At 48.7% G+C, this 144,179-nt stretch overlaps 2 protein-coding genes across 2 annotated transcripts; both read right to left on the bottom strand.

Annotated features, from left to right (window-relative positions):
* Window positions 1-28,802: 28,802 nt before the first annotated feature.
* On the bottom strand, window positions 28,803-58,487 carry LOC137562442 (E3 ubiquitin-protein ligase RNF213-like). Its single transcript, XM_068273788.1, has 5 exons — window positions 58,442-58,487; window positions 57,651-57,748; window positions 36,034-36,192; window positions 29,275-29,474; window positions 28,803-29,152 (listed from the first exon to the last, which is right to left on the bottom strand). Exons 1-5 carry the CDS (start codon window positions 58,484-58,486, stop codon window positions 28,803-28,805), a joined length of 852 nt encoding a protein of 283 aa, XP_068129889.1. The 5' UTR covers window position 58,487.
* Window positions 58,488-58,499: 12 nt separating this feature from the next.
* LOC137562441 (uncharacterized) lies at window positions 58,500-84,025 on the bottom strand. The gene is made up of 4 exons (XM_068273786.1): window positions 82,894-84,025; window positions 73,955-74,163; window positions 58,606-59,911; window positions 58,500-58,534 (listed from the first exon to the last, which is right to left on the bottom strand). Exons 1-4 carry the CDS (start codon window positions 84,023-84,025, stop codon window positions 58,500-58,502), a joined length of 2,682 nt encoding a protein of 893 aa, XP_068129887.1.
* Between the last annotated feature and the right edge of the window lie 60,154 nt (window positions 84,026-144,179).

Here is a 144,179-nt window from a genome sequence, read left to right as displayed (position 1 = left end):
GCCCGGGTCACCGGATGCATGTAATGTTTGGGGCAGCACTATTACACTGTAGTACTACCAGTGAGTTGCCATGGTCCTTCTGTGCTGCTGAACTGACCGGCCGCTTTGCCCTCCTGACTCAGTCACTACTACACTCTGCGGTCACACTGCCCGGGTCACCGGACGCATGTAATATTTGGGGCAGCACTATTACACTGTGGTACTACCAGTGAGTTGCCATGGTCCTTCTGTGCTGCTGAACTGACCGGCCGCTTTGTCCTCCTGACTCAGTCACTACTACACTCTGCGGTCCCTCTGCCCGGGTCACCGGATGCATGTAATGTTTGGGGCAGCACTATTACACTGTGGTACTACCAGTGAGTTGCCATGGTCCTTCTGTGCTGCTGAACTGACCGTCCGCTTTGTCCTCCTGACTCAGTCACTACTAGTACTACTCTGCGGTCACACTGCCCGGGTCACCGGATGCATGTAATGTTTGGGGCAGCACTATTACACTGTGGTACTACCAGTGAGTTGCCATGGTCCTTCTGTGCTGCTGAACTGACCGGCCGCTTTGTCCTCCTGACTCAGTCACTACTACACTCTGCGGTCACTCTGCCCGGGTCACCGGATGCATGTAATGTTTGGGGCAGCACTATTACACTGTGGTACTACCAGTGAGTTGCCATGGTCCTTCTGTGCTGCTGAACTGACCGTCCGCTTTGTCCTCCTGACTCAGTCACTACTAGTACTACTCTGCGGTCACACTGCCCGGGTCACCGGATGCATGTAATGTTTGGGGCAGCACTATTACACTGTGGTACTACTACCAGTGAGTTGCCATGGTCCTTCTGTGCTGCTGAACTGACAGGCCGCTTTGTCCTCCTGACTCAGTCACTACTAGTACTACTCTGCGGTCACTCTGCCCGGGTCACCGGATGCATGTAATGTTTGGGGCAGCACTATTACACTGTGATACTACCAGTGAGTTGCCATGGTCCTTCTGTGCTGCTGAACTGACCGGCCGCTTTGTCCTCCTGACTCAGTCACTACTAGTACTACTCTGCGGTCACTCTGCCCGGGTCACCGGATGCATGTAATGTTTGGGGCAGCACTATTACACTGTGGTACTACTACCAGTGAGTTGCCATGGTCCTTCTGTGCTGCTGAACTGACAGGCCGCTTTGTCCTCCTGACTCAGTCACTACTACACTCTGCGGTCACACTGCCCGGGTCACCGGATGCATGTAATGTTTGGGGCAGCACTATTACACTGTGGTACTACCAGTGAGTTGCCATGGTCCTTCTGTGCTGCTGAACTGACCGGCCGCTTTGCCCTCCTGACTCAGTCACTACTAGTACTACTCTGCGGTCACTCTGCCCGGGTAACCGGACGCATGTAATGTTTGGGGCAGCACTATTACACTGTGGTACTACCAGTGAGCTGCCATGGTCCTTCTGTGCTGCTGAACTGACCGGCCGCTTTGTTCTCCTGACTCAGTCGCTACTACACTCTGCGGTCACACTGCCCGGGTCACCGGATGCATGTAATGTTTGGGGCAGCACTATTACACTGTGGTACTACCAGTGAGTTGCCATGATCCTTCTGTGCTGCTGAACTGACCGGCCGATTTGCCCTCCTGACTCAGTCACTACTACACTCTGCGGTCACTCAGCCCGGGTCACCGGACGCATGTAATGTTTGGGGCAGCACTATTACACTGTAGTACTACCAGTGAGTTGCCATGGTCCTTCTGTGCTGCTGAACTGACCGGCCGCTTTGCCCTCCTGACTCAGTCACTACTAGTACTACTCTGCGGTCACACTGCCCGGGTCACCGGATGCATGTAATGTTTGGGGCAGCACTATTACACTGTGGTACTACTACCAGTGAGTTGCCATGGTCCTTCTGTGCTGCTGAACTGACCGGCCGCTTTGTCCTCCTGACTCAGTCACTACTACACTCTGCGGTCACACTGCCCGGGTCACCGGACGCATGTAATGTTTGGAGCAGCACTATTACACTGTGGTACTACCACCAGTGAGTTGCCATGGTCCTTCTGTGCTGCTGAACTAACCGGCCGCTTTGTCCTCCTGACTCAGTCACTACTACACTCTGCGGTCACACTGCCCGGGTCACCGGACGCATGTAATGTTTGGGGCAGCACTATTACACTGTGGTACTACCAGTGAGTTGCCATGGTCCTTCTGTGCTGCTGAACTGACCGGCCGCTTTGTCCTCCTGACTCAGTCACTACTAGTACTACTCTGCGGTCACACTGCCCGGGTCACCGGACGCATGTAATGTTTGGGGCAGCACTATTACACTGTGGTACTACCAGTGAGTTGCCATGATCCTTCTGTGCTGCTGAACTGACCGGCCACTTTGTCCTCCTGACTCAGTCACTACTACACTCTGCGGTCACTCTGCCCGGGTCACCGGACGCATGTAATGTTTGGAGCAGCACTATTACACTGTGGTACTACTACCAGTGAGTTGCCATGGTCCTTCTGTGCTGCCGAAATGACCGTCCGCTTTGTCCTCCTGACTCAGTCGCTACTAGTACTACTCTGCGGTCACTCTGCCCGGGTCACCGGATGCATGTAATGTTTGGGGCAGCACTATTACACTGTGGTACTACCAGTGAGTTGCCATGGTCCTTCTGTGCTGCTGAACTGACCGGCCGCTTTGCCCTCCTGACTCAGTCACTACTAGTACTACTCTGCGGTCACACTGCCCGGGTCACCGGACGCATGTAATGTTTGGAGCAGCACTATTACACTGTGGTACTACCACCAGTGAATTGCCATGGTCCTTCTGTGCTGCTGAACTGACCGGCCGCTTTGTCCTCCTGACTCAGTCGCTACTACACTCTGCGGTCACACTGCCCGGGTCACCGGACGCATGTAATGTTTGGGGCAGCACTATTACACTGTGGTACTACCAGTGAGTTGCCATGGTCCTTCTGTGCTGCTGAACTGACCGGCCGCTTTGTCCTCCTGACTCAGTCACTACTAGTACTACTCTGCGGTCACTCTGCCCGGGTCACCGGATGCATGTAATGTTTGGGGCAGCACTATTACACTGTGCTACTACCAGTGAGTTGCCATGGTCCTTCTGTGCTGCTGAACTGACCGGCCGCTTTGTCCTCCTGACTCAGTCACTACTAGTACTACTCTGCGGTCACACTGCCCGGGTCACCGGACGCATGTAATGTTTGGGGCAGCACTATTACACTGTGGTACTACCAGTGAGTTGCCATGATCCTTCTGTGCTGCTGAACTGACCGGCCACTTTGTCCTCCTGACTCAGTCACTACTACACTCTGCGGTCACTCTGCCCGGGTCACCGGACGCATGTAATGTTTGGAGCAGCACTATTACACTGTGGTACTACTACCAGTGAGTTGCCATGGTCCTTCTGTGCTGCCGAACTGACCGTCCGCTTTGTCCTCCTGACTCAGTCGCTACTAGTACTACTCTGCGGTCACTCTGCCCGGGTCACCGGATGCATGTAATGTTTGGGGCAGCACTATTACACTGTGGTACTACCAGTGAGTTGCCATGGTCCTTCTGTGCTGCTGAACTGACCGGCCGCTTTGTCCTCCTGACTCAGTCACTACTAGTACTACTCTGCGGTCACACTGCCCGAGTCACTGGACGCATGTAATGTTTGGGGCAGCACTATTACACTGTGGTACTACCAGTGAGTTGCCATGGTCCTTCTGTGCTGCTGAACTGACCGGCCGCTTTGTCCTCCTGACTCAGTCACTACTACATTCTGCGGTCACTCTGCCCGGGTCACCGGATGCATGTAATGTTTGGGGCAGCACTATTACACTGTGGTACTACCAGTGAGTTGCCATGGTCCTTCTGTGCTGCTGAACTGACCGGCCGCTTTGTCCTCCTGACTCAGTCACTACTAGTACTACTCTGCGGTCACACTGCCCGAGTCACTGGACGCATGTAATGTTTGGGGCAGCACTATTACACTGTGGTACTACCAGTGAGTTGCCATGGTCCTTCTGTGCTGCTGAACTGACCGGCCGCTTTGTCCTCCTGACTCAGTCACTACTACATTCTGCGGTCACTCTGCCCGGGTCACCGGATGCATGTAATGTTTGGGGCAGCACTATTACACTGTGGTACTACCAGTGAGTTGCCATGGTCCTTCTGTGCTGCTGAACTGACCGGCCGCTTTGTCCTCCTGACTCAGTCACTACTAGTACTACTCTGCGGTCACACTGCCCGAGTCACTGGACGCATGTAATGTTTGGGGCAGCACTATTACACTGTGGTACTACCAGTGAGTTGCCATGGTCCTTCTGTGCTGCTGAACTGACCGGCCGCTTTGTCCTCCTGACTCAGTCACTACTACATTCTGCGGTCACTCTGCCCGGGTCACCGGATGCATGTAATGTTTGGGGCAGCACTATTACACTGTGGTACTACCAGTGAGTTGCCATGGTCCTTCTGTGCTGCTGAACTGACCGGCCGCTTTGTCCTCCTGACTCAGTCACTACTACTACACTCTGCGGTCACACTGCCCGGGTCACCGGACGCATGTAATGTTTGGGGCAGCACTATTACACTGTGGTACTACTACCAGTGAGTTGCCATGGTCCTTCTGTGCTGCTGAACTGACAGGCCGCTTTGTCCTCCTGACTCAGTCACTACTACACTCTGCGGTCACTCTGCCCGGGTCACCGGATGCATGTAATGTTTGGGGCAGCACTATTACACTGTGGTACTACCAGTGAGCTGCCATGGTCCTTCTGTGCTGCTGAACTGACCGTCCGCTTTGTCCTCCTGACTCAGTCACTATTACACTCTGCGGTCACTCTGCCCGGGTCACCGGATGCATGTAATGTTTGGGGCAGCACTATTACACTGTGGTACTACCAGTGAGCTGCCATGGTCCTTCTGTGCATGCTGAACTGACCGGCTGCTTTGTCCTCCTGACTCAGTCACTATTACACTCTGCGGTCACTCTGCCCGGGTCACCGGATGCATGTAATATTTGGGGCAGCACTATTACACTGTGGTACTACCAGTGAGTTGCCATGGTCCTTCTGTGCTGCCAAACTGACCGGCCGCTTTGTCCTCCTGACTCAGTCACTACTACTACACTCTGCGGTCACACTGCCCGGGTCACCGGACGCATGTAATGTTTGGGGCAGCACTATTACACTGTGGTACTACTACCAGTGAGTTGCCATGGTCCTTCTGTGCTGCTGAACTGACAGGCCGCTTTGTCCTCCTGACTCAGTCACTATTACACTCTGCGGTCACTCTGCCCGGGTCACCGGATGCATGTAATGTTTGGGGCAGCACTATTACACTGTGGTACTACCAGTGAGTTGCCATGGTCCTTCTGTGCTGCCAAACTGACCGGCCGCTTTGTCCTCCTGACTCAGTCGCTACTACACTCTGCGGTCACTCTGCCCGGGTCACCGGACGCATGTAATGTTTGGGGCAGCACTATTACACTGTGGTACTACTACCAGTGAGTTGCCATGGTCCTTCTGTGCTGCTGAACTGACCGGCCGCTTTGTCCTCCTGACTCAGTCACTACTACACTCTGCGGTCACTCTGCCCGGGTCACCGGACGCATCTAATGTTTGTGGCAGTACTATTACACTGTGGTACTACCAGTGAGCTGCCATGTTCCTTCTGTGCTGCTGAACTGACCGGCCGCTTTGCCCTCCTGACTCATTCACTACTACACTCTGCGGTCACTCTGCCCGGGTCACCGGACGCATGTAATGTTTGGGGCAGCACTATTACACTGTAGTACTACCAGTGAGTTGCCATGGTCCTTCTGTGCTGCTGAACTGACCGGCCGCTTTGCCCTCCTGACTCATTCACTACTACACTCTGCGGTCACTCTGCCCGGGTCACCGGACGCATGTAATGTTTGGGGCAGCACTATTACACTGTGGTACTACCAGTGAGTTGCCATGGTCCTTCTGTGCTGCTGAACTGACCGGCCGCTTTGTCCTCCTGACTCAGTCACTACTACACTCTGCGGTCACTCTGCCCGGGTCACCGGACGCATGTAATGTTTGGGGCAGCACTATTACACTGTGGTACTACCAGTGAGTTGCCACGGTCCTTCTGTGCTGCTGAACTGACCGGCCGCTTTGTCCTCCTGACTCAGTCACTACTACACTCTGCGGTCACTCTGCCCGGGTCACCGGACGCATGTAATGTTTGGGGCAGCACTATTACACTGTGGTACTACCAGTGAGCTGCCATGGTCCTTCTGTGCTGCTGAACTGACCGGCCGCTTTGCCCTCCTGACTCATTCACTACTACACTCTGCGGTCACTCTGCCCGGGTCACCGGACGCATGTAATGTTTGGGGCAGCACTATTACACTGTAGTACTACCAGTGAGTTGCCATGGTCCTTCTGTGCTGCTGAACTGACCGGCCGCTTTGCCCTCCTGACTCATTCACTACTACACTCTGCGGTCACTCTGCCCGGGTCACCGGACGCATGTAATGTTTGGGGCAGCACTATTACACTGTGGTACTACTACCAGTGAGTTGCCATGATCCTTCTGTGCTGCCAAACTGACCGTCCGCTTTGTCCTCCTGACTCAGTCACTACTACTACACTCTGCGGTCACTCTGCCCGGGTCACCGGACGCATGTAATGTTTGGGGCAGCACTATTACACTGTGGTACTACCAGTGAGTTGCCATGGTCCTTCTGTGCTGCTGAACTGACCGGCCGCTTTGCCCTCCTGACTCAGTCACTACTACACTCTGCGGTCACTCTGCCCGGGTCACCGGACGCATGTAATGTTTGGGGCAGCACTATTACACTGTAGTACTACCAGTGAGTTGCCATGGTCCTTCTGTGCTGCTGAACTGACCGGCCGCTTTGCCCTCCTGACTCAGTCACTACTACACTCTGCGGTCACACTGCCCGGGTCACCGGACGCATGTAATGTTTGGGGCAGCACTATTACACTGTGGTACTACCAGTGAGTTGCCATGGTCCTTCTGTGCTGCTGAACTGACCGGCCGCTTTGTCCTCCTGACTCAGTCACTACTAGTACTACTCTGCGGTCACACTGCCCGGGTCACCGGACGCATGTAATGTTTGGGGCAGCACTATTACACTGTGGTACTATTACCAGTGAGTTGCCATGGTCCTTCTGTGCTGCTGAACTGACCGGCCGCTTTGTCCTCCTGACTCAGTTGCTACTAGTACTACTCTGCGGTCACTCTGCCCGGGTCACCGGACGCATGTAATGTTTGGGGCAGCACTATTACACTGTGGTACTACCAGTGAGTTGCCATGGTCCTTCTGTGCTGCTGAACTGACCGGCCGCTTTGTCCTCCTGACTCAGTCACTACTAGTACTACTCTGCGGTCACACTGCCCGGGTCACCGGATGCATGTAATGTTTGGGGCTGCACTATTACACTGTGGTACTACCAGTGAGTTGCCATGGTCCTTCTGTGCTGCTGAACTGACCGGCCGCTTTGTCCTCCTGACTCAGTCGCTACTAGTACTACTCTGCGGTCACTCTGCCCGGGTCACCGGATGCATGTAATGTTTGGGGCAGCACTATTACACTGGTACTACCAGTGAGTTGCCATGGTCCTTCTGTGCTGCTGAACTGACCGGCCGCTTTGCCCTCCTGACTCAGTCACTACTACACTCTGCGGTCACTCTGCCCGGGTCACCGGACGCATGTAATGTTTGGGGCAGCACTATTACACTGTGGTACTACCAGTGAGTTGCCACGGTCCTTCTGTGCTGCCAAACTGACCGGCCGCTTTGTCCTCCTGACTCAGTCGCTACTAGTACTACTCTGCGGTCACTCTGCCCGGGTCACCGGATGCATGTAATGTTTGGGGCAGCACTATTACACTGTGGTACTACCAGTGAGTTGCCATGGTCCTTCTGTGCTGCTGAACTGACCGGCTGCTTTGTCCTCCTGACTCAGTCACTACTAGTACTACTCTGCGGTCACTCTGCCCGGGTCACCGGACGCATGTAATGTGTGGGGCAGCACTATTACACTGTGGTACTACTACCAGTGAGCTGCCATGGTCCTTCTGTGCTGCTGAACTGACCGGCCGCTTTGTCCTCCTGACTCAGTCACTACTACTACTACTCTGCGGTCACACTGCCCGGGTCACCGGACGCATCTAATGTTTGGGGCAGCACTATTACACTGTAGTACTACCAGTGAGTTGCCATGGTCCTTCTGTGCTGCTGAACTGACCGGCCGCTTTGCCCTCCTGACTCAGTCACTACTACACTCTGCGGTCACTCTGCCCGGGTCACCGGACGCATGTAATGTTTGGGGCAGCACTATTACACTGTAGTACTACCAGTGAGTTGCCATGGTCCTTCTGTGCTGCTGAACTGACCGGCCGCTTTGCCCTCCTGACTCAGTCACTACTACACTCTGCGGTCACACTGCCCGGGTCACCGGACGCATGTAATGTTTGGGGCAGCACTATTACACTGTGGTACTACCAGTGAGTTGCCATGGTCCTTCTGTGCTGCTGAACTGACCGGCCGCTTTGTCCTCCTGACTCAGTCACTACTACTACACTCTGCGGTCACTCTGCCCGGGTCACCGGACGCATGTAATGTTTGGGGCAGCACTATTACACTGTGGTACTACCAGTGAGTTGCCATGGTCCTTCTGTGCTGCTGAACTGACCGGCCGCTTTGTCCTCCTGACTCAGTCACTACTACTACACTCTGCGGTCACTCTGCCCGGGTCACCGGACGCATGTAATGTTTGGGGCAGCACTATTACACTGTAGTACTACCAGTGAGTTGCCATGGTCCTTCTGTGCTGCTGAACTGACCGGCCGCTTTGCCCTCCTGACTCAGTCACTACTACACTCTGCGGTCACTCTGCCCGGGTCACCGGACGCATGTAATGTTTGGGGCAGCACTATTACACTGTAGTACTACCAGTGAGTTGCCATGGTCCTTCTGTGCTGCTGAACTGACCGGCCGCTTTGCCCTCCTGACTCAGTCACTACTACACTCTGCGGTCACTCTGCCCGGGTCACCGGACGCATGTAATGTTTGGGGCAGCACTATTACACTGTGGTACTACCAGTGAGTTGCCACGGTCCTTCTGTGCTGCCAAACTGACCGGCCGCTTTGTCCTCCTGACTCAGTCGCTACTAGTACTACTCTGCGGTCACTCTGCCCGGGTCACCGGATGCATGTAATGTTTGGGGCAGCACTATTACACTGTGGTACTACCAGTGAGTTGCCATGGTCCTTCTGTGCTGCTGAACTGACCGGCCGCTTTGTCCTCCTGACTCAGTCACTACTAGTACTACTCTGCGGTCACTCTGCCCGGGTCACCGGACGCATGTAATGTTTGGGGCAGCACTATTACACTGTGGTACTACCAGTGAGTTGCCATGGTCCTTCTGTGCTGCAGAACTGACCGGCCGCTTTGTCCTCCTGACTCAGTCACTACTACACTCTGCGGTCACACTGCCCGGGTCACCGGATGCATGTAATGTTTGGGGCAGCACTATTACACTGTGGTACTACCAGTGAGTTGCCATGGTCCTTCTGTGCTGCTGAACTGACCGGCCGCTTTGCCCTCCTGACTCAGTCACTACTAGTACTACTCTGCGGTCACTCTGCCCGGGTCACCGGACGCATGTAATGTTTGGGGCAGCACTATTACACTGTGCTACTACTGCCAGTGAGTTGCCATGGTCCTTCTGTGCTGCTGAACTGACCGGCCGCTTTGTCCTCCTGACTGAGTCACTACTACACTCTGCGGTCACTCTGCCCGGGTCACCGGATGCATGTAATGTTTGGGGCAGCACTATTACACTGTGGTACTACCAGTGAGTTGCCATGGTCCTTCTGTGCTGCTGAACTGACCGTCCGCTTTGTCCTCCTGACTCAGTCACTACTAGTACTACTCTGCGGTCACACTGCCCGGGTCACCGGACGCATGTAATGTTTGGGGCAGCACTATTACACTGTGGTACTACCAGTGAGTTGCCATGGTCCTTCTGTGCTGCTGAACTGACCGGCCGCTTTGTCCTCCTGACTCAGTCACTACTATACTCTGCGGTCACACTGCCCGGGTCACCGGATGCATGTAATGTTTGGGGCAGCACTATTACACTGTGGTACTACTACCAGTGAGTTGCCATGGTCCTTCTGTGCTGCTGAACTGACCGTCCGCTTTGTCCTCCTGACTCAGTCGCTACTACACTCTGCGGTCATACTGCCCGGGTCACCGGACGCATGTAATATTTGGGGCAGCACTATTACACTGTGGTAGTACCAGTGAGTTGCCATGGTCCTTCTGTGCTGCTGAACTGACCGGCCGCTTTGTCCTCCTGACTCAGTCACTACTACACTCTGCGGTCACTCTGCCCGGGTCACCGGATGCATGTAATGTTTGGGGCAGCACTATTACACTGTGGTACTACCAGTGAGTTGCCATGGTCCTTCTGTGCTGCTGAACTGACCGTCCGCTTTGTCCTCCTGACTCAGTCACTACTAGTACTACTCTGCGGTCACACTGCCCGGGTCACCGGACGCATGTAATGTTTGGGGCAGCACTATTACACTGTGGTACTACCAGTGAGTTGCCATGGTCCTTCTGTGCTGCTGAACTGACAGGCCGCTTTGTCCTCCTGACTCAGTCACTACTAGAACTACTCTGCGGTCACTCTGCCCGGGTCACCGGGTGCATGTAATGTTTGGGGCAGCACTATTACACTGTAGTACTACCAGTGAGTTGCCATGGTCCTTCTGTGCTGCTGAACTGACAGGCCGCTTTGTCCTCCTGACTCAGTCACTACTACACTCTGCGGTCACACTGCCCGGGTCACCGGGTGCATGTAATGTTTGGGGCAGCACTATTACACTGTGGTACTACCAGTGAGTTGCCATGGTCCTTCTGTGCTGCTGAACTGACCGGCCGCTTTGCCCTCCTGACTCAGTCACTACTAGTACTACTCTGCGGTCACACTGCCCGGATCACCGGACGCATGTAATGTTTGGGGCAGCACTATTACACTGTGGTACTACCAGTGAGCTGCCATGGTCCTTCTGTGCTGCTGAACTGACCGGCCGCTTTGCCCTCCTGACTCAGTCACTACTACACTCTGCGGTCACTCTGCCCGAGTCACCGGACGCATGTAATGTTTGGAGCAGCACTATTACACTGTGGTACTACTACCAGTGAGTTGCCATGGTCCTTCTGTGCTGCCGAACTGACCGTCCGCTTTGTCCTCCTGACTCAGTCGCTACTAGTACTACTCTGCGGTCACACTGCCCGAGTCACTGGACGCATGTAATGTTTGGGGCAGCACTATTACACTGTGGTACTACCAGTGAGTTGCCATGGTCCTTCTGTGCTGCTGAACTGACCGGCCGCTTTGTCCTCCTGACTCAGTCACTACTAGTACTACTCTGCGGTCACTCTGCCCGGGTCACCGGACGCATGTAATGTTTGGGGCTGTACTATTACACTGTGGTACTACTACCAGTGAGTTGCCATGATCCTTCTGTGCTGCTGAACTGACCGGCCGCTTTGTTCTCCTGACTCAGTCGCTACTACACTCTGCGGTCACTCTGCCCGGGTCACCGGAGACATGTAATATTTGGAGCAGCACCATTACAACTGTGGTACTACTACCAGTGAGTTGCCATGGTCCTTCTGTGCTGCCGAACTGACCGTCCGCTTTGTCCTCCTGACTCAGTCGCTACTAGTACTACTCTGCGGTCACACTGCCCGGGTCACCGGACGCATGTAATGTTTGGGGCAGCACTATTACACTGTGGTACTACCAGTGAGTTGCCATGGTCCTTCTGTGCTGCTGAACTGACCGGCCGCTTTGCCCTCCTGACTCAGTCACTACTACACTCTGCGGTCACACTGCCCGGGTCACCGGACGCATGTAATGTTTGGGGCAGCACTATTACACTGTGGTACTACCAGTGAGTTGCCATGGTCCTTCTGTGCTGCTGAACTAACCGGCCGCTTTGTCCTCCTGACTCAGTCACTACTACACTCTGCGGTCACTCTGCCCGGGTCACCGGACGCATGTAATGTTTGGGGCAGCACTATTACACTGTGGTACTACCAGTGATTTGCCATGGTCCTTCTGTGCTGCTGAACTGACCGGCCGCTTTGCCCTCCTGACTCAGTCACTACTACACTCTGCGGTCACTCTGCCCGGGTCACCAGACGCATGTAATGTTTGGGGCAGCACTATTACACTGTGGTACTACCAGTGAGTTGCCACGGTCCTTCTGTGCTGCCAAACTGACCGGCCGCTTTGCCCTCCTGACTCAGTCACTACTAGTACTACTCTGCGGTCACACTGCCCGGGTCACCGGATGCATGTAATGTTTGGGGCAGCACTATTACACTGTGGTACTACCAGTGAGTTGCCATGGTCCTTCTGTGCTGCTGAACTGACAGGCCGCTTTGTCCTCCTGACTCAGTCACTACTAGTACTACTCTGCGGTCACTCTGCCCGGGTCACCGGACGCATGTAATGTTTGGGGCAGCACTATTACACTGTGGTACTACCAGTGAGTTGCCATGGTCCTTCTGTGCTGCTGAACTGACCGGCCGCTTTGTCCTCCTGACTCAGTCACTACTACACTCTGCGGTCACACTGCCCGGGTCACCGGATGCATGTAATGTTTGGGGCAGCACTATTACACTGTGGTACTACCAGTGAGTTGCCATGGTCCTTATGTGCTGCTGAACTGACCGGCCGCTTTGTCCTCCTGACTCAGTCACTACTAGTACTACTCTGCGTTCACACTGCCCGGGTCACCGGACGCATGTAATGTTTGGGGCAGCACTATTACACTGTGGTACTACCAGTGAGCTGCCATGGTCCTTCTGTGCTGCTGAACTGACCGCCCGCTTTGTCCTCCTGACTCAGTCACTACTAGTACTACTCTGCGGTCACTCTGCCCGGGTCACCGGACGCATGTAATGTTTGGGGCAGCACTATTACACTGTGGTACTACCAGTGAGTTGCCATGGTCCTTCTGTGCTGCTGAACTGACCGGCCGCTTTGTCCTCCTGACTCAGTCACTACTACACTCTGCGGTCACACTGCCCGGGTCACCGGATGCATGTAATGTTTGGGGCAGCACTATTACACTGTGGTACTACCAGTGAGTTGCCATGGTCCTTATGTGCTGCTGAACTGACCGGCCGCTTTGTCCTCCTGACTCAGTCACTACTAGTACACTCTGCGTTCACACTGCCCGGGTCACCGGATGCATGTAATGTTTGGGGCAGCACTATTACACTGTGCTACTACTGCCAGTGAGTTGCCATGGTCCTTCTGTGCTGCTGAACTGACCGGCCGCTTTGTCCTCCTGACTCAGTCACTACTACACTCTGCGGTCACTCTGCCCGGGTCACCGGATGCATGTAATGTTTGGGGCAGCACTATTACACTGTGGTACTACCAGTGAGTTGCCATGGTCCTTCTGTGCTGCTGAACTGACCGTCCGCTTTGTCCTCCTGACTCAGTCACTACTAGTACTACTCTGCGGTCACACTGCCCGGGTCACCGGACGCATGTAATGTTTGGGGCAGCACTATTACACTGTGGTACTACCAGTGAGTTGCCATGGTCCTTCTGTGCTGCTGAACTGACCGGCCGCTTTGTCCTCCTGACTCAGTCACTACTATACTCTGCGGTCACACTGCCCGGGTCACCGGATGCATGTAATGTTTGGGGCAGCACTATTACACTGTGGTACTACTACCAGTGAGTTGCCATGGTCCTTCTGTGCTGCTGAACTGACCGTCCGCTTTGTCCTCCTGACTCAGTCGCTACTACACTCTGCGGTCATACTGCCCGGGTCACCGGACGCATGTAATATTTGGGGCAGCACTATTACACTGTGGTAGTACCAGTGAGTTGCCATGGTCCTTCTGTGCTGCTGAACTGACCGGCCGCTTTGTCCTCCTGACTCAGTCACTACTACACTCTGCGGTCACTCTGCCCGGGTCACCGGATGCATGTAATGTTTGGGGCAGCACTATTACACTGTGGTACTACCAGTGAGTTGCCATGGTCCTTCTGTGCTGCTGAACTGACCGTCCGCTTTGTCCTCCTGACTCAGTCACTACTAGTACTACTCTGCGGTCACACTGCCCGGGTCACCGGACGCATGTAATGTTTGGGGCAGCACTATTACACTGTGGTACTACCAGTGAGTTGCCATGGTCCTTCTGTGCTGCTGAACTGACAGGCCGCTTTGTCCTCCTGACTCAGTCACTACTAGAACTACTCTGCGGTCACACTGCCCGGGTCACCGGGTGCATGTAATGTTTGGGGCAGCACTATTACACTGTGGTACTACCAGTGAGTTGCCATGGTCCTTCTGTGCTGCTGAACTGACCGGCCGCTTTGCCCTCCTGACTCAGTCACTACTAGTACTACTCTGCGGTCACACTGCCCGGATCACCGGACGCATGTAATGTTTGGGGCAGCACTATTACACTGTGGTACTACCAGTGAGCTGCCATGGTCCTTCTGTGCTGCTGAACTGACCGGCCGCTTTGCCCTCCTGACTCAGTCACTACTACACTCTGCGGTCACTCTGCCCGAGTCACCGGACGCATGTAATGTTTGGAGCAGCACTATTACACTGTGGTACTACTACCAGTGAGTTGCCATGGTCCTTCTGTGCTGCCGAACTGACCGTCCGCTTTGTCCTCCTGACTCAGTCGCTACTAGTACTACTCTGCGGTCACACTGCCCGAGTCACTGGACGCATGTAATGTTTGGGGCAGCACTATTACACTGTGGTACTACCAGTGAGTTGCCATGGTCCTTCTGTGCTGCTGAACTGACCGGCCGCTTTGTCCTCCTGACTCAGTCACTACTAGTACTACTCTGCGGTCACTCTGCCCGGGTCACCGGACGCATGTAATGTTTGGGGCTGTACTATTACACTGTGGTACTACTACCAGTGAGTTGCCATGATCCTTCTGTGCTGCTGAACTGACCGGCCGCTTTGTTCTCCTGACTCAGTCGCTACTACACTCTGCGGTCACTCTGCCCGGGTCACCGGACACATGTAATATTTGGAGCAGCACCATTACAACTGTGGTACTACTACCAGTGAGTTGCCATGGTCCTTCTGTGCTGCCGAACTGACCGTCCGCTTTGTCCTCCTGACTCAGTCGCTACTAGTACTACTCTGCGGTCACACTGCCCGGGTCACCGGACGCATGTAATGTTTGGGGCAGCACTATTACACTGTGGTACTACCAGTGAGTTGCCATGGTCCTTCTGTGCTGCTGAACTGACCGGCCGCTTTGCCCTCCTGACTCAGTCACTACTACACTCTGCGGTCACACTGCCCGGGTCACCGGACGCATGTAATGTTTGGGGCAGCACTATTACACTGTGGTACTACCAGTGAGTTGCCATGGTCCTTCTGTGCTGCTGAACTGACCGGCCGCTTTGTCCTCCTGACTCAGTCACTACTACACTCTGCGGTCACTCTGCCCGGGTCACCGGACGCATGTAATGTTTGGGGCAGCACTATTACACTGTGGTACTACCAGTGATTTGCCATGGTCCTTCTGTGCTGCTGAACTGACCGGCCGCTTTGCCCTCCTGACTCAGTCACTACTACACTCTGCGGTCACTCTGCCCGGGTCACCAGACGCATGTAATGTTTGGGGCAGCACTATTACACTGTGGTACTACCAGTGAGTTGCCACGGTCCTTCTGTGCTGCCAAACTGACCGGCCGCTTTGCCCTCCTGACTCAGTCACTACTAGTACTACTCTGCGGTCACACTGCCCGGGTCACCGGATGCATGTAATGTTTGGGGCAGCACTATTACACTGTGGTACTACCAGTGAGTTGCCATGGTCCTTCTGTGCTGCTGAACTGACAGGCCGCTTTGTCCTCCTGACTCAGTCACTACTAGTACTACTCTGCGGTCACTCTGCCCGGGTCACCGGACGCATGTAATGTTTGGGGCAGCACTATTACACTGTGGTACTACCAGTGAGTTGCCATGGTCCTTCTGTGCTGCTGAACTGACCGGCCGCTTTGTCCTCCTGACTCAGTCACTACTACACTCTGCGGTCACACTGCCCGGGTCACCGGATGCATGTAATGTTTGGGGCAGCACTATTACACTGTGGTACTACCAGTGAGTTGCCATGGTCCTTATGTGCTGTTGAACTGACCGGCCGCTTTGTCCTCCTGACTCAGTCACTACTAGTACTACTCTGCGTTCACACTGCCCGGGTCACCGGACGCATGTAATGTTTGGGGCAGCACTATTACACTGTGGTACTACCAGTGAGCTGCCATGGTCCTTCTGTGCTGCTGAACTGACCGCCCGCTTTGTCCTCCTGACTCAGTCACTACTAGTACTACTCTGCGGTCACTCTGCCCGGGTCACCGGACGCATGTAATGTTTGGGGCAGCACTATTACACTGTGGTACTACCAGTGAGTTGCCATGGTCCTTCTGTGCTGCTGAACTGACCGGCCGCTTTGTCCTCCTGACTCAGTCACTACTACACTCTGCGGTCACACTGCCCGGGTCACCGGATGCATGTAATGTTTGGGGCAGCACTATTACACTGTGGTACTACCAGTGAGTTGCCATGGTCCTTATGTGCTGCTGAACTGACCGGCCGCTTTGTCCTCCTGACTCAGTCACTACTAGTACACTCTGCGTTCACACTGCCCGGGTCACCGGATGCATGTAATGTTTGGGGCAGCAGTATTACACTGTGGTACTACCGGGAGCTGCCATGGTCCTTCTGTGCTGCTGAACTGACCGCCCGCTTTGTCCTCCTGACTCAGTCGCTACTAGTACTACTCTGCGGTCACTCTGCCCGGGTCACCGGATGCATGCAATGTTTGGGGCAGCACTATTACACTGTGGTACTACCAGTGAGTTGCCATGGTCCTTATGTGCTGCTGAACTGACCGGCCGCTTTGTCCTCCTGACTCAGTCACTACTAGTACACTCTGCGTTCACACTGCCCGGGTCACCGGACGCATGTAATGTTTGGGGCAGCACTATTACACTGTGGTACTACCGGGAGCTGCCATGGTCCTTCTGTGCTGCTGAACTGACCGCCCGCTTTGTCCTCCTGACTCAGTCGCTACTAGTACTACTCTGCGGTCACTCTGCCCGGGTCACCGGATGCATGCAATGTTTGGGGCAGCACTATTACACTGTGGTACTACCAGTGAGTTGCCATGGTCCTTCTGTGCTGCTGAACTGACTGGCCGCTTTGTCCTCCTGACTCAGTCACTACTAGTACTACTCTGCGGTCACACTGCCCGAGTCACTGGACGCATGTAATGTTTGGGGCAGCACTATTACACTGTGGTACTACCAGTGAGTTGCCATGGTCCTTCTGTGCTGCTGAACTGACCGGCCGCTTTGCCCTCCTGACTCAGTCACTACTACACTCTGCGGTCACACTGCCCGGGTCACCGGATGCATGTAATGTTTGGGGCAGCACTATTACACTGTGGTACTACCAGTGAGTTGCCATGGTCCTTCTGTGCTGCTGAACTGACCGGCCGCTTTGCCCTCCTGACTCAGTCACTACTACACTCTGCGGTCACTCTGCCCGGGTCACCAGACGCATGTAATGTTTGGGGCAGCACTATTACACTGTGGTACTACCAGTGAGTTGCCACGGTCCTTCTGTGCTGCCAAACTGACCGGCCGCTTTGTCCTCCTGACTCAGTCACTACTAGTACTACTCTGCGGTCACACTGCCCGGGTCACCGGATGCATGTAATGTTTGGGGCAGCACTATTACACTGTGGTACTACTACCAGTGAGTTGCCATGGTCCTTCTGTGCTGCTGAACTGACAGGCCGCTTTGCCCTCCTGACTCAGTCACTACTAGTACTACTCTGCGGTCACTCTGCCCGGGTCACCGGACGCATGTAATGTTTGGGGCAGCACTATTACACTGTGGTACTACCAGTGAGTTGCCATGGTCCTTCTGTGCTGCTGAACTGACCGGCCGCTTTGTCCTCCTGACTCAGTCACTACTAGTACTACTCTGCGTTCACACTGCCCGGGTCACCGGACGCATGTAATGTTTGGGGCAGCACTATTACACTGTGGTACTACCAGTGAGCTGCCATGGTCCTTCTGTGCTGCTGAACTGACCGCCCGCTTTGTCCTCCTGACTCAGTCACTACTAGTACTACTCTGCGTTCACACTGCCCGGGTCACCGGACGCATGTAATGTTTGGGGCAGCACTATTACACTGTGGTACTACCAGTGAGCTGCCATGGTCCTTCTGTGCTGCTGAACTGACCGCCGCTTTGTCCTCCTGACTCAGTCACTACTAGTACTACTCTGCGTTCACACTGCCCGGGTCACCGGACGCATGTAATGTTTGGGGCAGCACTATTACACTGTGGTACTACCAGTGAGCTGCCATGGTCCTTCTGTGCTGCTGAACTGACCGCCCGCTTTGTCCTCCTGACTCAGTCACTACTAGTACTACTCTGCGGTCACTCTGCCCGGGTCACCGGACGCATGTAATGTTTGGGGCAGCACTATTACACTGTGGTACTACCAGTGAGTTGCCATGGTCCTTCTGTGCTGCTGAACTGACCGGCCGCTTTGTCCTCCTGACTCAGTCACTACTACACTCTGCGGTCACACTGCCCGGGTCACCGGATGCATGTAATGTTTGGGGCAGCACTATTACACTGTGGTACTACCAGTGAGTTGCCATGGTCCTTATGTGCTGCTGAACTGACCGGCCGCTTTGTCCTCCTGACTCAGTCACTACTAGTACTACTCTGCGTTCACACTGCCCGGGTCACCGGACGCATGTAATGTTTGGGGCAGCACTATTACACTGTGGTACTACCGGGAGCTGCCATGGTCCTTCTGTGCTGCTGAACTGACCGCCCGCTTTGTCCTCCTGACTCAGTCACTACTAGTACTACTCTGCGGTCACTCTGCCCGGGTCACCGGATGCATGTAATGTTTGGGGCAGCACTATTACACTGTGGTACTACCAGTGAGTTGCCATGGTCCTTCTGTGCTGCTGAACTGACCGGCCGATTTGTCCCCCTGACTCAGTCACTACTAGTACTACTCTGCGGTCACACTGCCCGGGTCACCGGATGCATGTAATGTTTGGGGCAGCACTATTACACTGTGGTACTACTACCAGTGAGTTGCCATGGTCCTTCTGTGCTGCCAAACTGACCGGCCGCTTTGTCCTCCTGACTCAGTCACTACTAGTACTACTCTGCGGTCACTCTGCCCGGGTCACCGGACGCATGTAATGTTTGGGGCAGCACAATTACACTGTGGTACTACTACCAGTGAGTTGCCATGGTCCTTCTGTGCTGCTGAACTGACTGGCCGTTTTGTCCTCCTGACTCAGTCGCTACTAGTACTACTCTGCGGTCACTCTGCCCGGGTCACCGGATGCATGTAATGTTTGGGGCAGCACTATTACACTGTGATACTACCAGTGAGTTGCCATGGTCCTTCTGTGCTGCTGAACTGACTGGCCGTTTTGTCCTCCTGACTCAGTCGCTACTAGTACTACTCTGCGGTCACTCTGCCCGGGTCACCGGATGCATGTAATGTTTGGGGCAGCACTATTACACTGTGGTACTACTACCAGTGAGTTGCCATGGTCCTTCTGTGCTGCTGAACTGACCGGCCGCTTTGTCCTCCTGACTCAGTCGCTACTAGTACTACTCTGCGGTCACTCTGCCCGGGTCACCGGATGCATGTAATATTTGGGGCAGCACTATTACACTGTGGTACTACTACCAGTGAGTTGCCATGGTCCTTCTGTGCATGCTGAACTGACCGGCCGCTTTGCCCTCCTGACTCAGTCACTACTACACTCTGCGGTCACTCTGCCCGGGTCACCGGATGCATGTAATGTTTGGGGCAGCACTATTACACTGTGGTACTACTACCAGTGAGTTGCCATGGTCCTTCTGTGCTGCTGAACTGACCGGCCGCTTTGTCCTCCTGACTCAGTCACTACTAGTACTACTCTGCGGTCACACTGCCCGGGTCACCGGACGCATGTAATGTTTGGGGCAGCACTATTACACTGTGGTACTACCAGTGAGCTGCCATGGTCCTTCTGTGCTGCTGAACTGACCGGCCGCTTTGTCCTCCTGACTCAGTCACTACTAGTACTACTCTGCGGTCACACTGCCCGGGTCACCGGATGCATGTAATATTTGGGGCAGCACTATTACACTGTGGTACTACTACCAGTGAGTTGCCATGGTCCTTCTGTGCTGCTGAACTGACCGGCCGCTTTGTCCTCCTGACTCAGTCACTACTACACTCTGCGGTCACTCTGCCCGGGTCACCGGATGCATGTAATGTTTGGGGCAGCACTATTACACTGTGGTACTACCAGTGAGTTGCCACGGTCCTTCTGTGCTGCTGAACTGACCGGCCGCTTTGTCCTCCTGACTCAGTCGCTACTACACTCTGCGGTCACTCTGCCCGAGTCACTGGGTGCATGTAATGTTTGGGGCAGCACTATTACACTGTGGTACTACCAGTGAGTTGCCATGGTCCTTCTGTGCTGCTGAACTGACCGGCCGATTTGTCCTCCTGACTCAGTCGCTACTAGTACTACTCTGCGGTCACTCTGCCCGGGTCACCGGACGCATGTAATGTTTGGGGCAGCACTATTACACTGTGATACTACCAGTGAGTTGCCACGGTCCTTCGGTGCTGCTGAACTGACCGGCCGCTTTGTCCTCCTGACTCAGTCACTACTAGTACTACTCTGCGGTCACTCTGCCCGGGTCACCGGACGCATGTAATGTTTGGGGCAGCACTATTACACTGTGGTACTACCAGTGAGTTGCCATGGTCCTTCTGTGCTGCTGAACTGACCGGCCGCTTTGTCCTCCTGACTCAGTCACTACTACACTCTGCGGTCACACTGCCCGGGTCACCGGATGCATGTAATGTTTGGGGCAGCACTATTACACTGTGGTACTACCAGTGAGTTGCCATGGTCCTTATGTGCTGCTGAACTGACCGGCCGCTTTGTCCTCCTGACTCAGTCACTACTAGTACTACTCTGCGTTCACACTGCCCGGGTCACCGGACGCATGTAATGTTTGGGGCAGCACTATTACACTGTGGTACTACCAGTGAGTTGCCATGGTCCTTCTGTGCTGCTGAACTGACCGGCCGCTTTGCCCTCCTGACTCAGTCACTACTACACTCTGCGGTCACTCTGCCCGGGTCACCGGACGCATGTAATGTTTGGGGCAGCACTATTACACTGTGGTACTACTACCAGTGAGTTGCCATGGTCCTTCTGTGCTGCTGAACTGACCGGCCGCTTTGTCCTCCTGACTCAGTCGCTACTAGTACTACTCTGCGGTCACTCTGCCCGGGTCACCGGATGCATGTAATGTTTGGGGCAGCACTATTACACTGTGATACTACCAGTGAGTTGCCATGGTCCTTCTGTGCTGCTGAACTGACCGGCCGCTTTGTCCTCCTGACTCAGTCACTACTACACTCTGCGGTCACTCTGCCCGGGTCACCGGGTGCATGTAATGTTTGGGGCAGCACTATTACACTGTGGTACTACCAGTGAGTTGCCATGGTCCTTCTGTGCTGCTGCACTGACCGGCCGTTTTGTCCTCCTGACTCAGTCGCTACTAGTACTACTCTGCGGTCACTCTGCCCGGGTCACCGGACGCATGTAATGTTTGGGGCAGCACTATTACACTGTAGTACTACCAGTGAGTTGCCATGGTGCTTCTGTGCTGCTGCACTGACCGGCCGTTTTGTCCTCCTGACTCAGTCGCTACTAGTACTACTCTGCGGTCACTCTGCCCGGGTCACCGGATGCATGTAATGTTTGGGCAGCACTATTACACTGTGATACTACCAGTGAGTTGCCATGGTCCTTCTGTGCTGCTGAACTGACTGGCCGCTTTGTCCTCCTGACTCAGTTACTACTACTACACTCTGCGGTCACTCTGCCCGGGTCACTGGATGCATGTAATGTTTGGGGCAGCACTATTACACTGTGGTACTACCAGTGAGTTGCCATGGTCCTTCTGTGCTGTTGAACTGACTGGCCGTTTTGTCCTCCTGACTCAGTCGCTACTAGTACTACTCTGCGGTCACTCTGCCCGGGTCACCGGATGCATGTAATGTTTGGGGCAGCACTATTACACTGTGGTACTACCAGTGAGTTGCCATGGTCCTTCTGTGCTGCTGAACTGACCGGCCGCTTTGTCCTCCTGACTCAGTCACTACTACACTCTGCGGTCACTCTGCCCGGGTCACCGGACGCATGTAATGTTTGGGGCAGCACTATTACACTGTGGTACTACTACCAGTGAGTTGCCATGGTCCTTCTGTGCTGCCAAACTGACCGGCCGCTTTGTCCTCCTGACTCAGTCACTACTACACTCTGCGGTCACTCTGCCCGGGTCACCGGACGCATGTAATGTTTGGGGCAGCACTATTACACTGTGGTACTACCAGTGAGTTGCCATGGTCCTTCTGTGCTGCTGAACTGACCGGCCGCTTTGTCCTCCTGACTCAGTCACTACTAGTACTACTCTGCGGTCACTCTGCCCGGGTCACCGGACGCATCTAATGTTTGGGGCAGCACTATTACACTGTGGTAGTACTACCAGTGAGTTGCCATGGTCCTTCTGTGCTGCTGAACTGACTGGCCGTTTTGTCCTCCTGACTCAGTCGCTACTAGTACTACTCTGCGGTCACTCTGCCCGGGTCACCGGGTGCATGTAATGTTTGGGGCAGCACTATTACACTGTGGTACTACTACCAGTGAGTTGCCATGGTCCTTCTGTGCTGCTGAACTGACCGGCCGCTTTGTCCTCCTGACTCAGTCACTACTACACTCTGCGGTCACACTGCCCGGGTCACCGGATGCATGTAATGTTTGGGGCAGCACTATTACACTGTGGTACTACTACCAGTGAGTTGCCATGGTCCTTCTGTGCTGCTGAACTGACCGGCCGCTTTGTCCTCCTGACTCAGTCGCTACTAGTACTACTCTGCGGTCACTCTGCCCGGGTCACCGGATGCATGTAATATTTGGGGCAGCACTATTACACTGTGGTACTACTACCAGTGAGTTGCCATGGTCCTTCTGTGCATGCTGAACTGACCGGCCGCTTTGCCCTCCTGACTCAGTCACTACTACACTCTGCGGTCACTCTGCCCGGGTCACCGGATGCATGTAATGTTTGGGGCAGCACTATTACACTGTGGTACTACTACCAGTGAGTTGCCATGGTCCTTCTGTGCTGCTGAACTGACCGGCCGCTTTGTCCTCCTGACTCAGTCACTACTAGTACTACTCTGCGGTCACACTGCCCGGGTCACCGGACGCATGTAATGTTTGGGGCAGCACTATTACACTGTGGTACTACCAGTGAGCTGCCATGGTCCTTCTGTGCTGCTGAACTGACCGGCCGCTTTGTCCTCCTGACCCAGTCACTACTAGTACTACTCTGCGGTCACACTGCCCGGGTCACCGGATGCATGTAATATTTGGGGCAGCACTATTACACTGTGGTACTACTACCAGTGAGTTGCCATGGTCCTTCTGTGCTACTGAACTGACCGGCCGCTTTGTCCTCCTGACTCAGTCACTACTACACTCTGCGGTCACTCTGCCCGGGTCACCGGACGCATGTAATGTTTGGGGCAGCACTATTACACTGTGGTACTACCAGTGAGTTGCCATGGTCCTTCTGTGCTGCTGAACTGACCGGCCGCTTTGTCCTCCTGACTCAGTCACTACTAGTACTACTCTGCGGTCACACTGCCCGGGTCACCGGACGCATGTAATGTTTGGGGCAGCACTATTACACTGTGGTACTACCAGTGAGTTGCCACGGTCCTTCTGTGCTGCTGAACTGACCGGCCGATTTGTCCTCCTGACTCAGTCGCTACTAGTACTACTCTGCGGTCACTCTGCCCGGGTCACCGGACGCATGTAATGTTTGGGGCAGCACTATTACACTGTAGTACTACCAGTGAGTTGCCATGGTGCTTCTGTGCTGCTGAACTGACTGGCCGCTTTGTCCTCCTGACTCAGTTACTACTACTACACTCTGCGGTCACTCTGCCCGGGTCACCGGATGCATGTAATGTTTGGGCAGCACTATTACACTGTGGTACTACCAGTGAGTTGCCATGGTCCTTCTGTGCTGCTGAACTGACTGGCCGCTTTGTCCTCCTGACTCAGTTACTACTACTACACTCTGCGGTCACTCTGCCCGGGTCACTGGATGCATGTAATGTTTGGGGCAGCACTATTACACTGTGCTACTACTGCCAGTGAGTTGCCATGGTCCTTCTGTGCTGCTGAACTGACCGGCCGCTTTGTCCTCCTGACTCAGTCACTACTACACTCTGCGGTCACTCTGCCCGGGTCACCGGATGCATGTAATGTTTGGGGCAGCACTATTACACTGTGGTACTACCAGTGAGTTGCCATGGTCCTTCTGTGCTGTTGAACTGACTGGCCGTTTTGTCCTCCTGACTCAGTCGCTACTAGTACTACTCTGCGGTCACTCTGCCCGGGTCACCGGATGCATGTAATGTTTGGGGCAGCACTATTACACTGTGGTACTACCAGTGAGTTGCCATGGTCCTTCTGTGCTGCTGAACTGACCGGCCGCTTTGTCCTCCTGACTCAGTCACTACTACACTCTGCGGTCACTCTGCCCGGGTCACCGGACGCATGTAATGTTTGGGGCAGCACTATTACACTGTGGTACTACCAGTGAGTTGCCATGGTCCTTCTGTGCTGCTGAACTGACCGGCCGCTTTGTCCTCCTGACTCAGTCACTACTACACTCTGCGGTCACTCTGCCCGGGTCACCGGACGCATGTAATGTTTGGGGCAGCACTATTACACTGTGGTACTACCAGTGAGTTGCCATGGTCCTTCTGTGCTGCTGAACTGACCGGCCGCTTTGTCCTCCTGACTCAGTCACTACTACACTCTGCGGTCACTCTGCCCGGGTCACCGGACGCATGTAATGTTTGGGGCAGCACTATTACACTGTGGTACTACCAGTGAGTTGCCATGGTCCTTCTGTGCTGCTGAACTGACTGGCCGCTTTGTCCTCCTGACTCAGGCACTACTAGTACTACTCTGCGGTCACTCTGCCCGGGTCACCGGACGCATGTAATGTTTGGGGCAGCACTATTACACTGTGGTACTACCAGTGAGTTGCCATGGTCCTTCTGTGCTGCTGAACTGACCGGCCGCTTTGTCCTCCTGACTCAGTCACTACTAGTACTACTCTGCGGTCACTCTGCCCGGGTCACCGGACGCATCTAATGTTTGGGGCAGCACTATTACACTGTGGTAGTACTACCAGTGAGTTGCCATGGTCCTTCTGTGCTGCTGAACTGACTGGCCGTTTTGTCCTCCTGACTCAGTCGCTACTAGTACTACTCTGCGGTCACTCTGCCCGGGTCACCGGGTGCATGTAATGTTTGGGGCAGCACTATTACACTGTGGTACTACTACCAGTGAGTTGCCATGGTCCTTCTGTGCTGCTGAACTGACCGGCCGCTTTGTCCTCCTGACTCAGTCACTACTACACTCTGCGGTCACACTGCCCGGGTCACCGGATGCATGTAATGTTTGGGGCAGCACTATTACACTGTGGTACTACTACCAGTGAGTTGCCATGGTCCTTCTGTGCTGCTGAACTGACCGGCCGCTTTGTCCTCCTGACTCAGTCGCTACTAGTACTACTCTGCGGTCACTCTGCCCGGGTCACCGGATGCATGTAATATTTGGGGCAGCACTATTACACTGTGGTACTACTACCAGTGAGTTGCCATGGTCCTTCTGTGCATGCTGAACTGACCGGCCGCTTTGCCCTCCTGACTCAGTCACTACTACACTCTGCGGTCACTCTGCCCGGGTCACCGGATGCATGTAATGTTTGGGGCAGCACTATTACACTGTGGTACTACTACCAGTGAGTTGCCATGGTCCTTCTGTGCTGCTGAACTGACCGGCCGCTTTGTCCTCCTGACTCAGTCACTACTAGTACTACTCTGCGGTCACACTGCCCGGGTCACCGGACGCATGTAATGTTTGGGGCAGCACTATTACACTGTGGTACTACCAGTGAGCTGCCATGGTCCTTCTGTGCTGCTGAACTGACCGGCCGCTTTGTCCTCCTGACCCAGTCACTACTAGTACTACTCTGCGGTCACACTGCCCGGGTCACCGGATGCATGTAATATTTGGGGCAGCACTATTACACTGTGGTACTACTACCAGTGAGTTGCCATGGTCCTTCTGTGCTACTGAACTGACCGGCCGCTTTGTCCTCCTGACTCAGTCACTACTACACTCTGCGGTCACTCTGCCCGGGTCACCGGATGCATGTAATGTTTGGGGCAGCACTATTACACTGTGGTACTACCAGTGAGTTGCCACGGTCCTTCTGTGCTGCTGAACTGACCGGCCGCTTTGTCCTCCTGACTCAGTCGCTACTACACTCTGCGGTCACTCTGCCCGAGTCACTGGGTGCATGTAATGTTTGGGGCAGCACTATTACACTGTGGTACTACCAGTGAGTTGCCATGGTCCTTCTGTGCTGCTGAACTGACCGGCCGATTTGTCCTCCTGACTCAGTCGCTACTAGTACTACTCTGCGGTCACTCTGCCCGGGTCACCGGACGCATGTAATGTTTGGGGCAGCACTATTACACTGTGATACTACCAGTGAGTTGCCACGGTCCTTCTGTGCTGCTGAACTGACCGGCCGCTTTGTCCTCCTGACTCAGTCGCTACTAGTACTACTCTGCGGTCACACTGCCCGGGTCCACTGACAACTCTGCTGTTATGTCATTGCTAATCGCTGCAAAAAAACCTCAACAAATTACAAAAACCTGTCTGGGCCTTTTTGGCGTCAGCCACTCATCCTCCTCCAGTGGTACCATCACCGCCAAGTGCCATTGAGACTCACCTTCACCTCTGTGATTGCTTAACTTGTATTTCCTGGTTTAAAACCCCTTATTACCAATTAATAGCCCCATTTAAAGTGTTGATTTCACTGTAAAATCCATTTTCTCAAAAACAAAAAATTATTTTTGGATTTTTTTTGTTGAAGTTGTAGCCCCTTATCACCTTGATAATCCATGCAATTTGGGGGGATTGTAGCATGTATGGGGTCTTTGCTATGAACGTTAAAAGAAAATCCGGCCGTGGATCCGGCTGTGATTGCCTCATTCACGACCGAAAATCGGCGTCGTGGCATGGACGCATTTCATAATACGGAACCAATCACGCTGGAGGCAGATTTTTTTTTAACAACGGCCGTGGTTGCCCGAATTCGTGGATCGAGACATCCGAGCACCACTGCTGCAAACGATGGAAGGCCATGAGTGATTCTGAAAAACTGGCTACGATTTCTTGAATTTCTTCCAACGATTGATAAGACGCAGCTCAAGTCAATCCAACAGTTGGACTGACTTGAGCTGCGTCTTATCAGTTGTTGGTCGCCTCTTATCAGTGATATTGTACTTGACAAAAGTTGTCCAACTTCTTCAAGTTGTTTGATAATCGTGCATTTAAAAGACTTTTGTTGAGCGTATGTATGAGCCTTTACGCAGACCAGGTACAAAGTAAACAAAAACATTTCTGAGGCACTATTCTTTGACAACTTTTTATTTTTGGATGTTACACCCCCCTTTAATCATCAGTAGAGATGATCATTAAAGGGAATCTGAAGTGAAAATAAACGTATGATATAATGATTTGTATGTGTAGTACAGCTAAGAAATAGAACATTCGTAGCACAGATATGAGTCTCATATTGTTTCCAGTACAGGAAGAGTTAGGCCCTGTTCCGATTACCGCCGGCGTTTTGCGGGAGTGATTTTCCCGCAATTAACGCAGAAAAATCACTGGACACTGTGTCGGTTTTGGAGCGATCGCGATTAGCGTGCTTTGCACATTAATCACGATCGCTAATCGCGGAATGCTCGTCGCCGGCAAACCGCTGCATGCAGCGCGGTTGCGGTTATCGCTAACCGCAACCGCGGCAGTGAGAACACTGCCACTTGCTACATTGTGTAGCGATTTTTGCAAAACCGCTAGCGGTTTGCCATGAGCGGGAATCGCACGATTCCCGCTCAGGTGAGAACGGGCCCTTAAGAAACTTCAGTTGTTATCTATGCAAAAGAGATTCTCTGAGCTCTCCAATCAAGCTTGGTCGGCTACACTGCTGTTTTCTGGAGCCTTTATACATCAAAGAAACAGCGAGACACAGCTGCTAATAAAGTTTTACTGCAGGGAAGTTCAAAGGGTCATTAACACTGCTCTGTTTTATAGTATAAAATACAGAGTGTGGTTGATAAACTGCAAACATGATGCAATATTGTTAAAAAAAAAAAAGCTATATAACTGAAAATAAACCGATGAGTCACTTTTCTTTGCTACTAATGTTCTATTTATTATCTGTACAACACATACAATTCATTATCTCATGAGCTGGTTTTTTTTTTTTTTTTCTTCACTGTCACTTTAAATTTGAGGTAACAGTCACTTTCCACAGGAAATAAAATTGGTTATTTCCTCAAATTTTAGAACATCAACATTCATTGGTCTGAGATGCTATAGATTGCTGCACTTTTCACTATTCAGATTGCTTTCTACCTTGCCTTTCAAACTGTATCCACACAGAGCAGGATCATTAACCAGACAACTTAGGCAGATGCCAAATCTACTACCTTGCCTAAGGACAAATTACATCTTAATCCATCTTTGCATCCACTGCTTTGTCAAACAGGCTTCTCAAGCAAAAGTTGTGTATATGAATTACCTGTTCAGTCCCGAATCCAAGAGCTTTCCATTCTATAACATTATACCCCATCACACGGGGTCTTGTGTACACATGATAAAAGTGATGAAGATGACTAAAGAAACTTGACACGCTGTTAGCATCGCTGGTCGTGAGGATACTGAAAATCCTGCTGAGCATGACTTCCCCCGCGAATACCTTCTCTTTTGCGATTTTAGCATATCGGTTAGAAAACATGCCAAATAGATTAGAGAAGAAATTTGTATTGTGTTTCATGCACACGTCATCGTACTGATGCCACTCTGTATATGAGAAAGGATTACAGATCAGTCAGGTCCATCAGCACGGCTTGGGGACTATCACATATCCCAACAAGTACACAATATAAATTCTTGTATTCTTGAACATTTCACTGTCATCTCACCTTTTCCTTGTACGCATTTGGATGGAATATTCAAGCAACGATTCACAATTGTTCCATTAGGCATATCAAGGTAATAGATGTACTCAAAGTCAGTTTTATTCGCTTGCAAAATCATATATTTGTACGGTATACACTTATCCAAACTGTCCTTAGAAATTTGAGTTTGTCCTTCATATAGAAGTCCATGATTCTTATAGTCTCTTTTAAAAAAAAAAAAAAAAAAAAAAAAAGCTGTTAGTATAAATAAAAAAACTTTTTTTCAGCTACCGTAAGTTTGAAATAAACAGATAATATGTTGTAGTGACATGTATCATGTTTCCACTGGGACCACTGTGTGCAATGCAATTTTTACCTAAGCACAGTTTTCCTGTGATTGCGCTGAATAGTTTCCTGGTAGCTCAGGAAAATTGCTTAGCATACGCAATTTCCCTATACAGCATTAAGCCCCGCCTCCTCGTTCTCTCCTGGAAAAATTCCAATTGCACCATATATAACAACGATTACACAAAAAAAAACCAATGCAAGGCATGAGAAGCCAGGTTTTAATAAGCTGGAAAACGTGATCAGAATTGCAGCAAGTTTGCAATCGTGATTTTCAGTTGAAAAGGGTGCATACAGTATCTGCACATATTTACCTGAAGGAGCAGTTTTGAGAACATTTCTGACATCAGACATGTTGCTGAAAGCTGGTTTGGGGCCCAACCAAAGGACTTTTATTTGAACGGTCTAGAAAAGCTGCAATAATCTACCAAGTGCATCAGTCTCAGGGGGGATGTGCCAAGTGCATCAGTCTCGGGGGATTGTACCAAGTGCATCAGTCTCAAGGGGGAATGTACCAAGTGCATCAGTCTCAGGGGGGAATGTACCAAGTGCATCAGTCTCAAGGGGGAATGTACCAAGTGCATCAGTCTCAAGGGGGAATGTACCAAGTACATCAGTCTCAAGGGGGAATGTACCAAGTACATCAGTCTCAAGGGGGAATGTACCAAGTGCATCAGTCTCGGGGGGGATATACCAAGTGCATCAGTCTCAAGGGGGAATGTACCAAGTGCATCAGTCTCAAGGGGGAATGTACCAAGTGCATCAGTTTCCAGGGGGGTGGGGATGTACCAAGTGCATCAGTCTCAGGGGGGAATTTACCAAGTGCATCAGTCTCAAGGGGGAATGTACCAAGTGCATCAGTCTCAGGGGGGAATGTACCAAGTGCATCAGTCTCAGGGGGGAATGTACCAAGTGCATCAGTCTCAAGGGGGAATGTACCAAGTGCATCAGTCTCAAGGGGGAATGTACCAAGTACATCAGTCTCGGGGGGGATATACCAAGTGCATCAGTCTCAAGGGGGAATGTACCAAGTGCATCAGTCTCAAGGGGGAATGTACCAAGTGCATCAGTTTCCAGGGGGGGGCGGGGGAATGTACCAAGTGCATCAGTCTCAGGGGGGAATTTACCAAGTGCATCAGTCTCAAGGGGGAATGTACCAAGTGCATCAGTCTCAGGGGGGAATGTACCAAGTGCATCAGTCTCAGGGGGGAATGTACCAAGTGCATCAGTCTCAAGGGGGAATGTACCAAGTGCATCAGTCTCAAGGGGGAATGTACCAAGTACATCAGTCTCAAGGGGGAATGTACCAAGTGCATCAGTCTCGGGGGGGATATACCAAGTGCATCAGTCTCAAGGGGGAATGTACCAAGTGCATCAGTCTCAAGGGGGAATGTACCAAGTGCATCAGTTTCCAGGGGGGGGCGGGGGAATGTACCAAGTGCATCAGTCTCAGGGGGGAATGTACCAAGTGCATCAGTCTCAGGGGGGAATGCACCATGTGCATCAGTCTCGGGGGGAATGTACCAAGTGCATAAGTCTCAGGGGGGAATGTACCAAGTGCATAAGTGTCAGGGGGGAATGTACCAAGTGCATCAGTCTCAGGGGAAATGTACCAAGTGCATCAGTCTCAGGGGGGTATGCACCAAGTGCATCAGTCTCGGGAAAGTGCCAAGTGCATCAGTCTCAGGGAGGAATGTACCAAGGGCATCAGTCTTAAGGGGAAATGTACCAAGTGCATCAGTCTCAGGGGGGGGGGGGGGGTGTACCAAGGGCATCAGTCTCAGGGTGGAATGTACCAAGTGTATCAGTCTCAAGGGGAAATGTACCAAGTGCATCAGTCTCAGGGGGGGGGGGGGGGGGTGTACCAAGGGCATCAGTCTCAGGGTGGAATGTACCAAGTGTATCAGTCTCAAGGGGAAATGTACCAAGTGCATCAGTCTCAGGGGGGGGGGGGTGTACCAAGTGCATCAGTCTCAGGGGGGGGGGGGTGTACCAAGGGCATCAGTCTCAGGGTGGAATGTACCAAGTGTATCAGTCTCAAGGGGAAATGTACCAAGTGCATCAGTCTCAGGGGGGGGGGGGGTGTACCAAGTGAATCAGTCTCAGGGGGGAATGTACCAAGTGCATCAGTCTCAGGGGGGGGGGGGGTGTACCAAGGGCATCAGTCTCAGGGTGGAATGTACCAAGTGTATCAGTCTCAAGGGGAAGTGTACCAAGTGCATCAGTCTCAGGGGGGAATATACCAAGTGCATCAGTCTGGGTAGGGGGGGAATGTACCAAGTGCATCAGCATCGCCGGGGGGGGGGGGAATGTACCAAGTGCATCAGTCTCAGGGGGTAATGTACCAAGTGCATCAGTCTCAGGGGGGAATGTACCAAGTGCATCAGTCTCAGGGGGGAATGTACTAAGTACATCAGTCTCAGGGGGGAATGTGCCAAGTGCATCAATCTCAGAGGGGGAATGTACCAAGTGCATCAATCTCAGAGGGGGAATGTACCAAGTGCATCAATCTCAGAGGGGGAATGTACCAAGTGCATCAGTCTCAGGGGGGAATGTGCCACGTGCATCAGTCTCAGGGGGGAATGTACCAAGGGCATCAGTCTCAGGGGGAATGTGCCAAGTGCATCAGTCTCAGGGGGGAATGTACCAAGTGTATCAGTCTCAAGGGGAAATGTACCAAGTGCATCAGTCTCAGGGGGGGTGTACCAAGGGCATCAGTCTCAGGGTGGAATGTACCAAGTGCATCAGTCTCAGGGGGGAATGTACCAAGTGCATCAGTCTCGGGAGGGGGGGGTGTACCAAGTGCATCAGTCTGAGGGGGGGAATGTGCCAAGTGCATCAGTCTCAGGGGGGGAATGCACCAAGTGCATCAGTCTCAGGGGGGAATGTACCAAGTGCATCAGTCTCGGTGGAATGTACCAAGTGCATCAGTCTCAGGGGGGATGTGCCAAGTGCATCAGTCTCGGGAAAGTGCCAAGTGCATCAGTCTCAGGGGGGAATGTATCAAGTGCCTCAGTCTCAGGGGGAATGTGCCAAGTGCATCAGTCTCAGGGGGGGAATGTACCAAGTGCATCAGTCTCAGGGGGGGAATGTACCAAGTGCATCAGTCTCAGGGGGGGAATGTACCAAGTGCATCAGTCTCGGGGGGAATGTACCAAGTGCATCAGTCTCAGGGGGGAATGTACCAAGTGCACTAGTCTCAGGGGGAATGTACCAAGTGCATCAGTCTCGGGGGGGGGGATGTACCAAGTGCATCAGTCTCAGGGGGGAATGTACCATTTCTTCTCATTCATTTTTTTGATTTATAAAACTACTGCTACTAAAGATGATTATACAGTTAAGTGTTTTATAAATCACAGATTTAGGCGTGGGAGTTACTAGAGAGCTTTTTTGAGAATTTTTTGAACTCTGACAATCGCAGGCACTTTAAGAAATGCTTTGCTAATAAGGCTCACCACACACCATACAATCTGGCTTATCAAAGCAATCTGTTGGCCCTTTTACTACATAGATTTGGTAAATGTGTACAACCAAGATTGTATGGTGTGTGTTGAGCCATATTCTATGGTGTTGAACTCACTGGAGTGAATGTGATTAGGGCAATTGCAGGACAAGCAGCATTTTGTGAGCGTTTGGGATCAATACAATTTCTAAATTGCCAGGAAATGCGTCTCGACTCAAGTTGCGTACAAAACACTTACACAAAGCAATAGCGATTTGTAGAGGGTCCCTGGCCTAACGCAAGATACACACAATACAATTTTCTGACAGGCTTACTGTCAGATCTACGATTTCCAACAGGTAAGATCTGATTTTTGATCGATTTTCCATTGGAATAAACAGAAAATCGATCAGAAATCAGATCAGACCTGTTGGAAATAATTGATCTGACAGTAAATCTGTCAAAAATTGTATTGTGTGTACCTGTCATTCACATAGAGAAACTATAAGGAATCCGCCTTTGTCTGTTGTTGATTCCATCGAGACCCGGACGGAATCCGCCGCTTCCGGGTCTCGGCACTTGTTCCACGCTGATGACGCTGTTCCTACTGCTCAAACTACACAGGCTGAAAGGCGGAGGGCGCATTCCCAGTACGTCCTCTGCAAAGTTAAACAATAGTCAGCTGACTCTGGTCAGCTGACACCTAAGTAGGGCCTTGCTGTGTGATTGGATGTACAGAGTGTGGCCAGCCACTGATTGGCTGATGAATTGTATTTAAACCTTCATAGTGCTCCCAGTCATCACCCGTGATAAGCATAAGCTGTGGCTAGTTGCTGGGTGCGCACTCACTTGTGAAAGATTACTGGATATTGACCTTGGCCTGTAATTGACAATTCCTGTCTGCTGTGGTTAACCCTTGCTTGCTTCCTGGATATCCCTTGCCTGCTGCCTGGACAGCGCTCAAGGCTGCACCTGCAATGAAAAGCAACAGAGGCAATGCAGAGCCCCACTGGGGCTAAATACATGCCTTGAATGCAAAACAGATGCAAATTATGTGCTAATTCTATTCTAAAAATTGCCTTTGCCTGTAGTGAGTGCTAGGTGTGTAATATTGTCCAGTTACTGGAGCTCTGCACATCCATGCAGATAGATCATTCAGGTATAAATTCTGTTTGAAAGCGCTGCCATGTCTCCTGCTGTACAAATTTACATATTTAGTACATAATTTGCATCTGTTTTGCATTCAAGGCATGTATTTAACCCCAGTGGGGCTCTGCATTGCCTCTGTTGCTTTTCATTGCAGGTGCAGCCTTCAGCGCTATCATTTGTGTGTCTGCCTGCTTGATGTAATGGGTATACCATTTATGATTAGCAGCACAAGGAATATTATGTTTTTATTGCTAGATTAGTGTTAGGCCTCCCCTGAGGGGGTCCGTCATCACCGTGGGGAAGTCTAGTAGGGAATAATCTGTGCACACATTATCACTGAAGCTAACACCCCCCTTTGCCTGTAGTGAGTGCTAGGTGTGTAATATTGTCCAGTTACTGGAGCTCTGCTCATCCATGCAGATCATTCAGGTATAACTTCTGTTTGAAAGTGCTGCCATATATCCCGCTGTATATATATCCTCCTCCTAAAAATGACTTTTTTTTTAGATATCCCATGGTTCATTTTATATTTAAACATTTACAAAGTAGGTTGATTTTTTTACGGTCTCTAATCAGTGGCAGCCTATTAAGTGTCCCAGAGTAATGCTGGGAATACACGGTTTGTTTCTACCGCTCGATTCACTGCTCAATCAGTTTTGCCGCTCGCAGTTGATTCTCTTATCTTTCGCTCGTTTTTCTTATCTTTTTGCATTCACTTCTATCAGAAATCGAGCGGCGAAACTGATCGAGCGGGAGATCGGACATGTCGGAAATTATCTATCGAGCCGTCTATCTGTGGCAGAAATGAACCGTGTATTTCCAGCATTAGAAAACGGTCAATAGTTCATGTATTTTATCTCTCCCTACCCTCAGAAGTTGTATTCTGCCAGGAAAACTTTTATGGCTGTAATTTGCTTATCAGTGCTGTTTACAATTATTACTGAAAAGACAGAAGCCGTCACTTTCATGCCTGAAAAAAACTCAGGCAGCAAAATAAAACAAGTAAAACAACCTGGTTATTAACATGTTTGGCACTGTACATACACATGTTTATCTCATCATGTCGCCTCAGGTACACTTAAAGGAAACCAGAGATGAACGCTTTGGCACAAAATAAACATATCCCACAATAGATTTTACAAAATAAATACTATACCTGGTATTTTTGTCGCTCTGGTGTGCCGTTTTTTGTCTTTTTTACTAAATTTCCATGCAAAACACAGTTCATCAGAAAAGCATATTATTTAGTGGGCTGTGTGCAAAATGAAATCACCATTTCTAAAAACCTCTTATGACTAATAAATATAGATTTAAAAAAAAACAACAACAACAAAAAATGTTTTTCAATATGCCCTTACATTAGCAGCTCCTCCCATCTCATCTCAGCTCTCTGTGATGCTGCCAGTATACAGAACAGGAAAGCAGAGCCAGAAGGGGGCAGGCTTGGGCTTGAAAAGACATCAGAGAAGACAGACTCAGCTATAATGATTCCTGAGCAAAGCCAGAGTGAATGCTCAGTGGGGGATTTTATCAGGGCTGATAACAAGCAGGCTGAGCAGTGACGGATGAAACAGAGAGCAAGGTAGGCAGTTTCTCTAATGTTCCCACTGATATATATGGTAACATACATGAGGGTGCTTCGTCTTTGGTTCACTTTAAGAAAAGCACAGAATGCATACACACAAAAGAAAACAGACAGTGGCCATATTATCTCTGCTTCTTTGGTCTGAAAATTCCGAATGGCCAATAAAGTTTAGGGATCTGGTAGGTAGGGATTGGCAAGTGCATTCATTGGTGGAATGAGAAGAGAAATCAAAAGGAAACACTAAACAGCCAGAACTACTTACTGTATAAATTTCATTTTACAGATGACATCTGTCCAGGCGCGGTAGCCTTTCATCTCTCCACCTTTCACCACCACTTCATCCTTCTTACTGTTCACATGAAAAAACTTGGAAACAATAACATGGAAATAAACCGTGATGCAATCTGCAGGATCAAGCTCCCTGTAGGTATAAAGATAAACATATCAAAGCAAACCTGAAGTGAAAATAAACTGATGAGATAAATAATTGTATCTGTAGAAACCTATCAAGCCTAGGAAATATCAGCCTGCACCGGGACAAGATGGGTGGTCTCATTTTGTTATTATAAATAGAGATGGCCCGAACGGTTTGACCGCAAACCGATTCGCGCGAACATTGGTGGTTCGCGTTCACGGTGAACTGCGAACTATATGCGAGTTCAACCCGCCCCCTATACTACATCATTAGGATCAACTTTGACCCTCTACATCACAGTCAGCAGACACAGGGTAGCCAATCCGGCTACACTCCCACCTGGAGTCCCCCCCCCCTTATATAAGGCAGCTGCCTCGGCCATTATCTCACTCGGTGTGGCTGCAGTAATTAGAGAAGGGAGAGCTGCTGCAGAGACATAGGGAAAACTTAGTTAGGCTCTTGTTAGGCTTGTTAGCTTGCTCCTTGCTGATACTTATTGCTAAAAAGCACCCCTCAGCAGAGAGCTAATCTTGTTCTTGTGATCTGTTTTTTTTTTTTTTTGGGCCCACTGACACTTGTGTCGCATATACAGCCCTGTCAGTCAGTCGCAGCTGGCCCTTGCTTGCTAATTGCTATACTGTGCCACTTCCAGGCCCAGCACATTCAGTGCCTACCTTTTCACTGCACGTGTGTGACAGCTGCACATTTGTAATACCAATCACTGCATACCTGTTCTCGGTACCTGTGTGTGTGACAGCTGCACATTGTATTGATACCAGCCACTGCATACCTGTTCAGTGCACCTGTGTGACAGCACGCAGTGTTATATTATATACCAGTCACTGCATACCTATTCACAGTACCTGTATGTGTGACAGCTGCACATTGTATTGATACCAGTCACTGCATACCTGTTCAGTGCACCTGTGTGACCGCACGCAGTGTTATATACCTATCTCTGCATACCTGTTCACGGTACCTGTGTGTGTGAGACAGCTGCACATTTGTAATACGGTCTGAAGTTCATGGGAGAATTCAGTAGAGAGGCTGTTAATTATCTAGACCTCACAGTATTTCCTGAAAATAATAAGATTCTAACGAGAACCTTTTTGAAGCCTGTTGACACTAACAGCTATATCAATATAGATAGCTGTCATCACCTCAAATGGCTTACCAACATACCTCAGGGACAGTTCCTGAGGCTGAGGAGGAACTGTTCAAAGCTTATTGATTATGAGAAGGAGGCCAATATCTTAGAAACCAGGTTTCCACAGGAGTTAGTGTTAGAAGCTAAAGAAGCAGCAAGAAATAGAGAAAGGGATACCCTATGTGAGAAAACGCGGAAAAGCCGGCGCGGGTACTCAGAGCAAGGTGGCTGATTCCACGTCAAACGCGGCAGGTTGCGCGCGTAGGCCTGCATCTACTAGCATTATGGAATGTCTTAAGAATGAGGCGGCGGATTCCGCGTCAGACACGGATGTTTGCACGCATAGGCCTTTTGCTGTCAGTACTGCTGAACGCGGAGAAACCACCGCATGCTCGGACAGCGGTGCGGCTGGTTCCGCATCCAAAACAGCAGAAGCATTACAACACATGTCTGGTGTGGCTGGGACTGATAGTCCACACAGGTTCAGAAGGACGCGCGCGCGCGTGGAGAGGCAGAGCCTTTATGACAGTCAGAAGGGGGTCAGCTGACCAAGCCGGGCAGCTGACAATTCTGTCAGTTTTCATTGGTCCAGCACTTAGGGGAGGCGCTGTAGAGCGCTGGAGTATATATACTGGGTGCTGGTCATTTCTCTGGTGTCTGGCGTTGCGATCACTACGTGGTAGCACTCAGACCTTCTGTCAGTGTCTGTGTTATTATCTAGACCAGTTTCCAAGGTGTTGATGACCAAGGAGCTCACACCTTAGTCTAGGAATTCTGTTATTATTTATGTTGTTATCTAGACCAGTTTCCAAGGTGTTGATGATCATGGGGCTCACACCTTAGTATAGGGATTCTGTTATCATCTGTGTTATTTACTAGACCAGTTCCGGGGTGTTGAAGATCAAGGCGCTCACACCTAAGTCTAGGCATTGTTGATTATCTGTTATGACCTTCTGCTTTCCTGACCACTCTTCTGATCTCTGATTAGGTACTTTGCTATATCTGATACTCTGTTGCCAAACTCTGCTAGTCTTAGGATTCTGCATCTGTCTCCTGTCTCTGTACTTTATCTGTCTGTGTGTTGACGACCTGGCCTGCCCGACCTCGAGAACTATCTCCCCAGTTAGAGAGAGTTCACAGATCTGTCAGTGACACTCCCTCATTGGTGTCACTTACGTTCTGTCCTTCCCACTCTCAGTCTGACTCCTCCCTCGGGAGAGTCCAGGCTAACGGAAGGAACTTGCATAGTGCAGTACTCCTTACTGCTGTGTACCTGCTCCTCAGGTGAAGTCCTCAAAGTATTACGGTTGCACCAAACACTCTTATTACTCAGGTGTCCAGAGGTTAGAGATATATCTGATTATCGGTGATACTGCAGATCATCAATAATCTGGTATATATCTGCATTCTCGGTGATACTGCAGATCACCGGTAATCAGACCCTCTCTGTGTTACACCAATCGTTACGGAACGCCAGACCAAACACAAATGGACGCACTATATAGCCACACTGAAGTCCTGACCACCGCGGTAAACCAAATTTCCGCGGCAGTTTTAAACCAACAGACTCAGATATGTCAGATATTTGGGGCTATTCAGGAACTTCAATCGGCTATGAACTCAGTGCGATCCCCTCTAGTTACGGACATCCGTATGCCTGTACCTGAAAAATTTTCCGGTCACAGATCTGACTTCCGAAATTTCAGGAGTAGAGTGTTATCATACTTTGAGTTGAGACCTAATGCTTCAGGAACTATGACCCAGAGGGTTACGTTTATTAAGACTTTGTTATCAGGTGATTCTCAGACCTGGGCGTACAGTCTGCCCGACGGAGACTTGGCCCTAACATCCGTAGAGGAATTTTTTAAAGCCATGGCTATAATTTACGACGATCCAGACATTGCCTCGACTTCTGAGTGGAAACTCAAATCGTTACGTCAAGGCAAGAGTCCGGTTGAACAGTATGCTGCTGAGTTTAGGAGGTGGTCAGTATCAGCCAGGTGGGACACATTTGCCCTTTTAGATTGTTTCTTATCAGGGTTGTCAGATGAGGTCTCCGATCTTATGTTAAGACAGCCTGAACCCAAATCCATCGATGAGGCCATTTCATCGGCCATCAGGATAGACCGCCGGTTGCGCTACCAGAGACAGACCCGGGGTGGAAACCATGTGAGAATGGTATCCCACGCTGCACCCCCTGTGACTCCACCACCTCCCGATTTTGTCTCCACCTGAACCAATGCAGATTGGTCGGTCAGAATTGTCTCAAGTGGAGCGGAAACGCTACTACCTAGATGATAAAAGGTTGCTCCTTCCTTGTACGATTTCATGGGAAGGTAAATCTGAAGTGCTCGATCCTCATACTGCTAGACCTTTCTGCAGCCTTTGACACAGTTGACCATGACATCTTGATAAACAGGCTACAGGAATACTGCGGCATTGATGGCATAGTACTTCAGTGGTTCCAATCCTTCTTGAGTGGCAGAACCCACAAAGTGTCTATGGGGTCCTTCCTGTCCACCCCTGTAACACTTAAGTATGGGGTGCCCCAGGGCTCAATCCTCTCTCCCCTGCTTTTCACGATTTACATGCTACCGTTGGGAAAACTAATCCAAAAACATGGCCTGACATACCACTGCTATGCAGACGACACCCAACTATATCTTTCCTTCAAGCCTGGTGTGACAGACCCAACTCTAACTATAAACGCCTGCTTACGTGAACTACAGCAATGGATGAATGACAACTGGCTGAAACTAAATGCAGACAAAACTGAAGTCCTTCTGATTGGAGGGCAGAGCATGATAACAAAACAACTTAACTTGCAGTCTTCACCACTGGGAATAGGAGGCACGGATCTACGCAGCTCTGATCATGTGCGTAGCCTGGGAGTTCTAATTGATGGGGATTTAGACTTCAGAACTCAAATCTCTGCTGTGGTGAAATCATCCTATTTTCACCTGAAGAACATTGCAAAAATCAAGCACCTCATACCCCCAGAAGATCTGCCAACCTTAGTCCACGCCTTCATCACATCCCGACTGGACTACTGTGATGCTCTCTACACTGGCCTTCCAAAAAAGGTCTTGTACCGCCTACAGCTGATACAGAATACTGCTGCCAGACTGCTAACCAACCAACCCCGTTACTGCCACATAACGCCAGTCCTGCACTCCCTTCACTGGCTACCTATAGAATGGAGGGTCCTATTCAAGATCGGCCTACTGAAATTTAAATCCCTGAATAATTTAGGCCCTGGATACTTGAAAGATATGTTGCAGCTGCGTAGCAATCCCCGCATTCTCAGATCCACAGGTTCTAATAATCTAGTCATACCCAGAGTCCACTTGGAAACTTTTGGTCCCAGAGCCTTCTGTCATGCTGCCCCTACGTTTTGGAACTCCTTACCTCAGCAGATCAGGACAGCTCCATCCCTGGACGTGTTTAAATCCAGACTGAAAACCCACCTGTTCAGTCTGGCATTTGCAGAAATATAACTTTTGTTGTGTGAATACTTCATCCTACTAATTACTGAATCTGAGAGAGCCTAAGCGCTTTGAGTCCTATGGGAGAAAAGCGCTATAGAAATGTTATTGTATTGTATTGTATTGAAGTCACTGAGACCTTCGTTGATTCAGGCTCAGCGGCTAATGTTATGGATTACGAATTTGCAAAAAAATTGGGTATTCCGCTCATCCCGGTAAAACCACCTATTCAGGTTACGGCAGTGGACGGTTACCCTCTACAGGGTAACAGTCCTCTGTCGCAGACTCCAGAGGTGAGAGTCACTATAGGGGTGCTGCATAGGGAGAATTTGCATTTTGTTGTGTTGCACATGACAACCTCCACGATTATCCTTGGCATGCCTTGGTTACAACTTCACTCCCCTCTGATTAATTGAGCCACTGGTCAGCTAACTAGCTTATCAGCCCATTGCTTTCAGCATTGTTTAGGGAAGGTAACCTTGGGTCAGACCAGGATTCATTTGGAGGGAGTTCCGGAACAATATTCTGAGTTTTCGGATGTATTTTGTCCCAAAGCTGCTGATAAATTACCTCCACATCGCCCTTTCGATTGTCCCATCGATCTCCGGTCTGGTTGTATGCCCCCTAGAGGTCATCTCTACAATTTGTCTGGACCAGAAAAGGTCGCCATGCAGGAATATATCCGTGAAAACTTAGCCAAGGGTTTCATTCGCCCTTCCCGGTCGCCTGCTGGGGCAGGTTTCTTTTTTGTAAAGAAAAAAGACGGAGGCCTTCGGCCATGCATTGATTACCGGGGTCTGAGCAAAATCACAGTAAAAAATCGCTATCCATTGCCATTGGTAGACGATTTATTCACTCAGGTCACTTATGCTAAGATTTTCTCGAAATTAGACTTACGAGGGGCATACAACCTGGTGTGAATCAGACAGGGCGATGAGTGGAAAACTAACTTTAACACACCCGATGGGCATAACGAGTACCTGGTGATGCCCTTCGGGTTGTGTAACGCCCCGGCCGTTTTTCAGGAACGCATCAATGAAGTGTTCAAGGAGGTGTTTGGTAAATTTGTCCTGGTATACCTAGACGATATACTTATTTTCTCAGACAACCTCACCCAGCACAGGGTTCACGTCAAATTTGTTCTGAGCAAGCTAAGACAGAACATGCTGTATGCCAAATTGGAGAAATGCATTTTTGAGGTAACATCTGTCACTTTTTTGGGGTACATAATTTCCACCTCAGGCCTTTCTATGGATCCTGCCAAAGTCTCTGCTGTCCTGGAATGACCCCAGCCAGTAGGACTAAAATCTCTTCAAAGATTTTTAGGGTTTGCTAATTACTATAGAAGGTTCATTAAGGGGTATTCCACAGTCATAGCACCCCTCACCAGTCTCACTAAGAAAGGGGCGGATACTAACCACTGGTCCCCCGAAGCTCTGGCTGCCTTCTCCACTTTGAAGGAATTGTTTTGCTCCGCACCCATTTTGAGACACGTTGACACCTCTTATCCCTTTATTGTAGAGGTAGACGCCTCGGAGGTCGGAGTAGGGGCTGTGCTGTCTCAGCGCTCGGGGTTGCAGGGAAGATTGCACCCATGTGCCTATTTCTCTCGTAGGTTTTCACCAGCAGAGAAAAACTACGATATAGGCAACAGGGAGCTCCTAGCCATTAAATTGGCCTTCGAGGAATGGCGTCATTGGCTAGAAGGAGCAGAACATACGATTACAGTTTACACGGATCACAAAAATTTGGAATACATTGAGGGGGCTAAGAGATTGAGTCACCGTCAGGCTCGGTGGTCACTGTTTTTCTCGAGATTCAGATTTATAATTACGTACACTCTGGGTAGTAAGAACATTAAAGCGGATGCTTTGTCCAGATGCTTTGAGCCAGAGAAAGCAAAGCCCTCAGACCCAGAGACTATCATCCCACAGAGAGTAGTGTTGGCAGCCACAGAGACTTGGAAAGACTGGACAGAGACTTTAAGTCCCTTCCAGCAGGATGTCCCTGAGGGAAAGCCTGAAGGGGTTATGTTTGTACCACTGCCATTCCGTCTCCAAATATTACAGATGTTCCACTCGCACAAGAATGCTGGACATCCGGGGGCCTCCAGAACACAGAACCTGGTTGCCAGATGTGCTTGGTGGCCTTCCCTGGCAACGGACTGCAGGGAGTATGTTAGAGAATGTGCAGTGTGTGCGAAAAGCAAACCCTCCCGTCTGGCACCTGTGGGAACGTTGCAGCCTTTGCCCACCTCGAGTGAACCGTGGACCCATTTGTCCATGGATTTTGTAGGTGAGCTTCCGAGGTCTGAAGGCATGTCGGTCATTTGGGTGGTAGTCGACCGTTTCAGTAAAATGGTCCATTTTGTGCCCTTGAAAGGACTCCCCTCGGCCCAGGAGTTGGCTGATCTTTTCATCATCCACGTTTTCCGACTACATGGTATTCCGGAAAACATAGTGTCAGATCGGGGAGTCCAATTTGTTTCTAGATTTTGGAGGGCATTTTGTCATCAAATGGGCATGGAACTGTCATTTTCATCGGGCTACCACCCACAGACCAATGGTCAGACTGAGAGGGTCAATCAGTCATTGGAACAGTTTTTGAGGTGCTATGTTGCGGACGCGCAAAATGATTGGGTCAAGTTCTTGCCTTTTGCAGAATTTGCGCACAATAATTTGAAAAGCTCTTCCTCTGGGTTTTCCCCGTTTCAGGTGGTAACAGGAAAGTTGCCTAAGTTCTCCCCATTACCAGTAGCTTCCACTCCGTTTCCAGCTCTGGAGGCTTGGTTAAACTCATTTAAAGACATTTGGGGGATCGTGAAAAATAATTTGGAGAAGGCTTTTCAAAGTCAGAAAGGTCAAGCTGACGAGACGATCCTTAGAATGGAAGTTCCGACCAGGAGATTTGGTCTTGGTGTCCACACGTCATTTGACCCTGAAACAGCCCTCGCCCAAGTTAGGTCCCAGGTTTGTGGGCCCTTTTCCAGTAACCAGGAAGATCAACAATGTTACTTATGCCATTGATCTTCCTGCCAGCATGAGTGGTGTAAGATCTTTTCATGTGTCCCTGCTTAAACCAGCAGTCCATGTGGTTGCCACTCCTCCTCCCCCTGTGATGGTAGATGACCAACCTGAGTACGAAGTAGAAAAGATTTTAGACTCACGTGTAGTACAGAACTCAGTACAGTATCTAGTTCACTGGAAAGGGTATGGTATCGAGGAGAGAACATGGGTACCTGAGTGTCGCATGCATGCAGATGAATTAAAGAGGGAGTTCCACGCCCTACATCCTGAGAAGCCGGGTAGGAGCTGTCCGGAGTCCACGCCTCAGGGGGGGGTACTGCGAGAAAACGCGGAAAAGCCGCCGCGGGTACTCAGAGCAAGGCGGCTGATTCCGCGTCCAAGGCCTGCATCTACTAGCATTGTGGAACGCTGTGAATCCGCCGCATGTCTTAAGAATGAGGCGGCGGATTCCGCGTCAGACACGGATGTTTGCACGCATAGGCCTTTTGCTGTCAGTACTGCTGAACGCGGAGAAACCACCGCATGCTCGGACAGCGGTGCGGCTGGTTCCACATCCAAAACAGCAGAAGCATTACAACACATGTCTGGTGTGGCTGGGACTGATAGTCCACACAGGTTCAAAAGGACGCGCGCGTGCGTGGAGAGGCAGAGCCTTTATGACAGTCAGAAGGGGGTCAGCTGACCAAGCCGGTCAGCTGACAATTCTGTCAGTTTTCATTGGTCCAGCACTTAGGGGAGGCGCTGGAGTATATATACTGGGTGCTGGTCATTTCTCTGGTGTCTGGCGTTGCGATCACTACGTGGTAGCACTCAGACCTGTCAGTATCTGTGTTATTATCTAGACCAGTTTCCAAGGTGTTGATGACCAAGGAGCTCACACCTTAGTCTAGGAATTCTGTTATTATTTATGTTATCTAGACCAGTTTCCAAGGTGTTGATGATCATGGAGCTCACACCTTAGTCTAGGGATTCTGTTATCATCTGTGTTATTTACTAGACCAGTTCCGGGGTGTTGAAGATCAAGGCGCTCACACCTAAGTTTAGGCATTGTTGATTATCTGTTATGATCTTCTGCTTTCCTGACCACTCTTCTGATCTCTGATTAGGTACTTTGCTATATCTGATACTCTGTTGCCAAACTCTGCTAGTCTTAGGATTCTGCATCTGTCTCCTGTCTCTGTACTTTGTCTGTGTGTTGACGACCTGGCCTGCCCGACCTCGAACTATCTTCCCTGTTAGAGATAGTTCACAGATCTGTCAGTGACACCCTCTCATTGGTGTCACTTACGTTCTGTCCTTCCCACTCTCAGTCTGACTCCTCCCTCGGGAGCCTCTCAGGCTAGCGGAAGGAACTTGTGATCGTGCAGTACTACTTACTGCTGTGCACCTGCTCCTCAGGTGCAGTCCTCAAAGTATTACTGTTGCACCAAACACTCTTATTACTCAGGTGTCCAGAGGTTAGTGATATATCTGATTATCGGTGATACTGCAGATCATCAATAATCTGGTATATATCTGCATTCTCGGTGATACTGCAGATCACCGGTAATCAGACCCTCTCTGTGTTACACCGATCGTTACACCCTATTGGAAAAAGAAAAAATACAGCCAAGCACACAGAATACTCAACAGTTAGGTCTGGTCATGAATTTCTCGTCACAGGCCAATAAAGTGAGGACTATAGTCAATAAATATTGGAAGATATTGAGAGAGGACTCTGTTCTCATTTCTATCCTACCTGTTCACCCAAAAATCATTTTTAGAAAATCTAGGAGCATAGGAAATTTGCTGGCCCCAACAGTTAAGAACCCTAAGAAGAGGGAAAAGCAGCAAGGCTACTTTAGGAAATGTGGCTTCTGCAGAGCCTGTAGGGAAAACGGCTTACCTGTAGAGAAAATCAGAGAGGTGACCTTCATATCGAACAGGGAATTGTTTCATATAAATGAAGTGATGAACTGCGATACAGCAGGAGTCATCTATGTACTTACTTGTCCTTGTCCAAGACAATATGTGGGGAGGACGAAACGCCCACTAAAAGAGAGGCTGGGAGAACATTGCACCAATATACTGAAGGGGAACACCAAACATCCATTGTCAGCTCATTATAAGGAATGTCATGACTGTTCCTTTAAAGGAACAATGTTTTATGCAGTGGAGAAAGTTTTTAAGCCGTGGAGGGGAGGAGATTATATTCAGCAAATGTCTAGAAGAGAATCTAACTGGATATATAATTTGAACACTCTTATACCACATGGTCTAAACAGTGAACTGGAGCTGTTCGCTTTTGAATGACAGCCGTTTGGTTTTGAATGACAGCCAGGGAGTCTGCACAGTATAAAAGACAGCCTCCTTTATTCCTCGGGTTGCCAGCTTTGAGAAAGGGAGACGTTCCTCCCGAAACGTCAGCAACAGGCATCACGTGTGACGTCACACACCACGAGGAAGAGGGCGGCTGTCTGAAGCACGTAGCGTTGGAAGAACGGAGTCCGCCTTCCGCCTTCAGCAACAGCGCATCTTTTCTGGGAGCCGGGCCGACTGCCCGACCCTGCAGCTTCCATCCTGCAGCTCGTCTAGTCTCTCTCATTGCGCTGCCGGCCGGGGCCAGTGAGATCGAGCGGCTCCCCCTCAAGATCCGAGCAATTCCAGCGGCTCAACAAGCACTGGGATCGTGAGTAACAACTTCAATCCCCACATATTGACTTTTACATAATCCAGCAAACTAAGCTTAGTGAAGTCCACTCAATGCACATGTGCCTCCACAAGAGCAGGACCCACTATCATTAGACTGGAATTTCACTGCATGATCTCTACATACCAAGGAGGATCACCTCTCAATACCCTTACATTGGGATTCATTTCCATCATTAAGTTTGCTCAGGTGTCAAGCTTTTACATTGCCAATGATCAATTGATGACTTTAGTGTCTCCACATCTATTTTTATATTCAGGTCTTTTTACACCATTTTATTATTTATTATTGATTTTATTTGTTTACCTATTGTTAATCTATTAAAGGTGTCTAACATTTTATGTTTCTAACAACCAGTTTCCAGGATATTATTAGCATTGGAGACACCCAATACACTGCATATTAGCGCTATCTGATATTTTATGATTTTTACTTGTTAGGAATTGGGATCACCTTAATCAGATTTAGCTGCTGCCGTTAGTGGCGCAACACTTCAAATCCATTATACATTTGCAATACCAGTCTGTAACGTTTGCAGGTTTCTATTTCCGTGGTCAGCGCACAAGATGCGCGCTGACACAGCGGAAATCCTCCACAAGCGTATAATAGATTGTACCCAGCTTGGATGCAATGCACCAGTAGAGGGCAATTCCCACCAGTAGATGGAGCTGTGGAGTGCAGACGAGCACAGTCTCTGTACGGCCACAGATGCCAGATGGGAATTGTACGAATGAAGGCAATGTAGAGCACGATAGCCCTCGAAGAGAGAGAGCACAGAGACAGACTAAATGTGTGTTCCCCAATCTAGTCGCCACCCAGCGACGGTGAAGACACATCCGCAGAAACAAAGCGGGAACGCAATCGCAGGAGAGAGGCGATTGCCAGAAGTGACACAAGGCTGAACAGAACAGAGCACGAAAGTAGCAAAGGCACAGCAAACAACAATCAGAAGATAAAGAGAATAACAAACGCTAGCTAAACGCGAACACCGCACTCATTCGCAACAGCGAACGCGTTTAAGCACGATCACCGCGCGTTAGGCACCCAGTGATAAGCGTGCCACCCTAACTAACCAATGACACACCACACGAAATAGAGAACGCGAACGCTTGCTAAACGGTTACCTTACCGAGACTACAGCAAGCGTTCATAGCAGACAAGACAGAGAGAAGGAGCAGCAAGCAGCAACCGCAGCTCTGGCCTACACTCCCAGACAGAAACCAGAAGGAACCACCGCTGCTACCGCTAGAGCAGATGCGATCCAGACAGACAAACAGATGGGGCTACCAGTAGCAACCGCTGCTCTGGTTAGCACCCCTGAGGCAGAATACAGAAGGAGGCACTGCCACTACCACTAGGGCGAGTGCGATCCAGACAGAAATACAGAAGGGGCTACCAGTAGCAACCACTGCTCTGGTTAGCACCCCTAAGGCAGAATACAGAAGGAAGCACTGCCACTACCACTAGGGCAAGTGCGATCCAGACAGATGGAGCAGCCAGTAGCAACCACAGCTCTGGCCTACACTCCCAGAAAGACAGAACGATTTCCTGTTGACCGCCGCTGGCGACAGGACAATCGCAGCGGAGAGACAACACAGGCAAAACAGATAATGCAACCTGACTGCACTAGAAGAGCTGCCTAGTGCAGTCCCCAGGAATTACTCTAAGATAAACTTTAACAAACAAACAGGGCTGATACTCTAGGAGAGTTCATCAGTAACAAACCATGAAAATGACCAGCAAAGGATTCTGGGAGAACATGGTATTTATACTGCCAGCCTTCAAAGGAGGCAGCTAGGCAATTTGCATGACAAGTGTATGCAAATTCCTCAGCAGAACAACTCTGAAACTTGCAAAGCAGAGACAGGTCTCTTAAACAGAGACCTGCAGCTCGCAGACCTAAAGAATGGCCAAACAGCTGTCTGCCCGTGCAGCCAGCTGAGCAGATCGTTACACAGTCACTGCATACCTGTTCACTGCACCTGTGTGACCGCACTCAGTGTTATATTATATACCAGTCTCTGCATACCTTTTCACGGTACCTGTGTGCGTGACAGCTGCACATTTGTAATACCAGTCACTGCATACCTGTTCACGGTACCTGTGTGTGTGACAGCTGCACATTGTATTGACACCAGTCACTGCATACCTGTTCAGTGCACCTGTGTGACCGCACGTAGTGTTATATACCTATCTCTGCATACCTGTTCACGGTACCTGTGTGTGTGAGACAGCTGCACATTTGCAATACCAGTCACTGCATACCCGTTCACTGCACCTGTGTGATCGCACTCAGTGTTATATTATATACCAGTCTCTGCATACCTTTTCACGGTACCTGTGTGTGTGACAGCTGCACATTTGTAATATCAGTCACTGCATACCTGTTCACGGTACCTGTGTGTGTGACAGCTGCACATTGTATTGATACCAGTCTCTGCATACCTGTTCACTGCACCTGTGGGACCGCATGCTGTTTTATATACCAGTCCGTGCATACCTGTTCACTGCTCCTGTGTGACCGCACGCTGTTTTATATACCAGTCCGTGCATACCTGTTAACTGCACCGGTGTGACAGCTGCACATTGTATTGTAATACCAGACACAGCATACCTTTCACTGCACCTGTGTGACTGCACATTGTATTGGTCAAGTCAGTGCATACCTTTCACTTCATCCCCCCCGATATGGATAGAACAGGCAGAGGCAGACTCAGAGGCAGGCCACCTGGCAGGTCTGTTCGAGGTTGTGCTGACATGATTTTGTGCGGCCCTGGACCAAAGTACAGTGCTCAGAAGAAGGCACGTCCCATCAACTCCCAAGATTGTCAGGACGTAGTTTACTATTTAACACAGAACACCTCATCTTCCGCAGCCACCAGTGCTACTACAAGCACCACATCCGCTACATTTGACACTTCGCAGGAGTTATTTGGTGGGGAATTAACTGATTCACAGACATAAAATGTAGAGAAACCGAGAGCCCAATATAGTGTAGTATGTTAAGCAAAAATGAAGTAAAGGTTATCGTGAGAAAATTATACTCACAAACGTGGGTTACCACAAAGGCAACCACTGTATAGGCAGGTGAGGAGATTAGACCTGTCCTCACTCAGGGATAAGAAGTCTCTCTCTGTAGATGCGAAAGGGGGTAGATCACCCCTCCACCAGGGGTGGACACGGTATAGCAGTAGGAGAACAGAGGCGCCAGCAGGATAAAAGCGGATAAAAACTTTAAAACTTGCTGGGAGGAAGTGGTGGACTTACCTCCATAAAGCAGACACGAAAGACTGTCTGAATAATAGCAATCACATTTATTAAATAGTACCCAAAAAAAGTGCAACACGTTTCGCAGGCCCAGCCCGCTTCATCAGGCAATAAATGTGGGGACAAAACTGTAGACAAGAGACAGTACATTATGCTATAGTAAATTCTGCATTTATAAATTTGCATATCAATATATTGCATATCATAAAGCATACCATATGAAAAATTGCTTAGTGGAGATGGCATAAAAGAGTTGGGTGTACAAGTAAACAATAGGGGGTAGAGGCTATGGTGCTCGTGATAGTAATGGGCTATGGGGTGTTTTTTACACAGATTTGCAATGAGTAGTATTGGTAATGGAAAAGGGTATATGTCAGCAAGAGTAATGGGTAATAGAGCATTGAGAAGAGAACAGGGGGTCAGAAATACAGGGTAAAGTGTGCAAATAAAATAACATAAAGAACTCACCAGAATTTCAGCATTAGCAGGTGTAGCGCCTCAGTGAAGTGGTGAGGACGCTCAACTCCTTATATATAAAGGTTCTTGCTAAAAGGGCCAATTAGATGTGTGAGAGGTGTTAGGTGGGCGGGGTTAGGGCGAGTGTGCGAGCAGCCAATGGGCTCTCGCCACATGTGTTCAGTGAATTGGGTTTTTGGGAAGGGTGGGCGGGATTAGGGAGGGCTTGTGAGTAGCCAATGGGCTCTCGCCACCTGTGTTCAGTGTATTGGATAGTTGGGGGGCGGATACAGGTATCATGGTGACCAAATGTGCAGCTGAATAGTGTACTGGCTGGATATTGCTATTATTCAGACAGTCTTTCGTGTCTGCTTTATGGAGGTAAGTCCACCACTTCCTCCCAGCAAGTTTTAAAGTTTTTATCCGCTTTTATCCTGCTGGCGCCTCTGTTCTCCTACTGCTGATTCACAGACATTATTGTTACAACAAGATCAAGGCGCTAAGCAAATTACACCACCTCATATGTCTGAGTTAGGCGACACTATGGATGTAACGTGTGAGGAGGAGGATGATGAAGTACCTGCTGTTGGTGCAGTTTTGGAGGAGGCTGATACAAGCGAAGCTGGGGAGGATGATTATGATGATGATGATACGGATGTCACGTGGGTTCCCAATAGAGGAGATGAACAGGGGGACAGTTCAGAGGGGGAGTCAGAGAGGAGTAGGAGGAGACAAGTTCCTGAAAGAAACAGAGCACCAGAGGAAAAGCAGCACACAAAAGAAAAGCCACCCTCCTTCTCCTCTTCCTCCTTCAGGTGCATCATCTTCAGCCGCTTTCTCCCTTGCTCCTTCACAATCACAGCCACCCTCCTCAACTCCGCCTCTCATCTTGAGCGGTTCCTGCTCCTCTGCACACAGCAACAGCCAGGTGTCCATGAGGGAAATCTTTGAGCGGAAGAAGCCAATGTCTGCCAGTCACCCCCTTGCTCGGCGTCTGACAGCTGGCTTGGCGGAACTGTTATCACGCCAGCTGTTACCATACCAGCTAGTGGACTCTGAGGCCTTCCGAAAATTTGTGGCCATTGGGACACCGCAGTGGAAAATACCAGGCCACAACTATTTCTCAAAAAAGGCGATACCCAAACTGTACCGTAATGTTGAAAGGCAAGTGGTGACATCTCTGGCACACAGCATTGGGTCAAGGGTCCATCTGACCATGGATACCTGGTCTGCAAAGCACGGTCAGGGCAGGTACATTATTTACACAGCCCATTGGGTCAACTTGGTGACCGCTGTGGCAAGCAGGGAGTACGTGGCTGTGCAGCGGACCTAGTTGTGACACCTCCATGGCTTGCAGGCAGGCCTGCTGTCACCTACTCTCCTTCTCCTCCTACTCCTCTTGCTACATCCTCGTCACTGTCGTCCTCCTCCTCCTCAGCTGAGTGGCAGTGCAACTCTACTGGTGCTGTGATCTCCTCTCCAGCTACACAGCCCCAGCTCCCCAGGGCCTATGCCGCATGCCAGGTACGAGGGTGTCACGCCATCTTAGACATGTCTTGCCTCAAAGCGGAGAGTCGCACTGGAGCAGCTCTCCTGGCTGCTCTTAACAAACAGGTGGATCAGTGGCTGACCCCGCACCAACTGGAGATTGGAATGACCTGTACTTGGTGGTAACGCGACTAGACCTTCGGTATAGGCACAAAGTGGCAGAGATGTTACCAACTCACCAGAAGGCAGAAAGGATGCAGCACTTGCAGAACAAGCTGGCAACTATGCTTTACAATGCATTTAAGGGTGATGTCACAGCACAACGGAATAATGGTGCCACTGCCAGTAATCCTTCTCCCATGTCCACGCAGGCAAGGACAGGACACTCCAGCAATCTCATGGTGATGTTGGGCATGCGGACATTATTTAGTCCAACACCTCGCCTTAGCCCTTCCGGATCCACCCTCCACCAACGCCTCGACCGGCAGGTAGCCAACTACCTGGCCTTAACTGCGGATGTAGACAAGAGCGATGAACTCCTGGACTACTGGGTGCGCAGGCTTGACCTGTGGCCAGAGCTGTCACAATTTACCATCCAACTTCTGTCTTGCCCTGCCTCAAGCGTCCTGTCAGAAAGGACCTTCAGCGCAGCTGGAGGCATTGTCACTGAAAAGAGAAGTCGCCTAGGTCACAAAAGTGTTCAGTACCTCACCTTTATAAAAATGAATGAGGCATGGATCCCGGAGGGCTACTGCCCGCCCAAAGACTAAGTCAGTCCTCACACACAACATCTCTGCCTGCAGGCCGCTTGTCTTCTCCGCCACCACCAACAGGGTCCAGGACTCCAGGCGGATTCCTGAATTTTTATGGCAGCTGCTATACTAATTTTTCTGGTGCATGTACATGCCTGCCTAATTTTTCTGGCTGTAGTGCAGCTGCAACAACAAAACAAAAAGGCATGTACATGTGAACATTCTCCTTCATGATCATTACCTTGCTGCGGTGAAGGGGCTTGCGTATCACAATGAAGCAATGACCGCCGGCTATATGAGTGTCTCGGGGGGGGGGGGGGGGATAATAAGGTCATTGCTTCATTGTGGACAGACCAAATTCGATCAGCTGGACAGTCACTGTTGTTCTATCATTGAGCTACCACAGATCGGCGACCATATGGGCTTGAAAACCGCCATGGCCTGCACTCTCGCCATGGTGTGCACCAGTCCAGCATGGCCATTACTCCACAAACAGCTGTTTGCGGTGTGTTACACAGTGAGTTTGGTCTGTCAGTGTGAAGCAGTACACTAATTACACTAGCCAGTGGCGGCGCTAGGGGGGTGCTTTGGGGTGCTGAAGCACCCCCTACATTTGTCCAAGCACCCTATTAGCACCCCCCAGTGTGAACTGACTTTCGCCTCGTCAGTTTACCGGAAGCAGCAGCCCGCAGCTCTAGCAGCGGCAGAGCAGGGCTATGGTAAAATGGCGTCCGAAGCCCTGCCCTGGAGACTTCGAGTCTGCAGTGCAGGGCTTCGGGCGCCATTTTCCCGTAGCCCTGCTCTCAGCACAGGAGTTTCAGTTGCTTCCTGCAGAGGATCGTGGGAGCCGCGCCGGACGGAGGCCGGGACAGGAGGTCTGCTGCAGGTGAGCAAATGTTTTTGTTTTTTTTTTATTATTTATTAGCAGGTGTATTTGCTGGGCAAGTCTGCCACATGATTGAAGTGTTTTCTGATTAAGTCTGCCACATGATTGAAGCTTTTGCTGATCAAGTCTGCCACATGCTTGTGTTTTCTGGTCAAATCTGCCACATGATTGAATGTATTTTCTGGTCAAGTCTGCCACATGATTGCACATATTTTCTGGTCAAATCTGCCACATCATTGCACATATTTTCTGGTCAAATCTGCCACATGATTGCACATATTTTCTGGTCAAATCTGCCGACATGATTGAACATATTTTATGGTCAAGTCTGCCACCTGATTGCACATATTTTCTGGTCAAATCTGCCACACGATTGAACGTGTTTTTGGTAAAATCTGCCTACATGATTGAACATATTTTCTGGGCAAATCTGCTCGCATTACGTGTATTTTCTTGAGAAAACCTGCAGAATTATGTGAATTTTCTGGGGAAAGGGTCACCAAAACTTGGGCCCACTGTCTTTGCGTTGCACTTTTAAAGGGAACCCGAGGTGAGAATAATATTGAGGCTGCCATATTTATCTCCTTTTAAGCAATACCAGCTGCCTGGCTGCCATGCTGGTCCTCTGCCTCTAATTCTTTCAACCATAGACCCTGAACAAGCATGCAGCAGGTCAGGGGTTTCTGACAATATTGTCAGAACTGACAAGATTAGCTGCATGGCTTGTTTCTGGTGTAATTCAGTTCACTACTGCAGCCAAATAGATCAGCAGGGCTGTCAGGCAACTAGTATTGTTTAAAAGGAAATAAATATGGCAGCCTCCATATCACTCTCACCTCGGTGTGCTTAAAAACAAGAAGAGAATCAAGAGCCCAATATGGTGCAGAATTGTCAGGTAAAATGAAGAGTTCAATACAATTTTATGTATATATATATATATATATATATATATATATATATATATATACTCACAAACACAGGTTACCCATAGGCAACCACTTTAAATGCAGGTGGGGAGCATTAGGACCTGACCCCACTCAGGTTAAGAAGTCGCTCTCTGTAGATAGTAGATGGGGATGCACCCCTCCACCCAGGGGGGACTAGAAGATCAGCAAAAACTCGGTATACAGAGGCGCCAGCGTAGAGTAAAACGTTTTAAAAACCGCTTAAAAGCAGAGGGCACAACTCAGTGGGTCAAGCAATAGAGGCGCTTAAACCTATTTCTTGACCCACTGAGTTGTGCTCCCATTTTTGCCTGAGGAAGCGGGGTCACGCCCGCGAAACGCGTTGCATTTGTGGAGTTGAATAAATAATTTGTCAATTCTGTTTTATCGAGACTCAAGTGACTTTTCTTTTTTTGTAAGAGGGAGGTAAGTCCTCCCTAACATCCCCCTCTGCTTTTAAGCGGTTTTTAAAACGTTTTACTCTACTCCGGCGCCTCTGTATATTGAGTTTTTGCTGACACTCTCACCTCGGGTTCACTTTAAATTTCTGTTTGCTCCTCCCTTATTTGGTCATGGCCATGCCCATTTTAGCCACACCCATTTTTTTGCCGTGGCGCGCTTCATCAGCTACCCCAGAAGTTGGTCCAGCACCTGCATAGCACTCCCCCCCCCCAAAAAAAAAAACTGGAACCGCCACTGACACTCCCTGATTGATGTATACATATGAAAGATGTTTTAAAGCACTTTAGTCCTGCAATTTAGCATGCAATGTGATTTCTGCCCTTAAAATGCTGCTTTGCGTCAAATACAAATTTTCCCCGGGACTTTTGGCGTTTATCCCACTCCGCCTTGCCCCCTCCAGGTGTTAGACCCCTTGAAACATCTTTGCCATCACTTTTGTGACCAGCATAAATGTTTGTAGTTTTCAAAGTTCACCTCCCCATCGAAGTCTATTGCGGTTCGCGAACTTCGCGCGAACCCAAACTTTTGCGAAAGTTCGCTTTCGAGGTTTGCGAACCTAAAATCGGAGGTTTGGGCCATCTCTAATTATAAAAGGAACTTGAGGTGAGTGATATAGGGAGGCTGTCGTATTTATTACCTTCTAAACAATGCCAGTTCCCTGGCAGCCCTGCTGATCTATTTGGCTGCAGTAGTGTCTGAATCACACACCTGAAATAAGCACAGGGCTAGCATTGTCAGAAACATCTGATCTGCTTGCTTGTTCAGGGTCTATGGCTAAAATTGTTAGGCCACGTTCACAGTGGGACGTTGCATGTGTTTCCTATATAACAGGAACGCAGCGCATTAGAGTGAAAGTCGTACTGCACATGATGGCCCCAATGCGTCTCACACAGGCATTTAGAAGTCTGCATCACTGTGTGTGTGAACGCTCTGCATGCACTGCATTACCATACTGCAACCCGCTATACCACAACGCTACCGCCACACTATGAATGTCACATAGGGGCTGCATAACAAAGCGGCCATTACACCGCAACGCAGACCGAGGCCTGAGAGGATGAGCAGGCAATAAATGTCAGCCTTCACATGTCTCTCACCACGGGTTCCTTTTAATTTATCCTTCTAATTTTTTGAATTTCTTAACAGATCTCGCAGGCCGTTGCACGCATGAAGCAGCTGTTTTCTGCTTAGTAAATTTGTGATGGGCAATTTTTGGTGATCACACCATTAGTTATGGAGAACAAAAATTTCCCTTATTAAAACAGAAGGTATTTGCAATTATTTAGGTTGGAGGGAGTTCTGAGATGTCTCCCAGTGCCAGTCCCAAATTCAGCAGTGGTGCATTGTGGGAGACATCTCAGAAGTCACTCCAACATGAATAATTGCAAATTCTTTCTGTTCTAAGAAGGCAAACTTTTGTTTTGCATAGCAGTTCAGCAAGGAGGCTTTTTGGACCATTGTAGCACGCTTACACAGTCCTAGGAGTTCTGGTTCACTATGAGCATGCTGGGTAATCTGTAATACCATTACTTAGTGCAGGGGTCCCCAAACGTTTTGGGTCGAGGGCCGGGTCAACATACTTCAGACTGCTGGGGGGCGGAGTATACATAAAATGATGTAGAAGTCTTTGCGGACCAGACAGTGAAGCATACCCAGGTGACAACCTGCAGTGGACATGGACAGCAGTGTCACTTGATGTGGAATTTGATTGGAAACCAGCGAATGACTGCTTTCTGGCTTCCATGTAGATGGGTGGTACCAACACTGCTATTCAATATGCGGACCACCAATATTTAATGATGTAGCTGACCGCATCTATAAGTAATACATTTTGTGTGTGGGGGGTCGGTAAAAAAGCCTCAGGGGGCCACATTTGGCCCGCGGGCCTTAGATTGAGGACCACTGACTTAGTGGATCAACCTCCCAGTGTTGGTGTCGAAAAAAAAAACTGAACTGCAAATTTTAGGTGTGCTCTTCCTAGTGTTAAAACCACTCACTCTGTTGCCTTCAATTCTGAAAATTTGCCTACTGTGTATTGTGTACAATATGTGATTCATTTGAGGGTACATTTCCATGTGCCTGCCACGTAACAATATTTGTTTATCAAGGCATGACATATACCCTTTTCTGCAAGCTGCCAATCCACAGCGTTTCCTTTGCCTTTCTTTCATTTTGAAAAAGGCATTATCATTCACATGAATTGATTGCATCTATTTTGCGGCGATTCCATTCAAGTGAATGGGTAGTCGTTTTTCAAAACGCAAACGCAATGGAAACGCTGTGGATTCAAAACAGGTGGGAAAGGGCCCTTACTTGTGTTATTCCAAAAGCGCGGGCTAATGAAAGACAATTGGGGTGATTCCACAGGGTTAATTGCGATTTTCCTAACTCACAATCACGGGTTCCGCAGTATTTTTTGAGCATTTGTCCCTCAATTTAAACTTTAAATTTTAAAGTATAGGATCGCTGCAAAATCTCTTTTCTATTACAGTAGCGATTGTGCTGTGTTTTTAGTACCCAAAACCTCAAAGGAAAAAAACAATAAAAACGCAAATCGCAATCCCTGAAACAATACATTTAAAAAAATCACTTTTAAAAGCTTCTGAAATCGCTTATGAAAAACACTGCAAAAAATGGCTAGGAAAAGCATTTAGCAATTTGCCCTTTTTCGGTGCTTGTGGTCATTTTGCAATTCCAGAGGTATTGATGTCACTACAAACACAAAAAAGACCCCTGTATCAGAAGGAAGTAGTAATTGGGGGCCCCTTATAGCTCTGGGCCCCTCTGCAGACACGGTGCTGCTCTCCTCTAGTTATGCCCTTGATATAAAGGTTTGGATGAGGAAACCTCAGCACATTGTACCTTCTCAAAGCTTCTTGTTCCTCTTTCTTATCTGTCTGTTGTTTATCTGTACCATCTCCATTCTGCTTGTCGGTAGCAGGATTCGCTGAGGGTTCCACCTGGGTAAAGAAATCAGAAATATAAGCAGTGTGTTTGCACATCTCCAAAGCTCCATTCTAAATGAAAACAATAAACTCTATATTTCTAATGGCAAAGTGGTTCTCTAAATATAAGCCGCTATTTGTTTTGACGCTATTACAGAAAATATCACTATGCAAAGCTGCTGGTCGCTTACATCCTCTGCCCAGACTTGATTGTGTCCTTCTCTGTCCTGCTTTGGGTTTTTTGGAAAGGGGTGAGGGCCGTGCCTTGTCAGCTCTCAGCCAACCAGGACCGATGTGGTGTTGATGTATATCTCTTATCAAGGCATGCTAAAACTCCATCTGCACTCGCGCAGTAGTGTCTCTCAAATCCTTTAGCCGGCTTGTAGATAGCAGCAACCAGTTATCCCATAGGAGCAGGTTTAAAGGGACCCTGAAACAAAATCCAGACTTACCTGGGGCTTCCTCCAGCCCCCCCGTAGCCCGCAGGGTCCCTCAGCATACTCTAGAGCCCCATTAGCCTTGCGACTTGGGGCGAAGTGGTGCGCATGTGCAGCCTGTCTGGCACCCGCACATGCGCGATTCTTGAAAGGTAATGAACTCTACAAAGTATATGGTTGTTCTGATAGGTAGCCAATTTTTGAATTGTCATGTAATAAATTAGCTCCCCACCATCTGGCCCCAACATGTGAACAGTTAAAGGACTCTTACCTTAACTTCTGTATGGTGTTTCGTGTAATCTTCTTTTCCTTGCATTTCACCTGTATTCTTATCTTCCTTCTCTTCTTGAATGTTCTTGCCTTTCTGGACTGAAGTATCTGAGGATGCTGCAGATCTGTCTTCATTGCTTTCATCAGTCTTCTTTTCACTGTTACCATTGCTATCTGGTTTTGTTGTTGCTTTTGATTCAGTACTTTCATTATTGTTACGCGTTTCACTGTTTTGAATGTTACTGAGTGAATTCACGGCAGATGTTTCTCCCTGAGTACTGTCTCCTTCTTTCTGATTGCTTTTGTTGGGAGCTACTTTTTCATTATTCTCCTTATCAACCTCCACCTTTGGTTCTGCACTGGGTGTGGTTTCAGGACTAGTTGTCTTATTTGCAGATTGTTTATTTGCATCCAGGTTAGGTTTATCACTATGACCTTCATGTTGTTTACTTGTATCTCCATTGTCTTTCTTATTGTTACTGTTATTGTCTGGTCTTTCTACATTACTATTCACTTTAGCATTCTTTTTACCCTTGGCTTCTCCACTTGGCTTGGGTTGTTTGTTATTATTTTTTCCATGATCGGTTTTGGGTTTTGGGTCAGTTTCTGTTTTAGAAGTAGTTGTTTTACTTGAAGTTTGATTTGCTATACCAAGATTACTTTTGTTTTTATTTTGTTTGCATGAGTTGTTATTGTCGATGTTATGCCTACTGCTTGCAAGCTTGTCTTGTGCTCCTGCTTCGCTGTTTACAGTTTCTTTAGTTACAAACTCCTCCTCACTGTTCAGCTTGGAATCGGGCGATATTTTGTCTGTTTGCGCCTCGATGCAATCAGTGGTCTTTCTCGTACTTTCACTGCTTTGGTTTACTGTAGCAGAACTACATTTCAAGACGTTGTTGTTGGTAATTTTGCCTTCCGGCTGGTAATTCTCCTGTGTGCTTCTGAGATCATTGTTGATGCCAGGGTCGCATATCTCCATATTCTGCCCTTTAACCCTGTCAGTAATCTTCTTTTCATTTTCAGAAGCCTCTGTTCCTTGCACGGGGTCATTTTTTAACCCTCTGGTACTGGTGATACTCCTTTCATGATCTTCTTTCCTTGACAAGTCTGAAAGTTCTTTGTTCTTGGGTGGACTTTGTTCTCCGTCTTTGTACTTTCCTTCATTACTGATTTTGTTGAGTGGAACGTCCTCACTGTGTATTGTTCCTGCAGGATCTTGAATGGTACTGGAAACGTTTTGCGATTTCTTGACATCAGCACTGCTGGCTGGTAATTTGGAAGGCGTTGGATGTTCTGAAGATACTGAAATAGGTTGTGTACGTTTTTTCATGACACATTCTTCAAGTCTCTCACATTTTCCATCATCTTCGTGACTCTCAGCTATTCTGGAGTCTACCAAATTGATGGGAAGTGACATGAATGAGGTGTCAGTTGCACAATTGTTGTTCTTTCCCTTCTTTTTCTTCCTTCTCTGTTAATGTAAATAAAAGTTTGTTTGTTTTGATTAATCTTTAAAGAGAACCTGTACTGAGTAAAAATATTTCAAATAAACAGATTAGGTAACTTCAAATGAACATTACATAGTTACCTTGCCATCAGTTCCTCTCAGAAGCGCACCATTTTCTTCTGACAATGATCCCTTCCAGTTCTGACAATATTTTGTCAGAACTGAAATATATCAGTTGCCGTCAGTAAAATATCAGTTGCTGTCAGTTATAGCTGAGAGGAAAACTGATGTACCAGGTAATGTCCATGTTTTCCTATGGCTCAAGTGGGCGATGTTACAGTTTAACTGTGTGCTGACCAGGAAGCTGTTAGGGGGTAATGGCCATTTTCAAAATGGAGGACGGATAATCCCATTGATCACAGTGGACAAATAGGACGCAGGACAGGAGAAAGACACTGAGACGTAGACTACATGGAAGGTAAGTATGACTTGTGTATGCTTATTTTGACTTTTAATTTTCAGTTCAGGTTTTCTTTAACACTTGGAAAAAAGATATAATGCAGAGCCAGACAAATCCTTTGAGTCAGGTCAACAATGAGTATAAACAAACTGCAAATGTTATAATGTAGAAAGATATCACATACCCCTCAAATGAGTTATTGTAAAGAACCAAAAAAAAAAAAAATATGGAGGTGTTAAAGGCACAATAAATGTCAGGTTATATACTGTATAAAACAAAGCTTTTAATTACAATATTAATAATTGATCACATATAGCAAACTATAGAAAATAGTCCTTATTGCACGGTTTTCAACAGTTGGTTGCCTTAGTCTAGGGTTATGGTGGCCATACATGGTACAATTTTTCAATTAGATAATTTAGTTCGATTATTCCATTAGATCGAATATAAAGATTTTTCCAGCATGTCCGATCATTTTTTCCGAAAAAACGGGATAATCGTTCGAATTTCTTGATCGAAATTTTTTTTTTTCAACTTTCATTCAATTCGATCATTTAGATCGAAAAAACGGGAAAATCGAACGTTTTTATTGTACCGTGTATGGCCACCATTAGGGTGCCTTTAAACCCTCCATCTTTTTTTTTTGTTAGTTTTTTTTTTTTTTGGTTCTTCATAAAAATTACAAATGGTGCCTACCATCTTATGGAACTTTTCCTGTTGCTGTCTCAATGAAAGGCCATATTATTTGTTTGGATTGCCTAAGTGATTGTTCTGACATTGGGTCAATCGGATAGCAACCATTGTTTCTATTACCATGCGCCCCACTGGGCCAGAGGGTTTAACCATAGTAGTCCTTCCCCTGAACCCGTCCCCAAGCAGTGGGGCAGCACTTTAGAATAAAGGTTGTGTCACCACCATCCGTTTTGAAGCCATGTCAACACTGCTGATGGGGGATGAATGATATAGCGTAAAGAGTAACTGTCGGGCATAAAATCAAAAATCAATTATTTATTTTTATCAGGTAAACTAGCAATAAGGATGCTAACCAGGCAATCCAAAAGTTAAAAATCACTCTTACTTTTCTTATCCATACAACATCATTCCCCAGTTTTCCTGGCTCTTATTTGTTACATCTGCTGCACAAAGGAAGCTGCATAGCATACTGGGTTTTCTTTTTTTCCTTTGCTTGTCCTTTGCAAATGCTCATCTGGACAAAGAAGAAGACTTCTGGTCTTCTGTGTTATGATCAGATGAAACCAAACTTGAATTGTTTGGTCACACTGATGTTTCCTTCATTTGGCGTAAAAAAGGAGAAACCTTCAACTCAAAGAACACCATCCCCACTGTCAAACATGCTTTGGGGGTGTTTTTCAGCCAATGGACCAGGGAACCTAATCACAGTAAACGGCACCATAAAAAAGAGCAATACATGAGGATTCTCAATGACAACATCAGGCAATCTGCAGAGAAACTTGGCCTTGGCCACCAGTGGACATTTCAGCATGACAATGACCCAAAACACACAGCAAAAGTGGTGAAGAAATGGTTAGCAGACAACAACATTAACATTATTGGAGTGGCCCAGCCAGAGTCCTAACTTGAATGCAATTGAGAATCTGTGGAGGGAGCTAAAGATCAGGGTGATGATGGCAAGAAGACCCTCCAACCTGAAAGATTTGGAGTTCATTGCAAATGATGAATGGGCAAAAATACCTGTGGAGACATGCAAAAAGCTGGTCTGCAATTATAGGGAGCTTTTGATTTCTGTAATAGCCAATAAAGGCTTTTCTATTGGTTATTGAGAAGGGTATGAATAATTTTGGATTGGACATTTTTTGCTCAAATGTAAATAAAAGCTGAGAAATTCGTTTTTTTTCGCAATAATAATGCCTCTTGTGCATTGTTTTATTATCTTTTGGGAGACAACTATGACATTTACCATCAAAAATTGACTTGCTGGTTAAATAAAAGTAACTCAATATTTGCCAGGTGTATACCACATATGGTGGGATTGTCCGAAAGTTTCCAAGATTTGGTCTAAAATTACTACAACTTTATCTCAAATTCTCTCCACCACAATTAATAAAGACCCCCAAGTGTTCCTATTAGGTCACAAACCACCCAATACATTACATTCAAGCCAGAAATTAACTCAGCATATAGTGGCCTCCACCAAACTTTACACACAATGAAAGCAACAAAATCTTCACTTCTCAGCAATCTTAACACAAATTGATAAGAAAATGCTGCATGAATGAATTACCGCTAGAATAACTGATGCTGTGCATGTCTCTGAAAAGTTTGGAAACCCTGGCTAAATTTTAGGGGCCATACAACCATGTCCCAAGTACTGAATGTTTATTGACAGTTGTTTACATGTCTTATGAATGCCTAACCACTGAAAATGCTACTCTTATTGCTGAAGTCATATGTCAAACTCATGACGTATATACTGTATATTCTACCTAATGGAACCTATGTTGTTCTCTTTTTTTTTTTTTTTGTTCTTCTTATGTTTCTGTTAACTGCCTCCTGTTGAGGCGTGTACCAACACCAATTGCTTCTGTGTTCTCATTTTTATGATGCCTTTAACTGTAATCTTTTGATCAGCCTATCAATAAAGCACCTTTAGAACACTAAAATTTGCCAGGGGTATGAATAATTATGGGCAGCACTGTAACTAATGCAGCCTGATTGGCTGAAGCCTCTTTTCCTCCCATCTTCCCCTCTCACACCTCTGTACCTCTCTGATTGGCCAATATTTCTCATGCTGAGAAGCTGAGAAAATCACTCAGAGCTTGGTGGGAGTGTCTGAAGGCTGGGAGAAGGGCGGGCAATGTATACACAATCAGGCAGAGAAGATTAAGGGAGGAAATGACATCAGGATTGGCTTCAAAATAGCCACAGTTAAAATGGGAAATGCTAAGGATTTTCTCTTTTTTTACTATAGAAAAAAAACACTAAAACATTAACTCTAAACACCTTCAAATAATTCCTGAGGCTTTTAAAAACTCCCAGCCTGGTTCATTACTCAAAACTGCAATCATGGGTAAGACTGCCGACCTGACTGCTGTCCAGAAGGCCATCATTGAAACCCTCAAGCAAGAGGGAAAGACACAAAAAGAAATTTCTGAACGAATAGGCTGTTCCCAGAGTGCTGTATCAAGGCACCTCAGTGGGAAGTCTGTGGGAAGGAAAAAGTGTGGCAGAAAACGCTGCACAACGAGAAGAGGTGACCGGACCCTGAGGAAGATTGTGGAGAAGGACCGATTCCAGGACTTGGGGGACCTGCGGAAGCAGTGGACTGAGTCTGGAGTAGAAACATCCAGAAGAAAAAAGAAGCAGTCCCAGGAGCTCAACTGTGATTATATAATTGAGCCAGGGAGTCAACCAGTCCACACCCGGATCCCTCAGGGTGCAAAAAGTCCACAGCAACAGAAGAAAAAGACTGGGTCTCTACCTGGATAAATGCAATTGTAGCACTATTTTATTGCACCATAGTGACAAAACCACACGACGATTCGGCCATCAGGCCTTTATCAAGTGATAAAGGCCTGATGGCCGAAACGTCGTGTGGTTTTGTCACTATGGTGCAATAAAATAGTGCTACAATTGCATTTATCCAGGTAGAGACCCAGTCTTTTTCTTCTGTTGCTGTAGAAACATCCAGAGCCACCGTGTACAGGCGTGTGCAGGAAATGGGCTACAGGTGCCGCATTCCCCAGGTCAAGCCACTTTTGAAACAGAAACAGCGGCAGAAGCGCCTGACCTGGGCTACAGAGAAGCAGCACTGGACTGTTGCTCAGTGGTCCAAAGTACTTTTTTCGAATGAAAGCAACTTTTGCATGTCATTCGGAAATCGAGGTGCCAGAGTCTGGAGGAAGACTGGGGAGAGGGTAATGCCAAAATGCCTGAAGTCCAGTGTCAAGTACCCACAGTCAGTGATGGTCTGGGGTGCCATGTCAGCTGCTGGTGTTGGTCCACTGTGTTTTATCAAGGGCAGGGTCAATGCAGCTAGCTATCAGGAGATTTTGGAGCACTTCATGCTTCCATCTGCTGAAAAGCTTTATGGAGATAAAGATTTCATTTTTCAGCACGACCTGACACCTGCTCACAGTGCCAAAACCACTGGTAAATGGTTTACTGACCATGGTATTACTGTGCTCAATTGGCCTGCCAACTCTCCTGACCTGAACCCCATAGAGAATCTGTGGGATATTGTGAAGAGAAAGTTGAGAGACGCAAGACCCAACACTCTGGATGAGCTTAAGGCCGCCATCGAAGCATCCTGGGCCTCCATAACACCTGAGCAGTGCCACAGGCTGATTGCCTCCATGCCATGCCGCATTGAAGCATCCTGGGCCTCCATAACACCTGAGCAGTGCCACAGGCTGATTGCCTCCATGCCACGCCGCATTGAAGCAGTCATTTCTGCAAAAGGATTCCCGACCAAGTATTGAGTGCATAACTGAACATCATTATTTGAAGGTTGACTTTTTTTGTTTTAAAAACACTTTTCTTTTATAGGTCGGATGAAATATGCTAATTTTTTGAGATAGGAATTTTGGGTTTTCATGAGCTGTATGCCAAAATCATCAATATTAAAACAATAAAAGGCTGGAACTACTTCAGTTGTGTGTATTTGAATCTAAAATATATGAAAGTCTAATGTTTATCAGTACATTACAGAAAATAATAAACTTTATCACAATATGCTAATTTTTTGAGAAGGACCTGTAAGTAGAACAAGTTTTTATCTACTTTAAGAAGAGGGCGCACTTATTTTTTTCCTTCCTTTTATGAAGCTCCTTATAGTGACACTGAAGCGAAAAAAACCCTTATGATATAAGGAATTGTAGGTGTAGTACGGATAATTACTAGAACATTAGTAGCAAAGAAAGGAGTCTCATATTTTTAATGTCAGATTTCTACTACCTACTGTAAGTGACAGCAACATGGGAGAGAATTTATGGCTCATTTTACTCTGAAAGAAACGTACTTCTTATTTGTGTTTTACATTTTAAGAATTTCGCGACAGTTCCTCTTTAAGGGGCCAGAGTATATTGGTGAGAAATGCGTTAAGCTACAGTCGCTGGCCCAGCCAGTCGCAGCACACAACGAGTGGTGGGTTAGTCATAGTCCACCATCACCTGCAGCAAAGAGTTCCATAGTAATAGCCAAGAATCACTAAGTGAATTCCAAAATGATGCGTACGCGTGAGTGTACCAGGGCAATCGTGGCCTTACTGCTTAATACTGCATTATGAACAGGGCCGGATTTACCATAAGGCACTGTTGGCACGTGTCTACCGGCGCCTGATGATGGAAAGGCGGCTCAATCCCCTCCCTAAGTGCCTCCCTCCTACATTTCTACGCAGAGTCCTGTGCAGAGTGTACATGAGAGGTTACTCACAAGGGGCTTTGGCATTCCAGTGACCAGATCTCCCTTCAGTCAGAGGCGCCTCTAGCTACTTAATACTGAGGTTCCTCTAGCTACCTAATACTAAGGGACACCTGTAGCTACCTATGATGGGCAAGGGAAGTAAAGGAGAAGTGACAGCTGGGACAGCCAGCACACTTGCAGTGCAGTTTGGCGGGGGTTTGTAGGTTCATGGAGGGCAGAGTCTAAGCTGCCAGGGGCTATAGCCTATAGTCTCCTGTGATGTGTAACCAGGCCTGATTATGAATCAGGTTTTACGTATCCTTCCCTGAAATATGCATGTCAACATTGAAATCATACCGGTGGGCGCCGCGCCAAAAAAAGGCCGGGGGGGCGTTTTGCTTTGTCGAAAATTGGGGGTGTTTGCGCCACGCCCAAAAATGATGTAACAGCGAGGCATTGTTTCCGCAATGATGTGGTAAAACAGGGATTCGCATCATGGGTGTGCAGAAACTGTGTGATGCTAATAGTATACCGTAACCCCAAAGCAGCAAACATAGCCAACTATGACCATTAAATAATAAATGCAGCAACAGTTACCCCAGACACCACAAAATAAACACAATGGGCAACATGTCAGCAGAAAATAAACGTATTGCGGGCAACATGTCAGCAGAAAATAAACATATTGCGGGCAACATGTCAGCACAAAGCAAACGCATTGCGGGCAACATGTCAGCACAAAATAACGCAATGTGGGCAACATTTCACCAGAAAATAAAACGCAATGTGGGCAACATTTCACCAGAAAATAAAACGCAATGTGGGCAACATTTCAGCAGAAAATAAAACGCAATGTGGGCAGCATTTCAGCAGGAAATAACGCAATGTGGGCAACATTTCAGCAGAAGATAAACGCAATGTGGGCAACATTTCAGCAGAAAATAACGCAATGTGGGCAACGTTTCAGCAGAAAATAAAACGCAATGCGGGCAACATTTCAGCAGAAAATAACGCAATGTGGGCAACATTTCAGCAGTAAATAACGCAAAGTGGGCAACATTTCAGCAGAAAATAACACAATGTGGGCAACATTGCAGCAGAAAATAACGCAATGTGGGCAACATTTCAGCAGTAAATAAAACGCAATGTGGGCAACATTTCAGCAGAAAATAACGCAATGTGGGCAACATTTCAGCAGGAAATAACGCAATGTGGGCAACATTTCAGCAGAAAATAAGACGCAATGTGGGCAGCATTTCAGCAGAAAATAAGACGCAATGTGGGCAGCATTTCAGCAGAAAATAAACGCAATGTGGGCAACATGTCAGCAGGAAATAACGCAATGTGGGTGTAACGATCGGTGTCAGCACGCAGAGAGAATCTGATTATTGATGATCTGCAGTATCAGGGCAGCACGGTGGCGTAGTGGTTAGCTCTCTCGCCTTGCAGCGCTGGGTCCCTGGTTCGAATCCCAGCCAGGGCACTATCTGCAAAGAGTTTGTATGTTCTCTCCGTGTCTGCGTGGGTTTCCTCCGGGCACTCCGGTTTCCTCCCACACTCCAAAAACATACGGATAAGTTAATTGGCTCCCCCTAAAATTGGCCCTAGACCACAGTACTTACACTACATACTATAGACATATGGCAATGGTAGGGATTAGATTGTGAGCTCCTTTGAGGGACAGTTAGTGACAAGCTATATATATATATATACACTGTACAGCGCTGCGTAATATGTTGGCGCTTTATAAATACTAAATAATAATAAAAAATAATAATAATGTATTGCTAACCTCTGGACACCTATGTGTGTGAGAGTGTTTGGTGTAACAGTAACAACTCTGAGTGGAGACCACCAGAGGAGCTGGCGGCCTAATACTCCTGAGGAATTCACCCCTGACTGTGGGTGATATTCCTGTAGCCTGTGGAGCCCTGGGCGAGGGACCGAGGCTGGGTTGCAGGAAGCCCTGCTGCAATATGAAAGATTTTGCCCTGAACTGGGCTAACGTAATACAGTAATAGCACAAATCCTAGTCTGGGGTGTGAGGTCCGCAGTCACAACACCCTGGAACCAGTCCGGAGCACAACATAAACGATAATACAATTCCCTAGTCCTGGGCGCGAGGTCCGCAGTCACAACACCCCGGAATTAGTCCGGAGCAAAACACAAATGATAACACAATTCCCCAGTCCTAGGTGCGAGGTCCGCGATCATCAACACCCTGGAACCAGTCCCGGAACACAACACAAAGACAATACAGTTCCCTAGCCCTGGGTGCGAGGGCCCCAATCCCAACACCCCGGAACCGGTCCAACAAACAATAACAGTACAAGGTAATCTGGCCCAGTGCGAACTCCCAGGTCCACCTGGCCCAAACACACCGTAAGGATCCGACCACGGTCCGAATGCTTCCACAAAGTGTTTGCAATGGCAGACAACCAGCAACTGACAAGCAAGCAGAATATATAGTAGCTGAACTCTGCTGCCCCGCCCGAGCCACTCAGCCAATCCTGAGTCCAGCAGGAATCAGCTGATCGTCCTGATCAGCTGACACTTCCCCTGCTGGTATAAAGGTCCTGACTTCTGGCCCGCGCGCGCGTAGCTCTTCATCCATCTATGTGGACTAACAGACCCAGCCACTCCAAAGGCACGCTGCTGCGTACAACCCGCCACCTTGGACGCGGAAACAGCCGCTTTGCTGTTAGAACATGCGGCGGCTTTGCCACGTTCTGCCACACTACCAGACGCGTGCCTACGCGTGCAAACCGCCGCGTTGGACGCGGAATCAGCCGCCTTGCTTTCAGCACACGCGGCGGCTTTTCCGCGTTTTCTCACAGTGGGCAACATTTCAGCAGTAAATAAAACGCAATGTGGGCAACATTTCAGCAGTAAATAAAACGCAATATGGGCAACATTTCAGCAGAAAATAAAACACAATGTGAGCAACATTTCAGCAGTAAATAGCGCAATGTGGGCAACATTTCACCAGAAAACCAAACGCAATGTGGGCAACATTTCAGCAGTAAATAAATGCAATGTGGGCAACATATCAGCAGTAAATAAATGCAATGGGCTTGATTCACAAAGCCGTGCTAAAAGTTAGCACGCTGGTGGAAAGCCCATTATCACGCCTAAACTCAGTTTAGGCGTGATAAAATAAACTCGCGCAATGCCATTAAACCCTATGCAATGTTTCGCGCGGACTTGCGCAAAACTTTGCGCGCAAGTTTTTTCCTCAAAGCGGTGCTAACCTACTTAGTGCAATGCTTATCATGCCCAAAAGTCTTTAGGCGTGCTAACTAGGTTAGCACCACTTTGTGAATCAAGCCCAATGTGTGCAACATTTCAGCAGTAAATAAATGCAATGTGGGCAACATTTCAGCAGTAAATAACGCAATGTGGGCAACATTTCAGCAGTAAATAACACAATGTGGGCAACATTTTAGCAGAAAATAATGCAATGTGTGCAACATTTCACCAGTAAATAAATGCAATGTGGGCAACATTTCAGCAGTAAATAACACAATGTGGGCAACATTTCAGCAGAAAATAATGCAATGTGTGCAACATTTCACCAGTAAATAAATGCAATGTGGGCAACATTTCAGCAGGAAATAACGCAATGTGTGCAGCATAACACCTGCAAAAAAAAAAAAATTTACTCACCTGACAGAAGTCCCCTCACGCGGCCGGCCTCTGGTGTGTGTGCAGCTCCCTCGAGATCTTCCTCAGACTACATGCAGTCTCCCGCGCTGATGGAATAGCAGGGCTACGGGAAGATGGCGCCCGAAGCCCTGTACTGGAGACACAAATAGTCTCCAGTACAGGGCTTCGGACGCCATCTTCTCGTAGCCCTGCTCTGACCTGCTGAACAATATGCAGGCTGGAGCGGGGCTGCGGGTTGCAATTACGGTGGCCAGAGTCCCAAGGCCGGGACGTCCCGTTGCTGAAAGCGGGACGTTTCCTGGGGCGCAAGGCATACTGGGATAGCGGACCCCGAAGGCGGGACGCGTCCCGGCTAAAGCGGGACATATGGTCACCGTAGATAAACATGTGTATGTACAGTGCAAAACCATAGGCAAACGCAGGGGACGGATCAAAGCTGCCCAGAACCCCCCCTCAGACCAGGGCCAGTGCAGTGTCTGGAGACAGGCACAAGTTGGGACACCAGAATATCTGCAGGCATCCTGCAGTTCACAGCACTGCCCACTTTCTTTCCTGGTTACAGTTGACTTTGGATGTAGCAGCAGCGTGTGTACAGAGCATGGAGCAGCAGTGTGTGTACAGAGCATAGAGCAGCAGTGTGTGTACAGAGCATGGAGCAGCAGTGTGTGTACAGAGCACGGAGCAGCAGTGTGTGTACAGAGCATGGAGCAAAAGCGTGTGTACAGAGCATGGAGCAGCAGTGTGTACAGAGCATGGAGCAGCAGCATGTGTACAGAGCATGGAGCAGCAGCGTGTGTACAGAGAATGGAGCAGTAGCGTGTGTACAGAGCATGGAGCAGCAGCGTGTGTACAGAGCATGGAGCAGCAGTGTATGTACAGAGCATGAAGCAGCAGTGTGTACAGAGCATGGAGCAGCAGTGTATGTACAGAGCATGCAGCAGCTGTGTGTGTACAGAGCATGGAGAACCAGCATGTGTACAGAGCATAGAGCAGCAGCGTGTGCACAGAGCATGGAGCAGCAGCGTGTGTACAGAGCATGGAGCAGCAGTGTGTGTACAGAGCATGGAGCAGCAGTGTGTGTACAGAGCATGGTGCAGCAGTGTGTGTACAGAGCATGGAGCAGCAGCATGTGTACAGAGCATGGAGCAGCAGCGTGTGTACAGAACATGGAGCAGCAGTGTGTGTACAGAGCATGGAGCAGCGTGTGTGCAGAGCATGGAGCAGAGTGTGTGCAGAGCATGGAGCAGCAGCGTGTGTACACAGCATGGAGCAGCAGCATGTGTACAGAGCATGGAGCAGCGTGTGTACAGAGCATGGAGCAGCAGTGTGTGTACAGAGCATGGAGCAGCATGTGTACAGAGCATGGAGCAGCAGCGTGTGCACAGAGCATGGAGCAGCAGCGTGTGCACAGAGCATGGAGCAGCAGCGTGTGCACAGAGCATGGCGCAGCAGCGTGTGTACAGAGCATGGAGCGGCAGCGTATGTACAGAGCATGGAACAGCAGCATGTGTAAAGAGCATATGGAGCATCAGCGTGTGTACAGAGCATGGAGCAGCAGCATGTGTACAGAGCATGGAGCAGCAGCGTGTGCACAGAGCATGGAGCAGCAGCGTGTGTACAGAGCATGGAGCAGCAGCGTGCTGCGTGTGTACAGAGCATGGGGCAGTGGTGTGTGTACAGAGCATGGAGCAGCAGTGTGTGTGTACAGAGCATGGAGCAGCAGCATGTGCACAGAGCATGGAGCAGCAGCATGTGCACAGAGCATGGAGCAGCAGTGTGTGTACAGAGCATGGAGCAGCAGCGTGTGTACAGAGCATGGAGCAGCAGCATGTGTACAGAGCATGGAGCAGCAGCGTGTGTACAGAACATGGAGCAGCCGCATGTTCACAGAGCATGGAGCAGCAGCGTGTGTACAGAGCATGGAGCAGCAGTGTGTGTACAGAGCATGGAGCAGCAGCGTGTGTACAGAGCATGGAGCAGCAGCATGTGTACAGAGCATGGAGCAGCAGCATGTGCACAGAGCATGGAGCAGCAGCGTGTGTACAGAGCATGGAGCAGCAGCGTGCTGCGTGTGTACAGAGCATGGGGCAGTGGTGTGTGTACAGAGCATGGAGCAGCAGTGTGTGTACAGAGCATGGAGCAGCAGCATGTGCACAGAGCATGGAGCAGCAGTGTGTGTACAGAGCATGGAGCAGCAGCGTGTGTACAGAGCATGGAGCAGCAGCGTGTGTACAGAGCATGGAGCAGCAGTATGTGTAAAGAGCATAGAGCAGCAGTGTATGTACAGAGCATGGAACAGCAGCGTGTGTAAAGAGCATATGGAGCAGCAGCGTGTGTACAGAGCATGGAGCAGCAGCGTGTGTACAGAGCATGGAGCAGCAGCGTGTGTACAGAGCATGGAGCAGCAGCGTGTATACAGAGCATGGAGCAGCAGTGTGTGTACAGTGCATGGAGCAGCAGTGTGTGTACAGAGCATGGAGCAGCAGCGTGTGTACAGAGCATGAAGAAGCAGTGTGTACAGAGCATAGAGCAGCAGTGTGTGTACAAAGCATGGAGCAGCAGCGTGTGTACAAAGCATGGAGCAGCAGTGTGTGTATAGAGCATGGAGTAGCAGTGTGTGTACAGAGCATGGAGCAGCAGTGTGTGCACAGAGCATGGAGCAGCAGCGTGTGTACAGAGCATGGAGCAGCAGTGTGTGTACAGAGCATGGAGCAGCAGTGTATGTACAGAGCATGGAGCAGCAGTGTGTGTACAAAGCATGGAGCAGCAGTGTGTGTACAGAGCATGGTGCAGAAGTGTGTGTACAGAGCATGGAGCAGCTCTGGAGAACTTAACAGAGCCAGGTATGAGCATAGCCGTGTGCCCCTGCTGTGTGAATGCTTCACTTTCCCCTTCATTGGCAATGTCGGCTGTCCACATTATTATCTGTATCGAAACTGCTCCTGCTCAGTCGCATTGCCCTTTGGGAGCAGATTAGACATTTAGGAAATAATTGTCAGATCCTGTCAGTTGGACCATAAATTGCATTGTGTACCCAGCATGATGTCCTACCATATTATTATACTGTATTGTGCGCGGCTGAGGGAGACCTTTCAGGAATCCCCCCTTGAAAGTCCTGGGTTTGCCCCTGAAAACATTAATAACTAGGTTGTTTTACTTGCTTTATTTTGCTGCCTGAAAGAGTTAATTTCTAGGCATGGAAGTGACAGCTTCTGTCTTGTAGGGAATACAGTAAAAATCCCTGATAAGCAAATAACAGCCATTAAAGTTTTCCTGGCAGAAAACAACTTCTGAGGGTAGAAAAAGGTCAATAGTTCATGTATTTTAACTCTGGGACACTTAATAGGCTGCCACTGAGCAGAGGCATAAATATTTAAAGAGAACGCGAGGTGGGTTTGAAGAATATTATCTGCATACAGAGGCTGGATCTGCCTATACAGCCCAGCCTCTGTTGCTATCCCAAACCCCCCTAAGGTCCCCCTGCACTCTGCAATCCCTCATAAATCACAGCCACGCTGCTGACAAACAGCTTGTCAGAGCTGGCTGTGTTTATCTCTATAGTGTCAGTCTGCTGCTCTCCCCGCCTCCTGCAGAACTCCAGTCCCCGCCTGCATCCCTTCCCTCCCTGCTGATTGGAGGGAAGGGACGGGGGCAGGGACCGGAGCTATGCAGGAGGCGGGGGAGCAACTGAGACTGACACTACAGATGTAAACACAGCTTCACAGCACGGCTGTGATTTATGAGGGATTGCAGAGTGCAGGGGGACCTTAGAGGGGTTTGGGATAGCAACAGAGGCTGGGCTGTATAGGCAGATCCAGCCTCTGTATGCAGATAACATTCTTTAAACACACCTCGGGTTTTCTTTAAATATAAAAGAAAACCATGGGATACTTTAACAAATCATTTTTAGGATTAGGAGGATAAATATAATTGCTTATCTCATCAGTACATTTTCGCCTTGAGTTCACGTTAAGCAAGCCAATATGGCATTTAGATGGATTGTGGCTACTTTATCTATTTCAGACATGTTTGGGGTGCCTCTACTCACCCAGTTTTAGTTGCAAGGGTTCCCTCAATTTTGTTGCCTCCAAACCCCCTGCAACACCCCCCCCCACTAACGCCTGTGATCAGGGGGTCATGCTATAAGTCCTTCTGGAATTTTATGCAAACACGCCTGTCACCGTGGTTGCAATTTTTTGCAACCCCACACTTGTGAGAACCAATCCCTCTCACACACACTGAATTGAGTTGCTGTATTTAAAATTCTACACTGTGCAGGGCTCTTGGGATCTCTACGTTTTTCAGCTTTTCAGGAAAGGCCTGCAGACTCCTCCAGAGGTTGTTTCTCAGGTTTATTTTAATACTAAGGAGTACTATTTGTCAGGAACTGATTTTGTTCAGCCAGCGAGTGCATCTTGTTTCACAGCTAAAAAAATGGTCAGGTTGTAACTTACGGTAGACCTGATGCTACAGTACATAGAGCTGTTTAAGCTTACAGCATTTAACACACAATCATAGAAGTTAAATGAATTGATAAAAATAAAACAATGACAATGTACCTTTCTCTTCTTATCCGAGGTCCCGGCTTCCTTCAGGGATTGTGGTTGGTCCTCACTTACTTCCGAGAAGTTGCTGGTACCGCTTGTTTTAGTAATATCTGCAATCAGTTCTTTGCCAGTTTCTAAATGATCAGAAGAGGCAAACGTCTGATCTCGATCTTCTGCAACAACAACTCCTGCGACAGCAACTGCTATAGCATGATTATGTCCTATGGGAGAAAAGCCATTTATACTGTAGATGTTGTTGTTGGAAAATCTACTTCTGCAAAGTCATTGAAAGATGCCTAAAACAGTTTAAACAAGCACATATGCACACACAACAAGCACACATGCACACACAACAAGCACACATGCGCACACAACAAGCACACATGCGCACACAACAAGCACACATGCACACACAACAAGCACACATGCGCACACAACAAGCACACATGCGCACACAACAAGCACACATAACAAGCACACATGCACACACAACAAGCACACATGCACACACAACAAGCACACATGCGCACACAACAAGCACACATGCGCACACAACAAGCACACATGCACACACAACAAGCACACATGCACACACAACAAGCACACACAACAAGCACACATGCACACACAACAAGCACACATGCGCACACAACAAGCACACATGCACACACAACAAGCACACTTGCACACACAACAAGCACACACAACAAGCACACATGCGCACACAACAAGCACACATGCGCACACAACAAGCACATATGCGCACACAACGCGCACACAACAAGCACACATGCGCACACAACAAGCACACATGCGCACACAACAAGCACACATGCGCACACAACAAGCACACATGCACACACAACAAGCACACTTGCACACACAACAAGCACACTTGCACACACAACAAGCACACTTGCACACACAACAAGCACACATGCACACACAACAAGCACACATGCACACACAACAAGCACACTTGCACACACAACAAGCACATGTGCACACACGCACACACAACAAGCACACATGCACTCACAACAAGCACACTTGCACACACAACAAGCACACTTGCACACACAAGCACACACAACAAGCACACTTGCACACACAACAAGCACACTTGCACACACAACAAGCACACGTGCACACACGCACACACAACAAGCACACGTGCACACACAACAAGCACACATGCACACACAACAAGCACACTTGCACACACAACAAGCACACTTGCACACACAACAAGCACACATGCACACACAACAAGCACACATGCACACACAACAAGCACACTTGCACACACAACAAGCACACATGCACACACAACAAGCACACATGCACACACAACAAGCACACTTGCACACACAACAAGCACACTTGCACACACAACAAGCACACTTGCACACACACACAACAAGCACACTTGCACACACAACAAGCACACTTGCACACACAACAAGCACACATGCACACACAACAAGCACACTTGCACACACAACAAGCACACTTGCACACACAAGCACACACAACAAGCACACTTGCACACACAACAAGCACACATGCACACACAACAAGCACACTTGCACACACAACAAGCACACTTGCACACACAAACACACACAACAAGCACACTTGCACACACAACAAGCACACATGCACACACAACAAGCACACATGCACACACAACAAGCACACATGCACACACAAACACACACAACAAGCACACTTGCACACACAACAAGCACACATGCACACACAACAAGCACACATGCACACACAACAAGCACACATGCACACACGCACACACAACAAGCACACATGCACTCACAACAAGCACACTTGCACACACAACAAGCACACTTGCACACACAACAAGCACACTTGCACACACAACAAGCACACTTGCACACACAACAAGCACATACAACAAGCACACATGCACACACAACAAGCACACTTGCACACACAACAAGCACACACAAGCACACATGCACACACAACAAGCACACTTGCACACACAACAAGCACACACAAGCACACATGCACACACAACAAGCACACTTGCACACACAACAAGCACACTTGCACACACAACAAGCACACTTGCACACACAACAAGCACACTTGCACACACAACAAGCACACATGCACACACAACAAGCACACATGCACACTCAACAAGACTTGCACACACAACAAGCACACTTGCACACACAACAAGCACACTTGCACACACAACAAGCACACTTGCACACACAACAAGCACACTTGCACACACAACAAGCACACATGCACACACAACAAGCACACATGCACACACAACAAGCACACATGCACACACAACAAGCACACATGCACACACAACAAGCACACATGCACACACAACAAGCACACATGCACACACAACAAGCACACACAACAAGCACACTTGCACACACAACAAGCACACATGCACACACAACAAGCACACATGCACACACAACAAGCACACACAACAAGCACACTTGCACACACAACAAGCACACTTGCACACACAACAAGCACACACAACAAGCACACTTGCACACACAATAAGCACACTTGCACACACAACAAGCACACATGCACACACAACAAGCACACACAACAAGCACACTTGCACACACAACAAGCACACTTGCACACACAACAAGCACACACAACAAGCACACTTGCACACACAACAAGCACACTTGCACACACAACAAGCACACACAACAAGCACACATGCACACACAACAAGCACACATGCACACACAACAAGCACACACAACAAGCACACTTGCACACACAACAAGCACACTTGCACACACAACAAGCACACTTGCACACACAACAAGCACACATGCACACACAACAAGCACACTTGCACACACAACAAGCACACTTGCACACACAACAAGCACACTTGCACACACAACAAGCACACTTGCACACAAGCACACACAACAAGCACACATGCACACACAACAAGCACACTTGCACACACAACAAGCACACATGCACACACAACAAGCACACATGCACACACAAACACACACAACAAGCACACTTGCACACACAACAAGCACACTTGCACACACAACAAGCACACTTGCACACACAACAAGCACATACAACAAGCACACTTGCACACACAACAAGCACACTTGCACACACAACAAGCACACACAACAAGCACACTTGCACACACAACAAGCACACTTGCACACACAACAAGCACACATGCACACACAACAAGCACACATGCACACACAACAAGCACACTTGCACACACAAGCACACACAACAAGCACACTTGCACACACAACAAGCACACTTGCACACACAACAAGCACACTTGCACACACAACAAGCACACTTGCACACACAACAAGCACACATGCACACACAAGAAGCACACACGCACACACAACAAGCACACATGCACACACAACAAGCACACACAACAAGCACACTTGCACACACAACAAGCACACTTGCACACACAACAAGCACACTTGCACACACAACAAGCAAACTTGCACACACGCACACACAACAAGCACACTTGCACACACAACAAGCAAACTTGCACACACAACAAGCAAACTTGCACACACAACAAGCACACATGCACACACAACAAGCACACTTGCACACACAGCAAGCACAACAAGCACACATGCACACACAACAAGCACACATGCACACACAACAAGCACACATGCACACACAACAAGCACACTTGCACACACAACAAGCACACTTGCACACACAACAAGCACACTTGCACACACAACAAGCACACATGCACACACACAACAAGCACACTTGCACACACAACAAGCACACTTGCACACACAACAAGCACACTTGCACACACAACAAGCACACTTGCACACACAACAAGCACACTTGCACACACAACAAGCACACTTGCACACACAACAAGCACACTTGCACACACAACAAGCACACACAACAAGCACACATGCACACACAACAAGCACACATGCACACACAACAAGCACACACAACAAGCACACTTGCACACACAACAAGCACACTTGCACACACAACAAGCATACTTGCACACACAACAAGCACACACAACAAGCACACATGCACACACAACAAGCACACACAACAAGCACACTTGCACACACAACAAGCACACTTGCACACACAACAAGCACACACAACAAGCACACTTGCACACACAACAGGGAGCCTTGCCTACATTTGACTCTAAGAGAGAGCAGTAGCTGTAACCATAATGAAGCAAGTTTAGCTGCTCATTACTGGTTCTTCGATAAAGTCTAAAAACTAAAAGTCTTTTGTCCTCATTGGACCTCTCACTACTCAGCAGTAAAATGTTCTCAAGGGAACAGATAGTAGCAGGAAAAAAAGGGCGCCGGCTGAGGCTGGACGAAAAGGGCGCCGCCATAGACTTTAATGCAATTATCGTAAATACGGCGAAAAAAGCAGAAAAAAGTGCGCCGCAATAAATATTGTTAACAACATTAGAACATTATAGTTTTTGAAGTATGTTATCGTTTTAGAAGCTTGCAACGTTATAGTTTTTGTCATATTATTTAGTTTGTATGTACAGATTTTACGTTATCAAAGATATTATCTTTACTATGTGTAAAAGGGTGTTTCTGCAGAGGGAGTGGTTAGGGTTAGGCACCACCAGGGGGGGTGGTTAGGGTTAGGCACCACCAGGGTGGTGGTTAGGGTTAGGCACCACCAGGGGGAGTGGTTAGGGTTAGGCACCACCAGGGGGGGTGGTTAGGGTTAGGCACCACCAGGGGGGGTGGTTAGGGTTAGGCACCACCAGGGGGAGGGGGGTGGTTAGGCACCAACAGGGGGGGGGGGTGATTAGGGTTAGGCACCACCAGGGGGTAAGAGTTAGACACCACCGAGGGGGGGGAGGGGGGGATAGGGTTAGGCACCACCAGGGGAGGGGGGTGGTTAGGCACCACCAGGGGGAGTGGTTAGGGTTAGGCACCACCAGGGGGTAAGAGTTAGACACCACCGAGGGGGGGGGGAGGGGTGGATAGGGTTAGGCACCACCAGGGGAGGGGGGTGGTTAGGCACCACCAGGGGGAGTGGTTAGGGTTAGGCACCACCAGGGGGTAAGAGTTAGACACCACCGAGGGGGGGGGGGGAGGGGTGGATAGGGTTAGGCACCACCAGGGGAGGGGAGTGGTTAGGGTTAGGCACCACCAGGGGGTAAGAGTTAGACACCACCAGGGGAGGGGGGTGGTTAGGGTTAGGCGTCACCAGGGGAGGGTTCTGTGTGAGAGTGGGGTTGGGTTAAGCTGTATTGTTGAATTACGTAACAATATTTAACGTTAATATCTTTTCATTATTATTTCTCGTCTGTTTTTACAATGGTATTTATCGTTAACAAAGCTTGTCAACAATGTTTATCGTTATCAGATTTTGTTAATAACCGGCGCCATTTCGTTATCAAGTCAGGGCCTTTTTTCACGGCGCCCTTTTTTCATACACGACGACAGATACCATCTGGCCTGTGACCACAGTTTAGAAGCATCTAATTGGATAGCAACCAGACAGAAAGGAACCTCTGTATTGACCTGAGTTGGGTCGGGTTAAGGCAGGTGGAGAGATTAGACCTGACCCTGCTGAAGTTAAGAAGTCGCTCTCTGTATACAGGAAGGAAGTAGGGGTAAGACCTCTCCACCAAGGGTGGGCAAGACTATAAACTGGTTGTTTAAACAGAGGTGCCAACACAAGTATAAAATATGTTAAAAACCGCTTAAAAAGGGGGGCAGTGGTAGATTTATCTCCCCAATCAGTAGACACACCTCTGTTGATTTTGTTCTCTGTTCAAAGAGGAACTGGCCTTTGAACCAGACTTATTATTGTTGCTCCGATATTTGCGTGATGAAGTATGATTAATCTGTTCAAACGCCTTGCATTGTGCAGTACTCAAATAAAAATAATTGTTGACCAAAATCAACAGAATCATGCCTACTGATTAGGGAGTTAAGTCTACCACACCTCCCTTTTTAAACATTTTTAAAAATATTTTATACTTGTGTTACAATCTCTGTTCAAACAATCAGTTTATAGGTTCTCTGCACGTGTTTGATTCCAGAACTGATTAATTTAAGTGCCAAGTAAATTTGATATTTAGTAAAGTAATAATAATAATAATCCTAACATTGGTATAGCACTTTCTTTCTGTTGAACTCGTTTGAGAGCTGCAGCGACTAGGGCGTGCTCAGTAGGCCTCAGTAGCCCATCTTGCCCAAGGATTCTTTACTGAATAGATGCTGGCTTACTGAACAGAAAGAGCCACTGTTACTGATATCCGGCTATTAACTCCTGTGTTTCTCCTTATGTATCACCTGTTCTTAGTATGTCTGCTTCTCCTGTCTGACGCCTAATCCTTGCCTCACACTAATGAAAGCCCCTTTCTGAACCCATCCCTGAGGTCTTGTTCACATTGCGTTCCGTTCGCGTGTCCGTCCGCGCTGGGTGGGTTTTGTGGCGTTTTTTTTTAATACGATTCCCAGCGATTTACCTGCGTGCTGTATTTTTTAAGCCGCTTTTCTAAGTGGTTTTGCAGAGCGATTGCTGTTTTTCACATCCTGACGCAAGTCAGGAAGTGATCTCTTTGATCCGGAAAAAATAAATACAATGTATTTATTCTTAAAAATGAAAACGCAATCACTGCACAAAGCGGTTTTGTTGTGCCTTTCTCCTATACCTTCCATTGTAGCAAAATCGCCCTGAAAATGGTACAGGCAGCGCTTTGCTGAGCGGATCGGAAACAAACCGCTTACATGTGACCTCTCTCATAGTGAATCATTGCACAAGCGCTTTCAGGGCGATTTTGAAAATCGCCAGCGCTTAAAAATGACAAAAAACGCCCCCAGTGTGAGCGAGCTCTGACCTCCCCCATGTACATTCCAAACTATAGACAGAAACTCCTTCAAGATAAATAACTGTAACCTCCCTAGTACTGGATGCTGGATCCTGCACCTGTGAGTGACGTAGTGAGGAGGTTTCAGAGCATGATGAACTTTGCTCCTCCACCTTCCAGAACATAACCCTAATCCCAGAGAGAGACGCCACTAGAGGGAGTCATAGAGATGAGACGCTGCAGAAGACTGAAGAGGGATCCCAGGGGCATCGACAGGTGAGAGATACAAGCGTGCTCCACTCTGCATATGGCCAGACAAAGGTGTGTGGGTGTGTGTTAGGGATGCTCATTCGGATTCCACGGAAATGTAATTTCCGAAATTCCGATCGGAAATTGCATTTCCGCATCGGAATGCGGAAATCAGTAATTCAAGTGCGGTAGGCGGATTTCCGCCGGAAATCGCGGAAATTCCACCCGACTAACATCGATTTTCTCAAAAACTATAAGGTATTTTTGAAAACTTTTTTTTGCATCTTGTTCACAAGATTCAGTTTAATAAACCCTGATAATTTGGTGTTTCCAGGACTTAAGGGGGCTTTGCTATTAACCGCTAAAGTCGGCGGATTTTTACTGTAATGTAAAATGCAGAAAATCTGCTTCTGCCTATTTTCTGCATTTTACATTACAGGAAAAATCCGCCGACTTTAGCGGTTAATAGCAAAGCCCCCGTAAGTCCTAGAAACACCAAATTTTCAGGGTTTATTAAACAGAATCTTCTGAACAAGATGCAAAAAAAAGTTTTCAAAAAGACCTTATAGTTTTTGAGAAAATCGATGTTAAAGTCGGGCGGAATTTCCGCGATTTCCGGCGGAAATTCCGCATAGGAATGCGGAAATTGGTAGCGGAAAGCGGAATCGGTAATTGGCAATGGCGGAATGCGGATTTACCGCGGAATCAGAAATTGGCATTCCGACCATCCCTAGTGTGTGTGTGTGTGTGTGTGGGGGGGGGGGGAGATGACAGGCGCCCCCTTAGGGCTCTGCACTCACAGGCTGTTTCTGAACCTCTGCCCTTGGCCCTAGATATTGCTCCTGAAATGTGTAGGCATCGGTCGGCCAGACTAAAAAAAAAAACCTAAACGGGCCGAATATAGCCCGCAGCCGTAGTTTGCTCATGCCTGCTCTAGGCTCATGTCTACTGTGCCTCGTGCATAATCTGGCCCTAGCTAATGGCTGTACCAAATACCCATACCAAATGCTTGCAGTGACCTATAAATGCCCAGCAATGGACCCAGCATCTACAGTAGGAAATGATTTATATTTACTTCTCTATACTATTCAGGGCCGAATTTACACTTCAAGAGCTTGTAGGCACAGAGATTTTAGCAGTTCCTCTACTGTAAAGGACTTCTTCTGCACCTGCACATCATCTGGCGCAGGAGAGCCGACCCCACTGGCAGGTCACCATCATTGTGGGCGGCCAGTGGGGACACTGTGGACCACCGGCGCTGCGGAGAGGGACTGAGACTGCTGCTCAGAAGCCACAGGTGAGTAAAAAATAGATTTTTCATTTCACATCGGAAGTCCTTTGATAATAGGTTCCCATACAAAACAGGCTACATACAATTGGGAGAGACATAACTAAGACACACGACTAAGTCACCACCTTACATTGCCTCCAACCCACCCCACACCATGATGAAAAAAAGCAGGCAGCACATGGCAGTGTGTGTGGCCAAAGTGCACAGCTGATTGGTGCTGCAGCTGGTGCAGGGACAGAGGGAGGTGAATTCAATACCCACACCGCCCACCACGCTACTCTCACTTTCAGAGGCAGCACTGATTAAGCCTCTGCTCTACGGCCCTAACTACAAGCCTGCGGCTGCCGGACTGGAGCCCTCTGGCTCTGCTGGGAAAGGGAGACCTTCAGGAAGGGATGGGAACCACCTCTGCCACATAGGGTGCCTGTAGGCAAGCGCCTACGGTGCCTTATGGAAAATCCAGCCTTGATACTATTTATTTGTAAAAAATAAAGAGGCATGGCCTACCTTGATTCACTGTGTTGGGTACAGCGGTGTGCAGCTCTGAGTTGGGTACAGCGGTGTTCAGCTCTGTACTGGGTACAGTGGTGTGCAGGTCTGTATTGGGTACAGTGGTGTGCAGGTCTGTATTGGGTACAGCAGTGTTCAGCTCTGCATTGGGTACAGCGGTGTTCAGCTCTGCATTGGGTACAGCGGTGTTCAGCTCTGCATTGGGTACAGCGGTGTTCAGCTCTGCATTGGGTACAGCGGTGTTCAGCTCTGCATTGGGTACAGCGGTGTTCAGCTCTGCATTGGGTACAGCAGTATTCAGCTCTGCATTGGGTACAGCGGTGTTCAGCTCTGCATTGGGTACAGCGGTGTTCAGCTCTGCATTGGGTACAGCGGTGTTCAGCTCTGCATTGGGTACAGCGGTGTTCAGCTCTGCATTGGGTACAGCGGTGTTCAGCTCTGCATTGGGTACAGCGGTGTTCAGCTCTGCATTGGGTACAGCAGTATTCAGCTCTGCATTGGGTACAGTGGTGTTCAGCTCTGCATTGGGTACAGCAGTGTTCAGCTCTGCGTTAGGTACAGTGGGGTGCAGGTATGCATTGGGTACAGCGGTGTGCAGCCCTGCGTTGGGTACAGTGGTGTTCAGCTCTGCGTTGGGTACAGCGGTGTTCAGCTCTGCGTTGGGTACAGTGGTGTTCAGCTCTGCGTTGGGTACAGTGGTGTTCAGCTCTGCGTTGGGTACAGCAGTGTTCAGCTCTGCATTGGGTACAGCGGGGTGCAGCCCTGCGTTGAGTACAGTGGTGTTCAGCCCTGCATTGGGTACAGCGGTGTTCTGCTCTGCATTGGGTACAGCGGTGTTCAGCCCTGCATTGGGTACAGCGGTGTTCTGCTCTGCATTGGGTACAGCGGTGTTCAGCTCTGTATTGGGTACAGCGGTGTTCTGCTCTGCATTGGGTACAGCGGTGTTCAGCTCTGCATTGTTTATGGTGCTTTGCAGCGTTGAGTTAGGTATAAAGGTATGCAGCACTGCATTGGGTACAAAGTTATGCAGCTGCTGCCCACATCTACAGCAGAAACGGGCATCTTCCTCCTTAGATTTGTGGCCACAGCTAAAACACTCCATCTTCTCAAGAGAAGCAGCTTCCAGCATGAAGAGCTGTAAGAAATACTTTGCATAAGATGAATGCTCTTTAGAAGAAGGCTCGTTACAAGGAAAGGCATGTTAGCTATCAGCATCGGTGATTGGACTGGTTCTACCTGCATCAGCTTAAAGAGGCCCTGTAGTGACATATAGTAGAATGCAGTAAAGAGGCCCTGTAGTGACATATAGCAGAATGCAGTAAAGAGGCCCTGTAGTGGCATATAGTAGAATGCAGTAAAGAGGCCCTGTAGTGACATATAGGAGAATGCAGTAAAGAGGCCCTGTAGTGACATATAGTAGAATGCAGTAAAGAGGCCCTGTAGTGACATATAGTAGAATGCAGTAAAGAGGCCCTGTAGTGCCATATAGGAGAATGCAGTAAAGAGGCCCTGTAGTGGCATATAGTAGAATGCAGTAAAGAGGCCCTGTAGTGACATATAGGAGAATGCAGTAAAGAGGACCTGTAGTGACATATGGTAGAATGCAGTAAAGAGTCCCTGTAGTGACATATAGCAGAATGCAGTAAAGAGGCCCTGTAGTGACATATAGCAGAATGTAGTAAGGACAAGAGGCCCTGTAGTGACATACAGTCAATGCAGTAAAGAGACCATGTAGTGACATACAGCAGAATGCAGTAAAGAGGCCTTGTAGTGACATATAGCAGAATGCAGTAAAGAGGCCCTGTAGTGGCATATAGAAGAATGCAGTAAAGAGGCCCTGTAGTGACATATAGCAGAATGCAGTAAAGAGGCCCTGTAGTGACATATAGCAGAATGCAGTAAAGAGGCCCTGTAGTGACATATAGCAGAATGCAGTAAAGAGATCCTGTAGTGACGTATAGCAGAGCGCAGTAAAGAGGCCCTGTAGTGACATATAGCAGAATATAGTAAAGAGGCCCTGTAGTGACATACAGTAAATGCAGTAAAGAGGCCCTGTAGTGACATATAGCAGAATGTAGTAAAGACAAGAGGCCCTGTAGTGACATACAGTCAATGCAGTAAAGAGACCATGTAGTGACATACAGCAGAATGCAGTAAAGAGGCCTTGTAGTGACATATAGCAGAATGCAGTAAAGAGGCCCTGTAGTGGCATATAGAAGAATGCAGTAAAGAGGCCCTGTAGTGACATATAGCAGAATGCAGTAAAGAGGCCCTGTAGTGACATATAGCAGAATGCAGTAAAGAGGCCCTGTAGTGACATATAGCAGAATGCAGTAAAGAGGCCCTGTAGTGACATATAGCAGAATGCAGTAAAGAGGCCCTGTAGTGACATATAGTAGAATGCAGTAAAGAGGCCCTGTAGTGACATATAGTAGAATGCAGTAAAGAGGCCCTGTAGTGACATATAGCAGAATGCAGTAAAGAGGCCCTGTAGTGACATATAGTAGAATGCAGTAAAGAGGTCCTGTAGTGACATATAGCAGAATGCAGTAAAGAGGCCCTGTAGTGACATATAGCAGAATGCAGTAAAGAGGACCTGTAGTGACATATAGCAGAATGCAGTAAAGAGGCCCTGTAGTGACCTATAGGAGAATGCAGTAAAGAGGTCCTGTAGTGACATATAGCAGAGTGCAGTAAAGAGGCCCTGCAGTGACCTATAGCAGAATGCAGTAAAGAGGCCCTGTAGTGACATATAGCAGAATGCAGTAAAGAGGCCCTGTAGTGACATATAGCAGAATGCAGTAAAGGGGCCCTGTAGTGACATATAGCAGAATGCAGTAAAGGGGCCCTGTAGTGACATATAGCAGAATGCAGTAAAGGGGCCCTGTAGTGACATATAGCAGAATGCAGTAAAGAGACCCTGTAGTGACATATAGCAGAATGCAGTAAAGAGGCCCTGTAGTGACATATAGCAGAATGCAGTAAAGAGGCCCTGTAGTGACATATAGTAGAATGCAGTAAAGAGGCCCTGTAGTGACGTATAGCAGAATGCAGTAAAGAGGCCCTGTAGTGATATATAGCAGAATGCAGTAAAGAGGCCCTGTAGTGACATATAGCAGAATGCAGTAAAGAGGCCCTGTAGTGGCATATAGCAGAATGCAGTAAAGAGGCCCTGTAGTGACATATAGCAGAATGCAGTAAAGAGGCCCTGTAGTGACAAATAGCAGAATGCAGTAAAGAGGCCCTGTAGTGACATATAGCATAATGCAGTAAAGAGGCCCTATAGTGACATATAGCTGAATGCAGTAAAGAGGTCCTGTAGTGACCATGGCCGGATTTCTGGCAAGGCCACATAGGCATGGCCTAGGGCACCAGATAAACAAGGGGCGGCCTGCAGATAGTGGGCATTATTTGCAGGGCATTATTTGCAAGTGTCCAAACAAATGAAAGTGGTCAGGATAACTGCACTATTAGTACCATCTGGCATCTGCCTGTGCTGTGCTACAGGCAGCTGCAGTCCGTTAACCAAACGTTTGTGAACAATGTGTGACTAGCAAAAAGCCAGACCTTGTCCAATGACATAGCAGCAGCTGCAGGCAGTTACAGAAGGCCGGGTCTCACACACTTGGTGTGGGGGATGAAAGGACCAGGGGCAGCACCAGCAAATAGTACAGAATACAGAAGGCAGCCTCTCACAGTACCCATTTCTTAATTATTGATTGGCCAGCGCTGTTACCCTGGAGACAGCAGTGGGTACAGGACTCACTTTTACGTGTTGCTGACCCCACCCAATGTCCAATTGTGAGCCACTTTTGACTATGTGTGTGTGGTGGATGGCTCCCACCACGCTCATCACCTGTAGATCGCTTGATTGACCAGTTCCCCCGTGTGACGAGATTGATTCACTTCACGTTGCCACGGAGACCTCGGCACTAGCCGCAATAGAGGACACCAGCGGCCCAAAAGTTTTTGTGTGTGTGTGTGGAGAGAGGTGGTAGGATACGGTTTCGGTTGGGGCGGCTGGTAATAGTCGGCCTTGGGCGGTAAGAAGTACAAATCCGGCCCTGGTAGTGACATATACTAGAATGCAGTAAAGAGGCCCTGTAGTGGCATATAGTAGAATGCAGTAAAGAGGCCCTGTAGTGACATATAGGAGAATGCAGTAAAGAGGACCTGTAGTGACATATAGCAGAATACAGTAAAGAGGTCCTGTAGTGACATATAGCAGAATACAGTAAAGAGGCTCTGTAGTGACATATAGCAGAATGCAGTAAAGAGGCCCTGTAGAGACATATAGCAGAATAAAGTAAAGAGGCCCTGTAGTGACATATGGCATCAGTGTTCTCCCCAGGCTCTTTTAGCCGGGTGCTCCACCAGGCTAGTTTTGGCGACCACCCGGCTGTCATCGGCACACCTCCTCCTATGCTGTAAGCAGAGTTGCTCAAAGAAGCACCGGCCCTGCATTCTCATCTCACTCCATCCGACTACTTTTTCATGCCACCCGGCTGGAAAAAAATTCTGGGGAGAACACTGAAATGGTTGGGAGAGGTGAGATAGCTAGGGAGCTGGTTGCTAACATAGGATTGATTGGTTTGTATTGGTTGAAAAGGGCGCCCGAGCTGCCTGTATGAAAAGGGCGCCTCCATAGACAATGTTATTTCTGGAAATATGGGCTACAAGGTGTAGAAAAGGGCGCCCGAGTTTTGATATAGGCTAATAAGAAAAAAACGGAAAAAATTCATTATTTCTCAGTTTTCGACCATTATAGTTTTAAAATAATACATGCCTCCTTAATTAAAACCCAAGTATTGTATTTGTCTATTTGTCCCGGTTATTACACCGTTTAAATTATGTCCCTATCACAATGTATGGCGACAATATTTTATTTGGAAATAAAAGTGCATTTTTTCCGTTTTGCATCCATCACTATTTACAAGTTTATAATTTAAAAAAAAAAATAGAAATATTTCATCTTTACATAGATATTTAAAAAGTTTAGACCCTTAGGTAAATATTTACGTGTTTTTTTTTTTTTTAATTAAACATTTCATGTGGGTATTTTTTGGAGGGTGGGATTTAAATTGTCATTTTTAAATGTAAATATATGGTTATTTTTATATTTTTTTACATTTAGGTATAGTTTTACTTTTTGGTCACAAGACGGCAGCCATGAGTTTGTTTACGTGACGTCACTCTAAGCGTAACGTACGCTTAGAGGGACGCTAGAGCCAGAAAAAGCGAAGCTTCCGAGAGAAGCTGTCGCTTTTTCTGCGGGGGAGAGAAATCAGTGATCGGGCACCATAGCTCGATTCACTGATTGTCTGGCTAACGAACCGCGGGCCGGGAGCGCGCGATCGGCCGCAGGACCACGCGGGAGCGTACATGGCCTCCTGGACGTAACTTTTACGTCCAAGAAGGTTAATTGGTTAAAGGATGCTCGAGGTGACATGTGACATGATGAGATAGACATGGGTATGTACAGTGCCAAGCACACAAATAACTATGCTGTGTTCCTTTTTTTCTTTCTCTGCCTGAAAGAGGTAAATATCAGGTATGTAAATGGCTGACTCAGTCCTGACTCAGACAGGAAGTGACTCCAGTGTGACCCTCACTGATAAGAAATTCCAACTATAAAACACTTTCCTAGCAGAAAATGGCTTCTGAGAGCAAGAAAGAGGTAAAAAAGGGGAATTTCTTATCAGTGAGGGTCACACTGTAGTCACTTCCTGTCTGAGTCAGGATTGAGTCAGCCACTTACATACCTCATATTTAACTCTTTCAGGCAGAGAAAGAAAAAAAGGAACACAGCCTAGTTATTTGTGTGCTAGGCACTGTACATACCCATGTCTATCTCATCATGTCACATGTCACTTCGGGTGTCCTTTAAGGTTCTTCTAGGGGCCTCCTTGTGATTGGCTAACAAAATTCCGCATTCCGCCGGTATTACGCATCGTTCCACGGAATTTCCGCTATAGCGCTAAGGCAATTCCGTTCCGATGCGACGGAACGGAATCACCAAATTCCGGCCGGAATTGCGGAAAAATGAATTCCGTGGAACGCGGTGAGCAACTCTACTGGCAGGACTAAAGATGTTGTTAGCGGTGATAAATTTCATAATATAAATCAGTGAGAGGAGAGATTTTACAATGGGCGAACTGACTAAATCATTTATCAATGAATATCGTAAAGAAATATGCAATTTTATTCATGACATTTTCACTACAGTAATTATATATTGGATACAGCATACACCCATACAAGCACTAGAGAACAGAATAGCCTATTTATTTTGACCAAAGTGATCTATACCATCAAATTGGGCTGCATAACAGAGCACATAGGCATAAGTATTATAGCGCTAGTTTACTTTAGGGGGCCCAGCACAAACCCCCATAGACTAGTGCCGCTCACTGCGCACCACAACAAAATTCACAGCGACAAACAAATGAAATTGAAAAGTACATAAGCATGTAGGAAACAAATTAATGTAGTAAATTATGTCCAAAAAGTAGGAAAAGCCCCACCGGGCCCCCCTGCAGAATTTCAGAGCGGGCCCCACCCCCCCTCCCTGGGGCCCGCTCGGGGCCGTTTTGTGGGGGCTGGAGGGGTGGTAGCATGAGGGGAAAACCTTGGCCACAGTCGGACGGGGGGGAACTTCCCCTCTCCCCGCCCATTGCGGCCAAGGCTTTCCCCTCATGCTGCCACTCCTCCAGCCCCCACAAAACGGCCCCGAGCGGGCCCCAGGGGGAAGCCTGGGCCCCCCCGCGGGAGCAGGGGCTGCAGGCCCTATTGTTACGCCAGTGCTTACCGCAGTACTGTCTATGGCAACTACCATGTTTCCCCGAAAATAACACAGTGTCTTATATTATGTTTTGCTCCAAAAAGTGTGCTAGGGCTTATTTTCAGGAGATGTCTTAAATTGGCACTGCACGATGTGTCCCCATGCTTATTTTTGGGGGATGCCTTATATTTAGAGAATGAGTGAAATTTCAGCTAGGTCTTATATTCAGGGGATGTCTTACTATAGGGGAAAGATGGTATCTACCTTCCTTCTTCAGAGCTGTTCCTGGCTCCTATTTTGTTTCTATTTAGCTGAGGGATAAAAAAAATAAGTCTTGACCCAGGATTTGTGCAGGCACACCACCTACTGGTGGAAAAGTATATAACCTTCTATTATTAATTTTTAGTATTAATATATTTATTTGTATTATTTAAATAATTTATTGGAATCATTGACCCTTGTCCACTCGCTCCAACTCGAGTTTCCAGCCTAAAGCGAAATTTGTCAGATCGAGTCGAGGACCGAGCCTGCAGCCCAGTGAGAAAAGCAAGTGAGCAAGGGGACACTGATTCCAATAAAGCAAATTATTTAAATAATAATAAAAAAAATATTAAACTGAATAATGAAATGTTATATACTTTTCCACCAGTCGGTGGAGTGCTGGCATGACTGCTGGGGAGAAGACTTTTTTCTTGTATGCTTCAGCTAGAAACAAACCAATCAGGAGCTGTGAAGGACGGGGAAGATGGACATCGGAGATGGGACTGTTCCATTCAGGGGCCTCATTTTGTTAAAGAGGAACTCCAGTGAAAATAAGGTAATAAAAAAGTGCTTCATTTTTACAATAATTATGTATACATGATTTAGTCAGTGTTTGCTCATTGTAAAATCTTTCCTCTCCCTGATTTACATTCTGACATTTATCACACGGTGACATTTTTACTGCTGGCAAGTGATGTCGCTGGAAGGAGATGCTGCTTGCTTTTTTGGCATGTGGAAGCAGCTGTTATTTCCCTCAATGCAACAGGGCTCCCACAGTGTGATGTCAGGACCTCAGTGCTGTGAGGCACTGACATCACACTGTGGGAGGGGTCTCACCACAATATCAGCCATACAGCGCCCCCTGATGATCCGCTTGAGAAAAGGAATAGATTTCTCATGGGAAAGGGGGTATCAGCTACTGATTGGGATGAAGTTCAATTCTTGGTTACAGTTTCTCTTTAAGTATTTTTTGTTCTAACTTTTTTCACATAATTTGTTAGATTAACTTGTTTTCTATATGTCTATGCACTTTTTATTTGATTTATTGCATTTATGAATTGTGAAAGCAAATATGTGGTCTATATGATCCCATGCCCATGTGGGCTGAATTACGTTGGTAAAACGACTCAAATGTTGAAGAAAACGTATTCAGCAGCACATATACAATATAAATGAAGGAGATTAAACTAGTCCCTTATGCTACGTCTACACGTAGCGATCTGGCGGCGATTTGGCTTATCAATCGAGCCGCTGATGCGGCTCGATTGATAAGATCCGACAGGTCGGATCTCGCCCCCGCCAATTCCCTGGGATGGGACATGGCAGGGAATCGAGCGGAAGATAAGCGGCGCCGGCGGGGATGAGGGCGGATCGAATCCGACGCACACGCGGGCGAGCGGGGACACGGCGGGTACGTGCGGGGATGTGGAAGAGGCGATCCGGCGGCTAATTGAGCCGCCGGATTGCTCCGTCTAGATGAGGCTTTAGGCTTGCACTTCATGTTGAGTCATGGAAAAAATCCAGAACTTAAGGTCTGAGGTTTACAGCTATAATCAAGATGAAAATACCATCTAGGGGAGGTGATCTTGATAGAAAGTTATGCCAAATAGAATCCACTTGGATATTTAGATTGGAAACAATAATTCCCCATGGTTTGGACACTGACCTACCCCTAGCCCCGTTTCTACCTACTTAGAATAGGTTAGTGGTGGCTGGATGGTGTAATGGTTAAGGGCTCTGCCTCTGACACAGGAGACCAGGGTTCGAATCTGGGCTCTGTCTGCTCAGTAAGCCAGCACCTATTCAGTAGGAGACCTTGGGCAAGTCTCCCTAACACTGCTACTGCCTATAGAGTGTGTCCTAGTAGCTGCAGCTCTGGCACTTTGAGTCCGCCAGGAGAAAAGCACAATATAAATGTTATTTGTCTTGTCTAATGAGGTGTGCATGCAATAAATGTTGTGGACATAAGTCATTATGATTTGATTTATATATGCGGGACACATTAGAACAGCAATTAGTATTTATATGTGTCGCATACTCGCATGATAGTGGTTTGAGTGAAGGATGGCACCTTGTAGGCTAAACATATGGTTTTACATGCATCCTAAGAACTATATGGTTTCAAATGGCATAAGATCAATCTAATAGGAACTTTTGAATATGACAGTAGAAGATATAGTATAGATAGCATCACATAGTTTCAACTATGCCCACCGATGATGTTTGAAAGAAGGGGACCCCTTTAACAAATTTTCGCTGTGCTGCATGAAGCACATCCTATGAACAGAGACTGGTTGGAAAGCGAGCCTAGCAGTGGGAGAAGTATGCAGATTAATTTTACGGCTGGGCCTTTTAAAATGCAGGTTTGATCAATCGCCCACTATCATCTGACAAAGGCCGGTGGGCGGCCGATACTAGTGATGGACAGAGCAGAGCCGGTGCAACGCTACAACACGCTACTACACCTAGACAGTGACGGGTGGCAGGCAAATTGACATTCCAACAGTAAGACACAGCGCGGTGTGGACGGAGCTAAGGAGCAGGGGACACATCCTAAGGACTGTGTGCACAGATCCAAGCAGAGCGGTGCCAACGCATGTGAGGTGGTGAGAGCCCTCTGCGGCAACCCAATGCTTGCAGCCAAATGCATTACGTGCTATCATGCTAAAGCTTAAGTTACCACAAGCGCTGTTCATGAATATCTTGAAAGTCTTTTGCCTGTTTGTGGGACTGTCGTGGTGTTGAGCACAGGCAGCTGCCATAGAAAGTAATACTGTAATCTGTAATAGCTCCTTAGCTACGCTACTGTGTAAGAAGGCCTAATCCTGTGTAGCATTTTAGTAAGAGTTTTTTTTGGTCTCTTTCAGCCCTTTACACACTCCTAGGAATTCTGGTTCACTATGAGCTTACTGGGCAATCTGTAACTCTATTCTACACCATTCAATTATCATAAACAATCAAAAAAATCTGCCACTCCCAATCTACTTGTATTGATAATAATGGGAAATTTAATACAAGGAAATAGGCTGAAGCCTATGACAACTGATCACTATGATTGGCTGGCTCTGGGAGGGAGGGGGGAGTAAAGAAAAAAAATAGTAACAATTATTTAAAAAAAAAATAACAAATATTTGTAAAAAAATTTAATAAATAAACATCTGGGAAGCAATCAGACCCCACCAACAGAAGGCTCTGTTGGTGGGGAGAAAGGGGAGGGGGGGGGATCACTTGTGTGCTGTGTTGTGCGGCCCCGGCAGCTTGGCCTTAAAGCTGCAGTGGCCTATTTTACAAATAATGGCCTGGTCTTTACGGGCGGTAAAGCCTGTGGCCCTAAAGTGGTTAAAGCATGCAGGACTTGATTCAAAACCACACATCAAGTTTCCCTCAGATAAAGAATGTACCTTCTACACCTGGCTGTGCATGGAAGCCCCCCAGAGCTGGTCAGTAGCAGATGGAAGCCCCCCAGAGCCAGTTAGTAGCGGAGGGTCAGTCAGTCAGTCACCACAGCAGATGCAGCACTGTCACCTCTCAGACTCTCTCAGCCTGAATAACTCACAGTTTCCTGTTTCATCCTATTTCTCCACTATTGTTAGTTTCACTTTCATTTCTCCTGTTCTGACTAGCAGTCTGTAGAATTCCCCTCCTGCTAATTGTCTTGGGATGAATAACATACTTGACAATTTTTTGAGATAAGAAAGAGGGACACTTAAGCCACGCCTCTGCCACATTCCTGACCACACCCCACCACACCCCTAGTGACGCATACCATAAAGATTTCATAAGAAAAATTATGTTGTTTTATAATTTAAACCACACTGGTCCTTTCTATCCTGGTGCATTTTCCTTCATATTAACATTTGAAAATAAGAAATATACCAAGTTAAAGAGAACCCGAGGTGTGTTTTACAAATCCTAATTGCATACAGAGGCTGGGACTGCCATATTATCTCCCCCCAGGCCCCCCCTGCGCTCTGCTGTCCCCCCCCCCCCCCCCCCCAAAGTAAACCGCCGTGCTAGCGACTCAGGCTAGATTCACAGTGGGACGTTGTGTTTTGATGCCACGTTAAAGTCGCACCGCAAGCTTACAACGCAACGCGCCCAAAAAGTGGCAACGCAGCGTTACCGTCACATACAGCAGATACAGTAAAAAATACAGGCAATGAAAAGTATGCTTCCAAGTCATTACTGAGCATGTGCAAACAGTCCAACGCAGCTAATAACGTGTATAACGCACAGCATGCAGCACTTTCACTTAACGTGCAGCGTTAGTCACTAACGCAACGTGTGCACTGTGAATGGGGCATTGATTCTTCATTGCAGTGAGTTATTCTGCGTTAAATGCTGTTTTAACGTGCGACTTTAACGTCCCACTGTGAACTTAGCCTCACAGCGTGTCACCAGCTGTTTACATGAGTACTGTCCCCAATCAGCGGGGAGGGAAGGGACGTGGGCGGGGAGTGGTGACATAGAGGAGGTGGGGGAGCGGCGGAGAGTGACAGTCTGCATGTAAACCGCTGGTGACACGCTGTGTGTCGCTAGCACGGCGGTTTACTTTGGGGGGAACAGCAGAGTGCGGGGGGGGGGGGGGGCACTGTATAGCATCAGAGGCTGGGCAGAATATGCAGACCCAGCCTCTGTATCCAATTAGGATTTGTAAAACCCACCTCGGGTTCTCTTTAAAGGATGGGAATAAAGTTTAGAGTCAATCAAACACATTTTGTCAGTAGAAAAATACATATATTCACATAGATCTGTGAATCAGTCCAGAAAGACGGACAACTGAGAAAGACAGAGAGACAGGGGTCCGAAAAAGGGACTATCCATCCAAAAGAGGGACGGTTGGGAGCTGTTGAACAGGCATATTTACATGGGATTACAGGCAGCAGCACGAAACAGCCAGCTGAACTATGACTTAAAGTGAACCTGAGGTGACCCTAGGTAAAAACAAAAAAGATAGATACTTAAGAAGAGGGAAACTTCTGATCGTCCACAGGCTTCCCCAATCCTACTGAAGATCACGACCATGCTCTTCTTCATAAGCGTGGCACCTTTGCTGTGTGCGTGTGAGCGGCTCAGGCTTACTGCGTGGATGCGGCCATACTCACCCAGGTGCAGTACAGCCACACACAGACATACTCACCCAGGTGCAGTACAGCCACACACAGACATACTCACCCAGGTGCAGTACAGCCACACACAGACATACTCACCCAGGTGCAGTACAGCCACACACAGACATACTCACCCAGGTGCAGTACAGCCACACACAGACATACTCACCCAGGTGCAGTACAGCCACACACAGACATACTCACCCAGGTGCAGTACAGCCACACACAGACATACTCACCCAGGTGCAGTACAGCCACACACAGACATACTCACCCAGGTGCAGTACAGCCACACACAGACATACTCACCCAGGCGCAGTACAGCCACACAAGCCACACACAGACATACTGGCCCAGGCGCAGTACAGCCACACACAGACATACTCACCCAGGTGCAGTACAGCCACACACAGACATACTCACCCAGGAGCAGTACAGCCACACACAGACATACTCACTCAGGAGCAGTACAGCCACACACAGACATACTCACCCAGGTGCAGTACAGCCACACACAGACATACTCACCCAGGTGCAGTACAGCCACACACAGACATACTCACCCAGGAGCAGTACAGCCACACACAGGCATACTCACCCAGGCGCAGTACAGCCACACGCAGACATACTCACCCAGGCGCAGTACAGCCACACGCAGACATACTCACCCAGGCGCAGTACAGCCACACGCAGACATACTCACCCAGGCGCAGTACAGCCACACACAGACATACTCACCCAGGCGCAGTACAGCCACACACAGACATACTCACCCAGGCGCAGTACAGCCACACACAGACATACTCACCCAGGCGCAGTACAGCCACACACAGACATACTCACCCAGGCGCAGTACAGCCACACACAGACATACTCACCCAGGAGCAGTACAGCCACACACAGACATACTCACCCAGGCGCAGTACAGCCACACGCAGACATACTCGCCCAGGTGCAGTACAGCCACACACAGACATACTCACCCAGGCATAGTACAGCCACACACAGACATACTCACCCAGGCGCAGTACAGCCACACGCAGACATACTCACCCAGGTGCAGTACAGCCACACACAGACATACTCACCCAGGCGCAGTACAGCCACACACAGACATACTCACCCAGGCGCAGTACAGCCACACACAGACATACTCACCCAGGCGCAGTACAGCCACACACAGACATACTCACCCAGGCGCAGTACAGCCACACACAGACATACTCACCCAGGCGCAGTACAGCCACACACAGACATACTCACCCAGGCGCAGTACAGCCACACACAGACATACTCACCCAGGTGCAGTCCAGCCACACACAGACATACTCACCCAGGTGCAGTCCAGCCACACACAGACATACTCACCCAGGCGCAGTACAGCCACACACAGACATACTCACCCAGGCGCAGTACAGCCACACACAGACATACTCACCCAGGCGCAGTACAGCCACACACAGACATACTCACCCAGGCGCAGTACAGCCACACACAGACATACTCACCCAGGCGCAGTACAGCCACACACAGACATACTCACCCAGGCGCAGTACAGCCACACACAGACATACTCACCCAGGCGCAGTACAGCCACACACAGACATACTCACCCAGGCGCAGTACAGCCACACACAGACATACTCGCCCAGGCGCAGTACAGCCACACACAGACATACTCGCCCAGGCGCAGTACAGCCACACACAGACATACTCGCCCAGGCGCAGTACAGCCACACACAGACATACTCGCCCAGGCGCAGTACAGCCACACACAGACATACTCACCCAGGCGCAGTACAGCCACACACAGACATACTCACCCAGGCGCAGTACAGCCACACACAGACATACTCACCCAGGCGCAGTAAAGCCACACACAGACATACTCACCCAGGCGCAGTACAGCCACACACAGACATACTCACCCAGGCGCAGTACAGCCACACACAGACATACTCACCCAGGCGCAGTACAGCCACACACAGACATACTCACCCAGGCGCAGTACAGCCACACACAGACATACTCGCCCAGGCGCAGTACAGCCACACACAGACATACTCGCCCAGGCGCAGTACAGCCACACACAGACATACTCACCCAGGAGCAGTACAGCCACACACAGACATACTCGCCCAGGAGCAGTACAGCCACACACAGACATACTCACCCAGGCGCAGTACAGCCACACACAGACATACTCGCCCAGGTGCAGTACAGCCACACACAGATGTACTCACCCAGGTGCAGTACAGCCACACACAGACATACTCACCCAGGTGCAGTACAGCCCAACACAGACATACTGGCCCAGGCGCAGTACAGCCACACACAGACATACTGGCCCAGGCGCAGTACAGCCACACACAGACATACTCGCCCAGGCGCAGTACAGCCACACACAGACATACTCACCCAGGCGCAGTACAGCCACACACAGACATACTCGCCCAGGCGCAGTACAGCCACACACAGACATACTCACCCAGGAGCAGTACAGCCACACACAGACATACTCGCCCAGGTGCAGTACAGCCACACACAGACATACTCACCCAGGAGCAGTACAGCCACACACAGACATACTCGCCCAGGTGCAGTACAGCCACACACAGACATACTCACCCAGGAGCAGTACAGCCACACACAGACATACTCGCCCAGGCGCAGTACAGCCACACACAGACATACTCACCCAGGCGCAGTACAGCCACACACAGACATACTCACCCAGGCGCAGTACAGCCACACACAGACATACTCGCCCAGGCGCAGTACAGCCACACACAGACATACTCACCCAGGCGCAGTACAGCCACACACAGACATACTCGCCCAGGCGCAGTACAGCCACACACAGACATACTCGCCCAGGCGCAGTACAGCCACACACAGACATACTCACCCAGGCGCAGTACAGCCACACACAGACATACTCACCCAGGCGCAGTACAGCCACACACAGACATACTCACCCAGGCGCAGTACAGCCACACACAGACATACTCACCCAGGCGCAGTACAGCCACACACAGACATACTCACCCAGGCGCAGTACAGCCACACACAGACATACTCACCCAGGCGCAGTACAGCCACACACAGACATACTCACCCAGGCGCAGTACAGCCACACACAGACATACTCACCCAGGCGCAGTACAGCCACACACAGACATACTCGCCCAGGCGCAGTACAGCCACACACAGACATACTCGCCCAGGCGCAGTACAGCCACACACAGACATACTCGCCCAGGCGCAGTACAGCCACACACAGACATACTCACCCAGGCGCAGTACAGCCACACACAGACATACTCGCCCAGGCGCAGTACAGCCACACACAGACATACTCACCCAGGCGCAGTACAGCCACACACAGACATACTCACCCAGGTGCAGTACAGCCACACACAGACACACACAGACATACTCACCCAGGTGCAGTACAGCCACACACAGACATACTCACCCAGGCGCAGTACAGCCACACACAGACATACTCACCCAGGCGCAGTACAGCCACACACAGACATACTCACCCAGGCGCAGTACAGCCACACACAGACATACTCACCCAGGTGCAGTACAGCCACACACAGACACACACAGACATACTCACCCAGGTGCAGTACAGCCACACACAGACATACTCACCCAGGCGCAGTACAGCCACACACAGACATACTCACCCAGGTGCAGTACAGCCACACACAGACACACACAGACATACTCACCCAGGTGCAGTACAGCCACACACAGACATACTCACCCAGGCATAGTACAGCCACACACAGACATACTCACCCAGGCATAGTACAGCCACACTTGTGCATGAAGAGCAGCAGGATCGCAATCCGAAATCTGACAAGCTCTAGTCTGGTTTATTTATGAGGTCTGCACGCGGCCAGGAGGTTGTAAGAAGCCTCTGCAGGATCCCGAGGCTCTCCTCGTCTAAGGTAAGTATGTGATTTCTACCTTTATGTTCCCCACAGGTACACTTTAACTCTAAAAATAAAGCACAGACCCACAGTTCAGTCTTAAAATGTATCAGAGCCAAAGCTCAGGTACAAAATCACACACTTACCTGAAACCGTCACTGAGCGCGGACCCTCCAAAGATTAGTGACAAGGGCTTGTGAGTAATCACATCGTGGCTTCCTTCCTCTTCAGGCACGAGTGCGTCTGTACTGCACCTGTGTGAGTATAGCCATGCCTGTGGGGTAAGCCAGCTGCAGCACGGCCGCACTTGTGATAGAAGAGGAGCAGGCGGGTGTGTGCTCTGTGACGGGGAGCAGAGGACGTCGCTAGGTAAGTATGTGTTTCTGAACCTGCTTTAGCGTGGGTTCCCTTTAATGGCAAGTAAAGGCCAGGGTACTTTACTATTGGGTATAGGTCTGCAAGGCTGGGGCATGGATGGGGGATATACCTCACCATTATTTGGGTTATGGTCCCTTTAAGACAATGCACATGACTTCTGAGTGTGGCTGCAGCTATGCCCAGATGTGCTTCCATGTGCTGGACTCCTCTCCATCACCTGTGCCAAGCGCTAGCAAATACCCTAGTTGATTTCATGTATGCAGAATGAGATTTATATGAGCTCAACATGGAAAACCGCTCTGGTATAAATTAAGAATGACCATTATGAATTAAAGGACAACTGTAGTGAGAAGAATACGGAGGCTGCCATATTTAAGTCCTTTAAGGCTGGTTTCACAGTGGGACGTTACAGGCGCACGTTAGAGCAGCCTGTAACGCAGCCCACCGCACAGCAATGAAAAATCAATGAGGCTGTTCACAGTGCGGACGTTGCGTTACATTGTAACGCTGCGTCACAAGACAACGTACTGCATGCAGTACTTTGGACGCGGTTGAGCCGCGTTAGACTGCTTGCACATGCTCAGTAATGTTGGGGAGGAGCGGAGAGCGGCCAGGCACATGGCTAATTATTATGCACTGCACGTTGTGACGTGCAGTGTTTACATCCTGGAGCAGCCGCTCTGTGCGGCGATTGGCCGGCGGGACCACGTGATGCCGCATGCGCACAAGAGTGCGCATCACGGCATCACTGACGCCAGAGTGAGCTGCACAACGCGGCTCACTCTGACGTCCAGATCCAGCACCACCAGGCGTTCCGTTAGGGGGACGTTATGCGACCTTAACGCCCCCTCTAACGCAACGTCCTGGTGTGAAATTAGCCTTAAACAATCCCTGTTGCCTGGCAGCCCTGCCCGTCTATTTGGCTGCAGTGGCGTCTGAATCACACCAGAAATAAGCATGCAGCTAATCTTGGCAGAACTGACAATCATTTCAGAAACACCTGATCTGCTGCATGCTTGTTCAGGGGCTCTGGCTAAAAGTGTTAAGAGTTAGAGTCAGCAGGACTGCCAGTCAACTGGTATTGCTTAAAGGGAATAAATATGGCAGCCTCCACATACCTCTCATTAGAGTTGTCCTTTAAGCTTTGAAATAAACTCTATTTAAAGGAAACCAGAGATGATCTAAATAAAAGTTGTACAGATACCTGTGGCTTCCTCCAGCCCCATCCACAAAGATCGCTCCCACACCACTATCCTCCGTCTTCTGTATCGCCGCTACCAGGTCCCGTAACTTCTGACCAGTCTGTGCAAGAGAAGTGCGCTCTCTACGTATCTCTCTGGCGGCTGCGCACTTCTCTCGCGTCAGACTGGCCGCGACTGGCCAAAGTTACGGGACCCGGTAATGGCGATACAGAAAACTTTTAGTTTAGATCGTCTCTGGTACATTTTAAAGCATGCAAAATTTATACAGCATACATCAAGTTTGCCTCAGATAACAAATCACCTGGCTGTGGTTGGAAGCCCCCCAGAGCTGGTCAGTAGCGGATGGAAGCCCCTCAGGGCCAGTTAGTAGCAGAGGGTCAGTCAGTCACCACAGCAGATGCAGCTCTCACCTCTCTCAGACTCTCTCAGGCTGAATAACTCACAGTTTCCTGTTTCATCCTATTTCTCCACTATCATTAGTTTCACTTTCATTTCTCCTGTTCTGACTAGTAGTCTATAGAATTCCCCTCCTGCTAATTGTCATGGGATGAATAGGCATGTTTACATGGCAGCAGCAGGAAACAACCAGCTAAATATAGAGCCTGAGGTGTCCTTAAAGAGACACTGAAGCGAGAATAAATCTCGCTTCAGACCTCATAGTCAGCAGGGGCATGTGAGCCCCTGCTAAAACGCCGCTATCCCGCAGCTTAACGGGGGTCCCTTCACCCCCAAATCCCCTCCGTGCAGCGGGGGAGCGCTTCCGCATTGGGGCAGGGCTAACCGCCGCAGCCCTGCCTCATGCGTGTCTATCAGACGCGCATCGCCGCCTCTCCCCCGCCCCTCTCAGTGAAGGAAGACTGAGAGGGGCGGGGGAGAGGCGGAGGTACGCGTTTGATAGACACGCATGAGGCAGGGCTGCGGCGGTTAGCCCTGCCCCAATGCGGAAGCGCTCCCCCGCTGCACGGAGGGGATTTGGGGGTGAAGGGACCCCCGTTAAGCTGCGGGATAGCGGCGTTTTAGCAGGGGCACACATGCCCCTGCTGACTATGAGGTCTGAAGCGAGATTTATTCTCGCTTCAGACTCTATTTAAAGGGAGCCCAAGGGAAGAGGTATAAGGAGGCGGCCATATTTACTGTATTTTCTTGTAAACAATACCAGTTGCCTGGCAGCCCTGCTGATCTTCTGGCATAAGTAGTGTCTGAGTTAAAACCCTGGAACAAGCATATGATTAATCCAGTAAAACCTCAGTCAGTTGCATACCTCCCAACTTTTTGAGATGAGAAAAAGGGACACTTAAGCCATGCCCCTGCCACACCCCTGGCCACACCCTCAACACGCCTCTAGTCGTGCATACCATAAAGATTTCATAAGAAAAATATGTTGTATTTTAATTCAAACCACATTGGTCCTTTCTATCCTGGTTCATTTTTCTTCATAGTAACATTTTAAAATTAGTATTATATCAATTTAAAGGTTGGGAATAAAGTTTAGAGTCAATCAAACAAATTTTTAGTATAGAAATATATATATTTACATAGAAAGAGGGACAAAGTCCTGAAAGAGGTACAAATGAAGGTGAAAGAGAGACAGAGGGACAGCGCTCCCAAAAAGGGACTGTCCCTCCGAAAAAGGGACAGTTGTGAGCTATGCAGTTGAGTCAGAGTACCTGATCTGCTGCATGCTTGTTCAGGGTCTATGGCTAAAAGTTAGAGACACGGGATCAGGAGGACTGCCAGGTAACTGGTATTGTTTAAAAGAAAATAACTATTGGAGCCTCCAGATCCCTCTCATCTCGGGTTTCTTTTAAAGGGAGCCTTAAAAGGAGTCCTCAGGGCAAATTTAGTAAAATGAGTGGTACTTACCGGGGGCTTCCTCCAGCCCCAAGCTTCCAGGGCCTCCCTCGCCGCAGCTCTGCCTGCAGCCGTTCGCCGGTGCTCCGACCCGGTCCCCGGCGATGATGTCAGAGCGACCTGGAGGTTGCTCTGTACTGCGCCTGCGCGATCGGCTCTGTCAATCACCGCCACGTGGGCCGGAGTGGACTGCGCAAGCGCAGAACTACTACCACCTGCGCAGTCCACTCCGGCCCACGTGGTGGTGATTGACAGAGCCGATCGCGCAGGCGCAGTACAGGCCGACCTCCAGGTCGCTCTGACATCATCGCCGGGGATCGGGTCGGAGCACCGGCGAACGGCTGCAGGCAGAGCTGCGGCGAGGGAGGTTCTGGGAGCTTGGGGCTGGAGGAAGCCCCCGGTAAGTACCACTCATTTTACTAGATTTGCCCTGAGGACTCCTTTAAAGGGAAACTAAACTGAGAGGGATATGGATGTTATCTTTTAAACAATACCAGTTGCCTGGCAGTCTTGCTGATCCCTTTGGCTGCAGTAGTGGCTGAATCACACACCTGAAACAAGCATGCAGCTAATCCAGTCTGACTTTAGTCAGAGCACCTGATCTGCATGCTTGTTCAGGGGCTGTGGCTAAAAGTATTAGAGACACAGGATCAGCAGGGGAAGCAGGAGATTTGGGCGCATGAGACAAGTGGACAAAAAGGGCGCCCCATTCACTCCCATTATAAATATCGTTTAATGGGCGCCGAACAGGGAAAAAAAGGCGCCGGAGATTATTAACGTTTTAACAAACGGCGCCCGGAGATTTTTAAGGATTTATAACTAGGTTTGTGATGATTTAACTTTACAAAATGAGCTGGTGACGAATAACGTTTATAAAGATACTAAATCACTATTTCTAAAACATTTATAAAACATTATTATCCACCCAAAAAAAATTTAAATTTTTTTTTATTTACATTTTTTATTTATTAATCTCTGTAAAACATTATTATCCATAGGGGGTCTTAGGTTTAGGCACCAACAGGGGGGTCTTAGGTTTAGGCACCAACAGGGGGGGGTCTTAGGTTTAGGCACCACCAGGGGGGTCTTAGGTTTAGGCACCACCAGGGGGGTCTTAGGTTTAGGCACCAACAGGGGGGTCTTAGGTTTAGGCACCAACAGGGGGGTCTTAGGTTTAGGCACCACCAGGGGGGTCTTAGGTTTAGGCACCACCAGGGGGGTCTTAGGTTTAGGCACCAACAGGGGGTCTAGGGGTTAGGGATAGGTACAGGGAGGGTTTTTAATAAACGAAAATATAAGTTTCAGTTTACAAACAGGGAAGATTAACGTTTTAAGAATTGCCGATCTCATACACATTATTTAGTGATTTATAAATTCTTAAAACACTATTTGTAAACGAAATTCTACACAATATTTCTATAAACGATAATACTGTTTATCGTTTACACCACGCGCCCTTTTTTCCCGACGCCCTTTTTTGATGTACGCTCAGCAGGAGAGTCAGGCAACTGGTATTATTTTAAAAGGAAAAATCCATATCCTTCTCAGTTTAGGTTCCGTTTAAATGAAGTTAAAAGCAAGAGTTTCACTTTCCTGGGGCCTTGACCAGCGACCACCCCTCATCACCAACCCCCCCCCCCCCCCCGCATCCGCAATGGCGTCCTGCACATGCCCAGCGCAGTGACCTGACAACTCCCAGTCAGTGTAAGACTAAAGTAATCCGCGGCGGGACAACGGAGGATCGTAGAGGACCGGCGCAGACACAGGACGGCTGCAGGAGGCTGGTCGAAGCCTCAGGCAAGTGAAACCCTTGCTTTTAACTTCAGTTAAAGTTCCATTTGAAGTGGATCTGGGCAGGAGGAGGAGGAGGAGGTGGTGTTACTAGCCAGAGATTTCAGAGGCAGAGGGGAGGAGGGAATTAGGCTGAGTGCTGAAGATGCAGATAAGCCTGCGTCTGTGTAATGTTTACAAACAGAACATGGCTGCCCTCATTGTATCACAAGAAGAAATAATCATTGAGGCCTAGTGCACACCAGAGCATTTCCGCTGCGGTTAGCGATCCGCTTGGGTAATGTATTTCAATGGGCTGGTGCACACCAGAGCGGGAGGCGTTTTGCAGGCGTTTCTGCCTCAATGTTAAGTATATGAAAAACGCAAACCACCTGTCAAACCGCTTGGTATAGCGGTTTTCGAAGCGGATGCAGATGCGTTTTTGGACAGAAGCTGCTCTTCCAGGTCAAAGTGTACTTCCTGTTGTTCTGCTTTGCATGAGGGATTGCAGAGAAGGTTTGTGCAAGATGTCTGGCACGTGGTTTACCACTGAAAATTTAATAATTAAGATACAGAATTGTCCAGAGCTGTATGACAAGACATTGCCTGGACATAAAGATCATCAAAGGCTTAATTACATCTGGAGAAACATTGCCCATGACTTTCTGGGTGAAAAATGGGATAATTTGTCACCAAAGGCCCAAGATGCAAAAAGTGAGAGTATTTGTTATACATGTGATGTTAACTGTTTTAAGTTGAGTATTTCTGCACTGTGCATACAATATGTTTCCCCTGAAAGGTTAATTAGCTAATCATAAGTGTAATTACCAGATGTCTCTCTTGCAGTCTCTGTCTCTCTATAGCCATTTCTCAATCGAAACAGCACGGTACATGTGTGTGTATGGGCCTGATTCACAAAGCGGTGATAACTCAGTTATCACGCCTAAAAGACTTTAGGCGTGATAACCTTTGCACCACGCTGGTGAAAAGCCAGTTTAGGCATGATAAGTTTAGGCATGCTAAGTTTAGATAAGTGTAGATAGCGTGCAAAGTCCCGCACGCAAAGCAGCGCCATTGAACTCTATGCGAAGTGCACCAGACTTTGCTAGCGCAAAACTTTTGATCAGCTGTGCACTGCGGTGCTAACGCAGTTGGTGCTTCAACTTTTCACACCTAAACTTATCATGCCTAAACTTATCACACCTAAACTTATCATGCCTAAACTGAGTTTAGGCGTGATAAAGGGCTTTTCACCAGGGTGCTAACTGTTAGCACCGCTTTGTGAATCAGGCCGTATGTATGCACATGTATTCTGATTTCGGTTGTTATAGTACAGTAAAGAGCATGATCATAGATTAACACATACAAACAGGTTGAACTAATGTGTAGGGATGGGACGAATCCACAATTTTTTCGAATCCGAATCCGAATCTGAAAAGGTTCTCGAATATCTCGAACCTTTCGAATCCCGAATCTAACGAATCCTGGACATAAGAATTGTGCGATCCGTGGTATAGTTGCCCGCAGTATAGGTAGCGAGGTAAAGGTGCCTTCAGTATAGCTAGCTAGGTATGGGTGCCTTCAATATTGGTAGCTTTCAGTATAGGTAGCAAGGTATAGGGGCCTGCAGTATAGGTAGAAAGGTATATGGGCCTTCAGTATAGGTAGCAGGGTATATGGGCCTTCAGTATAGGTAGCAGGGTATATGGGCCTTCAGTATAGGTAGCAGGGTATATAGAGGCCTTAAGTATAGGTAGGTATAGGGGCCTTTAGGTAGGTAAAGGGACCTTCAGTATAGGTAGCAGGGTATAGGGCCTTAAGTATAGGTAGGTATGTAGGTAGGTATAGGGGCCTTTAGGTAGGTAGGTAGGTAGGTAGGTAGGTAGGTAGGTACGTATAGGGGGCCTTTAGGTAGGTATAGTGGCCTGTAGGTAGGTAGGTAGGTATAGTGGCCAGTAGGTAGGTATAGTGTCCTGTAGGTAGGTAGGTAGTTAAAGGGACCTTCAGTATAGGTAGCAGGGTATAGGGCCTTAAGTATAGGTAGGTATGTAGGTAGGTATAGGGGCCTTTAGGTAGGTAGGCACGTATAGGGGGCCTTTAAGTAGGTAGGTATAGAGGCCTGTAGGTAGGTATAGGGGCCTTTAGGTAGGTAGGTAGGTACGTATAGGGGCCTTTAGGTAGGTAGGTAGGTATAGGGGCCTTTAGGTAGGTAGGTAGGTATAGGGGGCCTTTAGGTAGGTATAGTGGCCTGTAGGTAGGTAGGTATAGTGGCCGGTAGGTAGGTATAGTGTCCTGTAGGTAGGTAGGTAGTTAAAGGGACCTTCAGTATAGGTAGCAGGGTATAGGGCCTTAAGTATAGGTAGGTATGTAGGTAGGTAGGTATAGGGGCCTTTAGGTAGGTAGGTATAGGGGCCTTTAGGTAGGTAGGTAGGTATAGAGGCCTGTAGGTAGGTATAGGGCCTTTAGGTAGGTAGGTAGGTACATATAGGGGGCCTTTAGGTAGGTATAGGGGCCTGTAGGTAGGTAGGTATAGGGGGCCATTAGGTAGGTATAGGGGCCTGTAGGTAGGTAGGTAGGCGTCGCTCCCCCCCCCCCGTGCCTCCTCCGCTCACCCCCACGGCCTCCTCCGGCCCCGTACCTCCTCCGCTCACCCCTGCATAAGTATCATCTCACCTGTCCAGTGGAGCGCAGAGCGGCAGACCTAGTCATTACTTCTCGGTTCCCTCTAGTGGCCGGACCGGCTTTTACTGATGACGTCATTGTAAAAGCCGTCACTAGAGGGAACCAGGAAGTCAGCGAGAGGTCTGCCGCTCTGCGCTCCACAGGACAGGTGATTCGATACAAAGTATGCGGGCGGGCGGAGGAGGCGCGGGGCGGGCGGAGGAGACGCGGGGGGGGTGTGTCGGAGGAGGACGAGTGCGAGCGGCGGATGCGCGGCGATGCAGCGTCGGGATTCGGCGGATTCGTAAATTGGAAAATGGCGTCGGGATTCGAATCCACGAATCTCGAATATTTCCCAATATTCGAGGGATTCGTGGATTCGCCGGATTCGTCGTCCCATCTCTATTTAATAGTAAACTAAAGAACATAATGTAATCTAATTAAATGTCACCCTGTAATATTGACATAAAAATAGGTTATGGCACAAAGTAATCAGCGAGTTTATCTCTCATTTGAATAGCAGAAATAGGCCCACGTAAGGTAGAAGGGGCGACAGTTAGAAGAGCACTGGGTGGAATCTCCTCCTCCTCCTCTGTGTTCATGCCATCTAATGTTCTGACATAATTGTGCAAAACACATGTGGCCTTCACAACTGCTATTGCATATTGTGGTTTCATTTTTAGGGCAGTATGAAAAATACGCCATTTGTTGGAAAGAATGCCAAAAGCACATTCCACCACTTGCCTGGCTTTGGTAAGGCGCTGATTAAAAACCATTTTTTTCTGAGACATATCCCTTTGGGCATAAGGCCGCATAACATGTTCGGATAGAGCAAATGCCTCATCAGCCACAAACACACACGGGTAAGGTGGGTGTTGTGTGTCAGGCCAGGGTCGTGGTGCTGGTAAAGTCATTTGGCCAGTTAGGAGTTTCAAACCAAATCTGCTGTGTTGGAAAACTGCAGAATCATGTGAACTGCCGTAAGCACCCACATCCACATATAGAAACTTCAAATTCGGATCCACCACAGCCATGAGCACAACAGAAAAATATATTTTATAGTTGTAATACAAACTGCCAGTGGCTGCAGGCATAACCAGTCGGACATGTTTCCCAACCACTGCTCCTAGGCAGTTAGGGAATTGATGCTTTTCCCAGAAATGTTGAATATTAGCCTCCCACATAGGTATATATCAGGAGGTGGCATAAATTCTGGCTGCAGTGTTTTCCAGATCAGTTTGCAGGTGTCCAAAACGAGGTACCGGATTGTAGATCTTCCCATCAGGAACTGATAATTAAGTGCTGCATATGAATGCCCTGTTGCCAGAAATCTGAAAAGTAATTGAGAAATGTTTATTTTTTTTGTTTTCAAAGTTGTTGTTTTCAAATCCTGTGCAAAAGATGGAAGTCTGTGCGAGACAGTTATAAAAAGGAGCTGGAGAAACAATATCAAGAATCTAAAAGTGGTTCTGGCAGTTCCCAAAGAACAAAATATAAATTCTGTGGGATTCTTGAATTTTTGAGAAAACATCATGAGTCGGCTGAGTAAGTATGGCGCAAATGTTTACCTATTACACTTGTGCGAAAAGTATCCTCTACAGCTGTTAAGTACAAGTCACACAATGCATTGCAGGACTGTGATAGACTTAATGTGATTGACTACAGGTCAATGTAAAGTAGGCCTTTGCTTAATATGACATTTGACTAAGCAATTAGTAATGCGATTATTATCTGTCAGGAATCTGGTAGGATTTTGTGGACAAATACCAGTTGCCTTACACTCAAGAAAAGGCCTGTAAGTGCAGCGCAGAGGAATCTGCAAGGCCGCACATGATAGAGTAGCCTGCCAGGAAGTACAGGGTTAAGTTAGTGGGCAGAGGCTGGGAAGGAGTAGGCGGAGTGATTAGGTAGTTTGAAGAAGGCGGGGGGTGGAGTTAAACAGACGGGCTCGAGACGGAAAGCTGAGAGGACACAACTTGCCTGGCAGCATGGAGGATTTGGAGGCCCTGGTTGCGAGGATCCGAGCGGAGGCGGCGTCCAGGGGACCGGAGTGGGTCCAGCTTCAGATGGCGGCCATGGCGGCGGTTCCCAGCACGAGCGGCCAGCAACAGGAGCTGGGGCGGAGAACCTCCAGGCCACCGGAACGGCTCAGCCCAGAGCCGACCTCAAGGTCGCAGCGAAGGGGCGGGAGCCCTGTGAATGCACCTCCGGCGCCCCCTGCTAAGAAGGCAACGGCAGGTGGGTCAGCCGGGAGGTCCAGCAGCGGGAAGGGCGGCAAGAGCGGCTCGGCGGGAGGAGGCAGAGGGGGAAGAGCGGCAGACAAGACGGGGGCCAAGACGGGGGCGGCGGCCTCTTCACACCAGGCCGCGCGCACCTCCAACAAACAGAGAGGCGGTGGCAGAGCGAGCAGTGCGGGCACCTCCTCCTCGCAGAGCGGGAGGACGGGGGCCCGAGAGTCTTCCGCGAAGGGATCGTCCGCCGGCAGAGGAGAGGAGACAGCGGCAGCCAGGTCGGAGGGTGAGCGGCCGGAGGACAGGGGCCAGCAAGGGAGCAGCCAGGCAGACCACGCGGCGCGCCAGTCGGGTGCGGCCGCTGGGGGGTCGCATGACGCAGCGCCAAGCCAGGATGAAGGGGCATCTGCATCGGCAGGATCCGGAGCAGCGGTCGGGCAGGTGGGAGTACCTGCGCCACCAGGTGAGGCCTCTAACTCTTCGAATGTTACCAGCATGTCATATGGGGGTAGTTCAGGGGTGCACGGGGGGCAGACGCAGATTGGGGGAGGCTGGGGGGGCAATGCACAAGCAGTGATTATCCCGGCCTTGGAATCCTTCATGGCAGGGATGAGGAATTTGTTGGGGGGCCCCTCAGCAGCACTGGGTTCACCTGTGGGGGCGTGGGCTGGGCAGGTACAGACTCCAGTCTCCCCCTGGGTGCCCCCTCAGAGAGATCTACCACCGCTAGGTGGGGGAGGGTCAGTTCTGCAGCAACCAGCTGCAGCGGGTCCGGTAGTTTCCCAGGTTCAATCAACAGTGGTACGGGCACCGGCGGGGCTGCCTAGCTCAGAAGTAGCAGTACAGACCATGGAGGTGGCCGGAGAGGTTTCAATAGCAGGGGAGGTGGATTCAATTAGGATGGCAGATGCGGCGAAATCAGAGATGTATGTGTGCCTTACGGGACCGTTAGGGATTCACCTGAAGGCGGAAGTTCGTGAACGTATCTGGAAAGGTGAGTTCGTGGAAATATTCTCGCTGTTGCAACTTGCCAAGTTCAACTTGGATAAGCTAAAATCCACCGAATCTAAGAAAGAGGAGGAGGAACGGCGCAGGTATCGTTTGATACCACGCACATTTCAAAACTGGTTACAGGCTTTCGAGATTTTGGCCTGTGTTATCGGGGAGAAGAACCCTGAGTGCTGTTCTGCACTTTTCTGTTATCAGAACGCAATCGGGGAGGCTTACAGGAGGTATGGGGGGGATGCCTGGCTCAAGTACGATGAGTTATTCAGGCAGAGAAAGGCGGTTCGGCCTTCAGTGTGTTGGAACCATAAGGACATAGAGCTCTGGATGAGTTTGATGATTCCAGCTACAGGGCAGCAGTCCTTTCGGGGACAAGATAGTACAGGTGTCACAGGTAAGGCAGGAAATAGGGCGAAGGGTTTGTGCTGGCAATTTAATGACGGCACGTGCAGATTTGGGTCCTCGTGTCGATTTAAACACGAGTGCTCAGGGTGCGGTGGATCACATCCAGCAGCAAGATGTTATAAGCAGAAGAAGGGTAGAGCATCGGATGCTGGAAACAAGAGGGAGGACCCCGGTGAGGGTTCAAAAGATGGAGCCATTCCTTTGTGAGTATCCGCGAGCCGAGGACGCATTGTTTTTGCGGCAGGGGTTTTCGGAGGGTTTTATTATACCTAGTCATTGTGCGGCAACGGGCGGGGGTTCACATAGGAATCTTAGGTCAGCACTTGAATTTCCGGAGGTCGTTTCATCTAAGCTGGCGAAGGAAATGGCGGCAGGACGGGTAGCGGGTCCGTTTAAGGATTGCCCACTGGTAGGTTTAATTGTTTCACCACTGGGGGTGGTCCCCAAAAAAGAGCCAGGATCCTTTCGCCTCATACACCATCTGTCTTTTCCGAAGGGTTCGTCAGTCAATGACGGTTTGTCGGGAGAGGACACGTCGGTAGTGTATACGTCATTTGACGTAGCCCTGAGATGGGTTAGGAGGCTGGGTCAGGGTTCCCTTTTAGCCAAAACAGACATTGAGTCGGCTTTTAGGCTACTGCCGGTCCATCCCTCCAGCTTTCGTTTGCTGGGGATTGTTTGGGATGGTAATTATTTTGTTGACCTTTGCCTCCCCATGGGTTGTGCAATTTCTTGTTCATTTTTCGAAAAGTTTAGCTGTTTCATTGAGTGGGTGGTAAAAGAAGTCGCAGGTGTTCGCTCAGTCATACATTACCTGGATGACTTCCTTTTTATGGGTGCGGCAGGTTCATCGGACTGCCCTTCTTCCCTGGCAACAATGTACCAGATTTGCGATTCCTTCGGAATTCCTCTGGCATTAGCTAAAACGGAAGGCCCTACCACATCCTTGAAGTTTTTGGGGGTTCACATTGACACGGTGGCTATGGAATGCAGCCTTCCAATTGACAAGGTTAAGGATCTCCGGGCAACCATCCAGAAAGCAGTAGAGAAACGGAAGACCACCCTGCGGGACCTTCAATCTCTGCTCGGCAAACTAAACTTCGCTTGCAGGATTATGCCGATGGGGCGCATTTTCTGCAGGCGCTTGTCTAACGCCACAGCGGGAATTTCTTCGCCTCACCATCGCGTTCGAATGACGCGGGACATGAGGGAGGATTTAAAGGTATGGTTAACCTTTTTGCACGATTTCAACGGCAGGTCATTGTGGATGGAGGAAGAGGTGAGTAACTTTGACATCGAGTTATTCACGGACGCGTCGGGATCTCATGGCTTTGGTATTTTTATGGCTGGCAAGTGGTGCGCTTCTCCCTGGGACCCTTCGTGGGTTGAGGCTGGGTTCACGGTGAACCTGGTGTTGTTAGAGCTGTTTCCGATAGTTGTGGCTCTGGAACTGTGGGGGGGGATCTTGGCTAACAAACGCATTCGCTTCAATTGCGATAATTTGGGCGTGGTGCAGGCAGTGAACAAATTTTCAGCATCTTCGCCGCCAGTGGTTTGGGTAATGAGGCACTTGGTTCTGTTGTGTTTACGTTTCAATATTTGTATCTTTGCGGCGCATTTGCCCGGGGTAGACAACATCATTGCTGATGCCCTCTCTCGATTCCAGTGGGACAGGTTCCGGGCAGCAGCCCCTTCAGCGGAAGAGAGTGGGGTTCTCTGTCCAGAGAGGATGTGGACGATTCCGTTCGGGCAGTATCACAACTGATTAGGAGGTCCCTATCTGAGTCATCATGGGCAGCGTACGCGCCGGTTTGGAAGGCGTGGGACGCTCTGATGGCGCAAGTTGGGGGCTGTACTACGGATGAGGACCGGTCGTGCTTGCTCCTTTACTTTGTGGGGAATAATTTTGCGGAGGGCACATCTGCGGCGGCCATGTCAAAAAAGTTGGCGGCATTGGCCTTTTTGTTCAAGTTTAGGGGTCAAAGGGACGTAACCAAGGATTTTAGGGTTGGGCAGGCGATGAAAGGATTCAGAGTGGGGTCGGGTAGAAGGGATTCCAGGCGCCCAGTCACGTTGGAGGTTTTGAGTAAGGTGGTTATGGCCCTGCAGGGTGTTTGTTCGGGACAAAACGAGGTGGTACTCTTTAGTACTGCATTCGTGTTGGCCTTTTTCGGGGCACTCAGAGTAGGGGAGTTGGTTAGCAAGTCAAAAGCTGCGGGGGGAGGTATCCTCGCCTGCGACGTTGCGGTCCAGGACGATGGGGTGTCCATCACCTTGCGTCAGTCAAAAACAGACCGGGTGGGTAAAGGGAAGGTCATTACTCTTTTCCAGATCGGGGGCTTGTTGTGCCCTAGGGAGAATATTCTGCGGTTTCTGCAGATTAGGCCGCGATCGGCCCAGGTTTTCCTTGCGCACACCGACGGTTCCCCTCTAACGCGTTTCCAGTTTTCAGCTGTTTTGCGAAAGTGCTTAGTTAAGGCGGGCCTCTCTCCCGAGGAATTCTCCTCCCACTCTTTCCGTATAGGAGCGGCGACGGAGGCGGCGCGATGGGGCCTCGGTGAGGAAGTAGTCAAGAGGATAGGCAGATGGGATTCAAGCAGATATAGGTCCTACGTTAGGTTACACTTGATTTAAGACTCCATTAGTGATGTTGATGGGGTTTTAGTTTGCTTTCTTGTTCATTCTTGTTTTTCAGACAACCCGGCATTGGTGTGGATCTTCGGGCACTCCTACGTTGCTATGGGTGCGAGAAGAGCTGCGGTTCGCCCTGAAGGGCGCCAACTTGGCTTCCCTAGGCAGGAGGTTCTCATTCGCTGGCTGGGTTTCCCAGGCATGTTATGGGCCAGGGTCTGGCCAGAATTTAGCAGATACGCTGGGTGGGACAGGGCCCCGGACGTGCTCATTCTGCACGTCGGGGGCAATGACATAGCTTCCAGATCAACCAGGGCCATCATTCGTGACATCAAATTTGATGTGTTACGACTGAAACGGGAATTTCCAGCTACTATAGTAGTATGGTCTGACGTGGTAGCCAGGTCCTCGTGGAGATTGGCGAGGTCCGTTACTAAGATTAATAAGGCCAGGGTCAAGCTGAACAAGGAGGTGGCGAGGTTCGTGACGCAGAATGGGGGGGTAGCTATCAGACACGTCGAGTTGGAGAGTGACCTTCACTTGCTTCTCAGCAGAGATGGGGTTCACCTCAATGAGATTGGAACGGATTTGTGGGCCTTAGCAATAGAGGAGGGCATTCAGAGAGCTTTGAGGGTGTGGGCCTCTCTGCCGTGAGGGGTCACGTCGATTCGTGGGTGGAGGGGTAAGGGCTCCGAAGGTTCGTGGTCTTTCTGGGGGGATTTGCCTCAGGTGCAAATCACCAGATTAGCATCTCAGCAGGTGATAGTAATTCGGTGGCATGCAGCCGTCCCTGAGCCGGTGACCGCGGCGGGGGCCGGTTATAGGCTGTCTGCCAGTTAATGTTAAAATGCAATGTGTTTGATATCTCGGATCCCTTACCTCAGCTCTCTAAAAAGTTATATGTTTATAGTTTGGTATTTTGGTAAATAAACGGGCTGCTTTGGCCTATTAAATCCATGCTGGTGGTCGTGTGTATTATTTCAGGTTCATGGGGTAAGGTAACTGGGGAGGCTAGGCTTTGCTTCTATCATGTGGATCTATTTGCCTGCAGTAGTGTCTGAATCACACACCACGAACAAGCATGTAGATCATACATTAATACTTCACTTCGAACATCTGATCTGCATGATGAATCAGGGGCTGTGCCTTAAAGTAATACACACAACATTTCTGCAGGAGAGACAGGCAACTATGATTTGTTGCCATTTACACATGTACATCAATGACATTTTTTATTTCACATCACTGGCCACTATAACAGTACTTAATTTTTCTCATTTACTTTACATTAGAACTGAAGATAGCCTGCCTCCTGATCCTGAGGAGGCGGAAATAGATGCTGGCCACAACACAAGCAGTGATGTAGAAGTGAAAGAATTCACTCCACAGGATGGTGACACAGCTACACTGGATGAGAGTGACTCTACAACAGCTGATCAAACACAATCCAGTACACTATCTACTAGGCCACGCACAACTCACAGATCTAGTAGAGGTGTGAGGGCATCAAACCAAGGCAGGAGATTAGGAAGAGGGATGAGCAGGGCTGAATACGATCACAAGCTCATTACTTCAATTGAAAAGGCTGTGGATCATATGGAGAAGCGAGAGGAGGAAATCAAACAATTAAAAGAGCCATGCACACAGTATCTGCTAAGTTTAGTGCCATTGTTACAGAAAGTGCCACCTGATAAGCAATGGGCAGCCAGACATGCCATATCTGAGACCCTGGGCAAATGTTTGCAAACTCAGAGCCATCCAGAAGAAAATATCTCCAACTATGTCCCTCAACAACACATGCCTCATGCCACTCATCAGTATCATTCATACCCACAACCATCTTACCAGAGTCAACGTATGTATGACCCACCTAGTTACCCACCTATGCATATGGCAAACCTGCCATATGGTCAGCAGCCTCATTATCCAATGACAGCACCTATGCGTTTTGAGCAAGCTAATAGGTATCAAAGATCAGACACTCCAGTGTACACTGATTTATCAGCTCAGACCCAGCCACAAACTACTTCAGAATCAGCTCCACAAGCTTTCATTCATGACACTGGAAGCATGTCTGATTATCTTGCACAACATGACTAGGAAGTGTGCCTTATAAGTAGTGTAAATCGTTATGTTTTATGTTAAAAACTGAACGTTATTTTCACATACCTCAAAGTTATGAGGAGACGCTACGTTGGAGTTATTGCACGGCGAAAGTTGGTATCTTGTCGTTGAAGGGCATCCTTCAATTTGGTCAATAGACAATCAAAACTGTCAAAAAGACAGACGCATATGTAATTTGCTGATGATGTTTGTGATATCTAAAAATTATTTTGTGGACATATACCTTCTGTTTTTGCAAAACAAGCATCATCACAACATGGCCTAAAGAATTATTTGGGCAACCACTACCAACAAGAAATAATAAAAAAAAAAAAAGTGTCTTTTCTGAGTTTCTGCTGTTCATAGGTGCATGACATTGGTATCGGTAGAAATGTGTGTTACGTGGGGTTAGTACCTTAGGTTATTGATCAAAAATGATCTATGCTTATATACTATAGTAGTTACTGGGTACTCAAAATAAGCTATAGGTGTTAGGCAGTGTATGCATAACACACCAGGAACAAGCATAATGGTAATATTAGTCTTTTAATGCATACACCTGATTGCTGGGTGTGTTGGTTTGTACATTGGAGTCCAACAGAGTGTGAAATAAGGCTCAGCAATGGCTAAAACATTCATTATTTAAATTACAAGAGAGCCAAATGGTACAGAACAAACAAAACACATCTTACCTGGCCACAGACATTCTGGTGTAGCCAAAGAACTTGTCTGGATGCTGCCTCAAGTCACGATACAGTGTCCAAAATTGGCCCTTCCTGCGCCGCTGTTGCAGTATGGGATGCACCCAGTATCTCCGTGTCCTTGGCCTGTGTCTCATATATGCTGCTACACTTATTAGTAATAGCAAATCTGGATACATTTTCTCTCACAACAAAATCTCCTCACTCTCAAGCACTATGTCACCTCTCCTCAACTAACCCACAATGCTGTGAAGGACCACTCCCCTTTTATATTGGTGATTGCACTTCAATTCCTTCATTTGACCCACATGTGTCATCAATATATCTACTTTTAACCCTTTGTTTCAACTCTTTCAACCTCTTTCCTTAAAAAACGCAAAACGCTACAAAAAATGCATACAAAACGCTACCGCAAAACGCTAGCAAAACGCAGCTACATAATAAGACAAAGCGTTTCAAAATCTGCTAGCATTTTGCGGATCTGCTAGCGGGTTTTGGTGTGCACCAGGCCAAACTGTTGAAGCTGTTTGCAGCTAGATTTGCTGTGTAAACTATCTAAACTTTAGATAAGATATATAGACAAGTTACTTGTTATAGTTAGTTTTTCATCTCGGATCCGCTTTAAAGGGGAACTGATGTGAGAGGTATATGGAGGCTGCCATGTTTATTTCCTTTTAAGCAATACTAGTTGCCTGGCAGCCCTGCTGATCCTCTGCCTCTAATACTTTTAGCCATAGCCCCTGAACAAGCATGCAGCAGATCAGGTGTTTCAGACTTTAAAGTCAGATCTGACAAGACTAGCTGCATGCTTGTTTCTGGTGTTATTCAGCTACTACTGCAGAGAAATAGACCAGCAGGGCTGCCAGGCAACTGGTATTAATTAAAAGGAAATAAATATGGCAGCCTCAGTATACCTCTCACTTCAGTTCCCCTTTAAGGTAAAACAAAAACAAATCATAGCTCCCAATTGTCCCTTTCTCGGAGGGACATCCCCTCTTTGGGAACCAACTCCCTCGTTGTTCCTCATTTGTCCCTCTTTCAGGACTCATGGACAGATCTATAGAAATTGCTAGATGACAGATCTGTTCTGCTGTGTGGACACATATGTGTTTGTAGCGTGTCTATATATACTGTATATTTGTATAGTCTTTGTGCTATCCTGTATAGCAGCTTTCCCTCTCAGCCCCTGGCATTATTTCCTGGTATTGCACAACAGTTTCGTTTATCTACTTTATTGCGGTTTTATAGTTTCTGTTTCCTTTCTCCAGCTGCAGATCAGACAATTGAACTTTAGTTCCTCCTTGAAGCTTTCTAGGGACCATCCCCATCAGGCGGCGATGAATATATGAACTGTGTCAGGCTGGAGTCTATTTTATCAGGTTTCTACAAGGGATATCCACAGTATGAGGGAAAGCAGGAGGACATAGCGGATAGCACTCTTACCTTGCAGCACTTGGCCCCTGGTTCAAATCTGAGCCAGGGCACCATCAGCATGGAGTTTGTATGTTCTCACTTTGTCTGCGTGGGTTTCCTCTATGTACTCCGGTTTCCTCCCACATCCCAAAAACATACAGATAAGTTATTGTCTTCGGCCTAGTGCACACCAGAGCGGTTCTGCTGCGGTTTGCGATCCGCTTGCGGCTGCGGATACGCTTGGGTAATGTATTTCAATGGGCTGGTGCACACCAGAGCGGGAGGCGTTTTGCAGAAACGCATACTCCCGGGCTGCTGCAGATTTTGGATTGCGGAGGCGTTTCTGCCTTGATGTTAAGTATAGGAAAAACGCAAACCGCTCTGAAAAACGGCACATCAGAGCGATTTGCCAGGCGTTTTTTGTTACAGTAGCTGTTCAGTAACAGCTTTACTGTAACAATACATGAAATCTACTACACCAAAAACGCTTCACAAAACCGCAAAATGCTAGCTGAAACGCTACAGAAAAATAAGAAAAAGCGTTTCAAAATCTGCTAGCATTTTGCGGATCTGCTAGCGGTTTTTGGTGTGCACTAGGCCTTCCACCTAAATTTGTCCTAGATGACATACAACCATTGTGAGGATTAGATTGTGAGCTCCTCTGAGGACAGTCAGTGACATGACTATGTACTCTGTAAAGTGCTGCTGAAGATATCAGTGCTATATAAATACATAATAATAATATGGTACGACATTAGACTATGACTGTGGTAGGATTAGATTGTGAGCTCCTCTGAGGACAGTCAGTGACATGACTATGTACTCTGTAATGTGCTGCAGAAGAGGTCAGTGCTATATAAATACATAATAATAATATGGTAGGACATTAGACTATGACTGTGGTAGGATTAGATTGTGAGCTCCTCTGAGGACAGTCAGTGACATGACTATGTACTGTGTAATGTGCTGCAGAAGATGTCAGTGCTATATAAATACATAATAATAATATGGTAGGACATTACACTATGACTATGGTAGGATTAGATTGTGAGATCCCCTGAGGACAGTCAGTGACATGGCTATGTACTCTGTAAAGTGCTGCAGAAGATATCAGTGCTATATAAATACATAATAATAATAATATGGTAGGACATTAGACTATGACTATGGTAGGATTAGAGTGTGAGCTCCTCTGAGGACACTGTGACATGACTATGTACTCTGTAATGGGCTGCAGAAGATGTCAGTGCTATATAAATACATAACAATAATATGGTAGGCCATTAGACTATGACAATGGTAGGATTAGATGGTGAGCTCCTCTGAGGACAGTCAGTGACATGACAATGTACCCTGTAACGTGCTGCAGAAGATGTCAGTGCTATATAAATACATAATAATAATAATAATATGGTAGGACATTAGACTATGGCTATGGTAGGATTAGATTGTGAGCTCCTCTGAGGACAGTCAGTGACATGACTATGTACTCTGTAAAGTGCTGCAGGAGATGCCAGTGCTATGTAAATACATAATAATAATAATAATATGGTAGGACATTAGACTATGGCTATGGTAGGATTAGATTGTGAGCTCCTCTGAGGACAGTCAGTGACATGTCTATGTACTCTGTACAGTGCTGCAGAAGACGTCAGTGCAATATAAATACATAATAATAATATGGCAGGACATTAGACTATGACTATGGTAGGATTAGATTGTGAGCTCCTTTGAGGACAGTCAGTGATATGACTATGCACTCTGTAATGTGCTGCAGAAGATGTCAGTGCTATATAAATACATAATAATAATATGGTAGGGCATTAGACTATGACTATGGTAGGATTAGAGTGTGAGCTCCTCTGAGGACAGTCAGTGACATGACTATGTACTCTGTAATGTGCTGCAGAAGATGTCAGTGCTATATAAATACATAATAATAATATGGTAGGACATTAGACTATGACTTTGGTAGAATTAGATCATGAGATCCTCGGAGGACAGTGACATGACAACGTACTCTAATATGCTGCAGGAGATATCAGTCAGTGCTGTATACAATTAGACTATGACTATGGTAGGATTAGAGTGTGAGTTCCTCTGAGGACAGTCAGTGACATGACTATGTACTCTGTAATGTGCTGCAGAAGATGTCAGTGCTATATAAATACATAATAATAATATGGTAGGACATTAGACTATGACTTTGGTAGAATTAGATCATGAGTTCCTCGGAGGACAGTGACATGACAACGTACTCTAATATGCTGCAGGAGATATCAGTCAGTGCTGTATACAATTAGACTATGACTATGGTAGTGATTAGATTGTGAGCTACTCTGAGGACAGTCAGTGACAGGACTATGTACAGTACACAGGAATATAAGGTGGGGGGGGGGGGCATCTAGTGGCCAAATATAAAAATGACACCTACATGCATAAAATTAAAGGGAACCTAAACTGAGAAGGATATGGATTTTTCCTCTTAAAATAATACCAGTTGCCTGAATCTCCTGCTGATCCTTTGCCTCTAATACTTTTAGCCACAGCCCCTGAACAAGCATGCAGATCAGGTGCTCTGACTGAAGTCAGACTGGATTAGCTCCATGCTTGTTTCAGGTGTGTGATTCAGTCACTGCTGCAGGCAAAGTGATCAGCAGGGCTGCCGGGCAACTGGTATTGTTTAAAAGGAAACATCCATATCCCGCTCAGTTAAAGTTTCCTTTAAATAAAATCCTCCATTAATTAACCCTTTACCACCCCCCCTCCCCTCCCATAGCTACCAAATAAAAAAGTGACATTTCTTTAAAAAAAAAAAAAAAAAAAAAAAAAAAGACATAAATAGTTACTTTGGGGTCTTAACTTTTTCATAAGCATGCCATGAGGGTTTTATTACTGTTATTTTTGCAAATAAAGGCTTGTAATTACTGATATAGTTTAAATAGATGCAAAACTGAAAAAAATGCATCCTTCTTTCCAAATAAAACATTGTCGTCATACATTGTACTAAGGACTCCATTTAAATTTTGTAATAAGCGGGACAAGTGGGCAAATAAAATGTGTGGGTTTTATGCACAGTAGCACATTTTAATTTAAAACTATAATGAGTAAAAGCTGAGAAAAGCTGAGCATAAATATTTTTTATTATTATTATTAAGAAATATATGTTTTTTATTATTAAGAAATCATTTCTTTTTTATTATTATTCCCATTGAAGTGATTTTAGAATAAATTGATTGTTAGCAAAAAGTACCATACAAAGAAAGCCTAATTGGTAGCGAAAAAAAATCAAGATATAAATCATTTTGGGGTGATAAGTAGCGATCAACTTATTGGTGAATGAATAGGAGCAGCACTGAAATGTGAAAATGGCTCTGTTCCATAAGGGGGACACAACTTGTAATGGTCAAGTGGTTAATACCACATAAACTGTGCAAAACAGTCAGAGCAGCTCAGTGATTTTATGAGGAAAACATTCAGAAGGCTGCAGGGTTGTGTGTCATTCTAGTACTCCCAGCAGCTGCTTGTCAGCATATGGAATGGCAGAGATGTATGTGACATGATATATAAAGACAGCCACTTATCTTGTCTAAATGTATTCCGAGTTTCGTTTTACTGATTTTTTTCCTGTCTTCGTATAAAAGGAAGTGAAAGAAGTTTTTGTCGGCTACAGTCTGCTCCATTCAGCCTTTTTTAAATAGTAACAGATGTGTCTGTAGAATATTTTTGAATGCCGGTAACAAGCAGCTGAATAGCAAAGAAATATGAAAGCAAAAATATCATCAAACTATAGTCGTGTTATGTAAGATGAGAAAACGCACACATCGCACGGAGAGAACTAAACGCTAAATACCTGCATTGTGTATATATATATATATATATATATATATATATATATATATATATATATATATATATAGTACAAAGTTTAAATGTTTGTGTCTTTAATACTCTTGTATATTTGCTGCTATCTTATATACTAACCGGAGGTTGTAAGTATGCACAGACCCAGAAGCACCTGTGGGCGGCGGCTTGGATGAACTTGGCAATACTGGGGGCTGACCAGGGCCAGGACAAAGTTCTCCAAAACTAGACTAGGTGGATGGAGATTCCAAAATGCGCCCCCCCCCCCCCCAATTGTGCCCGCCCCAGTATAGGTAGGAAATGTGCCCCCAGTATTAGGAAGACCCCCCTGCCCAGTGAGGAGGAGACAGCTATAGGTGGTACAGATATTTAACTAGCTGGGGACCGCCTAACGCCGATGGGCATGGCCACAGCAGCAGCCCCAGGACCGCCTGTGTGGTTTGAATCCTAAAACAACGTATTTGTCTTATGCAATCTTTATGGTGTGCATGACTAGGGGTGTGTCAAGTGCGTGCTTAGGGATGTGGCAGAGGTGAGGTTTAAGGGCCCTTTTACACTTAATCAGTTGGTATGCGTTAGTGTGCATTAGTACGCGTTGGTACGCATTTTTTTCATAGCAGTGCATTGGGAAGAAGATTTCAATTAAAACGCATTAAGTGTGAAAGGTGCCATAGGAAACCATGGGACTTACTTTGAAAATCAGTTTTCTTTCCGTTTTAACTGAGAGCAACTGATTAAGTGTAAAAGGACCCTAAGTGTCTCTCTTTCTTATCTCAAAAAGCTAGTAGGTGTGGTAACAGTGACATGAGGTTGTGCTTGGGGATGATATAAGGATGCCCTCCTCTAAAAAGTAACAACTCTATGCAAGAGCCACCAACCAACAGCACTGTCTGGTGCCTAATGGGAGAATTCAGCAATACTGTACTCATTTCTGGAGATACTTTCATTCCAAGCATTGACAATACTGCAGTGCACCAGTTACAGCAACACACGGGATTTCCTGCGCTGCAGCTCCAGAGATGCGTGTCGCTGATTCTCGGACATGGATGTCACCTGTGCAGAAACTGGGGGCAAAAATACAGACACTCCGCTCATAATGCCTTTGGAGAAAATAAAGCATGTGAGGCTTTCAGCCAGTGTGTAATGTATATACTGTATACTGGCAGTCCCCTACTTACAGACAGGTTCCTTCCAGGAGATTGTTTGTGATGGAGCAGATAGGCACCCGGTATGTTTTTTCTTTACTGGAGAAAAACATGCAGAGATAAATCTTTCACCACCATCAGGAAATGCAGCTTACTTAGAACAAAGAGGAACATAGAGCGAATACAGGAAATAACAATCCCATAGAGATCATCGCAGCACTAGTACAGACAGTGAAATCTTGTGGACGCTTTACTATACTGCAGTTTAAAAAGAAACCATGACCAAGAATTTAACTTCATCCCATTCAGTAGCAGATTCCCTCTTTTTACATGAGAAATCTATTCCTTTTCACAAACGGATCATCAGGGGCCCCTGTATGGCTGATATTGTGGTGAAACCCCTCCCACAAGAAACTGTGGCAGTTTCCTGTCTGTGAACCTCGTTGCATTGTGGGAAATAACTGTTTACAGCTGTTTCCAACTGTCAAAAAAGCAAGCAGCATCTCCTTCCACTGACATCACCGGCCAGCAGTAAAAATGTCACCACGTGATAAATGTCAGGATGTAAATCAGGGAGAGGGCAAACACTGACTAAATCATTTATACATAATTATTGTAAAAATGCAGCACTTTTTTTTTTATTACATTATTTTCACTGGAGTTCCTCTTTAAGTAATCCTGTAAGTTGAGTTCTGTGTTAAACACGGGGAAATGTGGATAAATTACATTTCGACATAGAGTATTAACTATGAGTTTTGGTAGTTTTCATTGTGCTTTAAGGGGAACCTGAGACAAGGGGATATAAAAAAAAATATATACATACCTGGTGCTTCCTCCAGCCCTCTCCAGGCTGAACGCTTTCTCACTGTCCTCCTGCACTGCCTGGATCCTCCGCTATTCGCCGTGGGGCGTACTACGCAGGGGGCAATGGGAGGGCAGCATACAGCCGGACTGAGCATGCTTCGAATGACCTCGACTGAGGGACTTTCTGAGGCGGATTGCAGAGGATCCAGGAGGACGCTGGCGAGGGAGCGATCAGCCTGGAGGGGGCAGGAGGAAGACCCAGGTATGTGTAATATTTTCATATCTCCCATATCAGGTACACTTGTTAGTGTTACTAATAACAGTTCATACAATACTGTAACATTAAACAACAACAAAAAGTAAGAAAAGAACAGTGCAGTATATTATATAGATCCAGACAACGTATCTCTGAAACATTGTAATTCGAGTTGTTTGTAAGTAGGAGAAAGTCTTTATTAAAACTTTCACACACAAGGGAGGGCTGAGTCGCTGTCACACACAAGGGAGGGCTCAGCCCCTGTCACACACAAGGGAGGGCTGAGTCGCTGTCACACACAAGGGAGGGCTCAGCCTCTGTCACACACAAGGGAGGACTCAGCCCCTGTCACACACAAGGGAGGGCTCAGCCGCTGTCACACAAGGGAGGGCTCAGCCGCTGTCACACACAAGGGAGGACTCAGCCCCTGTCACACACAAGGGAGGGCTCAGCCCCTGTCACACCCAAGGGAGGGCTGAGTCGCTGTCACACACAAGGGAGGGCTGAGTCGCTGTCACACACAAGGGAGGGCTCAGCCGCTGTCACACACAAGGGAGGACTCAGCCCCTGTCACACACAAGGGAGGGCTCAGCCCCTGTCACACACAAGGGAGGGCTCAGCCCCTGTCACACACAAGGGAGGGCTGAGTCGCTGTCACACACAAGGGAGGACTCAGCCCCTGTCACACACAAGGGAGGGCTGAGTCGCTGTCACACACAAGGGAGGGCTCAGCCTCTGTCGCACACAAGGGAGGGCTCAGCCTCTGTCGCACACAAGGGAGGGCTCAGCCGCTGTCACACACAAGGGAGGGCTCAGCCGCTGTCACACACAAGGGAGGGCTGAGTCGCTGTCACACACAAGGGAGGGCTCAGCCCCTGTCACACACAAGGGAGGGCTGAGTCGCTGTCACACACAAGGGAGGGCTCAGCCCCTGTCACACACAAGGGAGGGCTCAGCCCCTGTCACACACAAGGGAGGGCTCAGTCCCTGTCACACACAAGGGAGGGCTCAGCCGCTGTCACACACACGGGAGGGCTCAGCCGCTGTCACACACAAGGGAGGACTCAGCCCCTGTCACACACAAGGGAGGGCTGAGTCGCTGTCACACACAAGGGAGGGCTCAGCCCCTGTCACACACAAGGGAGGGCTGAGTCGCTGTCACACACAAGGGAGGGCTCAGCCTCTGTCAAACACAAGGGAGGGCTGAGCCGCTGTCACACACAAGGGAGGGCTCAGCCGCTGTCACACACAAGGGAGGGCTCAGCCGCTGTCGCACACAAGGGAGGGCTCAGGCCCCGTCGCACACAAGGGAGGGCTCAGCCGCTGTCACACACAAGGGAGGGCTCAGCCTCTGTCGCACACAAGGGAGGGCTCAGCCGCTGTCACACACAAGGGAGGGCTCAGCCGCTGTCACACACAAGGGAGGGCTCAGCCGCTGTCGCACACAAGGGAGGGCTCAGCCGCTGTCGCACACAAGGGAGGGCTCAGCCTCTGTCGCACACAAGGGAGCGCTCAGCCGCTGTCACACACAAGGGAGCGCTCAGCCGTTGTCACACACAAGGGAGCGCTCAGCCGCTGTCACACACAAGGGAGCGCTCAGCCGCTGTCACACACAAGGGAGCGCTCAGCCGCTGTCACACACAAGGGAGAGCTCAGCCGCTGTCACACACAAGGGAGGGCTCAGCCGCTGTCACACACAAGGGAGGGCTCAGCCGCTGTCACACACAAGGGAGAGCTCAGCCGCTGTCACACACAAGGGAGGGCTCAGCCGCTGTCACACACAAGGGAGGGCTTAGCCCCTGTCACACACAAGGGAGGGCTGAGTCGCTGTCACACACATGGGAGGGCTCAGCCCCTGTCACACACAAGGGAGGGCTCAGCCCCTGTCACACACAAGGGAGGGCTCAGCCGCTGTCACACACAAGGGAGGACTCAGCCCCTGTCACACACAAGGGAGGGCTCAGCCGCTGTCACACAAGGGAGGGCTCAGCCGCTGTCACACACAAGGGAGGGCTCAGCCGCTGTCACACACAAGGGAGGGATCAGCCTCTGTCACACACAAGGGAGGGCTCAGCCACTGTCACACACAAGGGAGAGCTCAGCCGCTGTCACACACAAGGGAGCGCTCAGCCGCTGTCACACACAAGGGTGAGCTCAGCCGCTGTCACACACAAGGGAGCGCTCAGCCGCTGTCACACACAAGGGAGCGCTCAGCCGCTGTCACACACAAGGGAGAGCTCAGCCGCTGTCACACACAAGGGAGGGCTCAGCCGCTGTCACACACAAGGGAGAGCTCAGCCGCTGTCACACACAAGGGAGGGCTCAGCCGCTGTCACACACAAGGGAGCGCTCAGCCGCTGTCACACACAAGGGAGCGCTCAGCCGCTGTCACACACAAGGGAGGGCTCAGCCGCTGTCACACACAAGGGAGGGCTCAGTCGCTGTCACACACAAGGGAGGGCTCAGCCCCTGTCACACACAAGGGAGGGCTCAGCCTCTGTCACACACAAGGGAGGGCTGAGCCGCTGTCACACACAAGGGAGGGCTGAGCCGCTGTCACACACAAGGGAGAGCTCAGCCGCTATCACACACAAGGGAGGGCTGAGCCGCTGTCACACACAAGGGAGGGCTGAGCCGCTGTCACACACAAGGGAGAGCTCAGCCGCTGTCACACACAAGGGAGAGCTCAGCCGCTGTCACACACAAGGGAGGGCTCAGCCGCTGTCACACACAAGGGAGGGCTCAGCCGCTGTCACACACAAGGGAGGGCTCAGCCCCTGAGGGCTCAGCCGCTGTCACACACAAGGGAGGGCTCAGCCCCTGTCACACACAAGGGAGGGCTCAGCCCCTGTCACACACAAGGGAGGGCTGAGCCGCTGTCACACACAAGGGAGGGCTGAGCCGCTGTCACACACAAGGGAGAGCTCAGCCGCTGTCACACATAAGGTGGGCTCAGCCGCTGTCACACATAAGGTGGGCTCAGCCGCTGTCACACAAGCGAGAGCTCAGCCCCTGTCACACACAAGGGAGGGCTGAGCCGCTGTCACACACAAGGGAGGGCTGAGCCGCTGTCACACACAAGGGAGAGCTCAGCCGCTGTCACACATAAGGTGGGCTCAGCCGCTGTCACACATAAGGTGGGCTCAGCCGCTGTCACACATAAGGTGGGCTCAGCCGCTGTCACACATAAGGTGGGCTCAGCCGCTGTCACACACAAGGGAGGGCTCAGCCCCTGTCACACACAAGGGAGAGCTTAGCCCCTGTCACACACAAGGGAGGGCTCAGCCGCTGTCACACACAAGGGAGGGCTCAGCCGCTGTCACACACAAGGGAGGGCTCAGCCCCTGTCACACACAAGGGAGGGCTCAGCCGCTGTCACACACAAGGGAGGGCTCAGCCCCTGTCACACACAAGGGAGGGCTCAGCCCCTGTCACACACAAGGGAGGGCTGAGCCGCTGTCACACACAAGGGAGGGCTGAGCCGCTGTCACACACAAGGGAGGGCTCAGCCGCTGTCACACACAAGGGAGGGCTCAGCCGCTGTCACACACAAGGGAGGGCTCAGCCGCTGTCACACATAAGGTGGGCTCAGCCGCTGTCACACACAAGGGAGGGCTGAGCCGCTGTCACACACAAGGGAGGGCTCAGCCGCTGTCACACACAAGGGAGGGCTCAGCCGCTGTCACACACAAGGGAGGGCTCAGCCGCTGTCACACATAAGGTGGGCTCAGCCGCCGTCGCACAAGGGAGGGATGACACTTGTCTGTGTGGAAAACATGCACATCTTTCCTTTCACAGCGTTTTGGACATGTAGCATTACGACTTGCATATTTTGCCACCTTAGATTGTTAAAGTGTCCCCAAGCTGAAGTTCGGATCAAAACAAGATACTCACCTAAACAGAGGGGAGCCTCAGGATCCTATTGTGGCTTTCCTCAGCGTCCTCTGTCCTCCTACTCATGAGTGCGCAACACCACCACATCGGGGCCTCACACCTACTCTCCCATCAGTGCCATCGCATGAGCAGTATCACGCAGCTGCTTGTGCAGGCGTGGTTCTGGCTTACTGTGCATGCGTGACTGCGCTGATGGTAGAGGAGGTGCGCATGCGTGACTGCGCTGATGGCAGAGGAGGTGCCGGCCCGATAAGATTGCTGACTATCCATTGTCTACAATCTTCTGGGGAGCCGCAGTCAGCGAAGGGGACAGAAGAACACCGAGGGAAGTCTCCATAGGATCAGGGCCGGATTTGTACTTTTTACCGCCCAAGGCCAACTATACCATCTGTATGGTTGTTATCTCTGTGTACCCCAATGAGAATTTGCCTTACTTTCCATCATTGGTGTCACAGACAATAGCTATTTTAGTAATACGTGTATAGATTAGAAGTTATGTTTTGAAATTTTATGTCATGCTTGGCATCTCATTAATGATGGACCCATTGCGTTACCATGAGAGTTAGACTGATGTATACCTGCAGGATAGAGCTTACAGGTCTTGCAGGGATGGCACAAGTACAGGACAGAGAGTTCAAAGGTTAAAGCTGTTCTTGTAGATAGGGATGACTGCATAGAACAGCTTTCCTGCCCCTCACTGAGCCGCCCCTAAACTTCTTGCGCCCTAGGCCATGGCCTATGTGGCCTTGCCAGAAATCCGGCCCTGCATAGGATCCTGAGGTTTCCCTCTCTATAGGTATCTCTTTTTGAACATTTTAATGAGAAAACGCACATAGTGTGCAAAATTATGCTTGCATGTTGTACGTTTTTTCCCCCTGCAATAGCCACTGATGATACAATCTTGTTTGGCCAGCATTACCCAATCAATGTAGTAGAGTGGTAAACTGAGTGAATATAGATATTTTAGGGAGCTCCTCATACTACATAGGATAGAAATGGTGATAATGGACAAAAGAAGATTGTGTCATTAGGGCACCTTCACCCTGATAAATATTAAACCTCGTAACTTTTTTTTCCCGACCAGTAAAAGAGATCGTCTTATGAGTGACAATATCCACTTTTACCACTAGATGGCACTCAAGAGCTATTTTACAGCCAGATGCCTAAAAGCCAAACTAGATGTCAGTATAGCAAACACATTAGTTTAAAAGTTGATGTTTTGGAGGCAGGAGGCTTCTCCTAAAGTGTCATTTTACTTCAGAAAAGATAATTTTTTTTGCAGGCAGCAGTTCACTATGATTTCCTCACTCACTCAGATCTTGCCAAATGCTATATCCATAAATAATAATGAATTCATATTTTATCATTTATACTGTACTCTTATGGTGCCCATACATGGTACGATTAAAACATTTGATTTTCACGTTTGTTCAATCAAAATTATCAAATAGAGTGAAAATTGAAAATATATATATTTTTTTTAATAATAATAAAAAAATGATTATTCAGTATTTTTCGGTAAAAATCTGATTGGACAATTTGGGAAAATCTGGGTGATTGTGAAATTGTATAGTGTATGGTAAGTTGTATAAGGAAATACTATTAAATAAACCTTTCCTTCATATTTGATCATTTTTCTCAGATTTTCGGGAAAAATCAAAGGTTTGTGAATGCTACTTTGAAAAAATTTGAAAAAATATTTGATCAAATGGAATAATCGATCAAATTTCTCTAATCGAAAAAATAAAAAATTGTATCATGTATGGGCACCATCACAGTATCAAATATCTTCTGACTTTTTGTGAGAAGAAAGAGGGACATTTTAAGCCACACCCCTACCACACCCCTAGTCACTGAGACCAGAAGGAATTCGGAAGCAGAAGACAAGACAAATAACATTTATATTGCGCTTTTCTCCTTGCGGACTCAAAGCGCCAGAGCAGCAACCACTAGGGCGCGCTCTATTGGCAGTAGCAGTGTAAGGGAGATTTGCCAAAGGTCTCCTACTGAATTAGTGCTGGCTTACTGAACAGGCAGAGCCGAGATTCGAACCCTGGTCTCCTGTGTCAGAGGCAGAGCCCTTAACCATTACACCATCAGCCAACTGCCAAGACCCAGTTTTATGATTCAGACCACAATGGTCCTCCCTATCATCATTAGTTCTCCTTCATTTTAACATGTAAAAACAAGAAATCTAGAAAATTAATAGAAATGAAGTTTAGTGTCTCTATTACACATTTTTTCAGTAGAAAAATACACGTATTTACATTATTATAATTATGATGTATTTACATATACATAGCTCTGTATATGAGTCCTGACTGATTATGAAAATTGTACGCATTGTTTTCCCGCATGCGTAAAAAGTGCGGTAAAAGTCTGCAAAAGTTGGTAATTCCCGCAAAAAAAATCTAAATTCACAAAGAAAAAGGAGCATCATTATTTCTGACCTAACTACCGATTTTTTAGCACCTACAAGTACTTGGTGATATATTTCGCTTCCTATTGACTTACATGGAGTCTGGAGCCTTGAGCATTTGCTGGACTTTTATTAATTTTTTTTTTGACAATTGTTTATGCCACTTTTTTTACGCATGGTTTCCGCCTGTTTACTACATAATTGCGCATGTTTTCCCAATTTTTCACGCATTGTTCCCGCATGTGTAAAATATGCAGAAAAATGTTAGTGAATGTGGAAAAAAATGGGAAATTATCACTGGTGGTCAGTGGTGCTCAGCAGAGCTCGAATATTCGAGTAGCTCGAATATTCGAGCTCTTTTTCAGCTATTCGAGCTCGGTATTCGAGCTCCGAATAGCTGGAGCTATTCGAATGGGCTATCCGAGTACACTCGAATAGCCCATTCACTATTCGAGCTATTCGAGCAAACCGGCGCTATTCGAGCTCGGTACCGAGCTCGAATAGCGTCATAGCCCAGATTGATGTCCTTAGAGCCAATCAGAGGGCTCCCAGGCCCTCTGACGGCAGCCAATCACAGAGGGGGACCCTGGCCAGCCCCTACCCTATAAATAGCGGCCGCCATTTTAGGTTTTTCCATGCTTGCCTGAGACTTGTACAGAGAGAGAGTTGCTCCTTTGTGCTTTGGCTTAGCAAGTGCTCTATTGTGGTCATTTACCTAGCGTTTTTGCTCACCTACACCTGCCATATACACCTATATTGTTGTTAGTTAGATAGACATTGTATTTTAGTTAGTAGCTTGTGTGTTACATTAGAGAACTGCAGGCAGCTGCTGCAAGCTTACAGGTTTAGGCCTCAGGGGGGCCTTGCCTCTGTGGGCAGCTGTCCTCTGTTTATTTCTCTCATCTATACCAGTATTTCTGCTGTCCTTTACTAATAGTATTGTAGTTATACTGTACTAGGAGTAGGACACTCACTGACTGTCACTGTTTATAGGCTACTAGCTAGCTCCTGCGTGTGTGCACTCACTCACTGTCTGTGTGTACACACACTCTATTTCCTTCTGATTACTGATTGATTATTGTTAGTTGTACTTACTTACTACTTACTCTTACTGTACCCGTAGGGACACTCACTGTCACTGTTCATATAGGCTACTAGCTCCTGCGTGTGCGCACTCACTGTCTGAGTGTACACACACAACACACACTCTATTTCCTTCTGATCGCTGATTGATTATTGTAATTAGTTAGTTCTACTTACTGTTATTACTTACTCTTACTGTACTAGGAGTCTAGGACACTCAGTCACTGTGTTCATAGGCTACTAGCTCCTGCGTGCGTGCACTCACTGTCTGAGTGTACACACACCCACACTCCATTTCCTTCTGATCGCTGATTGATTATTGTAATTAGTTAGTTCTACTTACTGTTATTACTTACTCTTACTGTACTAGGAGTCTAGGACACTCAGTCACTGTGTTCATAGGCTACTAGCTCCTGCGTGCGTGCACTCACTGTCTGAGTGTACACACACCCACACTCCATTTCCTTCTGATCGCTGATTGATTATTGTAATTAGTTAGTTCTACTTACTGGTGTTACTACTTACTCTTACTGTACTAGGAGTCTAGGACACTCAGTCACTGTGTTCATAGGCTACTAGCTCCTGCGTGCGTGCACTCACTGTCTGAGTGTACACACACCCACACTCCATTTCCTTCTGATCGCTGATTGATTATTGTAATTAGTTAGTTCTACTTACTGTTATTACTTACTCTTACTGTACTAGGAGTCTAGGACACTCAGTCACTGTGTTCATAGGCTACTAGCTCCTGCGTGCGTGCACTCACTGTCTGAGTGTACACACACCCACACTCCATTTCCTTCTGATCGCTGATTGATTATTGTAATTAGTTAGTTCTACTTACTGGTGTTACTACTTACTCTTACTGTACTAGGAGTCTAGGACACTCAGTCACTGTGTTCATAGGCTACTAGCTCCTGCGTGCGTGCACTCACTGTCTGAGTGTACACACACCCACACTCCATTTCCTTCTGATCGCTGATTGATTATTGTAATTAGTTAGTTCTACTTACTGTTATTACTTACTGTTACTGTACTAGGAGTCTAGGACACTCAGTCACTGTGTTCATAGGCTACTAGCTCCTGCGTGCGTGCACTCACTGTCTGAGTGTACACACACCCACACTCCATTTCCTTCTGATCGCTGATTGATTATTGTAATTAGTTAGTTCTACTTACTGGTGTTACTACTTACTCTTACTGTACTAGGAGTCTAGGACACTCAGTCACTGTGTTCATAGGCTACTAGCTCCTGCGTGCGTGCACTCACTGTCTGAGTGTACACACACCCACACTCCATTTCCTTCTGATCGCTGATTGATTATTGTAATTAGTTAGTTCTACTTACTGTTACTACTTACTCTTACTGTACTAGGAGTCTAGGACACTCAGTCACTGTGTTCATAGGCTACTAGCTCCTGCCTGCGTGCACTCACTGTCTGAGTGTACACACACCCACACTCCATTTCCTTCTGATCGCTGATTGATTATTGTAATTAGTTAGTTCTACTTACTGTTACTACTTACTCTTACTGTACTAGGAGTCTAGGACACTCAGTCACTGTGTTCATAGGCTACTAGCTCCTGCCTGCGTGCACTCACTGTCTGAGTGTACACACACCCACACTCCATTTCCTTCTGATCGCTGATTGATTATTGTAATTAGTTAGTTCTACTTACTGGTGTTACTACTTACTCTTACTGTACTAGGAGTCTAGGACACTCAGTCACTGTGTTCATAGGCTACTAGCTCCTGCCTGCGTGCACTCACTGTCTGAGTGTACACACACCCACACTCCATTTCCTTCTGATCGCTGATTGATTATTGTAATTAGTTAGTTCTACTTACTGGTGTTACTACTTACTCTTACTGTACTAGGAGTCTAGGACACTCAGTCACTGTGTTCATAGGCTACTAGCTCCTGCCTGCGTGCACTCACTGTCTGAGTGTACACACACTAAATTTACTTGTGATTACTACTGATTATTGTAACTGCTAGTTGTACTTCCTGACTGTTACTACTTACTTACTGTACTAGGGGACACTCACTCAGTCACCTCACCAACCAACCCACTCCATTAAAGTACCCCACTTTTCACCCGCCCTTTTAAAAAACTTTTGTCTATACGCCCAAAACATTGAAGATGTCTGGAAGTGGCAGCCAGCGCGGTTTGGGCAAGGGGAAGGGCAGCAAGGGAATCAGGAGGAGAGGGAGCAGCATTGTGGCAAGCCGCGGCCGCGGGCGCGCCACCATGCACAGTTCCGCAGCAGCAGCAGCAGCGTCAGTGGTTAACATTCCTCCCATAGCCACTGGCCGTGGACGCCTTGGGCGCCGCCCAGCAGGAGCATCTGCAACTCACGCTGCAGAGACACAGCAGCAGCAGCGTGTAGCACCTGCTCCGATTTTCCTCCAGCCGGGTCGGAAACGTCCCATTGAGGAAAAGGATGCAGACACTGTGGTGCAACTCATGACGGAGGATGAGCAGCCCGCCATCAGCTCTGCATCCGAGGCCTCCACCCTCACCACCACCACCACCACCCCTGTTCGCAGCAGCCGCCCAGCAGGGTCTGGGGAGGAGGCCAGTTCACCGTCAGTCGCCGACCTGTCATTCAGCACTCTTTTGACCCCAGGCATGATGAGTCAATTGTCTGCTGTTGTTGGCGATTTTGAGGAGGAGATGCTGATGGGCACTTTGGGGGATGAGGGATTGGACAGCAAGACTGTGGCGACAGTCAAGCAGCCCATCCATGCATCAGGAGAGGAGTTTGGGGGGTCATCATCCCAGCAGGACATGTTTCAGGAGGGGGAGGATGATGGTGATGACCCGGTGACAGACAGAGACTGGGTGCCACCACCTCCAGGGGATGTCGTCCTCAGCAGCTCGGAGGAGGAGGAGGATGCGCTTGTGGGCCTTGCAAGGAGGCGCATCATTGCAAGCATTGGCAGCGTCCCACAGCCTGCTGGTGTCTCAGGCTCAGCAGCAGCAGCAGCAGCAGCAGCATCAGCCAGTACCACCACCAGCCGCACCCAAGCCCCCCCCCCAACCACCACAGGGAGACAGGCAGCAGCGCTTCCATGCCGTAGGGGGATGTTTCTGTCACCAATCTGGCGCTTTTTCACCATGCCCACTGTGTACAGCAAGTACGCCACTTGCAACCACTGTCAGCGGAAGTTGAGCAGAGGTGCAGACCCCTTAAAGTTCAGCACCAGCTCGCTCATCAACCACCTTGCGGCTAAACATTTCCACCAGCATGAGGAGTTCCAGAGGCTGAAGGCATCTGGTGCTGGCAGTGGCACCACACCCATCACTGCACAGCCTTCAGCAGCAGCAGCAGCAACAGCAGCCACCCGCCCTCCTGCTCCTCCAGCAGCACCAGCAGGAGTGCGGAAACGCACTGCTCCTCCCCCCTCTGCAACTCCTGCCGCCGACACTGAGGCCTGTTCTGGCAGCCAGTCCTCAGTGGCCTCCTCCGCTGTGTCTGCTGATTCCCGTGTCAGCAAAAGGCCACGCCAGAGCCTTTTGAGCGAGTCCTTCCAGGGGGTGCTTAGGGCTCTGCCTCCCAGCAGCCGTCGCGTGCGGCAGCTGAACGGCTTGCTGGCACGGGCCATGTGCTCCCAACTCCTGCCGTACACGCTCGTGCAGGAGGGGAGCGACATGCGGGCGCTGCTTGCTTGCGCAGCCCCAGACTGGCAGCTCCCCAGCAGACACTTCTTCGCCCGCAAGGCCATTCCTGCACTGCACCGCTTTGTGATGGCCAATGTGGAGCGAGGGCTGGAGCACGCGGTTGGTGAAAGGGTCCACGTCACCATGGACTCCTGGAGCAGCCGCTTCGGGACAGGCCGCTACCTGTCCTTCACTGTCCACTGGGTCAGCTTGGTGGAAGGGGGTGAGGATGGGAGAGCAGCAGCGGGCACAGCAGCAGCAGCAGCAACACAGTGGGTGGTGCCACCCCGCAGGGTCAGGGGAACTGCAGCGGGTTCCTCCGATCCTCTGCCATCCTCCGCCACACCTGGCCAAACCCCCCGCCTCAGCAGCAGCGTGAAGGCCCGCCACTGCCAAGCGCTGCTGCACTTGGTCAGCCTTGGCAAGACCAAGCTGACGGCAGCCCACGTGTTGGCCAAACTCCAGGAGCAGGAGAGGATTTGGCTGACCCCCAGAGGCCTCAGAGTCGGAGAGGTGGTGTCCGACAATGGGGCCAATCTGGTTGCTGCCATAGACAGGGGAAACCTGACCCACATCCCCTGTCTTGCCCACGTGCTGAACCTGGTGGTGCAGAAGTTCCTGCGCACCTACCAGGGGATGGGCGAACTGCTGGAAACGGCAAGGAATGTTGTGCGTCACTTCCGGCGCTCGGCTGCAGCCTGTGCGAGCCTGGAAGACGTGCAAAAGGAGCTGGATCTGCCACGCCATCGGCTGATCATTGACGTTCCGACTCGCTGGAACTCCACCCTGGCGATGTTGGAGCGTCTGGTTGAACAGAGGCACGCTGTCAACCAGTACCTTGCCCTGGCCACTGTTTCCGCAGCTCAGAGAAGGGACAAGACCAGCAACATCCCGTCCATCGTCCCCGATGATGACTGGAGGCACATGCAGCAGGTGTGCTTTGTGCTGGCTCCCTTCCTGCAGGCCACAAACATGGTGAGCAGGGACCATGCTATGGTCTGCGAGTGGGTGCCCCTGGTTTCTCTGCTGAACAGGGCCCTCGATGCTTTGCTGGAACAGGGAGCGGCAGCCTTGGACCAGCAGGAGCGGCAACCAGCTGCGCAGTCCACCTCTGAGGGGGAGGAGGAGGAGGACTTGGTGGAGGTCCCTGACCTGGCTGCTGATGAGGGGGATCAGCACAGCGCAGCTGAGTTGGTGCGGGGGTGGAGAGAGGATGAGGCGGCAGAGGAGGAGGATGAGGACAGCACTGACGTCGATGTGCCAGCAGACGTGGCCCGCCTCTTCCCAATGGCAGCGCACATGCTGACGTGCCTGCGCAGGGACCCCAGGGTGATCCAGATGAAGCAGAGGGAGGACATCTGGATCAGCATGATGTTGGACCCACGCCTCAAGGGGAAGTTGAGCCAGTTCCTGCCGCCTGCAGGAGGAGACCCAGCGCAACAAATAAGGAGCTTGCAGCAGGCCCTTGTTGAGCGCTTGGAGGAAGCCTTCCCCCAGCCTTCCACCCCCACTGTCCAGCAGCCAGCACAGAGGCAGCAGCAGGTGCCTGCATCCAGCAGCAGCAAGCGCCCCACAGACCTGCTGTCTCTCAGCCACGAGCTCTACAGGACTGTAGAGGCTCCGGCAGCAGTGACTAGAGAGGAGATGCATGCAGCAGCATCCTCCTCCGGTCACAGCCAGCGCCTGACCCGCATGGTGGCTGACTACATGGGGTCGTACAGCGGGCTTGACAGCGATGCCCCTGTTGATCCCATGGAGTATTGGGTCAAGCGCATGGAGATCTGGAGCGAGCTAGCGCAGTACGCCCTGGAAGTGCTGTCCTGCCCCCCTTCCAGCGTGCTGTCCGAGCGCTGCTTCAGTGCAGCTGGTGGCGTGGTCACCGAGAAACGCTCACGTCTGTCTCACAAGTCTGTGGACAGACTGACGTTTCTGAAGATGAACCAGGCGTGGGTGGAAGGCGAGTTCCTGGCCCCTGTTGTCGGCGAGAGGGGGACATGAACTGGCTGCCGGAACCATCGTTAATGTGCCTTACCACCCTTTACCACCTCCTGGCTCCTGCTCACTAAGCCAGCCTGGTTCACTTTGACTATTACGTCGCCTGCAGCCACACATTTTACACCTACAGTGGGCTGCTGTGTACTGCCCTTCTGCTGTCTGTCTGTGTTTCCCACTGCCAGGGTACACAGAATTACCTTCTTCTGCTGCCACTCTGCCACCAGCTATTACGTCAAACAATAGCTATATTGGTTGCAAAACCAAAACCAAACAAACCATTAAAAAAAAAAAAGGTTTAATTTTTCTGAGGTGCCCGGGTTGAAAACTGTGTTGTTCCAGTTGTGTATTGGACACAATGTGGGCTGCACGACCGCTGTCTGGGACCTCCTGTTGTGTTTATTTACAGCCCTGGTATCACCGCTAGGTACCAGGGCTATTATGTCACGCTGCCTACCTGCTGCCACACTCACACTGCTCCTCCATACCTCCTCCTGCTGCTGCTGCTGCTGTCTGTCTGTGTTTCCCACTGCCAGGGTACACAGATGATTTACCTTCTGCTGCCACTCTGCCACCAGCTATTACGTCAAACAATAGCTGCTCGCCTACTCCTCCATTCCTCCTCCTGCTGCTGCTGTCTGTCTGTGTTTCCCACTGCCAGGGTACACAGAATTACCTTCTTCTGCTGCCACTCTGCCACCAGCTATTACGTCAAAAAATAGCTAAATTGGTTGTAAAACCAAAAACCAAAAAACCATAAAAAAAAAGGTTTAATTTTTCTGAGGTGCCCGGGTTGAAAACTGTGTTGTCCCAGTTGTGTATTGGACACAATGTGGGCTGCACGACCGCTGTCTGGGACCTCCTGTTGTGTTTATTTACAGCCCTGGTATCACCGCTAGGTACCAGGGCTATTATGTCACGCTGCCTACCTGCTGCCACACTCACACTACTCCTCCATTCCTCCTGCTGCTGCTGTCTGTCTGTGTTTCCCACTGCCAGGGTACACAGAATTACCTTCTGCTGCCACACTGCCACCAGCTATTACGTCAAACAATAGCTGCTCACATAATTACTCCTCCATTCCTCCTCCTGCTGCTGCTGCTGTCTGTCTGTGTTTCCCACCGCCAGGGTACACAGATTTACCTTCTGCTGCCACTCTGCCACCAGCTATTACGTCAAACAATAGCTATATATCTGTGTAATTGGTTGTAAAACCAAAACTACAAAACCATTACAAAAAAAGGTTTAATTTTTCTGAGGTGCCCGGGTTGAAAACTGTGTTGTCCCAGTTGTGTATTGGACACAATGTGGGCTGCACGACCGCTGTCTGGGACCTCCTGTTGTATTTATTTACGGCCTGGTATCACCGCTAGGTACCAGGGCTATTATGTCACGCTGCCTACCTGCTGCCACACTCACACTACTCCTCCATTCCTCCTGCTGCTGCTTTCTGTCTGTGTTTCCCACTGCCAGGGTACACAGAATTACCTTCTGCTGCCACACTGCAGTGCCACCAGCTATTACGTCAAACAATAGCTGCTCACATAATTACTCCTCCATTCCTCCTCCTGCTGCTGCTGCTGTCTGTCTGTGTTTCCCACCGCCAGGGTACACAGATTTACCTTCTGCTGCCACTCTGCCACCAGCTATTACGTCAAACAATAGCTATATATCTGTGTAATTGGTTGTAAAACCAAAAACCAAAAAACCATAAAAAAAAAAAGGTTTAATTTTTCTGAGGTGCCCGGGTTGAAAACTGTGTTGTCCCAGTTGTGTATTGGACACAATGTGGGCTGCACGACCGCTGTCTGGGACCTCCTGTTGTGTTTATTTACAGCCCTGGTATCACCGCTAGGTACCAGGGCTATTATGTCACGCTGCCTACCTGCTGCCACACTCACACTACTCCTCCATTCCTCCTGCTGCTGCTGTCTGTCTGTGTTTCCCACTGCCAGGGTACACAGAATTACCTTCTGCTGCCACACTGCCACCAGCTATTACGTCAAACAATAGCTGCTCACATAATTACTCCTCCATTCCTCCTCCTGCTGCTGCTGCTGTCTGTCTGTGTTTCCCACCGCCAGGGTACACAGATTTACCTTCTGCTGCCACTCTGCCACCAGCTATTACGTCAAAAAATAGCTATATATCTGTGTAATTGGTTGTAAAACCAAAACTACGAAACCATTACAAAAAAAGGTTTAATTTTTCTGAGGTGCCCGGGTTGAAAACTGTGTTGTCCCAGTTGTGTATTGGACACAATGTGGGCTGCACGACCGCTGTCTGGGACCTCCTGTTGTGTTTATTTACGGCCTGGTATCACCGCTAGGTACCAGGGCTATTATGTCACGCTGCCTACCTGCTGCCACACTCACACTACTCCTCCATTCCTCCTGCTGCTGCTGTCTGTCTGTGTTTCCCACTGCCAGGGTACACAGAATTACCTTCTGCTGCCACACTGCCACCAGCTATTACGTCAAACAATAGCTGCTCACATAATTACTCCTCCATTCCTCCTCCTGCTGCTGCTGCTGTCTGTCTGTGTTTCCCACCGCCAGGGTACACAGATTTACCTTCTGCTGCCACTCTGCCACCAGCTATTACGTCAAACAATAGCTATATATCTGTGTAATTGGTTGTAAAACCAAAACTACAAAACCATTACAAAAAAAGGTTTAATTTTTCTGAGGTGCCCGGGTTGAAAACTGTGTTGTCCCAGTTGTGTATTGGACACAATGTGGGCTGCACGACCGCTGTCTGGGACCTCCTGTTGTGTTTATTTACGGCCTGGTATCACCGCTAGGTACCAGGGCTATTATGTCACGCTGCCTACCTGCTGCCACACTCACACTACTCCTCCATTCCTCCTGCTGCTGCTGTCTGTCTGTGTTTCCCACTGCCAGGGTACACAGAATTACCTTCTGCTGCCACACTGCCACCAGCTATTACGTCAAACAATAGCTGCTCACATAATTACTCCTCCATTCCTCCTCCTGCTGCTGCTGCTGTCTGTCTGTGTTTCCCACCGCCAGGGTACACAGATTTACCTTCTGCTGCCACTCTGCCACCAGCTATTACGTCAAAAAATAGCTATATATCTGTGTAATTGGTTGTAAAACCAAAACTACAAAACCATTACAAAAAAAGGTTTAATTTTTCTGAGGTGCCCGGGTTGAAAACTGTGTTGTCCCAGTTGTGTATTGGACACAATGTGGGCTGCACGACCGCTGTCTGGGACCTCCTGTTGTATTTATTTACGGCCTGGTATCACCGCTAGGTACCAGGGCTATTATGTCACGCTGCCTACCTGCTGCCACACTCACACTACTCCTCCATTCCTCCTGCTGCTGCTTTCTGTCTGTGTTTCCCACTGCCAGGGTACACAGAATTACCTTCTGCTGCCACACTGCAGTGCCACCAGCTAATACGTCAAACAATAGCTGCTCACATAATTACTCCTCCATTCCTCCTCCTGCTGCTGCTGCTGTCTGTCTGTGTTTCCCACCGCCAGGGTACACAGATTTACCTTCTGCTGCCACTCTGCCACCAGCTATTACGTCAAAAAATAGCTATATATCTGTGTAATTGGTTGTAAAACCAAAACTACGAAACCATTACAAAAAAAGGTTTAATTTTTCTGAGGTGCCCGGGTTGAAAACTGTGTTGTCCCAGTTGTGTATTGGACACAATGTGGGCTGCACGACCGCTGTCTGGGACCTCCTGTTGTGTTTATTTACAGCCCTGGTATCACCGCTAGGTACCAGGGCTATTATGTCACGCTGCCTGCCTCATTGACTGCATGCTGCCACACACTCATCCTCCTCCTCCTGCTGCTGAATTTACCTCCTGCTGTCTGTGTGTTTCCACTGCCAGGGAGCACATACAATGGCGCTTCCAACATGCGTGCGCCACCAGCTATTTGTTGTTACGCTCAAAAATAGCTGCATTTCTTTAAAAAAAAAAAAATGAAAAGAGAAATAAGTGAAGAAGAAGACGATATAGAAGAAGAAGAAGAAGAAGAAGAAGAAGAAGAAGAAGAAGAAGAAGAAGAAGAAGAAGAAGAAGAAGATGATGAAGAAGATGAAGAAGAAGAAGAAGATGAAGAAGAAGATGAAGAAGATGAAGAAGATGAAGAAGATGAAGAAGAAGATGAAGAAGAAGATGAAGAAGATGAAGATGAAGAAGATGAAGAAGAAGATGAAGAAGATGAAGAAGATGAAGATGAAGAAGATGAAGAAGATGAAGAAGATGAAGAAGAAGAAGAAGAAGAAGATGAAGAAGATGAAGAAGAAGAAGAAGAAGATGAAGAAGATGAAGAAGAAGAAGAAGAAGAAGAAGATGATGAAGAAGAAGAAGATGAAGAAGAAGATGAAGAAGATGAAGAAGATGAAGATGAAGAAGATGAAGATGAAGAAGATGAAGAAGAAGAAGAAGAAGAAGAAGATGAAGAAGATGAAGAAGATGAAGAAGAAGATGAAGAAGATGAAGAAGATGAAGATGAAGAAGATGAAGATGAAGAAGATGAAGAAGAAGATGAAGAAGATGAAGAAGAAGAAGAAGAAGAAGAAGAAGAAGAAGAAGATGATGAAGATGAAGAAGATGAAGATGAAGAAGATGAAGAAGAAGAAGAAGAAGAAGAAGATGAAGAAGATGAAGAAGAAGATGAAGAAGAAGAAGATGATGAAGAAGAAGAAGAAGATGAAGAAGAAGAAGAAGATATAGAAGAAGAAGAAGAAGAAGATATAGAAGATAAAGAAGAAGAAGAAGAAGAAGAAGTATATACAGTACTGAACAAAATTCTGGACACAACTTCTCTTTTCACCTTTTTTTTTTTTAAAGGAACATCCCGACATAATCACTTGCTGTTGTTACTTGGAAAAAAATATGTTTCTTGCATCATTCACCCTCAAAACAAGTGTTGGGAAGCTATTTAAGGCCAATTCGAATAGTCAGCTCGAATAATGAGCTCGAATACCGACTCGAATAGTGAGCTCGAAGTCCGAGGTCGAATCGAATAGTAAAATTTATTCGACTCGAATATTCGACTGACCTCGAATAATTTACTATTCGAATTCGACCAAACTCGAATTTTAAAAAGGGGTATTTGAGCACCACTACTGGTGGTAATATAGCGGGAAAAATCTCTTACAGCATGTGTGATTGTGAATAGAGCCCAATGTCCTCTCTAGGGTCATCTCTGGTCATCCCTGTGTCCCAAACCAAACGTCTCCAGCAGGGGACAACGGAGGACTGTCAGATACTGTGACGTGGTGCCAGAAAGCTGGAATACACTACAGGGGACACTAGAAGTCTGGGACACATTTCAGAAGGCGCTAGCAAGGAGGAATACCCTACAGAGAGTCCTGGGAAGTTGGGCAAACTACAGGAGGGGATGGAAACTTGAATACATAATATACACTGGAGCGTTGAGGACTCACTATGTAGGGACTGCAATACTGAGGATATACCATAGGGGGCACTAGAATGCTGGGGACACTTTATGGGGAGCACTGGAACTCTTGGCCCACCCTTTGTAGCATGAAAATGTTAGGGGGCAGTGGTGTCCCCACCCTGGGGTGTCATGGTAAGGACACCCCACCTTGGATATGGTAGGGACTCCCTCACCAGATCCATCGTAGGCAGCTGAGGGATCTGGAGATGCACATGGCATGGCCCCACCTCTCGCTTCCTAGTACCCCGCCTCAGCAGCGTCCCTACCATAGGGCGGCAGGGGGCGCTCCGCACCGGGTGTCGGGCGCCCCAGGGGGTGTCATCAAGGCCTCCCACAGAGGCCTGTGCAGGACAGGAGGGGGAAGCAGCACGGAAAGGAGGGGTGGCGGGGAAAGCAGCGGGGAGGGGGGCCGGACCCCCCACCTCCCTCACCTGGGTCCCCTCCTTCTGGCGCTTCCCCCTCCTAATTAGTAGCAGCGGGCAAGAGGACTTACTCACCTCCTTCCTGCGTTCCAGGCGATGGCAAATAGCGTCATCGTCACGTGACGCTGGTCTCCGCCTTCTCCACCGCTCACTGTGCTTCCTGATTGGCGGAAGCACAGTGAGTGACAGAGAAGTCGGAGACCAGCGTCGCGTGAGGATGACGCTATGCGCCGCCGCCAGGAGCAGGTGAGTAAGTCTTCTTCGCCGCTCCTGCCCGCTGCTGCTAATTAGGACGGGGAAGTGCCAGAAGGAGGGGGACCCAGGTGAGGGAGGTGGGGGTCCGGCCCCCCTCCCCGCCACCCCTCCTTCCAGGCTTTCCTCACACTGGGGGCAACTAAACTAGCTATACTGGGGGCAACTATACTAGCTATTCTGGGGGCAATTATACTAGCTATTCTGGGGGCAACTAAACTAGCTATACTGGGGGCAACTAAACTAGCTATACTGGGGGGCAGCTATACTAGCTATACTGGGGGGCAGCTATACTAGCTATACTGGGGGGCAGCTATACTAGCTATACTGGGGGCAGCTATACTAGCTATACTGGGGGCAGCTATACTAGCTATACTGGGGGCAGCTATACTAGCTATACTGGGGGCAACTAAACTAGCTATACTGTGGGCAACTAAACTAGCTATACTGGGGGGCAGCTATACTAGCTATACTGGGGGGCAGCTATACTAGCTATACTGGGGGCAGCTATACTGGGGGCAGCTATACTAGCTATACTGGGGGCAGCTATACTAGCTATACTGGGGGCAGCTATACTAGCTATACTGGGGGCAGCTAAACTAGCTATACTGGGGGCAACTATACTAGCTATACTGAGGGCAGCTATACTGGGGGCAGCTATACTAGCTATACTGGGGGCAGCTATACTAGCTATACTGGGGGCAGCTATACTGGGGGCAACTAAACTAGCTATACTGGGGGCAGCTATACTGGGGGCAGCTATACTGGGGGCAGCTATACTAGCTATACTGGAGGCAAATATACTAGCCATACAGGGGGCAAATATACTAGCTATACTGGGGGGCAGCTATACTAGCTATACTGGGGGGCAGCTATACTAGCTATACTGGGGGGCAGCTATACTAGCTATACTGGGGGCAGCTATACTGGGGGCAGCTATACTAGCTATACTGGGGGCAGCTATACTAGCTATACTGGGGGCAGCTATACTGGGGGCAACTAAACTAGCTATACTGGGGGCAGCTATACTAGCTATACTGGGGGCAGCTATACTGGGGGCAGCTATACTAGCTATACTGGGGGCAACTAAACTAGCTATACTGGGGGCAACTATACTAGCTATACTGGGGGCAGCTATACTAGCTATACTGGGGGCAGCTATACTGGGGGCAGCTTTACTGGGGGCAACTAAACTAGCTATACTGGGGGCAACTAAACTAGCTATACTGGGGGCAACTGTACTAGCTATACTGGGGGCAGCTATACTAGCTACACTGGGGGCAAATATACTAGCTACACTGGGGGCAAGTATACTAGCTACACTGGGGGCAAATATACTAGCTATACTGGGGGCAAATATACTAGCTATACTGGGGGCAACTAAACTAGCTATACTGGGAGCAACTAAACTAGCTATACTGGGGGCAATTATACTAGCTCCACTGGGGGCAGCTATACTGGGGGAAATTGTACTAGCTCCACTGGGGGCAGCTATACTGGGGGAAACTGTACTAGCTATACTGGGGGCAACTATACTAGCTAATACTTTAAAATACAGTTAGCTCCGCCCTCATCTGGTCATG

The sequence above is a fragment of the Hyperolius riggenbachi genome, chromosome 3, assembly GCF_040937935.1.
Source record: "Hyperolius riggenbachi isolate aHypRig1 chromosome 3, aHypRig1.pri, whole genome shotgun sequence".
Taxonomy (NCBI): domain Eukaryota; kingdom Metazoa; phylum Chordata; class Amphibia; order Anura; family Hyperoliidae; genus Hyperolius; species Hyperolius riggenbachi.
The sequence above is the reverse complement of the archived record's forward strand: the minus strand, read 5'-3'. Positions and strand labels throughout refer to the sequence as shown.

What these genes read in the sequence shown, in the direction of transcription:
- LOC137562441 (XM_068273786.1), bottom strand. Translation starts at nt 84,025, where the DNA reads ATGCTGGAAGCTGCTTCTCTTGAGAAGATGGAGTGTTTTAGCTGTGGC. An exon ending in CCTCGGATAAGAAGAGAAAG is followed by an intron (nt 59,912 to 73,954) that starts GTACATTGTCAT and finishes TTACATTAACAG; the next exon opens with AGAAGGAAGAAAAAGAAGGG. An exon ending in AACAAAACCAGATAGCAATG is followed by an intron (nt 58,535 to 58,605) that starts GTAACAGTGAAA and finishes ACTTCAGTCCAG; the next exon opens with AAAGGCAAGAACATTCAAGA.
- LOC137562442 (XM_068273788.1), bottom strand. Translation starts at nt 58,486, where the DNA reads ATGCAAGGAAAAGAAGATTACACGAAACACCATACAGAAGTTAAG. An exon ending in AACACCATACAGAAGTTAAG is followed by an intron (nt 57,749 to 58,441) that starts GTAAGAGTCCTT and finishes TTCTTTACCCAG; the next exon opens with GTGGAACCCTCAGCGAATCC. An exon ending in TGTAAAATGAAATTTATACA is followed by an intron (nt 29,475 to 36,033) that starts GTAAGTAGTTCT and finishes TTTTTTTAAAAG; the next exon opens with AGACTATAAGAATCATGGAC.